Raw genomic sequence first — 136,400 nt, 5'->3', positions numbered from 1 at the left:
GGTCTGAGACATTTTGGCCCCCCAAGTGTGGGGCAGCTCGGGTTGCAACAGTTTTATATTCTTTGTGAGTTTCATTCACATCATGCACTCCAGTCCTCATCTCCCCATCCCTCCATGTCTGCTCCACTAAAGAAAATAAAACAAAACAAAAAAGAAAAATATCTGCTGTGGAAGCTGTGTGTCACAATCTGTCACACAGTATACCCTTTTGTCCCAGACAGCTTCCCTTACAAATGTTCACTGCATTTATGTTCATTGATCTGGTTCGAGGACTCTAGCTTCTTCCTCATTTTCAATACCAGATCCTCACCTTTAACACTAGACTCTTCTCAGATATCCTATTGTTGTCCTTTGTCATGGATATCCTGCAGCTTTGGATCTGCAGGCCCAGCCCCTTCACACACTCTAGCAGTTCATAGATGAGGTAGGTGTTGGGATGGGATAACTCAAAGTCATAGACCTGGGCTTGGTGGTAGCTGAATTGGTCTGCTCACCAGCTCTCCTGTACCCATGCTGTGATTTCCAGCTCTCCCACTATCCTGAGTGCTGCACCTAGTGAGGGGTAGGGCCATCTCTGAATAGCCCTTGGACATCAACAATGTGGCCCTCCAAATGACCTTTGGTAGTAACATGGGCCTCAGACATAGACACAGACCCCATACTATTGCAGAGCAGCATCACAGGCTAAGACTTCACCATGGCCTCAGTTGGCAGGACAGACTGATCACATCAAGTGGTTCCTCTCCATCCTCTCATCTCTAGATCTGTGTTTCTTCATTGTACAGTAGGTATTAGTTAGGGTTTTACTTCTGTAAACAGATACCACGACTAAGGCAACTCTTATAAGGACACCATTTACTTGGAGTAGTTTTACAGGTTCAGAGGTTGAGTCCATTAACATCAAGGCAGGAGCATGGCAGCATCTAGACAGACATGGCACAGAAGCAGAGAGTTCAACATCTTGTTCTGAAGGCAAACAGGACAAGACTGGCTTCCAGGCAGCTAGGATGAGGGTATTAGAGCTCACTCCCACAGTGATACACTTCACCCAACAAGGCTACACCTACTCTGACAAGGCCACACCTCCAAATAGTGCCACTCCCTGGGCCAAGCATATTCAAACCATCACACACCATATTGGTCAGGGTTCTCTAGAGTCACAGAACTTATGGGATGAATATATATATATATATATATATATATATATATATATATATATATATATATAATTTATTGGAATGACTTACAGACTGTAGTCCAGGCCAGCTGTGAATGGGAAGTACAATAATCTAATAGTTGCTCAGTCCCACGGGGCTGGATGGTATCCTGAAGAGGTAGTCTCCAACAGATGTGCTGGCAAGTAAGGGTAAGCACATGAAAAATAAAAAACCCTTCTTTCCCCCATTGTCCTATATAGACCTCCAGCAGATGGTATGGCCCAGATTAAAGGTGTGCCTCAAGATCTGGATTAAAGACTTGTGTCTTCTAGCCCTAAGATCTGAATGACAGGTATGCCCTCCATTTCTGGATTGTACTTTGTTCTAGATGTGGTCAAGCTGACAACCAGGAATAGCCACCACATGCACAAACTGTTCTACTACTCTTTCTCTCCCAACTCTCCATTACATAACTTACGCATCATGGTGGTACCCGCAAGTGCTGTGTCAGCAATGACATCTTCATTTGAAAGGTAGGATAGCTAGATGTTTGTCCAACCCAAAGATTCCAAAGGAAATAAATCTCTGGCCAAAGTTAAACAAAGCACAGAAGCACTGTAATTCAACATTTTGTTGTCCAGAGTCATGGTTGAACCACCACCACATCCAATTAGAGAGATTAGCAAATAGGCCAATGGTAAGAAGTAAACACAGCAGGACATGTCCAGTCATCTGTGGGTCTCCACTCTGCAGGTACTGCTCTTCTTCCTGGGCTACAGTGCAGCTCTGAGCAGCATGTGACTCATACTGTGGTCAGTTTTCTCAAAGGAAGAAGGCATAGGCCCACTGGCACTTGTGTTTGTTGGAGCAAGAACAGCAACCATCATCCAGTCTCCAGTTCTGCCTCCCTCATAGCACACAAACTACTAGGCTCCTCTTTCATCTCTCCACCACCCACTTGCTTGATCCTTTCTCTCCCATCACCCTACCACCTATTTACTCACTTCTCTCCATGCCCTGGGCATGGCCTGAGGTGTTGTCTTGGTGCTTCTGGTCACATCCATGCCCCATAGGGCATTTTCTTAATTACTGATTGATGTGAGCAGGCCCAGCCCATAGTGGGGCAGTACCACACCTGGGCATGTGGTCCCAAGTTGTTGTGTAAGAAAGCAAGCTGAACAAGCCATGGAGAGCAAGCCAGTTAGCAGCACTCCTTCACGGCTTCTGTTCCTGCCTCCAGATTGCTGCCTCTGCTTGAGTTCCTTGCCCTAACCCCCTTCTATGATGGACTGTAAATGAACTGCCCTTTCTTCCCCCACATTCTTTTTGGTCATGATGGGTTTTTTTTTTTTTTTATAGCAATAGAAACCCTAACTATGACAAACGCCGAACAAAATTCCATTATCAAGTATTCCGTAGCTTATTTGTTCATCTACTGGAGGGAAGCCTGGGTGCTTCCAAAGTTGGGCGATTACGTACAAAGCTGCTCTAAGTACCTGTGTGGAAGTTCTTGTGTTAGCACAAGGTTTGTTTTTTTTTTTTCCTCTCTTTTGTGGGTAAATATCAAGGGGTTGGATCACTGAGCAAGAGTATGTGTAGATTTGCAAGGAACTTCCATACTGCCTCCCTAAGTCTTATTGCTTTGCGTTCTCACCAGCAACAAGCTTGTGTTCCTTATCTTTCTTACTAGTTGGTGTCTTGAGTGTTTTGAGCTTCAGCTGTTTGATCTAACTTCTCCTAGATTTTCTCTTTCAATAAAGAAGAGGTAATAGAGAAAACATATATAATAGCAGAGCTGTCTTCTATTTATAACCCATCAGTTAGTGAAGTGCCTTGGCCACAATGCAGTATTTTGTTTTTAACTCTGATCTCCCCTACAACAACTTGTACACTTCAGACGCCACTCCCTACTGACAGGAACGAGGATGGCTTCTACTGCTTGTTCACATTGGCTGTGATGTTCTCAAGTTTCCAAGGATACAAACAAGCATGACCTTTCCTTTAGTATGTGGAGCCTTGCTCTGCTTTGGATACAAACTGCTTGGAATTCCCCCATATTATGAACTGAGTTGTGAGTTCCTACTGAGCAAAAGCCACATATTTGGATGCTGGCAGACACCATAGCACCCGCCATAATCACCACATGAGTTAGGTGAATGGCTCCTCTCCTGTTTATAACTATGACAGGAATATTGTACACCATTGCCTCCTCACTTCCCACCCAGTTGCTAAGCCTGTGGGATCCTGTGTTATTGGTTCCACTTAACTTATTCTCCCTATGGACACTGTATGCTTCAGGAGAAAGACTCAACAAATAGGCTTAGCATGCAAATTTTTATTGCCCTTCAGAGTTCACAGAGGATATAGCACAAAATACCCAGTGCCATTTTGCCATGTATATAGTAGACACTAAATTGGAGCATACTTATTTCACTTAGTTGGCAAGATATAAAAAGTCTTTTTAAGAAAAAGAATGAATTTTTATTTCTTTTAACTGTTGATAAAAATGGACCCCCAGAGATGGTCAAGTTCTAATCTTTAGAATTTGGAATAGATTATATTTTATAGCAAAGAAGAGTTTGCTAATATAATTAAACATATACAGCTTGAGAATATGAGACTTTTCTGGATTATCCAGAGCCAGTCACTTGAGAACTTAAAGCAGAGAACCATTCCTTGGTGGTTTAAAGAGACATAAGACAGAGAGAAACAGGGAGAGATTTGAATCACGAGAATGATGATTCATGATAGTACTAAATTCAAAGTTTAAGGGAGGGCACCACATGACAAGAGGTACAAGTGTCTTTCCATCACTGGGGAAGTCTCCAGCTAATGACAGCATGGAGACTATCCTGTAGCCAAGATGAGAGGAATGCTACCAACACTTCAAATGATCAAAGGACCATCCCCTTCCCTAAAGAAAGGACGCGTTAACTTTAGTCAAGGGAAACCTGGGTCAGAATTCTGACAGGCAGAACTTTGGGATAATAGTCATGTAGGAAATTGCTAAGTTTGTGGTAATTCATTACTGAAGCAATTAAAATCTAATGCTGATATGCTAAAGAAGATGTCATTTTATGCCTTTTGCTAAAAAGACAGTAAAAAAACCCCAGCTACTCTATAAAGAATCAAGGAATTGAAAAAAGGACTCTAAGTCTAATGTGGCAAACCAGTGTGTTTATTTGGGTTACATAAAGAAGCACTGGTGACCCCTGGGTAGGTATAGCGCAAGAAATTTCTACTCCATGCATGGATGACTCATCTTGCATCACCCCAGATCAATCTTTCAATTCATATACACTTTATCTGCACCCCCACCACACACACACACACACACACACACACACACACACACACACCACATGCAGCCTGCACAGGAGGGAATGGTAATTGAAATGAGGGTCTGGTGCATGCTCTCTTCTTCCATTATGACACACTAACAGCCCCATTACCTAGCTATTAGCTGTATTACTCTGCTTATTTGACTGCCATGGGCCAGGGCCTTATGTAGGCCACACAGCAATTCTGCTTCATAATGGAGATGGCTATGACATACTAAGTGGTGGCCATAGCCAGGTAGAAGTAGCTGTACTAGAGAAAGAGATGGAACTCTTCCCTGGTATCTTTGCAAATGTTTAGGCCAAAGTCAGACATGCTTCCCAGATCACTTGGTTCTCAGTAAAGCTATTATATTCTGCCCTTCAAACTCATTTTGTTTGGATTATCACGTGTCAGTTCTGTGCCTAGAAAAGTTAAAATTGGCCTCTGAGCAGCTGGGAAGAAAAGGCGAGATTTTCAAAGTAATCTTTTATCACAAACAAGAAATCAAGGCATAGGGTATTATCTCAACTTCTCATAGTTCTCAGCCTGTTTCATATGCCTCTTTTCCTTTTGCGATGTTAGTAATAGTCATAGTAACCTAAAGTTGGAGTATAATGAAGCAAATAACAGTCTAAATGATTCAGTCTCCTGAGGTTTCTGATGTCCCATGGTGCCAGTCATACAAAGCTACTTGGAAATGAGCTTAAATGGGACTCTTCCTGAACATACGTCTTATTGTTAGGAAGCTAGGTTGGCTTCCTCACCTACAACCATGCCAAGAAGTCACACTGCCCGATCTCTAAGGACATGCTATTTATTGACTTCTTTCAGCACAAACAACTTCTTAGCGCACATTTATGCAAAGAGCAAAAGGGAGAATAGCTTGTATTTCACCTTGAAGTGGGATTGGCCACTTGTTGAAAAGGAAGCTAGGAAGATGTGATCCTTGGGAAGTCACTGAATTGATGGGAAGTGGGTTCATTCATTCTAGATATTAACTGATAAATATCAGGTCATGTCTCTGAGAGTTTGATTGAAGGGTAGTGTGTTCCTTGGATAAGGAGGATGTAGCTTGTAGTCTAGAATGATGTGGTTGACTTGCTTAGTGAGGCAGAAGAAGTAGCAATGATGAGTAATGACTTTCAAATTCCATTTTATTAGCAAAAAGCACAGAGCAGAAGCAAGTAAATGGTAGCCCATCTCACAAGATCTGATAATTTTTTACACAAATAATTGCAGGCACTTAATAACTGACCCAGTCAGGTACAATTACAATGACTAGATTTCTAGGGAATTTTCTACACATTGTTTCAAGAGTGATTCCAACAGAGCAGACTGTATTATAGAAGATCAATTAGCCGTGTGTTCACACTGATGAAACAAGCTATTGCATCAATACATTAAAATTCTTTTGTACTTTTTACCAAGGCCAGAGCCCTGCTGCTACTCTATGTACAGATTTGAATTCACTTGGCAATTTAGGTCTGTTTATGTGTGACTGTTGAGGGCAAAAGTCACACAGCTGTATCTCTCTGTGTGCCTTACTCATTAACATATTCCAAAATCCTATCTCAGCTCTACAGAAATATGCCACACTGGTGTAAGTAATAGATACTTTATACTTACTAGAAGATAATTATTAGAGTGTGGATGTGAAATTCTCCCTCCTTTCCCAACTGTCTGCCCTATTTGGAGAGGCCACAGAATCCTTTGAACTTGGAGTCTAGGTGTCAGAAAAACAGAACTAGAGGATTATAAACCTGCCAAAGTTCTAGCACTAACATTTCCTGGTCTGCTGAGATAGAAATCTGTCATCTTAAGCTCCTTCTACCATGGAGCTGCACCCCATACTTTCCCATCCTGATAGACTGTGTTCTCCAAAGTGTGAGCCAAGAGAACTTGTTCCATAAACTGTGAAAGTCCTTCAAGCGTTTGCCAGCATGAGTAAGACCGTTATCAGTTTTCAGTTGTAACAGGAGTCCTAGAAAGGAAGACGAATGACTAATGACATATGAGGTCGTTCTGCCCCTGTAATCCGAATCAACAACCATATTAGAAAAGTTATCATCTGCAACATGAACATAGTTTAAATGTCCTTAGGCAGATGGATGGAACTAGAAAATATTCTGAATGAGGTAGCCCAATCACAAAAGAACATACATGGTATGCACTCACTGATAAGTGGATATTAGCCCAAAGCTCAGAATACCCAAGATACAATTCACAGACCGTATGAAACTCAAGAAGAAGGAAGACCAAAGTGTGGATGCTTCGGTCCTTCTTAGAAGGAGTAACAAAATACTCACGGGAGCAAATATGGAGACAAAGTGTGGAGCAGAGACTGAAGGAAGGGTTATCCAGAGACTGCCCCATCTGGGGATCCATCCCATATACAGTTATCAAACCCAGACACTATTGTGGATACCAAGAAGTGCTTGCTGACAGGAGCCTGATATAGCTATCTCCTGAGAGGCTCTGCCAGGGCCTGACAAATACAGAGGCAGATGCTCACAGCCAACTATTGTACTAAGCTCAGGCCCCCAATGGAGGAGTTAGAGAAAGGACTGAAAAAGCTGAAGGGGTTTGCAACCCCATAGGAAGAACAACAATATCAACCAACCAGAGCTCACCCCCCCCCAACCCCCAGAGCTCCTAGGAACTAAACCACCAACCAAAGAGTTCACATGGAGGGACCCACGGCTCCAGTCGAATATGTAGCAGAGGATGGCCTTGACGGGCATCAATGGGAGGAGAGGTTCTTGGTCCTGTGAAGGCTCGATGCCCCAGTATAGAGGAATGCCAGTGCAGGGAGGTGAGAGTGGGTAGGTGGGGAAACACCGTCATAGTAGCAGGGGGAGGGGGATGAGATAGAGCTTTTCTGGGGTGAACCCGAAAAGGGGATAACATTTGAAATGTAAATAAGGAAAATACTCAATATAAAAAATGAATAGTATCTGTCACATGGCACAGAGGCATTTTACCACACAGAAGATTAATTCCACCAGTACTGTGAAGAAAAGAAGGTTTTAAAAAGTCCAAGAGGATCTCTGAGAGACCTGAAAAGAAAGCATCAGAGGTAGGAATGAAGCCAGCACACTGGACTGAACATTAGCCAAAGTTAATGGACCTGGCAAATTAGAATGAGCACAAATATGAGTTATGAAGGAAGGTTGAGTTTGTTGTTCACACAGACGTCTGTAGGGAAAGAAATAATTGGAAAATAACAGTAGGGTTGGGTTTAATACGTCTTGCAGTTTCTAAGAGAGAAACAGTTTGAGCATAATATTCATTAAAAATACTCAATAGCTAAGATACATCTAATGAGAGATGATTGGCCTCAGTGAGTTCAAATTGTTGACCTGTCCAATCAGGGGTGGGTATAATTTTTGTGTGTCTGAAATTTGTATATAAAACATAAGCTCCTCCCTCTTTGAAGAGCCAGGTGTAAAAGCATTAAAGACAATCTCTATAGGACTTTTAGTGTAAATTTAGGTATGGGCCATGGAGTATCTTAAAAACGTTTCTTAAAGGAGAATCTTTAGGGTAATAATTATCTATAGATTCCGAAGTAACATGTTAATGCTACCTTCCAATTATTATCAGTGTGGAACTTAATCAATCTGCATCGTATTTAATGGCACAATGATTTCTGTAGGCTTTTTACCAGTAAGTTGTTTTAAGACATTTCTTCCCATCATTATCAAGTCTATAATTTCTTGTAAACAGGGGTTACAAATCATTGCAGAGAATTATAGCATAGCATCCAGACTCTGATAAGACTGCTATTTACTGCTCTTAGGCAGACTTACAGTGAGAGAGAAGAGAAAGCAGCACTTGGAATAGATGCTGACCAGTATGTGGAGAAAGAGGAACACTCCTCCATTGCTGGTGGGATTGCAAGATGGTACAACCATTCTGGAAATCAGTCTAGTGGTTTCTCAAAAAATTGAACATAGTATTACCTGAAACCCCAGCTATACCACTCCTGGGTATATACACAAAGATGCTCCAACATATAACAAAGACACATGCTCCACTGTGTTCATAGCAGCCTTATTTATAATAGCCAGAAGCTGGAAAGAACCTAGATTTCCTTCAGCAGTGGAATGGATACAAAAAATGTGGTACATTTACACAATGGAGTACTACTCGGCTATTAAAAACAATGACTTCATGAAATTCACATGCAAATGGATGGAACTAGAAAATATTATCCTGAGTGAGGTAACTCAGTCACAAAAGAACACACATGATATATACTCACTGGTAAGTGGATATTTAGGGAAAAAGCTCAGAATACCCACGATACAACTCACAGACCATAAGAAGCGCAAGAAGAAGGAAGACCAAACTGTGGATGCTTCAGTAAAAGGGGGAGCAAAATAATCACAGGAGGTAGAGGGTGGGAGGGACTTGGGAGGAAGAAAGAAAGGGGGACAGGATCAAGTGTGGGAGGAGATGGGAGAGATGAACACAGGGCCAGGAAATTGACCAGGGGAGTGTGGCAGTGGGGGATGGGGAACTGGGGGTAGCCACTAGAAAGTCCCAGAGCCAGGAAAGCAAGAGGCTCCCAGGACCCAATAAGGATGACATTAGCTGAAATACCCAACAAAGGTGAGAGAGAACCTATCGAGACCATATCCAGAGGTTAGCCATGACCCCCGGTTGAGAGAAGGGGCCACACACCCATCTCAAAAATATTAACCCAGAATTGCTCCTGTCTAAAGGAAATGTGGGGGCAAAGTGTAGAGCAGAGACTGAAGGAAAGGCCATCCAGAGACTGCCCCACCTGGGGATCCGTCCCACATCCAGCCACCAAACCAGACATTATTGCTGATGCCAAGAAGTGCTTGCTGACAGGAGCCTGATATGGATGTCTCCTGAGAGATTCTGCCAGAGCCTTACTGATACAGATGTGAATGCGTGCAGCCAACCATCTGACTGAGCAGGGGAACTCCAGTGGAGGAGTTAGGTGAAGGACTGAAGGAGCTGAAGGGGTTTGCAACCCTATAGGAAGAACAGTATCAACCAACCAGACCCCCAGCCCTTTGAGCTCCTAGGGACTAAATCACCAACCAAGGCGTATACATGGAGGGACCCATGGCTCCAGCTGCATATGTAGCAGAGGATGGCCTTGTCAGGCATCATTGGGAGGAGAGGCCCTTGGTCCTGTGAAGGCTGGATGCCTCAGTGCAGGAGAATGGGAGAGCAGGGAGGTGGGAGTGGCTGGATGGGTGGGGAGGACTCTCACAGAAGCAGGGGGAGCAGGGATGGCATAGGGGGTTTCCTGATGGAAAACCTGGAAAGAGGATAGCATCTGAAATGCAAATAAATAAAATAACTAATTAAAAAATTTTTTAAAAGAACAGTCAAGTTTAAGATGAATATACAAATGACAAATGTGGAAAATACCTTGAGTAAGACCCCATGTCAGAAAATCTATCAAAGCATAACATTACCCCATTTGATTTAAAAATGACCAATTTTGGGGTTTGCACAGCTATGAAATACGTCAGTAGCCACTCATTAGCTTTATTGCAGAGAACATTTCTAATGTGAGGATTATAGCCTTTGACTCAGTTGTTATTCTAGAACTTGACGACCGTTCACTTTGATAAAAAGTTCAAATCCTCACTGAACCTACAGACATTATATAAGTAAATAAAATGGAATAAAGAGACTAACACTTCTGCCTTCAAACTGTCTTTCCCCTTTGCTACCTTAATCCCTGTATCAAGTCTACTGTAGGCATCAGTTGAAATATTTTGTCTAAGACAATGACACAGAGTTAACTTGCTCCCTTGTTCATTTGGCCTGGTGTGGGCACCTTCGACCCCATCTGCAAGCTTTCTCAGAAGTTCTAACACTTGGCAGCATCTCACCATCACCATAAGGGCCAGAGAAAACCATGACGTCAGCACATCTGTACAAGATGGTAAGTGACGCAGTAGCTCCTGAGCAAAGCAAATCCATTAACCCACCAAGGACGAGGTCATGATGCTCACTTCTGAGAAGGAAGACATCTTTCTTTAGAAACTGTGTAGCGGAAAGCATTAGAAAGGTGAGAGGAGTCTACTGTTCCCTTTCCTAAGCCAGCAGTTTGATCTCTTCTAGTGAAGTTCTTTGTCATGTTGGAGGCTTACTGCCTTTATCTGCTAATGTAGACCTAGTCCTGTAAGCTTCTAGCCTCCTTAAAATCTTTTCTAGGCCTAGAGCAATTTCAGCCCCTGAGATTTACAACTGAATAAGCTCACTCTTCTAGTTCTCTCTGAACTCTATTGGATGTTTTAACTCAGCTGCTCTGTCTCAAACTCCTTTCCAAGCTGACTGATTCACACTGTCATTTGACTGAGTTGCTCTTCTTGGCTTCATACTAACTTTGGCAATACATTCTAATCTTCTGGGTCCTTCTTTTTCCCTGGTTTGTTCTGTCTTTCCCTTGTCAAGCTTGTTCTCTCTACAACCTGTGTGTACCACTATCTCGGTAAAGCTGTCCTCTCGCCTTTCTCCCTCTGTGCTTCTCTCTTTTAAGTAACCTCTCTTTCCTCTCTGTTCTTGTGAGAGTTGGGATGTCCTATTCTGTCAAATCTTTCTCTGATCCATCACTTTGTCATCCAATTAGACATCACTTTCAAACATGGGCACTTTTTTCTACAAGCTAACTTTACCTTCATTGTTTGATATTAAAGGTATGTACCAAGGAAGTATCTGTATTCCAGCCAAAGAGATTAAAGACATGTGTTAAGACGGAGCCACACCACAATAAGAAACAGGTTTTTTCAGTAAACAACACAATCTTGGGGTTTACAGTATGATCAAATATCCTGTAACAGACCCATTTATGTTGAAAGTCCAGAAAACTAAAAACTAACTTATAGAGGCAAAAGCAGAATATGGTGTCTTGATAGGGGATGAGGGCTAGAGAATATGCCAGGGAGGATGAATTAAGAAACCAGCACATGAAAACTTTCGAGATGGTAGATATGTTTAATTATCTTTTTGCCATGTTGTTTGTGTCTGTTAATATTTATCATAGGATATAAAAGTCAAAGAAGGAAGAAAGATTCTAACTTGCCTTTGAAATTAGATTTAAGCCGGGCGGTGGTGGCGCACGCCTTTAATCCCAGCACTTGGGAGGCAGAGGCAGGCGGATTTCTGAGTTCGAGGCCAGCCTGGTCTACAGAGTGAGTTCCAGGACAGCCAGGGCTACACAGAGAAACCCTGTCTCGAAAAACCAAAAAAAAAAAAAAAAAAAAAAAAAAAAAAAAAAAAAAAAAAAAAAAAAAAAAAAATTAGATTTAAAAACTATAAAGGGTATGGGAGATTGCAGATACATGAAGAATGTGTGGGGAGGAGCCCATAAAAGCCAACCTGGGTTTTGTGTCAGCCACATTCACTTACTTAAGTAATATACCAGTGTACCATCCTCTCACTTGCATGGCCCATCTCTCCTGCTGGCTGCTAGCCTTCTGGGGCCAGCATTTCTTCCCAAGCTACAATTAAACAAATCCGTTCTTTCCTTTTAAAATCCTTTCAAAAGTCTGCACATAGTTTTCTTCACTCCAATTCTTTATTTTTAGTGTTTGAGACAGGGTCTTACTATGTAGCCCTGGTTGTCTGGGAACTTACTATATAGACCAGGCTAGTCTCAAACTCACAGAGATGCACCTGTTTCTGCCTTTTGAGTGCTGGGATTAAAGGCATATGCCACCATTCCCAGCTTTACTTCACATTCTTCATCCTTCAACACATTTCACCTTGTAAATTAGTTTTCCTGAAATAAAAATTTTCAGCATAGTCTTTGTGCATTCACAAATGTTTAATATTTCCCCCTTGTTCATAGGAAAAAGAGCTGCTACTCATTAGCCTGGCTTGGTGAGACTTCGAGATGATCTGATGGCATTAATTACATTACATTCCTGTCTGCTCACTCATCAACTAATTAGATGTCTGATATTGTCTTAGAAACGGTCTTTTGAAGTCTGCTGACTAGAGACCAATTCCTGGACATGATGTCTCCTTTAAAAACTTATGCTGGGATGGGCTGAGGGGCACAAGGTCAGAGGGGCAAGGAACCCAAACCCATCAGTTCGCACAGGAAACACCTTGCACAGCCTAATCTTTCTACTTTTATTACTTTGTTAGTCACTGCAACTATTTTTGATCGCTATGGCAATTGACTTAAAACAAGCCTTCATTAGGAATCATCACACCATTGTCTCACTAAAAACCACCAACATTTTTCTTGTTATCGACAGTTAGTGAAACTTCTACTTCCAAGAAGACATGGAGACCTCTGAACCTTCTAAATGAGTTTTTTTCTGGTATGATGAGGAAACAGCTGGGCAAGATGACCAACCACCAGAGTAAATGATGTTTAAGCCATGGCTTAAAGTTAAGTAGAAATTCACTGGATAAAAGATACAAGAAAGAGAACAATATATTGCAAAAATCCAGATACAGGAAATGGTCAGAGTCAAGAAGGCAAAGGGGGATTTGGGTAATGAAATATAAGACAAGGAGAGGAAGAAAGGGGCTACCTGGTAAGCCCTGTGCTGTACTTTGGATGGAGCAGCAGAAAAGTCTTTTATTTGGTCACTAAACAAACATGGATCGAGAGCAGTTTATATACAAAGATGCGGGGAGAGAACTTTTAGGGTGAATCACAAGTATAAATACCCTTAGGTGAGCATGTTGGCCCATTCAAGGGACAAGAAGAAAGTTGCTTGCGGTGCCATGAGCCAGAGGGGGAAGGAATGGTATATTTTGAGACTAGAATTACAAGCAGGTCCTGATAATATAGTCCTTTATAGGCCGTAATAAGAAATTGGATCTTTCCAGAATATTTGGTAAGCTATGTGTGTGTTTTAATTAGAGATTTTATTTTATGTGCATGTATAATACACCACTTGCATGCCTGGTGCCCTTGGAGGTCAACAGAGAGAGTCAGATTCCCTGGAACTAAAGGTATAGATGGTTGTGAGCCAAGTGCTATAATTTAAACCCCAGTCCTCTGATAGAACAACACATGCTCTAAACTGCTGAGCCGTATCTTCAGCCATTATTTATATTTTTGAAAGACAGTTATGGCCAGGCATGGGGCACATGCCTGTTGTCATCAATCTATCACTCAGTGAAAAGGCAGGAACATCACGGTAAAGTTGAAACCAACCTGGGCTAAATAGCAAATCCTGAGCCAGTCAGGGATATACAGTGAGGCTGTGTTTCAGTGAAATAATGCAAAACCAAAAGAATTAGTTCTGGAGAATTAATTATACATAGAAAACAGGAGTTAAATACATTATGGGTTGTTTCAGTGGGCTCAAGGAACTTGAACTAGGAATGTAACCATATACATAAATTCAAGTGACTCATACTTAAGATAAAATTTTACAGGTGCAACTCAGATTCTTGCTTTATTGGTCATATATAAGAATATGAAAATGGGGGCATTAACAACATCTGTGCCTGAACAAATGGTGGCTGTGTATGGAGATAGAAGCAAAGAGCAAGAAAAAATACTACAGGCTTGGATTATAAAATTAATTTTTGAGAGGCCTATTATATCTCTATGTGGACATCTAATCAAGTTTTCTAAATCTCAACGAGATTTTCTAAATCTAAACAAGGTTTTCACCCAGTGATGTGTATGAATTATGCTAATTAGAAAGATAGTGGAAAGATGAGAATTTGAGTTATTTGTACATGCATTGTGCCTGAAGCCGGGGTGAAGATGAGCTATCTAGGTAGGTAAAGGTAAGAAGGGCTGAAGGAGCCAGGGGATTCCTCTGTAGAATGCATCCTAGCATGCACAGGCATGAAGGCTAAGGAGTGCATTTAGAGAGGTAATACAGTAATAATAAAAAGCCAAAGAGCCTGAGACTGAGCAGCTGCTGAAGCAAACAGGGAAACCAGAAAAAGACATCACAGAAGACAAAGGAAGAGAGGACTCCAAAGAAGCAGTCAAGCAGTCATTGACTCCTGAGTGTTTCCATAATTTAAGTCCAGAACAACCATGGGATTTGGGAATATAATGGTCTTTTCAGTAAGCTCTTTGAGTGGAGTTATGAGACAGAAGCCCAATTCAAATGTCAAATAAATAAATCATGGAATTAGAACGTATAAGGTGCAAAATGACAATTCTTTAAAGGCATTTGTGTATGTGTGTGTGTGTGTGTTAGGGATAGAGACAAAGACACAGAGACACACAGAGCGGAATAAATTTTGCATGCCATGTTTCTCTAGAAGAAAGAGAACTACCTTGAGAACAGGTGCAATCCTACGCGATGTTTTATTCTACCCCAGCATCTGGTGTTCAGCTATTCTCTTCAGTGTGTCCTCAGTTGCCCAAGGCCAGGTGGGTAGATGGGCAGGTGAGAGGCTTGTGATTTGCTAGGGAGATACCAACTGACAACAGACGTGAACAAACTGGAGAAACAAGGGTTTCCATTTTCACACTAGCGTTGATCTCAGAGAAACATGAACAAACAAGACACTGGGTGTGTGCCTAGAAATTGGTGGCAATTATTGGCTTGAAAGTTTAGCATGGGCTCAATGATACTGATGGATTGTTGGGGGGCATTTTTTTTGATGTTTTACCACTTGTAACTAACAGTCTTTAAAAACTGCTTCCCATTCAGCACAGAAAACTTGAAATCTTTAGAAAACCCAAGTTCTAATGGAGTTCTTAGAATTAATCACTGCTGCTACTAACAAGAATACCAGTGTTGTACTGATGGGTCTAGATATGGGGACTCGCTTTCAGGAGATAATTTCCATGCCAATCAGACAGCAGTCTTCAGTGACTAATACAGTAAGACAAAGGGTATTAGCTCAATCTTGCATGTGCGTGTGCTATAGCTGCCTTTTGACCTTCAGTTCTTGAAATGGCCAAATTCATCCACTACCCACTACCGGGTGACTCAGAAAAATTTCACTGTTCACTTTTATAAGCCATGGTGGGAACAGACACAGGAAATACTCTGAATTGAAAAGGAGAGTTGGCCATTTTACAAGTAGAACCCCTTTTCAGAAAAACTACTGCGGAAATGTCATGCAAGTGAGATTAATTCTTTGGGATTTCTTTAGGGTGAGACAAGTTAAACATAACACCCTGCTATGATAAATTAGAAGTTTTAAAATACTGAGTTTTGAACTTAATTTATGTCAAGAATTCCCATAAACGAAGTTGAAAAGCAAATAAAAACAGAAAAAATAATCTGTTATACACTTGCATGTGGGCACATACATGTTCACAAATGTAAAAAGATCTGCTCCAACCTCAAAACAATGAATGTTCCCTATGTTAATATTCTCTGCCTTCCTTTTCCATAGACACCATAGTGTGCTTCCTGGATCAACTGTATAGGGTGGGGTATGTTGTTTGAGATATTAACTTATATGTTAACATAAGTTAGCTAGTGTCTAAATATAATTGTGTTTGCTAAAGAAACCCAAGGATAGAACACTGTCTGACCCCACAACTGTGGGGTCATCATCTCAGCTGTGGTTGGGTCAAGGGTAGGGTGGTGTGTATGGACAAGGAAGTTTCTGGGCTCCCGTTCCAACTGTGCATCCACTTCCATCACAGTCAATCTCACAACGCTTAGGTTCACTCACCATGTTAGACTGCAGATTAGAAGTTGCTTTGTAAACTGTCAACTGGTAGTGTATATTAGCTTCTTTTCTTGAAAATGCAAGCAAAAGGAGTTTGCAGTTGATGACCGTTAATGGAGTAAGGCTCTCTGGTGACGCTATCTATTGTTCGAGAAACATTTCCTGAGCGTCTCTTCTACACTTGAGACTGGGAACCGGATCTTATTCCATGTTTAGCCTGCAATTTCACTTTATCTGCACAGTAAACCTGTGAGTTTAGTTTTATGATCTAACTAATGCTAGGTCCAGTGAGACAGTCAGAACGGCTACAAAAAAGACTCAAGGTAATAATACCTCGACGAAGGCACAGAGCCCCACGTCAGAAATGTGGATTCATTCTACAGTGTGTGCTACTGCTGCTTGCTGTTTCCTTGGGTGAAAACTGGGAAAGGGAAGGGTCATAAAACCAAGAGAAGGTGGCTTTCCACAGAAGGGAAACATCCAAAAGAGCCTCAGCCTTACCCAAAGTTATTAGTTTGAAAATACACTGGGTGGGGTATTCATTAACTTTCACACTTGAGGAACAATGAAGCCACTTAAGGACAATCAGTCATCTGTGGAGCATGCAGAGAAACTATAAAAAGCAGAAAGATACGAAGAAAAAACTAGGAGTAAGATATTGTACTTCACACAGCAGGAAACATGACAGAGTAAATGCCGTGAGACCTAGTTCCTATTTGTCATTTCTGTCTTATATATATTTTTCTTTTCTGCAAGCTCTCAAATCCTATAATTAGGGCTAAGGTCATTTTTTATTTTATTTTTCCATCCTTGGATTTTTTTCCCTATCTATCTGTCTATCTATCTTGAAATTATGATTTAATTGCAACCAAACAAGGACTCAAATCATAAAAAAACTGTGCTCAAATTGTTTCCAATCTAATATTTGAATATATATTTTAAAATTTAGTAACTACCTAGTTTTAAATAAAGCATGGTTGCTCATGATTTATTTTATTTGATTCAAACTGTTACTGGCGTTGGACGATTAACTCTCTTTGTGCTGGACTAGGGCAAAGCACGACCCTGTTTACTTTGCACCCTAAAGACGCACACAGTAGCAGGCTGAATGGACTTTGTCTTTTGTGAATGGGTGCACGGTTTCATAAGGAAAGTAAAGCATATTAAAGTAGATATGCCAGGTCTTTATTGCAATGTGAATTTTTTAAAGAATAATTTGCTTTCTTTGTCCAATATCTAAGAGATATTACAGTGGATGTATGATAGTGTGACAGAATGCATACCAGACTATGATTCATGTTTTTAAACTACAAAATGGAAGGATTCATGGTGAAATGAAAATAACTCCAGTAACTAAACTTTGTGTATGTTTTTAATAGGGATGAATTTGGAGTAGTTCTATAAATAATCCCTATATACTGAACAAAATAGTATAATTGGTTGCTCTGGTTTAGTAGTTTGGGCATGCAACTTGGCTTTAAGAGAATTCCCACTGACATCAGTTAGTTAAATAAATAAAGTATGAACAACATTTTGTTGTTTAAAAAAGAAAGAAAAATGGGTAGTTATACCATTGGGCTGAATTAGTATATTCAATATTCTAGGTATCTCAACTCTTGTCAAAATAATCTGTACATTTAATGTGATGTCAAGCAGAGGGAAAAAAAAAAACAGCAATAAATTGAAGTGGTAAGAATACGCCTGTTTGTATAGTGACTAACAAACTCTCCAAAAAAGATGTGGAAAGGGAAAGGAGTAAGGAGACTCACCTGCGAGGTCAGAGTTACTTCAGAGAGGTCTGTGAAGTAGAACCATTGCAGCCAATGTGGCAGAAGAGAGCGGTGGGGGATGGGGTCGGAGGACCACAGCAGTGCGAATGGCAAAGATAGCATCACATAAGGAAGTGCAGACCTAGGGACAGCTCAGACACCTGTCAATCATTGGGGAGGTAAGCAGAGGGTTAAGTTAGGGTCCCTTCTCACACTGCACACTACAATTAATTTTTGGTCTATCTTGAAAAAAATAGGAATTTCGATTTATCTAATCTTTTAGTGAGACATTTTAAACATAATACCTTGTTACCACAAACTAAAAGTCTTAAAATACTGAGTTTAGAATTTAATTTATGTCAAGAACTTCCATAAGAAAAGTTGAAAAGCAAATGAAAAACAAACAAGAAAAAATCTATTATACACATGCACACAAATGTACAAAGACCCTCTCCAAACTGAAAACAATGACTGCTCCCCATGGCAAAACAAACTGCTAAAAAGTTGATTCCAAACCAAAACAAACTAATAGATATATAAATCTAAACCATCCATATACATATGTGAAAAAATCTGACACTGTTCCCAGACATAAGAACATACACTAGAAAAGAAAATGACTCCCTTCCAAGAGAAGCAAAACTATGCTAGAATATCATCCTATAAATGTTTCTGGAAAATAAATATTTCCATACATCAATGTGTATGCATGCAATTGATATGTATTTGGGGACATTAATTTGACATCATAGACAAATGGAAAATAATCTTATACCTATTAGTTTCACCAGCAAGAAAGCATAAAGCGTAAAGGTTAACATACAAAACAGCCTACCATACCGCTCCTAACACAGAAAAATGGGAGTCAAATGCATAAGATATACAGATTGAGTGTGTAAGTTATGGTGAAGTCATGCAGTAAACATCATACAGATATTGATGCCCGGCACATTTTCCAACTATGGCATTCTCTAACAACATTCTGCTACAACAAGCAAGGCCCATGGGGACTGTCCAGTCTCACATCACACTCTTTCACTAAAAACTGTAAATACTTTTCAGTTGTCTCAAGGATAAAGGTAGAATTCCTTAGTAATTTCTTAAGGCTTTGTGATTTGATTTAAACTTCTGTTTGCATGGATACTGTCCCAACAAGACTGAGGTGATGCCTGCCTCCTAGTCTTTGAGCCTTGTCAAACCACCTTCCTTGCAAAAATACTTCCAGGACCATCTCCTTTTACCTTCCATAGCTCGATGTCTGAGGAGCCTACTGTAAACATCCAGCTCAGCGCCTTTGCTCTGAAACCCTAGACATGCGTTTCTGTTGTTCTCTGGTAGACAGAGCACATTTTAGCATTTTCTCCTTACCTGGTATGATCTGAAGGCCTTCAGTGTCAGGAAAAAAGTGTGTTGAGTATTTCTGTCAGCCTTGAACCTTGTGTATAGAAGCAGTTTGGTAGATGTGCTTAAGGGTTAATCAATGCTTGGAAATATTCAGAAGTCCACAGAGAGCAAGTATTATGTCTCTTCTCATCAACAATCAAAACCAAGGAAACAGCAATTCTCTCATACAGGAAAGCCCGAAACATTGAACAGTGGCATTAAAAAAAAAAAATCTCTCCAGCAAGAGCCAAATGACTTTGTGTCATGATGCAAGTCAGAAACAGCAGAGAAGTGGGCAGCACTAATGAGTGGAAATTTGGTTAGGGAAGGGTCTCTTATGAGAGGCTCTCATGACTAAACCTTGTTTTAAACTATGTTAGAAGGCTACACACTGGTGCTGTTTGTTTGTTTGACTGACTGATTGATTGATTTGTCATTTCCCCTCCCTTTTTTTTGCCTTGAACAGTGTACACAATGTGAATATCCCAAGTGTCAGCTGATGGTTTCAGCATCTTCCCTTTGCCCTGAGAAATTAATGTAACCAGGAATAAGTACAACCCATTGTAATCCTACCTTCTTGTTATTAATCTCTCTTGGCTAAATATCAGCCCTGTTTACATACAAGGCTCCTCCTCCTCTGGGTCTTCTTACTAGTCATAGTTGGAAGGAAAAAAAAATAACCAGACCTACAGAGAGACCTGTTTTATCTAGGCTAGGTATTAGGTTACACTTCTGATTGAGCATTACCAAACTTATAAAGCCTTTGATTAACATTTTTAAAAAGTATAGAAAAGCAAAAAGAAAAAAGGGGCATGGGATAGGGGTTTTCTGGGGGGGGGGGATGGGGAAAGGGGATGGCATCTTAAATGTAAATAAAATATCCAATAAAAAAATAATAATAATAAAAAGAAAAAAGAGAGAGAGAGACCTGCTCACTGGACTCCTTTCAAGTTCATAATTGCAAGTGTTGCAGGATATCGGATCACACAGTGAATCCCGAGATTATGTTATTTACTGGGATAACCTGTTTCTAGTTATGGTGTGGCTCAGTCCTACCACACACCTATAATCCAAGAGCTTCCAGTTTATTTTAAACAAGATTAAATCAAGTCAACCATAGGTCACGTGGTGGAGCAAACAACCAGTAGACAGGGAGTGAACAAAGGGAAAAGACAGAGAGTAAGAGGAAGTCAGGAAGAGGGATGGAGAGACACACAGGAAGTAGAAGGGAGGGTCATTTGGTTTGAGGTTGTTTTACTTTTTTTTTTCAGACTGGCATGGAGAAGGAGGAAGATCATCTGGATGCTTTCTCTGCCTCTCTGAGATAGCAGGCTTTCCTCCAGCATCTGGCTCCTGAGTCTTTATTGGCAAAATTGAACATTTAAGATTTTGGTAAAAAAAAAACCAAAACACAAAAAAAAACAACAACAAAAACAATGCACAAGTGTTAAGTACTCTTCTTGATGCTGCCTGCTAATCGGCCTACTTTTTAAGGATACTGCTTTAAACCATCTTTTGCCTCTTCAGGTCCCCATGGTCCTCTCCACTGCCCTCATTCTTAAGTGATGACCCCATTTCCTATATCTCTGAGAAAACAGATACGTCAAAACATATTCCTTCTGGTCCAAACAGGATTTCCTTATCTGCCCATACCATGCACTCTGAAATTACTCTCCTGAGGCCAGCTCTCCCACTTAAGCTCTGGATACAATGGACTCTTTGCTGCTCCAGACCATGGCTCTGGCCATTTACCTCTCTCCTTTTTCCTCTAACCCAATCTTTTCTGCAGGATTCTCTATCAGCAGGTTAGATCCTACGTTTTCTCCTACATTTTCCTAAATGCTACTTGTTTCCGGGGGGGGGGGGGGGAATATCCCTCACACTAGTAAGTTGCGTGTGGTTTTTACTTCTTGGTTCCCCACTCCCAGATTCTTTTGAACATAATCCTTCTTGCTTCCATTCTGGTCACTCCACCAAAACTCTTTGTATCAACATCCCCACTGACCTCTCCTTGGCCAAATCCAGTGATATTTGTGTAGCTTGGCTAACTGACAGCATTTGATACCATCTGCCTCTCCTTCCATTATAATAAATGGATAAATAGGATAATACCTTCTTACCCATTTCTTCCACACAATTAGTAATCTCAGGCTCTTTTGGCAGTTCAGAAGTACACTGCAGTTTTCTTCCTAATGACTGATAACAGGTTTTTACCAAGCCTTCATTAAGAGAAAGGTTTTCCACATGGGACATCGTTTTATGTCCAATCTGACTGTACTCCATCATTCTTCTGGCTTCTTGAATATCCGCTTTCTATCTGTTATCTGCCAAGAAATCAAGCAAAACATTGCACCAGTATAAATAAGTATGGTTGGTTAGCTTATAGTCAACAAAAAGAATTTATGTAAGGAAATAAGGTCATATTAAAAGTAGGCTTATCATAATTGAAAATATGAAACAAAATTAGTTAAATTTGAGTTTCGGGTAACAAATACACTTGTCCTCAGTCTGTCTGAGGACATTTTAAATGAGCACACCAAACCTACTGTTGGCATCCAGTAATTGTAATGTGATTCAGTATAAAACAGCAGCAAGAAACTACATAAGGAACGATCAGACTTCCTTTGTTTAGGGGCTGGAAATGTCTCCTGGCAAATAACAGTGAAAGGTGTACTTGAAGGTGTATCCTAGACACAGGTGACTAAGCTGGGAGCCTAAAAGTCAGAGAGGAAAGGTGCATAGAGCCCCTGCATCTTGAAAACCCTGAGAAGAATCATGCATAGAGCCTCTGCATCGTGATTTTTGTGCCTATGGGTCTGAGCTGCTATGAACCAACTATGGCTGTTGTGGTAATAATTTAAAAATGGCGGCTCCCACCCAGACACATTCTGGGGGATCCATAGAACCCATAGCCAGCGCTAGCACGCCCCGTCCGCCGCTCGCCCCTCCTGCAGTCTGAGGCCTGCGGGTAAGTGCACCCAGGAGCCCCCCCAGACACATTCTGGGGGATCCATAGAACCCATAGCCAGCGCTAGCACGCCCCTTCCCCTGCTCGCCCCTCCTGCAGTCTGAGGCCTGCGGATAAGTGCACCCAGGAGTCCCCCAGACACATTCTGGGGGATCCATAGAACCCATAGCCAGCACTAGCACGCTCCTTCTGCTGCTCGCACCCCCTCCGGTCTGAGGCCTGCAGGGTCTGAGTCCCAGACCAGACCTCTACCAGGTCTGCAGTTGTGTGGACCCCGGATTCCACCTGAGACATACTGGAAGGTCCGCTCAACCCAGAGCCACAGAGGAACAACTGAACTCAGAGTGTCAGACAACATACCCTGAGATATCCAAGAGGAGACACTGCACCCAGAACAGCAGACATCTAGCTGGACTGCTACCTTGGAGGCACCATATCCTGAGGCATCCTAGAGATACCACTGTAATCAGGGCAGCTGGAAAAAAACCACAAAGACATCTGGACTCCTAGAAGACCAAACAAAAGCGAGACAACTGGAAAGACAGGCTTCAATCAGAGACAGAAGCACAGGTAGCACTAGAATTAACCAGATGGCAAAAGGCAGGCGCAAGAATGTAAGCAACAGAAACCAAAGTTACATGGCATCATCAGAACCCAGTTCCCCCATCATAGCAAGCCCTGAACACCCCATCACACCAGAAAAGCAGGATTCAGAATTAAAATCACTTCTCATGATGATGATAGAGGACTTTAAGAAAGACATAAATAACACTCTCAAAGAACAGATAGAAACCCTTAGAGAGGAAACACAAAAATCCCTTAAGGAATTACAAGAAAATGCAACCAAACAGGAGAAGGAATTAAACAAAACCATGCAGGATCTAAAAACGGAAGTAGAAACAATAAAGAAATCACAAAGGGAGAACACCCTGGAGATAGAAAACTTAAAAAAAAACGATCAGGAGTCATAGATACAAGTATTACCAACAGAATACAAGAGATGGAAGAGAGAATCTCATGTGCAGAAGATACCATGGAAAACATTGACACAACTGTCAAAGAAAATGCAAAATACAAAAAGCTACTAACCCAAAATATACAAGAAATCCAAGACACAATGAGAAGGCCAAACCTAAGGATAATAGGAATAGATGAGGGGGAAGACTCCCAACTTAAAGGACCAGTAAATATTCTCAACAAAATTATAGAGGAAAACTTCCCTAACCTAAAGAAAGAGATGTCCATAAATATACAAGAAGCCTACAGAACTCCAAATAGTTTAGACCAGAAAAGAAATACTTCCCGCCACATAATAGTCAAAACATCAAATGTACAAAACAAAGAAAAAATACTAAAAGCAGTAAGGGAAAAAGGCAAAGTAACATATAAAGGCAGACCTATAAGAATTACACCAGACTTCTCACCAGAGACCATAAAAGCCAGAAGATCCTGGACTGATATCATACAGACCCTAAAAGAACATAAATGTCAGCCCAGACTACTATACCCAGCAAAACTCTCAATCATTATTGATGGAGAAACCAAAATATTCCATGACAAATCCAAATTTACACAGTATCTCAACACAAACCCAGCACTTCAAAGGATAATTGGTGGAAAACTCCATCACAAGGAGGGAAACTACAACCTGGAAAAAGCAGGAAAGTAATCTTCCAAAAACCGTAAAAGAAGGTAGCTACACAAACATATCTCCACTGCCAATAACAAAAATAACAGGAAACAACACTCATTTTTCCTTAATATCTCTTAATATCAATGGACTCAATTCTCCAGTAAAAAGACATAGACTATCAGACTGGATACGTAAACAGGACCCAACATTTTGCTGCATTCAGGAAACGCACCTCTGTGGAAAGGACAGACACTACCTCAGAGTAAAAGGTTGGAAAACAATCTACCAAGCAAATGGTCCCAAGAAACAAGCTGGAGTAGCGATTCTAATATCAAATAAAATCAGTTTTCAACCAGAAGTAATCAAAAAAGATAAAGAAGGACACTTCATATTCATGAAAGGAAAAATGTACCAAGAGGAACTTGCAATTCTCAACATCTATGCCCCAAATGTAAGGGCACCCACATACATAAAAGACACTTTACTAAAACTTAAAGCATACATTGCACCCTACACAATAATAGTGGGAGATTTCAACACCCCACTCTCAGCTATGGACAGATCATGGAAACAGAAACTAAATCGAGACACAATGAAACTAACAGAAGTTATGAACCAATTGGACTTAACTGACATCTATAGAACATTTCACCCTAAAACAAAAGAATACATCTTCTTCTCAGCACCTCATGGTACCTTCTCGAAAATAGACCATATAATTGGTCACAAAACAGGCCTCAACAGATACAAAAAGATTGAAATAATCCCCAGCACCTTATCAGACCACCATGGATTAAGACTTGTCTTTGACATGGACAAAAACATCAGAAAACCGACATACACTTGGCAACTGAACAATGCTCTACTCAATGATAACTTGGTCAAGGAAGAAATTAAGAAAGAAATTAAAGACTTTTTAGATTTAAATGAAAATGAGGACACATCATATCAAAACATGTGGGACTCATTGAAAGCAGTACTAAGAGGAAAAATCATAGCTCTAAGTGCTCACAAAAAGAAAGTGGAAAGAGCATACATCAACAACTTGACAGCAAACCTGAAAGCATTAGAACAAAAAGAAGCTAGTATACCCAACAGGAGTAGACGGCAGGAAATAGTCAAACTCAGGGCTGAAATCAACCAAGTCGAAACAAAAAGAACTATACAAAATATCAACAAAACCAGGAGCTGGTTCTCTGAGAAAATCAACAAGATAGACAAACCCTTAGCCAGACTAACCAAAGGGCACAGAGACAGCATTCAAATTAATAAAATCAGAACTGAAAAGGGAGACATAACAACAGAAACAGAGGAAATTAAAAAAATTATCAGATCCTACTACAAAGGCCTATACTCAACAAAATTGGAAAATCTGGAGGAAATGGACAATTTTCTAGATAGATACCAGGTACCAAAGTTAAACGAGGAGCAGATAAACCACCTAAACAGTCACATAACGCCTAAAGAAATAGACACAGTCATTAAAAATCTTCCCACCAAAAAATGTCCGGGGCCAGATGGTTTCAGTGCAGAATTCTTTCAGACCTTCAAGGAAGACCTAATACCAATCCTCTTCAAGTTATTCCATCGAATAGAAACAGAAGGAACACTACCCAATTCATTCTATGAAGCTACCATTACACTCATACCTAAACCACAGAAAGACCCAACAAAGAAAGAGAACTACAGACCAATCTCTCTTATGAATATTGATGCAAAAATACTCAATAAAATTCTCGCAAACCGAATCCAACAACACATCAAAACAATTATCCATCAAGATCAAGTAGGCTTTATCCCAGGAATGCAGGGATGGTTCAATATTCGGAAATCCATCAATGTAATCCACTACATAAATAAACTCAGAGAGAAAAACCACATGGTCATATCACTAGATGCTGAGAAAGCATTTGACAAAATTCAAGATCCCTTCATGTTAAAAGTCTTGGAAAGATCAGGAATACAAGGCCCATATCTAAACATAGTAAAAGCAATATACAGCAAGCCAGTAGCCAACATCAAACTAAATGGAGAGAAACTTGAAGCAATCCCACTAAGATCAGGGACTAGGCAAGGCTGCCCACTCTCACCTTACCTATTCAATATAGTACTGGAAGTCTTAGCTAGAGCAATTAGACAACAAAAGGAAGTCAAAGGGATACAGATAGGAAAGGAAGAAGTCAAAATTTCACTATTTGCAGATGACATGATAGTATACTTAAGTGAACCTAAAACTTCCACCAGAGAACTCCTAAACCTGATAAACAACTTTAGCAATGTGGCTGGATATAAAATCAACTCAAACAAATCAGTAGCCTTCCTCTACTCAAAGGATAAACAGGCAGAGAAAGAAATCAGGGAAATGACACCCTACACAATAGCCACGAATAAAATAAATTATCTTGGAGTGAATCTAACAAAGCAAGTGAAAGATCTGTATGACAAGAACTTCAAGTCTCTGAAGAAAGAAATTGAAGAACATCTCAGAAGATGGAAAGATCTCCCATGCTCCTGGATTGGCAAGATTAATTTAGTAAAAATGGCTATCCTGCCAAAAGCAATCTACAGATTCAATGCAATACCCATCAAAATTCCAAATCAATTCTTCATAGAGATAGAAAGAGCAATTTACAAATTCATTTGGAATAACAAAAAACCTAGGATAGCGAGAACTATTCTCAACAATAAAAGAACCTCTGGGGGAATCACCATTCCGGACCTCAAACTGTACTACAGAGCAGTAGTGATAAAAACTGCTTGGTATTGGTACAGAGACAGAAAGGACGATCAATGGAACAGAATTGAAGACCCAGAAATGAACCCGCATACCTATGGTCACTTGATATTTGACAAGGGAGCTAAATTCATCCAGTGGAAAAAGGACAGCATTTTCAACAAGTGGTGCTGGCTCAACTGGAGGTCAACATGTAGAAGAATGCAAATTAATCCATTCTTATCTCCTTGCACAAAGCTCAACTCCAAGTGGATAAAGGACCTTCACATAAAGCCAGGTACACTGAAAATATTAGAAGAGAAGTTGGGGAAGACCCTCGAATACCTAGGCACAGGGGAAAAGTTCCTGAACAGAACACCAATGGCTTATGCTTTAAGATCAAGAATCGACAAATGGGACCTCATCAAATTGCAAAGCTTCTGTAAGGCAAAGGACACTGTCAACAAGACAAAACGGCAACCAACAGATTGGGAAAAGATCATTACCAATCCTACATCTGATAGGGGGCTAATATCTAATATTTACAAAGAACTCAAGAAATTAGACGCCAAACAACAAAATAACCCCATTAAAAAATGGGGTACAGAGCTAAACAAAGAATTCTCAACTGAGGAAACTCGAATGGCCGAGAAGCACCTTAAGAAATGCTCAACATCCTTAGTCATCAGGGAAATGCAAATCAAAACAACACTGAGATACCACCTCACACCAGTCAGAATGGCTAAGATCAAAAACTCAGGTGATAGTAGATGCTGGCGAGGATGTGAAGAAAGAGGAACACTCCTGCATTGTTGGTGGGGTTGCAAGCTGGTACAACCACTTTGGAAGTCAGTCTGGCGGTTCCTCAGAAAATTGGACATTGCACTACCTGAGGACCCAGCTATACCACTTCTGGGTATATACCCAGAAAATGCCTCAAAAAATAACAAAGACATATGCTCCACTATGTTCATAGCAGCCCTATTTATAATAGCCAGAAGCTGGAAAGAACCCAGATGCCCTTCAACAGAGGAATGGATACAAAAAATGTGGTACATTTACACAATGGAATATTACTCAGCTATTAAAAATAATGAATTCGAGAAATTCTTAGGTAAATGGATGGATCTAGAAAATATCATCCTGAGTGAGGTAACCCAATCACAAAAGAACACACATGGTATTTACTCACTGATAAGCAGAGATTAGCCCAAAAGTTTGAAACAACAAAGATTCAACTACCAGAAGACACGAAGCTCATGAAGAAGAAAGAACAAGTGAGGATGCCTAGGTCTTTCTTAGAAGGAGTAACTAAATAACCAAGGGAGCAAATATGGAGACAAAGTGTGGGTCAGAATCATAAGGGGGGGTTGTAGGGAGACCATTGTGTCTGGGTATTCATTCCATAGGCAGTCACCAAAAATAGACGCTGATAGGGATGTCAGGATGGGAAAGCTGACAGCAGCCTGATAAGGCTGTCTCCTTAGAGGTCTCTCAGAGTCGGACATACCCAGAGACAGATACCCACAGCTATCCATTAATCTGATCAAAGTTCCCAATGGAGGAGTTAGAGAGTAAATTGAGGGAACCGTGAACCATACGGGCAGGTGGCCCTGTGAGGAGAGCAAGAATACCAACCAGCCAGAGCTCCCCAGGGTCTAAACCACCAGCCCAGGTGCACATAGGGAGAGACACATGACTCCAGCTGTATATGTAGGGGAGGATGGCCCTGTTGGGCATAGGTGGGAGACAAGATCATTGGTACCCTGAAGGCTGAGCACTGAGGGGGGGGGAATCTGAGGGTGGGGAGGGAGGCTGGGGGTAGGTGGGTAACACCTTCATAGAGGCAGGAGGAGGGGGGATGGGATAAGGGGTTCCTGGGTGGTGGGGGAAATATGGTAAGGGGATAAAATTTGAAATGTAAATATTATATCCAATAAAAGAGGGGAAAAATAGAAAAGCGGTTAGAACCAACATTCTTAATAAAATGTCAGCCCTCTTTAAAAAAAAAAAACTATCTTGATACTAAAATTTGTTTTGAGAATTGTATATTGCAGAATGATCAGCCTTGGTGTATCTACTCAACAAGCAAGCTGGGCAGACCTGCTCAAACCTCTGAGGTCCGTGAATTCCATCTGGAGGCAGCGAAGACACAGCATCAGAGGATTGTCAACTTGCTCTCCCCCCCCCCACTCCTCTTCTAATATCTCAACGCCCATAATCAGCTTGAAGAAGCTAATGATGAGCCAGCGCCCCTATTCCCTGGGCATGGGGACTAAGGTGGTAAATGTTGGGCTGTCTCCCTAGGGAAAAGTAGTGGTTTTGTGGGAATAGAGAGGATTAGCTAGGGTTTATTGCATAGCCATAACCTATTAGTAGAAATCTGTATAATTAATATCAAGATGAAGATATAAATTCTTAAATGGCACCAATTTACTTTGTTTACAAATTTTAAGGTTTTCATTGGCATGAGCTTCTTAGTGATATAAGAGTGAGATGAATATTGTTACTCTCATAGGCATTGTACCAGTATAACACACTTAGGAATACAAAGCCTAGACCCAGTCCTTCTTTAACTTTTCTAACTGATTTGAGATGGTCAGCCTGTGAGTTAAGGGACTATAGCAAATTCATGACTTGGAGTTTATTATAAGGGTGTTCTCTATGTTTTATTTAGAAATAGCTGAGTGGAGTTAACAGGCAACAGTCCAGATTACCTTACATGGATAGCTGGTTTTCAAAACATCAGAAATCCTTAGAATTGACATGACAAACATTTCAGTATTAATGTTCATTTTCATTAGAGACCTGTCTGCTCCGGACAGCTTCCTATGTTAAATTCTAAGAAGAAATTGAGCATCCTTGGAGTTACTCCAGTTGTGGTGAGACAGCCACTAGGCAAGAATTGCCACTTTCCTTCTACAGACAAATTACTGTCCAGAAAAGGACACACTTGCAGAATAGTCGACTGATTATATCTGCCTAGACAGAGTAATCAGCCCTTAATAATTCTGCAGCACTAAGGTCTGTCAGATGATCCTGGGCCAGAAGGCAGAAGAACAGATGCTCCAACGTTTTGAAGTAGAGCGAGTGTCCAGGTGTTCAGAGGTCTCTATAAATTGGCTAAGTTTTAGAAGCTATGCTTTGTGCTTCCCACAATTATAGTCAACTCAGTCATTCTGGATTTCTGATGGGGTTGAAAACTTATAGCTATTTACTTTGAGAGAAAAGATCTGAGTGTATGGTCATCAGCTGACATTCATCCTAAAGCCAAGGAAAAAGCCAGGTTCAGAACTAAGTGTTTTAGTTAGGATAGATGACAGAGGTGCTGGTTAGTCAACAAAAGGATGGACTGGGTATTAGGACTATCTTGTACCTCACTGGTACAAATAGGCATAATTATGCTCTAATTGTATTTTGAGAGAAAAGTTTCCTTTTAACAGGAAGGGTGATGTGTAGGAGGAGCTAAGGTGGGAGGAGTACTGAGAGGAAGAAAAGGAGTAAGAAGAGGAGAAGAAGAAGGAGAGGAGAAGCTAGGTGATGAAAGAGAGATAGAGGGGGGAGACAGGGAAGCAGATGTTCATGTATCTCCACCAGTCAAAGATAGTTGATATATCTAGGTTGGGTAGTGGGTTATACCTCTGATTGAACAATACCAAACTTATAAAGCCTATGATTAACATTTCTTAAAAAAATGTATAAATGCAAAATGAAAAGGGGGCATGGGATAGGGGTTTTCTAAGGGGTGGGGAATGGGGAAACGGGATGGTATCTGAAGTGTAAATGAAAGATCTAATAAAAAAAAAAAGAAAATAAAAAAAAAAAGAAAAAAAAAGAAAAGAAAAAAAAAAAAGAAAGAAAAAAAAAATAAAAAATAAAAATGGCGGCTCCCAATCTTGCTATGTTCCCGATTAGCCTAGGCCTGCTGCCACAAGCAGAGGCGGCGTACAGCTGCTGCTCAGCTTGGGTCGTCTGCTCAGGTGGTCAGAGACACCAGGCCTGCCACTCACAAGATGCCAGCATAGGAGATGGCTCTGCCAATCTTCCATGCTGTCTCCGCAAGGCTGGGCAGTGCCCAGACCATCCTGCCATCCACACGGGCCCCGTAAGAAAATGAGACTCTAATGCTTACATATTAATCAAAGGCTTTATATGTTTGGTAACGCTCAATAACAATATGCCCATACAATTAGAGGTGTTTCCCAATTAGCTAACCTAAATATAAGTTGTTACCAAGGACTGCTCTCCATACCTGCGTGGCTTTTCATCCTCCTACACCTCTGCTCTTTCTAGCTCCTCCTCTTCCTTTTCCTCTTCCTCTCTTTACTCCTCCCACCTTAGCTCCTCCTACATATGGCTACTCCATGCTTCTTTGGAAGTAGAGCCTGATGAAGAGAACCCCACATAAGGCGTAAACAAAAGGTGGCTCATCTCCACGCAGTAGGTTCTCATATCTCTTACTGCCTCACTAACTTTGGAACAAAGTTTGATGACAGATATATGACCTGGTCGTCCAAAAATATTTCTACACATCGATTAAACCATTTGTCAATATTTACTAAGCTGCTACTTAATAAAGCACCCAACTAATGGGAGAATTTAAAACGCAGAGTTCTGACTGTGAAGATCTTAAAATTTACTGGGAAGGTATTGACCACTATAAACAGGGTGGACTTATCCTCCTTGTCTAAAACAGGTTTGATTTATAGCTGATATCCTGGGAAACACTGAGGCTAGAGTTTTGGTCTGGCGATGGAGCACTTGCCTGGCATGTTTGTATTCAACTTCCATGCCCATTATCTGAAAGAAAGGAAGGAAAAAGGAAGGAGGGAGGGAAATTAAAACTGCTTCATTCCATTGTAAATAAGTATGCTGGTTTGGGATGATAGATTCTATATAATATATTCAGTGCAGGGCAGGGGGAGACAACTGTAAAAGTCATGGTATGCTTTTATTTTATTTTATTTTATTTGTTTGGTTGATTTTTGAGACAGTATCTCTCTAACTATTCTTAAAGTAGGATATTAATGGTAGTTTGGCCTAGATTAAGGAGAGGTTTAAATGAAAACAAAATATTTGAGGTTTATTCTTGAGATAACTGCCATAGAAAACATTTGGGAAAAGGAGTAATGTTTCAAAATCTTGACTTTTTCCTCAGGTGTTTCACAGTCTCCTATTGAAAGGCTGCTTTGGAGAAACCACAATACCAAGTAGAAAGTCCTTCCCAAAATGTCCCTCAGAAGATCTTCCACCATGTCCTTGCTTGTATAATTCCCTTATGAAGACATTAGGAGCCTCCTTACCTTACCTATAGATGTGTGCTTACCATTCTGGGGTTTCATAAATAAAGATAATCTTAGAGGTCAAATATTATGAGATTGTACTAAAGTTAAGGTGCATCTTATACAATGCAAGACACATGAGCAATTAACCTCATTCATATGTTTTAGATTTTAAAATATGCTAATGCAAGTATATGGATAAGCGTTTTCTTCCTGAATTGTAATAAAATGCCATGTACACTAACTTTAGAAATTATGGTCTTTGAAATTAGGAAGCTGTTGGACATTTTAGTCAGGAAAGAGGTGGATGCAAGTGACATTAGGAAAACCGTCATATTTGTGATGTGTCTTGCATGACTGACACTTAGGTGAGCAGGGCGAGGTTGTTCCTTGATTAGAGAAATAAACAAAGGAAGCAATTGACTAAATATTGGTGATATCAGTATTCAAAATGCTGTTTCAGTCAAATATGGAACAAAAAGGAAGCATGAATTGCCAAGCGAAGTCCTTAGGGATAAAGTCCTAGATGTCTATATAACCTCAGTAACTGTGAGGGGGGATGGGTAAAAATAATCCCACAAACCCACCAGATCCCTCTAGGATTTCCTTCCCCTGTGACACCAGACAGATGGACTCTTTTCCTACCCCCAAAGCTGCCTTACTCCTGCAGGAGTCCCCTTCTGCTACATCACCCTCTTGGTCCCCTCCTTCCTACCCCAAAGGTCCACCTAGTGATTAGGATTATTCTTTCCTAAACCTCTAGCTAGGCCTGCTCCTTCATCTTTTTAGCCTACCCTCCTCTCCCCAGTTGTCTGTGTAGGCCCTCCCTGCCTAGCAGTTAGGCCTCTGCCTTCATAACCCTTAGCCCCTCCCCTCTTCCCTCTTGTCTGGAACATCCCTCCCTGCCCATGAGCTAGGCTTTGCTCCTTCCAATCCATAACCAGTTCTCTGTGATTGATCTCATTTCCCTGAGCTGTGGTCAGCATCCACTGCCACACTATAGAGATCTCTGGCTCCTCCAGGACCTCCCAGCCTGCCCCTTCAAATCGAACCCATTCCTCTCCACCCTATAAGCGTTTAAGAAGTCCCATTTACAAATGCTTCAAAATATTTGCCTCAAAGATATCTTGGAATAAATGTAATAAGGGAAGCAAAAGACCTGTGCAGTAAAATCTTTAGGACATTGAAAAAATAAATTATAGAAAATGGAAAGACCTCCCATGCTCATGACATGATTGGATTAATATATAAGAATGGTCCTAGTACCCAAAGCAATGCATAGACTCAGTGTAGGACCCATAAATTTTCAAAGCTCTTCTCAGAAATTGAAAAAAAAAAAATTCTTAAAGTTACCATGGAAAACCAGAAGACCCAAAATAGGATGGTACCACTATCCCCAATTTCAAGTAGTGCTATGAGGCTATAGTAATAAAAACATTATGGCAGGAAAACACACACACACACACACACACACACACACACACACACACCCCACTGGTTAATGGAAGAGGAGTAAGCCCCAAATACATACGAAGGACAACATTTTTAACAAATGATGCTGGTCAAACTGGATAGTTACTCACAGAAACTTAAATTAGGGGTCTAGAGAGATGGCTCAGAGGCTAAGAGCACTGGCTGCTCTTCCAGAGGTGCTGAGTTCAATTCCCAACAACCACTGGGTGGCTCCTAACTGTGTATAATGAGATCTGGTGCCCTCTTGTGGCCTGCAGGCAGAATGCCATATGCAGAATAAATCAATAAATCTTAAAAGAAAAGTAGATCCTTATCTCTCATCTTGTACAAAAGTCAACTCAAAATAGATCAAGGACCTCAGCATAAGACCTGCTGGCTTGAATTTGGTAAAGGAGAGAGTATGGAATATGCTTCAACTTATTTGTACAGGAGAGGATGTTCTGACCATGACCGCAGTAGCATGGACATTAAGAACAATAACTGGCAAATGGGACTTCAAAAAAATAAAAAAAGCACCTGTACCGCAAAGAAAAAATGTTACCAGCTGTATATCTGATTGAGGGTTGTCTAGAATGCACACAGAAATCAAAATACTGCAAGGAAAACAAATAACCCAATTTAAAATTGGGACATGCAACTAAACATAGAATTATAAAAACAAGAACAGCAGCAGCAGCAACAACAAAAATACAGACAGCTGAGAAACACTATGCAAAATGTTGTTCAACACTCTAATTCACCAGAAAAACACAAATTAAAACTAATTTGAGATTTCATCTTACCCTAGTCACAGTGGTTAAGGGTTTGTTTAATTTTTTTTCTGACAACAAATTCTGGCATGGATGTGGGGAAAGGGGAAGATTTATGCCCTGTTGGTACAAATGTCATCTGGTACAGCCACCATAAAAAAATCAGTGTAGAGTTTCCTCAAAAAGCTACACACATTCTGCCATCTGATCTGTCCATACTACCTCTGGGCACATTCTCAAAGGACTCCATATTCCCACAACAGAGATACTTGATTGTCTATGTCCATTTCTATTCTATTCACAGTAGCCAGCAGTTGGAAATAGCCTAGATGTCCATCAGCTGATAAGTAGATAACGAAAAATGTGGTACATAACACAATGGAATATTATTTAGGTGTAAAGAAAAATGAAATTATATTGATAAATGGATTGAGATGAAATGGTTATTCTGAATGAGCCAATCTGAAACCATACACTATTACAGTGTCACAGCTGAGGAACTTAAAGGGAAGGGGGATAGGATACAGGTGGTATAAAGGGAAAGGGGGAAACCGGGAACAGGGAGGAGTAAATGAGGTGGGGAATCGGCGATCAAGGCAGAGAAGAGAGGGATATGGAGAGATATAGAGGGATAATTATGTTATGAAAATGCCTTGCAGAAACCTACTACTGTAGACACTTCCTAAAATGTCTACGAGTATAAAAGGAATTTAAATTTTCTTACCCTATAAGAAAGGAGCATCTTCCAGACATTAGTATAGGCTATTGTAAATTGCTCTTGATTACCCTTCAGAACTTGAAAGTAGGACCCTATTGCTGAAGACAACATGTACTTGAGTCATAGGAAGGCCATGGAGAAACCATGCTGGTACCAGCCTGGAAGCTTCATCCCTACTGGCTAGCTTTCATGATGCTGTAAGGTTCTATGCATACTACTGGGGTAGAAAAGTAAGAATAGTCTTGGCCAGCTGTGAGCTATGAAAACTGCAATGATAACTGGCTGGTAAGATATGATTATTGGTACAAATGTTATGGAAGTAATCAATCACTTCCGGAGTGTAAAGATTTAATGCATGTTCCACAAGATAAAACTCTTGCCTGGTATCATTAACAGGGCCAAATCCCAATGGCTGGCTATACACCAAAAGCCCTAGGGGAGAACTCAATTTGATTATTGTGCTAAATGGACATAGCAATAAGCTGCCCCCCCCCAAGTGTTTATTATCAAGTCCATAGATTACTACATCTTCATCAGAGAAGCTTCTTTTTAAAGTAGATGGCAATGAATACACAGGCCCACAATTAGTCTATATGCAGAAAATACGAGACTTTGGGATGATCAGCTATAAATGGAACATCTGTATCACATGTTTCCCCCACAGGACTCAGGGCTTATCCTGGAAGAGGAGGCAGAAAAAACATGTAAGAGCCAATGGTTGTGGTGTCTTCAACAACAGGGCCATTGCACACTTGAAGTCAGAGAAGCCGTGCCAGCATGCACAAGACCTGCATGAGATGAAGACAGCCAGAATCCAAGCACGAATAGGAAATGGCTCAGGAAGTCCCATCTCTAGCTAGGAGATATTGACAAGTGATGGCTACTGGGGGAGGGAGCCCTGAGAGGCTACCCATGCTTACCCCTACACATATAGGTAACACTTAACTAGACTCAGTGGCTTAAACACACACACACACACACACACACACGAAGTTTGTTGTGTAAAGTGATAGGGGTAAAAAAGGAGGGATTATATGTGTGAAATTCTGAAACATTTTTACTTTTTATATTTTTGAGACAGGGCCTCACTATGTACTCCTGGCAGTCTTAGAACCTATTATGTAGACCAGGCTGGCCTTCAACTCACAGAGGTCTGCCTCCCTCTAACTCCCCGTTACTGGGATTAAAGGTGTGTGCCACTATACCCAGCTTCAATTTTTTTTATTTTTAATAAAAAAAAATCTAACAGGTAAAAGTGTCTGTTGAACATGTATTTTAAATTGTTAAGATGAGATTTTGAAGATATTTATTTGGTGAAGACCCTTTTTAGGTGGTCTGTCTTCTATCTGATCGTAGCCTCAAACTCATCTAGGATTCATATCCTCTTGCCTATACCTTCCAAGTACTGTGATTACAGTTGTGAGTTGGAAGGCTAGTTAGTGTTAATCACTGAGCCACCTTTAAATCTGATGGAGGTCCTGTTGGCCTGGCGCTTGGTTACCTAGGGTGTTCCCCACAATCCAGGACCACTGAATCACCTTGGAGCCTATTACAAATGCAAAATTTCCTCTTCTATCCTAGCACCTAGAAAAATCCTTCTCTGGTAGGCAGTGTTCATAAAATACTCAATGAGCTAATGAATTAACATGTTCCAGAGATCAGCATTTTGCCTGCCAGCCAATCTCTCAATATTCACCCTACTCCTGTGTCCGTCTGATGCACAAGGACAAATATGGTCTCTACAATGACTCCTCTCCCCCTTCTGTTTTAGAAATGTCCCACCGCTGCCATCGCTTGCTACTCTTCTGTTCACTAGTTGTTTGCTTGTACGTATGTACCGGGAAATTAGTCATCTTTCCTGATGAAATAAAACTGCTGGCCTTTGGGGTTGGCGGTGGGATAATGGAAGCCATAATTTAAAAAGGAAGAAGAGTATCTACCTAGTGTTCCAAGTATGAAATTGAAGTCACCAGTCTTCAGCCTCTGTTTCCTCATAAAGCAGCCTAGACTTGGTAGAGCCATCTGTATCCTCACTATTAAATATAATTTCTGGAAATCCTGAGTCAAAAGTAAAGAGGAAAGATACCCTAGCTTTGTAATAAACCTTCCAATTTTTGTTTCTGTATAAAAATCCTCTCATGTGGTCACGCCCAGGTGATTGACACTGGGAATTATTTTCTCCTTCCTCCTCAGATGTCGCTCCTGTCCTTGTCATTACCTGCTTTCACTCTGTTAGCTCAACAAGATGGCTTTGTCAGAGACTTGCAGAGTAGTTTAGTTTTGTTTCTCACTGCTGTGATATGACAACAGGCTGAAGTAACTTCAAGAGTGATGGGTTCATTTTGATTCATTCTGAGGGCATTTAGTGCATCGGGTTGGGAAGCGTGTGTGTTGAAGAGTCTCTAGCTGTGGTGGCCAAAGCCTGAGGAAGCTGTCTGTGTTCATCTAAGCCAGGAAGCACAGAGATGAACCAATCAGCCCCTTAAGCTTTTTTTTTTCTTCAGTACAGGGCCCCATCCTCTGGGATGGCGCTGTTCACAATTGATCCTTTTGAGAAGCTAAACCTCTTTAGCTGATATCCTCACCTACATCCCCAGAAATGTGTCTCTCATGTGAGTCTAAATCCTGTCAAGTTGGCCATGGAACGCAAACATCACACATAATATATGAAATATCCTCATTAAATGTTTCATGGTTGTGTTGCCATACCTAACCTAGATGGTAGCTCTTTCCAAACACAAAAAATATATTTGTGCTTCTATCCCAGATTTCAGCTCAGTGTCTAATACATGAGAAGTTGATGCTTACTAGGTGACTTTTTCTTTAAAACATTCATCACTCATTCCACAAAAAAAAAAAAAAAAAAAGAAAGAAAAGAAAAAAAAAAACCCGTAAGGTCCTAGGATAGCTACATGTTTGAGCTAAAATTGCAGAAAATAACCAGTAGAAACTTGTACTTTTTAGTCCTGAGGACTGAACCCCAGGCTTCTGTCTTACAAGTCAAGTGCTCTATCCATTGAGTCCCAGACTCAGAGTACGCTATTGAGAGTGCTAGAATGTAAAATTAGATAGAACGCTGGGACAACCTATATAAGGCTTGTCTTGGGCCAATTGGCAAGTAGGTTATTTTAGGCATAAAAATGTAGAAACTCCCACTGAGGTGCTATGCAAGGGGTGCAGCAAGGGCTAGGCTGTCTTCAGTGCTTCTTGGAGGATCTCGTTAAGCCCCTCACTTAATTGTCTTTCCTTGAGTCATTGGCAATTCCAACTTACATTTTGTTTATAAGTTCAACTATTGTGTGAACTCCAGACAACCTCTTGGGTCCCTAATTACTGGCTTTTCTACTGTAGGGGAAGCCATCTTACTTTATCAGTACTCCCTGCTGCTCTGTTTGCTTTGTGTGTTTGCTTAAAGACTCAGTATTCAGACTGTTTAATGTCTCAGTATTCAACCCTAACTAACTGACCTGGAGCTAACTATATAGACCTGGCTGGCCTGGAACACCCAAGTGCTGAGATTAACTGTGTGTGTAGAGTGAAAAATTATAAAGGCCATTTTATGAAATATGTGTAGATTTTTTGCCTTACAGAATGCGGAACTGAAAATGAGATTTCAGGCCTTCACATTCCAGGTGAAGGACACTTGCTGGATTACATTCCTCAAGCCTTGCCCAAGGCAGGAAGACACATTCCTGACCACAGATAAAAGATGCTGCCACCTAGGTGGGGCTATAGCAGGAAGAAGCAAAGATAGTTAATCTGAAATAGTTGGTAAATGGCAGGATAGGACACAATAGCATGGTAAAAACCACATTTTTGAGAAGAGTGAGTGTGCAGAGTGATTTCACATGATTCTAGATCATTTGGGCTAGATTCCTCTGAAATGTTCCACTGTTATTGGTTACCCCTCCCTTGGTCTTCCCAGTGCCATGTTCAAAATTTGTAAGACAACCAATCATGTGTAAGCACTCGAAAGTGCAACCATTCATGTGTAAGCACACGAAAATGCCTTCCTTCCCCCACCCCATGCTATAAAAGACCCTTTAACCCACCACTCTGGGCCAAAACCTTGCTCTTGGAGCTAAAGAGTTTGTCGTTTTGACCGCCGGCTTATTTCCCTAATAAAGCCTCTGCTGATTGCATCCAGGTATGGTTTCTTGTGATCTTTGGGTGGTCTTGATTTCCGGAGGCTTGAGGAAGGGTCTCCCGAGTATGGAGGTCTTCATGTGCACCACTATACCTGGCCCCACTGTAAATTTTAATTAATAAAAACAAATATGCCTTTATCATTCTTTATGTCTTTTCTTTCCCTTCTGTCTTATTTAGCTTGTTTGGTCTTTGGCTCTTTGTGTATCTCTCCTTTTACAGAGATGCTTGGGTCAAAGGCTGTCAGTAATCTACTATTCTGTTTCCCCTTGCTAAATATGTCACCCTTTATAAATGACTGGATAAAGTCCCTCAATTAACAAAGGAAATGCACATGTCACAGTAAAACATGGCACACAGAGCATAGATATGACTGGGGATGGGCCTGGTTTATTGTTCTGCTTTTATAAAAGGCCCAGGAGAAATGGAGTAGAGCTGGAAGTAGGCTGACTTACTATACAACACAGCAGCAATAGTCTCTTACAGGAAAGAAATATCATTAACTGACATTACTGAGACTAAACATTATCGATTCTACAGACAGGCAATGGTCAGCGGATTCTTTTTAGAATGAGAACGTGTGTAGGTGTCAGAGCAAGCTAGTGTTGTTTGGTTACAAAGGGAAGAGTATCTAGGCCAAGTGGCACCTAAGGTTGAGGGAAATTAATTCTTCCTAAAATTCTCTAGAAAAATGTAACTGCTGTATAAGTAAGTTAAAGTCGTTGGCTTGTTCTGGAACAATTATAAGGAAAAGTACTTACAATTAACTTCTTGGATTTGCTTCATTTGATCTAACAGACTAAAACTTGTACATGATCCTCACAAATTATAGCAAACCAATGAAAAGGGACAAAATGGTGTGACAATTTTAAATCCGACCTAACTTTTTCTCTTTAAAAGGAAGTGTTTTAGGGTCAAGATAAAGTTGTGAAGTTGGAGGGAGGGGAGTTAGAGAATCATCTCCCATTTAGGGAAAATGAAAAGCAGCTGAGAATGTGGTTATTTTAATGCTAATATTCAAGCTCAGATGCATTTCCTGTTAAAGGAAACAAAATGGAGGTGCTTAAACACCTGCACCACCCTTCCTAGAAAAACAAAACAAAACAAAACAAAACAAAACAAAAAAAAGTTCCTCTGTGTTTTCCATGGGTTAGAAAATTGTTCTCATGAAAACCCTGAAGGAGTTTGAGTTCATCAAAGCAGACAGGAAGTGAAGTTCAGTTTGGGAAAGCCCAGGAAACAACGAATCACTGAACAATGTGCCCTCTGCTGAAGATTCTTGGATAATGGGAATGTGGTGTGCCAGTGAGCCAACCAAATTTCTAGATGTATAGTGTTTTCCCCCCTACAAATTCTATAGGTTTTCATGCTATGTAAAATAAACCCAGAATCGAGTTTGTGGAAACTTCTAGAAGTTGCATCTCTGGATTCTTTTAGAGTGTAGTGCAACTTCTCTGCTGAACTGCTCTTATTATTACCCAATGCCTGTGCTTTTACCCAAAGAGAAGTCCTCAAGCCAGCAAATGCAAGGCTGCTGTAACAGGTCTAGATATTCTGGCAAAGCATTGGGTTCACTGTGTGTCACACTTTCCTGGATATTCCTTTGCAAGTCCGTATTAAGCATCTGAATGAAACACTTCAGAGGGAACCACAAATTCTTGTTCCTCTCCAAGCTCATTCTCTGGTGAGTGGCAGGACCTTACCTGCCCCACAGCCTCCACATGTGTTGTTAGCTACTGCATGAATATCAGTTACTTTGGTTAAGTGTTGTGACACATGCCTATCAGGAGCATCTTAAGAGGATTTACTTTGGTTCCTGGTTTAAGAGGGGATAATTCTCCATTGCAGTGAAAACATAATGAGTCCAAGGTGGTGGGCACATGATGCCAAGACTCCCCTGTGTTTTGACGGATTAGGAAGCAGAATGCTGGCACTCACCCGGCTTCTCCTTTTATTTCTCTCATTCCATCTGGGATCACAACTCAGGAGGTAGTGTCACTGTAGAGTGAAAAATTATAAAGGCCATTTTATGAAATATGTGTAGACTTCTTTGCCCTTAGACCTGGGCAGAAAAATGCAAGTTCCAGAAAGCGGAACTGAATGTAAGATTTTCACTACCCCAGGACACATTCCAGGTGAAGGACATTGCCCCTGAATCAGAGGACACTTGCTGGATTACATTCCTCAAGCCTCAGGCAGCAGGCCCACCTGTGGGTGTAGGGGGGTCCCCGAAGCAGGTAGACACATTCCTGACCATAAAAAAATACAAGCCATCTAGGTGGGGCTGTGACTGGAGGAAGTGAGAAATATTTTGTAATGACGGTATAGGGGACAGTGACTTGGTAAGACTACATTTTTGAGAAAAATGATTGTACTGAGTAATTTCCACGGCTATTAACCTTTCAGGGTGGGTTTCTCTGGAATGTTTCGCTATTCTTATGTTATGTATCCTTGGCAACCCCTCACCCCTTCCCCATTCCCCTGGTTTGTGGTTTTGCTCTTTAAAAGACCCCTTAACCCATCACTCTAGGCCAAACCTTGCTCTTCAGAGAGAGAGCTTGTGGTTTGACTGCCGGCCAATTTCCCTAATAAAGCCTCTGCTGATTGCCATCCAGGTATGGTTTCTTGTGATCTTTGGGTGGTCGTGATTTCCTGAGACTTGAGGGTCTCCTGAGTATGGGGGTCTTCACCACCACATTCAAAGTGAGTGCTCCCTCCTGGGTTAACACTCTCTGGAAATGTTCTCTCAGACATGCCTAGAGGTGTGTTCCCTGGCGAGTTCCAAATTCAGTTGATATAGAAGATTAATCATGACAGCACTTGACATAGTTCTTGGTGAGCATAGAGAGATACCCAGTGCTTGGTTTCTGACTCCCAAACAAAAAGCTAAGACAGAAGGTCTAGTCTTTGGAATGAGCTCAAAGAAGAAACAAACAAACAAACAAACAAACAAAAATTGAAAAAAAACCCCACATGTAGGGCAGATAGTTTAATAACATTCTCATATTCCCTAGGGATGAGGAGCCGAAGAGTGGGGTGGGGGTGGAGTCAGCATGGATGTGTGGTGGGAGAGAATGGAGACTGCAAAGAGCAGTCTAAATTCTAAAGCTTAGATTTTTCTCCAAATGGTGGATTAAGATTTACAAACCCAGGCTGGAGAGATGGCTCAGCGGTTAAGAGCACTGACTGCTCTTCCAAAGGTTCTGAGTTCAATTCCCAGCAACCACATGGTGGCTCACAACCATCTGTAATGGGATCTGATGCCCTCTTCTGGTGTGTCTGAAGACAACTACGGTGTACTCATATAAATAAACATAAATAAATAATATTTTAAAAAAAGATTTACAAACCCAAGTTTCAACAAAAGTGAGCAGGGCTTCCTCTCCAACTGGGAAAGCACGGGGGTGGGAGGGTAGGGGGGGACTAAACATTACAAGAATTTTAGAGAGAGAAGGGTGGAGGAGACTTCTCAGTAGGTGAAAGTGCTTTCTGCTCTTGCAGAGGACCTGAGTTCTGGTTCCCAGCTCCCATGTAGGGTGCTTGTAACTCCAGCTCCAGGGCATCTGATGCCTTCTTTGGCTCCCACTCCATGGGCACTGCACTCATGTGTGTAGCACATGTACACACTCACAATAAAAATACAATTAAAAAAAATTCATAAAGAGTTTTTTACTCATACATAGGAAATGTAATTGGTTGGTGATCTCAACTTTAACTTATTCTTCAAAAAATTATAGAGCTACTATTACAAGACCTGTTTTATGGATAGGGAAATATGTTTTTAGGGTTTTGATATATTTCAATTAATACACAGGGATTATTCATATTAGTGGGTTCTTGTGTCTTATAGGAAATAGATATTGGAATATAAAACCCATTGTCTGAACATGTACATCTTCTTAAATGATTAAACTATTTACTTAATAAGTCTTTCTAGGCATCTTTCTCTTGAATTGGATTTGTAATCAAAATTCTTATCTCAAATCTTTTTGTAGCCAACTGTCTTGGATAAAAGTCCTTTGGGCTGTTACCCCCAGAATGACCTTTAATGATTGTATTAATCTATTTCCCAGCACTCAGTTTCACTTTTGTTATCATGTTTTTGTTGAGGCGTCTCTCTATGGGCTGAAATTGTGTGTCAAGCATCTATAGCTTCTGGAAAGGCCTCATGGATGACCCCCTCACCAAGAGTCTAACTTACCTGGAGAATTGAGGTACTTACTTGCCTCCAAAACTTTAATACTGGTAATCAAGGAACATCTAGTGCTTTGTAACTCCACAATCAGCCAACACAGCCATGGCTCAGAAAATAGACGTTGTTCTGTTATCTAGTACATGTATGTCTGTGTCTGTTGGTGTGTGTGTGGGGGTGTCTGGCAATGTTGACAATACTATGTCTGTTCAAGCATCTGGCACACCATATATCTTCTGTGTCTTTCTTTACACCTGTGGATTTATCTGATGAGAGTCAAAGTATTTGATTTACTTTCTTCATAAAATGGCACAGCCATATCCACTGGAAACAGCAAGAGTCATGAAGCCAGCACAGCTGCCTGACGCAGTTCCACCAAGGCTGAGGGGATTGTCATACCTGCTGCCCTTCTAACTTTTGGTCTCTGCATATTGCATTCTTGGGGACTTTCTACATTATGATTCAATTTATGTCTTTCCTGAGAAAAAATATGTCTGAGTATTTTTAGAAAAATCCTAAAATTAACTTTATCTGGCCACTATGTGCAAGTCTTCCTTATGCCCTGGAGGGCATTTAACACAGCTGGGTGAAGCCATTACTCCAGGAATCTTCTTGGGGTATCTGCCCCTGAGTTAACTCAAACAATATAATTGATGCAGGGTAAACAGAGACAACTAACAATCTCTGACTGGCTAGAAAAAATAGGTTACATATTCAAGGTCTCTCTCTCTCTCTCTCTCTCTCTCTCTCTCTCTCTCTCTCTTTTAAATAGGCTTAGCAGTCTCTTAAAATACAGTTTAAAGATCGGGGGTCATAAAGGGTACACTTTTGAAGGAATAAAACTCAGCAAATAAGATAGACCAACTAAAATAAAGTTTTCCTACTTTATAGTGTAGATGATAAAACATATAATAAAAGAAGTTAGGTATTAGGATTTGCTATTTATAAGAAGACGGGTTCAGATATTTTCTGTTTGTCTGGAATGCTTTCAACAACAAGCACTGCCAGCCTAAAAGCAGGCTGTCATGTAATGTAATGTAATGTGTTTGGCTTTGGAGGAGACATTCTTTAGATTTGAGCTATAGGGTAACAACAAGAAGAATCTGTCTGTTTATATTTTTAATTGTGACTGAACTTGTAACCCTGGACGTGTAATGAAAAGTCAAACATTTATTCTGTACCACGTGGATAATCATTAGGTTGTTTTGTTCTGTGAAACTTGTATAAATAAAGAAGCACCTGGCAGCTGGTCAGAGCAGCAGAAACTACCCGATGTTGAGTCAGAGCTACAGAAGAGGCCTGATTGCTAGCAAGTCAAAGGTGCAAAATTCCCCTGACCATCTCCTCACACTCTCCTCTCCCCAACTCCTTATCTCACCTGCAGGGCTGCCCTGTCAGAAAGAACCCTCTCTCTCTTCTCTGTGCTGTGGAAGGCCCCCAGCAATAAAACAATTGGGGAAACATAAATGATTTACATATACATACATATAATTTGTAAGAAGGTATGTTTGCCATTACTGAATAAAAGTATCAAGATTTACAATCATAACAGGCACTGATAGGTTGTTATAGCTATTACATGCTGAAAACTGAAGAGTTTTCAGAACTTAAGATTCTGAATCAAAGACAGGTTACTTATGGCCCTTGCGTATAAACCCAACACTAAGGAGGTTGAGGCAGGGGCACTACTGTGAATTAAAAGTCAGCTTGTCCAAGTCAGTTGATTGCTAGTCTGTGCTAAATACAAGACCTACCCCTACACACAAAATAAATAAAACATTATGACTTAAGGTAAAAAGTTTGAGTAGAAACAATTTAAGTGAGTCTCAACTTACCTATAAAGTGAAGGTAGCTATTATAACCTAATCTACTAGCGTTATAAGTATTAAATAATATTATGTAACTCTTATCAGCTGTGTATATAATAAATGCTGCAAACATGTTAGTTTTCACAACTGGGAATAACAAATCGTTATTAAACAGGGAATGACATACAAGATTATAATTAAGTAAAATATTATATAAAAATGGTATGTCATCAGGGTTCAAATAGATATCACATTAAGTCCAAGATATAGTGTGATTTAGGGTCCTCCAAGAAAGAAAATATTAGGTAACATGCCAGCATTACCAGACTGGCTCTGAGGCACCTATTCCCAAGTAATGACTAGAGACTTTTTATTATTATGAAAGTATGGTCTTAGCTGGTTTGTTCCCAACTAGCTCATATAACTTAAATTAACCTGTCTATACTAACCTATGTTCTGCCACATGGCCCATTACCATTACTCGGCACTAGCATCTGTTTCTTTTTTCTTGTATGGCTGGTGAATGCCTCGCACCAGATTCTTTCCTAGAGTTCCTTTCTCTGCTAGAAGTGAAGAGTATCCTCTCCTGCCTATCATTCAGCTATTTATTAAAACACTCAGAAGGTGCCTTAGGCAGGTGAGGGAGGGCAGAGGCACACCTTCACACAGTGTACAAAAAGATTATCCCAACACAGTGTACAAAAAGAGTATCCCAACACAGCAGATCTCAATTTTGGAAGACATATGAAAATATTCATGCCAGACCCAACCAAAGCAGCACATTTCCATCCTCCCTTTCTGTCTTGAGGATCTTCCAGCCCAGAATCTGACATTGTCCTTCCCTTCTTTTCCTACTATCAAGGTCCCAGGGTCTCATACTTGGCTTACAGTGGTGAGAGATTAACTTCTAGTACTGTTCTTTCCATTACCACCGGCCCACTTTTAGTTGTTTTTGAGGTTTTGGGATGGAACCTAGGGTCTCCTGCGTGCTAGCAAATGCTCTGCCACCAAACTGCATCCCCAGCCACTTTCACACTCTGTAACAGAGTCTTGTTTGTTCATCTTAATGCAAACCCAACTGCCTAGCATGCTAACACTTTGGCATAACGCAAACCAATAAAACTCTTCTGAGTTAACAAAGGCCTTTGACTGAAAGCTTGAGGTTAGTAGTATTCAGGGATGCAAGTCCTTAGCAATCTAGCCAGGCACTTCAGGGAGACAAGAAACTAACAAAAGAGAGATTCATAAGCTTGGTAAGAAATGGGAGTATTCCCTGGGTCCATATTTATAGGGTGTCGGAGATTGTAGAAAGATCAAATAGGATGAAGATGGAGAAAGAACTTTCACACAAAGTGACTCAGGGAAACTTGTAGTTTTACATAGAAAACTCGAGGCTACTAATACCATACTTGGCTTATTATTTCAATAAGCAAAACCATACAAACCCTAATTTCAGAAAAAAAAAAACAGTAAAAAAGAAATTGAACAGTCACAAGCTCTAGGGTATACTTTTTATTTCATTATGCCATTTAGTGCATATTAACTGGGGCACTTAAAAGTCATTTCCATCAGAAACCTCTTGAGACCTTCATCAATTACTTCAAGTGTTCGAGTCTCAAATACACCCTTTTCTTCTACAAACTTCTGGAAGAGATGAACACCACCACCAACACCAAAATAATGTGCTTTACTGGCCAGAATCACCCGGCCATTCCTACTCAAGAGTCTGAGGAATGTTTCATGTAAAGTGCTGTAATAATCTGGATTATAAATGGTTTCTGAAGTGAGAATGAGGTCATATTTCACAAACAGGTTTTCACTTAATACAAGCTTACAAAACTCAGCCCACTCCCCAGAGAACAACCGACATTTACATATTTCTTGGCCTACTTCTGACTTCCTTTGTCTTTTCCCATCTGGCTCATTTATGTCATTGCTGTCATCTTGCAAAGGGACATTAGCAACTACATTAGGTAAGGTCACTTCATCAATCACCAAACTGTTATAATCTTGGAAATGAACTTCTCTAGCCCCTCCTTTGGACGCAGTTATCCCAAGCAACCCAGACCCACAGCCAAGATCCAACACTTTCTGCCCAGCAAACTTCACTTTGGCTTTTGTGAAGTAAGTCAAGAGATCAAAGGTACATTCCCAGATTTTTAAGCCTCCTTCATAAACACCTGGAATCAGATCAGAATGAGAGGAAAAGCTTTTTGACACTATGTTTTCTCCAGGGAATTTCTCCTTCAAAGAGATGGTTTTCACTACTGCTGTGTTAACATGCTTGGGTACTGGCAACGTTTCCAAAACCTTATTTTCTAAGAGTTGATTAAAATCTTTAGGTATCGAATGTTCTTTAGCAGGTTTCAAGGAGGGCGGTTTTTCACATGCTTCTGGGTCAGCTGACTTGTCAGCAGTACTGGGTGGGCTGTCAGTGTCTTCAGAGGAAGCTGCGTTTCCCAGTGAGGAGCATCTCCACAAGTGATCCTGAGGCAAGCCCAGCAGTTCTGTAGATTGCTTTTTGTCCTCCTTTCCTTTCTGACTTTTAAAGACACAAGTTCCATCATTAAGTGATGTTAATTTATTTTCCAGATCTTCTTCTATACTAAAATTGAATTGAAAGGCCATCCTCATATATGCACACAGTTTTTATCAAAGGATGATGCTTCAACTTCTAGAAAGAAATTAATGGCACAACTGACTACACAGTCAGTTAGTTCTGTTAGGCCCAATGTCTGTTAGCTACTTATACACCACCAGATGTATTTCAAGGGGGTTCCAAAGACATTTCAGATACCTCTGCTCCTTTTTCAATTCAGTCCTGGAAAGGGAGGGGAGAAAAAGAAAATGATTTTTTAAAAAAGGTGTGTGTGTGTGTGTGTGTGTGTGTGTGATTTAGGAAAATGCATAGATGACGTAAGTATTCAAAAGTAGAGAATAAGACATAAAAACAAATAAAAGAACAGCTATAGCAGCAACCACCTTCACCAGAACAATAAAACCCAAGATTTTTAGACAGGACAGCCTAGCTACTTGGTCTTTTAGCTGCCTTGTGCCAGACATACTCACACCCTAAATTTCTGACACATCTTCATCCCTGCCTCGCAAAAACAGTTTAAGGTCTTATTTGGGTAAGTGGAGCATCCATTTTCAAACACTCACTGGTGCGAGCTGGGGTGTGCAAACTCATCCAAACGGTACATTTATGTGTATGCAGTTTTAAACCTCATGTGACTGGAGGGAGGAATAAAGACTAGGAGATAGAAAGTATAATCAGTTGTATAGAAACATTTCCGGCAGTATGCCAGACTATAACACTCGTTTTAATTTGCATTTTTTCTGGACCGTGTGGTCTTTGTTCACTTGGCAGGAGCTGTATACAAACGGAAGCACGCGCGCCAGTAAAATCATTCCTACTCTCGAACGCACCTCACAGTGGAGTAGTCAGTCAATCCTGGCTACAGCCCAGGTCACCCTTCAGATTACGCGTAGTCTCAAAGTCCCCCGGGACTGAGGATATCAAACCTGAGGATTTCTTGTCTCAGCACTGTAAAGTCAGACGCCAGGAACTCCACACGGAACTCCGGGAGGAGATCGCCTTCAGCCCACGGTGAACACCAGTGAGATGAGTCCTCCAACAGCTAGAGAAGGCTCCAACACTTGGGGGCGAGAGTCCTCCTCTCTATGGTTTGGTGTGGGCGGAGCTCTCTCAAAGCCTGCTGGGACGGCGTTCTAAGCTTTGGCGGGAGTCGTGAGGATTCGTTCGTCTTTGGGGGAGAAAGAATGTCGCAGGGCGATGCTGTGGTGGTGAGCGGCGTCTCTCTGGAGGAACTCAGTAGCTGGACGGAGGAGATGTGCCGTCGGGAGCTGCCTTCGGTGCTGCCCGGGCTCCTCATATCCTTGGAGGGCGCTGAGGGGGGTGTGTCGCCTGCTCCTGGGTTGTTTCCCTGACGCGGGCGGTCTGTAGCTGGGACTCGAACCCTCTTTTCCGAGGTGACAGTGACGGCCGTGGGTTGAGGCGTAGGCGCGCCTGGCATTGTCGGAAGATTGCGACTGGAGCTTTTGAAGATGATTGGTGCTCTCATGCCTTACTTAAATTTATTTCTCTGTCCTTAACCCACCCCCACCCCCGCAGGCCGCACTAAGTTTGGGAGATGCCAGCGCTGGTGCTTAGCGTCTGGATGAAGCGTGAGAACTGAAGGATGTAGTTTTAGTTATTCTGTGGTACCACATCTTCAAAGGATGTTCTGTAAACAAAAATGCATTCCCCTTTCGAACCTGTTTCCCTTTTAAGTTACAAGGCGTTGCTTCAGATATTGACTTTAATCGAGTTGCAATTGTGTAGAGTCAGGTGCAAAGAATAATTAGTGTAATGCTTTTGTGTTTGTAACTGGAAGTCGACCCCCTTTATGTTAAAAGGTGATTTTAGTTTTATATCTTTGATTCTACCTTCTATATAAAATTACATACACACAGAAATAGACACGCACCTCTCCGAAAACTAAAAAGACCATTACCTAGTGGATGTTCAAACCCTGCACAAATGATGTTTCACGGTCAGTATAACTTAGGTATTTCTATCACATTGAAGGCATTCCTTAGACATGAGCAAAATCCATCGTGGTGCTAATGCCCAGTTTTTTCTTACTCCATGTATGGATATGGAATTATTATTATTATTATTTTTGTTGGTTTTTCAAGACAGGGTTTCTCTGTGTAGTCCTGGCTGTCCTGGAACTTACTTTGTAGACCAGGCTGGCCTTGAACTCAGAAATCCGCCTGCCTCTGCCTCCCAAGTTATTTTATTTTTTAGATAGAGTCTTGCTAAGTAACCCTGGCTGGCCTGGTACTAGCTACACAAAACAGGCTAGTCTTGGGTTTGCAACAGTCCTGAGTCTGCAGTGCTGGAATTTTTGTGTGCCACTTAGAAGGGTTATTTTTATGGAATTTCCTTCTGGAAATAGCTGTTTTCCTACACAAAAGATGTTTATGTAATGAGTGTCTCAGACTGCTAGGCTTAGAAGGAATGAAGATACACATTATTTTACCCTCTTCTCAATATTACAGGTACCATCACTACATTTATTTATTTATTATTTTGGAGTTTTTCGAGACAGGGTTTCTCTGTGTAGTCCTGGCTATCCTGGAACTCACTCTGTAGACCAGGCTGGCCTCGAACTCAGAAATCCGCCTGCCTCTGCCTCCCAAGTGCTGGGATTAAAGGCGTGTGCCACCACTGTCCGGATGCATCACTACCTTTAAGGTAATATTTTTACCTTATCTTGCTACCTACTGAAAACTCAGATCTCATTTCCAGGTTTTCTTCTGTAAGTAAACCTTGAACATTCTTTTTAATAACCAGCAAATTGTTATTTCTGATTCTAATTTACTCCTTGAATATACCTGTTCCCCACTGTGATTCTAATCTTTACAAGCTGTACTAGGAATATTTTTCTTGTTTCTATACAGTTCTTCTATAATCCATTCTTAACAAAGTTCAGAGAAAAAAAAAAAAAAAAAACTCACCTTTTTTCTCCTATTCAGTATGTGGCTTAATTTTAAGAACACAGTCTGAATTTGTCCTCAAGGATTTCTGTACTTTGAACCTGGCTCATCCTTCATAACTAACCAGCTACGTTCAGTCCACAAATACATCAAGCTGACCTACTTCAGGGTCTTTGTTCTTAGCACAGTTTGTTCTCCAGCCTTTTTGACATCTCATTTGGGTCTTCCTCAGAGTTACCTTCTTAGAGGAGCCTTTTTCACAGCCCCTCAATCTTAAGTAGTTCCTGAAACCTAACTTTTTTAGGGTTTTGATTGTTTCATTAAAACACTATGATTAAAATCATCTTGGGGAAGAAAAGGGTTTATTTCAGCTTGAGGTTCCATATCATAGTCCATTATCAAAGGAAGTCAGGACAGGAACTCAAGCAGAACAGAGACCTGTGGAGGAGGATTGCTTACTGGCTTGTCTTGCTTTCTTACAGCAACCAACAACACCAACCCAGTCAGTACTGCCCAAAGTGAGCTAGGCTCTTCCACATCAATCACCAAGAAAATGCACTTCAAGTGATCAAAGCCCACATGAACTCACAGAGACGGAAACAGCAAGCACAGCATACACAGGAACTATACCAAATTCTTTGTGCATATATTACAGCTTTCAGCTTAATATTTTTATGGGACTCCAGAGTGTGTGAACAAGTAGGTCTGATTCTTATGCTTTCTCTTGGGCTCTTTTCCTTCTGTTGGCTTGCCTTGTCCAACTTTGCTGTTTTTTATTTTATTGTAATTTATTTTACATTTTCTTATCTCTTAACCTCGATCTTTTCTAATTGAGACAAAAAGGAAGGATCCTGATGGAAGAGGTGGTGGGGAGGATCGTGGAGGAGTAGAGGGAGGGGAAGCTAATCAGGATATATTGTTTGAGAGAAGAATATTTTCAGTTAAAGAGCGGGGAATGCAATACAGACTTATCTATAGGCAAATTTTATGGAGGCATTTTCTCAAGAGTCCCTTCATCCAAATGACTAGCTTGTGTTAATTTGACATAAAACTGACCAGCACACTACTCTATTACATTTATAGAGTTGTTTACAGTTTTCTGGAGACCTTTTGATTCCTAAAAGAACTTATTTGCCTATCTCCCTTTTTTTTCACTGTACTATCAAGTACAGAGGCAGGAGTTTGGTTTTATCCTTACCACTGAGAATAGTAACTGGTACATAATGTGTTCAGTAAAAATGCCTGGGTATCTTAAGTAGTTTTCAAGCATGTTAGTATTTACTTTGATACTGTACAACAAATGGAAGGAAAGTACAATAGATTACAATCTTATCACATAAAATTAGTTTTATATTTTTCATCTTATATATTGTCCAGCCTGAATATTTTCATGCTAATAACAATGGTGAAGTAGCAAGCTTTCTGAATTTAAACTGGAATTGGTCCAGTTGACAGATTCTACACTCCTGAACTGAAAAAAATTGAATTTCTTCATTTGATTGCAGTTATAAAATATGCAGAGTAAAAGTTTAGAAGAGAAATTTTTGTGATATTTATGAATACCCATTTTCTTGATATTGTACAAGGGTTCTTAACTTACCTTTGCAATAAAATATTTCTCATAAGTCTCAGCAATACATAAGTATAATTTATACTATGTTTATAATCTCTTCTATTGGATATATAGTTGGTCGTAACAACTTGCAAACTCCTCTCTATGCAGAAGATTTTCACTTGGTAAGAGGTGTGTAAGTAACATGCAAGTTAATGTAGATACAAATAGAAGTGAAAAAGTATTTCATGACTACACTGAGTTTGACAGTTCCTTAACTCTAAGTAATTAAAAAAAAAATTTCCTGCCGGGCAGTGGTAGCACATGCCTTTATTTAGTCCCAGCACTTGGGAGGCAGAGGCAGGCGGATTTCTGAGTTTGAGGCCAGCCTGGTCTACAGAGTGAGTTCCAGGACAGCCAGGGCTATACAGAGAAACCCTGTCTCAAAAAACCAAAAAAAAAAAATTTCCTTAAAATATTTTTACAAAATCTTTGTTCACCTGTTAAATGTTAAGTTTTCAAAAGTAAAAGAAAGACAGTAATTTGGGCATAATTTCGGTCTCTTAGGGATTATGGGTAAATTTTAAGCACTCTTTTTGAATTTATTCCTTAATTTATATTTTACTCTATATATCAGCGTTCTGAAAGTTGGATTGAACATATCCGTAAGTAGAATTTTTTGTATATATGATATTGTACATACGTATGCCAGTAGACTTTACAGATTTATATTACCTTCAGCTTTAATCTTCTCTTTATTGTAACTTCTGTAACTTCCTGTTACTTAAAATGAGCCAATCCCTTCCAATCATAGTGTTTTTAAGTTTTAAATCCAATTTTTGATAATGTATAGCACAATAAAAATTTCAGTGTTATGCTGTGATAGGACCAAGATTAAGATTGTGTATTGTCATACCATGGCAGTCTGCCATAACATTCAGCTTCTTAACATGTTTAATGTCATTTAGAAAATAGTCTCAAGTTAGGAAAAAAAATAGCTCACTGTCTGGACTCTAGATCTAGATGGTGACAAATTTGTTTGGAAAAGGGTTACTCTCATTTTCATCTGTTTTCATAAGACTACCTTACAAGAAATGATGATCGTTTCCTGATGTCTGTGCATGGCATATGTGTCTGCACTCACACACACAAACATGTACACAGACCAAGGAACATTCAGAGAAAAGTTATGATGGGAACTGTCATTTCATTCCTTGTATTTCTGGTACCCACCTATGAGTCATTGTGTGTGCCTGTTTATATAATTGTTAAAGTTGGAATTTTTACCATCTTAGAAATTTACATTTTTTAAAACCTGTATTTTAATTGTGGTAGATCCTGTTGAGTAGGTGTATCCATACTCATTAAACTTATTTAGCTTGCTTTTAGTTTCTGTTTTTGTTTTCTTTCTTTCTTTTTATTTTTTCGATTATACTTTTTATATTGAAGTGCTTAATAGTTTCTCTGTGGAATATGGTATTACGCCTTTAACACTTTTACTTACATAGTCTCCTATTTGATGGACAGTGACTTACTGACTGACATGACATGATAGTTTTACAAAATGTTATCTCGCTTTATAGGAATTTTGAAAATCATTGTTGAAATGTTTTTGCCTCATATGAACCACCTGACACTGGAAGAGACTTTGTTTTCCCAAGTTTTCCCAAAGGTACAGTTTTGATGTTAATTTACACACCATATTAAAATCTAGTCTCAACTTTATATAATATATATATAATTTCTAATTTTCTTGGCTCTTATTTTTCTAGTATATCAAATATACTTAAGTACAAATAAGTAGTAAAAATAGTTCAACCTTTGCACTACTTTGAGATATTCTTCATAGAATAGGGGTATATTACAACTAGGCTGCTTGTATATAAAGCTGTTCTGTAGTGTAGCAGCTCATTGTGGAGTTTGGGACCAGATAACTGAGTAGCTACATAAATCTAGATGCATGATGTTTTTATTCGTGAGTTCACTACTATAAAGTGGTTCTTATGTTTAAAAAGGACAGCTAGTCAAAATATAAGTGAGTACTGCCTGGGAAGATGGCACACACCTTTAATCCCAGCAGTTGGGAGGCAGAGGTAGATAGATCTGAGTTCAAGATCAGCCTGATCTACATAGACTGTTGCAGGACAGCCAGGGCTACATAGAAAGACCCTGTCTCAAAAAATAAAAACAAACGAGGTATATAAAAGACTTAATTGAAGATTCAGTATACATTCATTGCCACCAAGAAATTTGGTTGATTAAAGTTGTTGTCTTTTATTTTACAGACTAGTACTTGCATTTGTTACCCCAATTGAACTTTGAATGAGTTTTTCTATTTATATTATTAAATATATTTGACACCACAGAAATCAGAAGCAAAGCAAGCTCAAGGCTTTCTTTTCGAGTCTGTATTGTAGAAATACTTTTTATGTTTACTTTTAAATTAGGAACAGTAAGTAACTCTGACAGTGGATAGGTTTTACTAATGACCAATCAGATCATTCCTTTTTTAACCATTCATTTACATCCCAGTCTCCCTTCCCAGAGTTCTTCACCCCATCCTCTCTGAGAGAGTGCTCTTCACTCCCCCTCGCCCCACATCCCCCTTCCCTGGGGCATCAAGTCTCTACAGGATTAGGCTCATCCTCTTCCACTGAGGCCAGACAAGGCAGTCCTCTGCTTCATATGGGGCCTGGTACTGGCCCTTTATATTCTTTGGTTGGTGGATTAGTCTTGGGGAGCTTCCAGGGACCTGGGTTAGTTGAGACTGTTGGTCTTCCTATGGGGTTGTCTCCTTCAGCTCTTTCAGTCTCTGGAGTCCCTGACCTCAGTTCAATGGTTAGCTGTAAGTATCTGCATCTGTTTTGGTCAGCTGCTGGTAGGGCCTCTCCAGTCTGCAAGTACAACATAGCATCAGTAATAGTGTCAGGGTTTGGTGCCTGCCCATGGGATGGATTCCAAGTTGGACCAGTCACTGGATGGCCTTTCCTTCAGTCTCTGATTCACTTTTGTCTCTGCATTTCTTTTAGACAGGAACAATTCTGGCTCAAAAATTTTGAAGGTGCTGGTCTAACTGGCTGTCTGCATATATAAGAATGCAAATTGATCTTATTTATCATCTTGCGCAAAGTTTAAGTCCAAATGGATCAAGGAACTCAACATAAAACCAGATACACTAAATCTAGTAGAAGAGAAAGTGGGAACTAGCCTGGAACACATTGGTACAGGGAAAATTTTCTGAACAGAACTCCAATGGCTCAGGCTCTAAAATCAACAGTTGATTAATGGAACCTCATGAAACTGAAAAGCTTATGTAAGGCAAAGGACACTTGTCAAAAATACAAAATGATAACGTACAGATTGGGAAAAGATCTTCACTAACCCTACATCTGATAGAAGGCTAATATCCAAAATGTGTAAAGAACTCAAGGAGTTAGACCCCCCAAAACTCAGATAATTCAACTAAAAAATGGGGTACAGAGCTAAACAGAGAATTCATAGCAGAGGAATCTTGAATAGCTGAGAAGCACTTAAAGAAATGTTCAGTATCCTTAGTTATCAGGGAAATGCAAATAATCAGATCATTCTGATGTCTTTCTTTTTCCTTCAATGGTAAGTCTTTTTCTAGTGATTTTTTATTACTCTTGTTTATAAGCTGATTTGTTTTCACAGACTATAAAATTGTTTGATGGCATGATATGTGAATTAACCAGTGATGCCAGAGAACTCTCCAGCCAAAATTTAGAAATCCAGGTTACCATAAGAAACATTTTACAAGTAAGTGAGTGTATTAGAAAGAGAATGGAGCTGGGTGTGTCACATTCTTAAGGCAAAAGATACTTGAGATCAAGAGCAGACTGGGTTATACAGTGAGCTCCTGTCTCAAGAACAGAAAAAAGTGATAGGTGTGTGTGTGTGTGTCTGTCTGTCTGTCTGTCTGTCTGTGTCTGTGTGTCTATACACATATATAAAATATTTTATATTTTGGTAGCAGGAGTGTTACCTCATGCATGCATGTTGTACTTGGGAGTTTGAAACTGAAAGAGTACTATGAGTCGAGGCCAGTCAGGGTTAGAGAGTGAAATCTTGAAACAAAATGACGCAGGGCGGTGGTGGCGCATACCTTTAATCCCAGCACTTGGGAGGCAGAGGCAGGCGGATTTCTGAGTTCGAGGCCAGCCTGGTCTACTGAGTGAGTTCCAGGACAGCCAAGGCTACACAGAGAAACCCTGTCTCGAAAAACCAAAAAAAAAAAGAAAGAAAGAAACAAAATGACAAGCCATACTTTCTTTATGAAATGCAGAGTGCTGGAATTAAATTTATGGACTTAAATACATATATAAATTCTGAATTTTTTATATAATTTTATGTTAGGTATCTTAGAAGACAGATCAAGATAGCACTCTAAACTGGGTCATGATTCTAAGTAGTGTTTTGATAGAGTGAAGGCCACTGAAAAGAAAGAGACACTGTTTTCTCAGTGCTGTGGGTCCAGCAGTTAGAATGTTGTCTAATTCCTTTGATGCATATACAAAAATATATATCTTCAGTCAATTTTCCCTTCTTTACAGACAATGGTGCAGTTTGTAGGAGCTCTTACAGGATGTGTTCATCATGTCTGTGCCACACAGGAATCCATCTTTCTAGGAAATATTCATAGTCTTCTCTCATTCATCCTGCATGTAATTAAAAGTACATTTGTACACTGTAAGGTGAGTAATGGTAGAGTTTAGATAGCCTGGAATCAGTAGGAATATGTGTATGTCTGTATGTGTATATATCACCTTTTATTTTTTGTTAGCAGGGGTGGTACCTCACACATGCATGTTGTACTTGGGAGATTGAAGCTGAAAGAGTACTATGAATTGAGGGCTAAATAGTGTTTATGCATAAGATTTACATTTTAGTTGATGTTACTGAAATAGGCTTTTCTTTGGCGAGAAGACACACTGTTTCATGGGTGACTAAAAAGTGGCTCTTTTAAATTGTATTTCCCCTTCCTAAAGAAAAAAAAAAGGTAAATATTTGTGTTTAACCATAGGAATCTTGAAATTATTGTGTTAAATAGCAGAAGGAGGTTACTTAATTCATTCCATCTTAACATTCCTTAGGCAGCCTTAAAGCTTTAAGCTTAGAGTTGATAGGACACAGGCCGTTTTGCTATCAATGTTTTGTTGGTTAAGTGACAAATTGCTCATTAACTAGTCTTGTGTGTGGTGATGGAGTACAAAAATATGCACTTTTTACATTCTATATCAAAGTAGATTCAATCAGTGTGATTCTGTCAAAACATTAAACTTAGGATCTCAGTCTCTGATAGTATAGATTAAAGAAGATGTGAATTCTGAGCTGTGTGTGATCTAATTGTTTCTCTCGTTTTTATACTTTGTGATCAGAATAGCGAATCTGTGTATTCTGGGCGCTTACACCTAGTGTCAGACCTTCTCCAGATCCTTTTCAAGGAGGCCTATTCTCTCCAGAAGCAGCTGATGGAACTTCTGGACATGGTTTGCCTGAGTCCTTCAGAAGATGAAAATAACATTTTGATAATGGTAGAAGGTGAGCAAAGAATTGTTGATTGCAATAGGATGCAAAATGGTTATAGTTAATTAATCAGTTACATCATCAAGGTAATGTTTCTAATGATACATGCTCTCTTGCTTATGTATAAAAGTAACATAAATCTTCCTAGATACATTTTCAGTTTATTAAATTTGTAAAATCAGTTTTTATACTTTATTATAGTTCTAAATATCCAAGTAAAATATATAGTAGATAATTTCCACACAGTAGATGTAGCAAATAAAGAATGTATGTAACTATACCCTTTAAGCTATTCTATATTCTGAGAAAACCTTTAGATTTTACTTCTTAATCCATAGCAAGAAGAAAGAGAAAAAAGAAAAAGGGAGTTTAAATTTCTTTCTGTAATTTTATGTGAATGTGTGGGCTTATGAATGTATATACGTATACCCAGACACATTTATTATAATGATACCCATTTTACATATATTACTCTTATTTTTTGGTTTTTTTTTTTTGGGGGGGGGGGTTGGGAAATAAGCCCAAGGCTTTAAACTCCTATTTTGTTCTACAGACTTGCTCATTTAATTATTAGCCAGGTGTTATGACACAGGCCTGCACAACACCAGGGAAGCTGAAGCAGGAGGGCTTGCAAGTTCTAGGTGAATCCTGAGACACACAGTAAGCCCTGTCTCATAAATATAACATAAAACAGAGTTACTGATTATAACCTACATCATTGATTTCATCACTCATTATGATCTTAAAAATAATGCAATAATGTAGGCAAGCCAAGATTATATTCCTGACGTTAGTGTAAAGAGAATAGGTTGTTTTTGTGCACTTACAAAGTACCTTTTGCTCTGTAAGTAACCTACCTAAAAATCTTTTTGTTTAAAATAATGTTTTGTTTCTTTGTTTGTTTTTGTTGTTGTTTTTCAAGACAGGGTTTCTCTTTGTAGCCCTGGCTGTCCAAGAACTCACTCTGTAGACCAGGCTGGCCTCGAACTCAAAAATCTGCCTGCCTCTGCCTCCCAAGTGCTGGGATTAAAGGCGTGTGCCACCACTGCCCGGAGCTAAAATAATGTTTATTTATTCACAATTCCATGTGCTTACAACTTAGGCTGGCATTATCTGTAGTAATTTTCTATGCATCTGGCTCATTTTTGTATTTGCAGCTAAGAAGTTCACTCACTTCTGGCTGTTTGCAGAAGCCTGTGTGTGAGAATGCCATATGCATTTTAACCTAGGCTCAATCATTATTACAGCCGGCTTTAGGGCTCCTAAGAATAACGGAGGACAAGTTCCAGCACACCAAATCTTGGCTCGCTTTGCTTTGATTTTTCTTTTATTGGTCAAGTCATAGACCTATACCTGGAGGCAATGTGACTGCAGGAAAGGGAGTTGGAACCAGTTTTACAAATTAGCTAATGCAACCAGAAGTGTAAATTGGTTGCAGTGCTTCTTAGGTTTTCCTAGCAGTGTCATTTTTTAAAATTAGTATTGAGTCTGTAGACTATTTGAACTTTATTAGAACAGAACTTTTATTCTACTGAACATTTTATAATAGGATATAACTTTTATTCAACTGAACTTTTTTGGTTATAATTGTCATTGGGAAGATGTAAATTGCAAAATAAATATTTCATTATTTTTGAAACCTTATAAGTATGAAATTTAGTTTTAGTAATTTTTTGACCCAGTTATTTTCAAACTAGTACATACATGAATTCAATCATATATTGAGATATTCATTTGATCCATTTGAATATAAGAGAATGTCATTTCATATAACATTTGATTTTCTTGAGTTGTTTTATCCTTTTTTGTAGTTATTCATTCATTATTGGATATCTGCTCTGTTATCTCCAGTATGGACCAAGCATTTCATGCCAATACTTGGAAGTTTATTATTAAGTAAGTTTGTTAGTTTTTTCATATTATATTTTCTATATTCTAGTTCTAAATAGTTAATGGTTTTTAGATTACATATTTGTTTCTTTTTGTGTTTTGTTTTTTTTTGAGACAGGGTTTCTCTGTGTAGCCCTGGAACTCACTCTGTAGACCAGGCTGGCCTTAAACTCAGAAATCCGCCTGCCTCTGCTTTAAAAGTGCTGGGACTAAAGGCATGTGCCACTACTGCCCGGCTACATTACATATTTGAAAAAATTTATGTGGTTGTATAAAACACTCAAGGTTCTGCTGCGTGATAATCCAGATATTATGCATATAGCTCAAACCAAACTGAACTCCTTTATACAGCTCTCTTAAAAACAAACAAACAATGACAAACCCCCCTAGAGTTGTGGCTAGTTAGCTGATATTATTGAAATAATGGACCATGAACCAGAATATGCCTGCATCATGTGCCCACTGCTGCTGTTGTTAGATAATTACTAATATCAAACATGGCATTTCTGAGCTCACAAGTTAGGAACTGTATTTGGAGCGAACAGTAATCTCTGTTATATACACTTGAGTTGTTCAACCCTAATTTTACTTATCAAATAATTTGAACTTAAGTTGAAGCCTTATAAGAGTTAATATGAAGAGTGCCTATAGTAGCTACTAGATGCTGAGGAGTGAGAAGAGATGTCCTTGGCTATAGGAATAAGAAGCCACTTTGTTAATTTTGTGTAATGTATGAAAAGTCAGTGTAACCCATTCAAGTTAAATTTTTTTCTTATTCCCTCAAGATATTAACTTGACAAAAAAGGGATACAGTTTCCCCTGAGAGCCATAGTATGTACACCCGAGTAGTTTTTGGGCTATTTGGTTAATTTTTATTAACCTTAGTTTGTTCATCTTAAAATAGGTGAATGATAACATTGTCTTGATAATGTTGCACTAAATATTAAGTTCCTTGTTGTGAATTGCTGAATCTTCACATGAACCTTGTGGATGCTCCGTGAATTAGCCACATGGCCACCCTCACCCCACCAAACCAGCATTGTTGTCATACGTCCTCCACTCTTGGTCCTTTCCAGTTACTCTGTTCAGAGTGATGCATTTAAAATTTAAACTGAATCACACTCAACTTCTTAACAGTTCCCACTGTTGAGCGTAGAACGTAATAGCTAAAGCCTTTCTAGACACTTCTTCCTTCTCCAGCCCCTCTGCTACTGTTGTCTTTCTGCTCTCAGTTCTTCAGACAGAGGAAGTTGCCTGGTCCCAGGCCTTCCACAGCTTGCCCTTCTGCAGAGGCTGTTTCTCTTTCCTGCTTATCCTTAGTTCCAAGGCGCACCATTAATATTCATAGTGCATAGACCTTCTCTGCTTAGCATTAATCACAACTAATTATTCTGTTCTGATGGTTACTTAAGACACATTAGACTATATATTCTATACAGATAGGACAAAAGTTATGTTCATTTGATTTATTTTTTAATCTTCAAGACCTAGCAGATTTCTTGGCAAGTAGAAATTCAGTTAATATTTTAACAAAGACAGAAATTTAGCCTCTAACTTCAAAGGTAAAGTTGACACCTCTTAATTGTACCATGTTTAATATAATACATGGTGTTGTTAAAATGTTCTATGGGCCTGAATTCTTTGATGTGATCACTTGTCACTTCTGGTGATTTTATTTATCTTTTTTTTTATCCTTAGGCAGAGCCTCAAACACCAGTCGGTTATAAAGAGCCAGTTGAAACACAAAGAGATAATTTCTAGAGCATGTGAAGACATTCTTTTCTCCTTTCATTCTTGTTTACAGTTAGCTGAGCAGATAACACAGCCAACTGCACAGGTAATGTAGTCCGATGACATTACAAAGGAGAGATATTATTTTGGCACTTATTGAATCTATTATTTTTTAAAGATTTTATTTATTTCATATATGTGGTCATACTGTGAGTCTTCAGCGCCCACTGGCCAATTACTGTAGCCAAACTGACAAGCTCCAAGTTTAGTGAGAGATCCCGTGTCAAAAAATAAAGGTGGAGAGAGAGGAAGATACCTGTCATCTCACATATGCACATATTAGTGCACATGTGTGTGCACCTCCCCTGCCCCATACATGTAATTCTTATTTAGGTTGATACAGTGCTTCCTTGGGGTAAGGGATCTAGCCCAGGGTGTCTTCAAACTTAATCCTTCCTTTTCCATTTAAGTGCTGGCCTCCATATATTACTTATTAAACTTTTGTATTATTTAGAAAATAAGCACATACTCTGGTATCTGTAGTCTCCACTTAAAGTTTATTTTCAGTTACATTTTGACTTTACTGTATTTAAAGAAAGGAAATATGATAACTCATTTTAAAACTCAAAAAAAAAAAAAAAAAAAAAAAAAAAAAAACCAGGATTTCCTGGCTTATATTTCCTACTTATTTTAACAAGTAAATCATGTAGGAATCTGAATGTATTTATATTATTTACTCGTGTGTGTGTGTGTTTTTTTTAAGATACTGAAATAAAAGCTATAGATCTAATACATGCTACTTAGTAATGAAACAAAAATAAGGCTTCAGCCAGTTTGGATGATTTTTCTCTTGTACTCACAGATAAGCACTAGGGGAATGTTAAACACATGGGTGAGTCCTTTAAACAAAAGAACACATAACCTGTTGTTGCCCAAAGGCTGGGAGTGGACCTGGTTAATAGCCTGGTCTTTTCTGCTCTGTGTAGGCCTGATCCCCCCTCCTCCACCCAGACCCTTATCATAAACTTGCTTTTCTCAGTCTATAGAACCCATTTTTATGGAAAGGGTCACAGATACTATTTAAGGAGTTTCCATGTAGTTACATGGATCTTTTTATTTCGCTTACTTTGTTCTTCAAAGGGATTTATAAGTTAAATATCACCAGGAACAGTTTCTCCAAATTGTGCTGTGATTAAAGATGCCTAAAGTCGACTACTCAGGGTCAGACTTCCAAAGTTTGTATCAACACTGGCTACTTAGTTATGTTGAACTGAACTGCCTTTTTGACACCCATAGTTGCAGAGACCCCAGCAGGGGAGAACAGGCTGGGTATGTTTTGCTTCACCCTGGTGGTGCCAGGTTGCTAAGGGAATCTGTGCTGATAATAAAAGTGGACATTAGTGTAGATTTGTCTTTAATCTCTGTTCTTAAAAAAATATTACTCTGGGGGAGTAGTGGGGCATGCATTATGCATGCATTGTGTGTGTGTGTGTGTGTGTGTGTGTGTGTGTGTGTGTTTGTATGTCAGAGGACAATCATGGAGTTGGTTCTCTCCTACTTTTATATATATTCTGGGGACTGAACTCATCTTGAGGCTTATGTGGCAAGCACCTTTATCTGCTGATCATCTCTCCAGCTTTTATTCTTTGTATAACAGTTCATGTTAATAATATAAAAGAATTCCATTTAGAGTCTTTACTGCAGAAACTGTTTCTGTTTGTAGTGAAAGTCAGATGTAAATGGATTATCCCATTAATAGATAACTCAGATTTTGATTAGATTAAATTAGGATTTTGTCATATTAGGGAAAGAACCAAACATAGTCAGCTAACATTAATCTTAAGATAGGTCATTTTCCTGTGAAATAATTCTCAAAATTAAGGATAATTTGTTTGACTTAACTTTATGGTGCTAAATTAGAATTCTTTATCCATGCTTAGACTTTTTGTGTCATGACAATGCATTTGCCCTGTTTTTCATACTATATTACATTACCATTAGTATTTTTATTTGCTCTGTGTTATGGATGCTTGGGTCACTTCAGTTAAAAAACATTGTATTACCTAATTGATGCTATATTTTGATACTATATAGATCTAGAAAATTGATAGTCAAAATATTTTAACAGCTAAATCTCCTGATATGAGTGAACAGCATTGTTTTATGCTTCCACCACAGTTAGAGAATGTCCTGATTACCTCACCTTTCTCCCCAGCTCATGAATACAATGTAGCATGTCTTTTTAAGCTTTGTGTCAAGTAGCCTCAGTCCTCCTCATCCCATAAGATAGAGAATTAGGGTATAGTTTTTCAGTGTTAGTCATGGGTAGTTGTATTCTCTATGCTCCCCATTGGCTTTTTTTTTCTTTTTACCATTTCCACATCAGTCACCTTCATCTTTTGATTAATTTGATCCCCATATAGTAAAGAACTATAATAAGTTATTTAAATTTCACTTTCAAACCAGTAAGATTATAAGTTACAATTCCTATTTAATAATGCAGAATTTAATCTGTAAAATATCTCTTGTTAACTGGTAGGAACAAAAAATACAGAGAATAAACATACTTTCATGGAAAATTCTAAAATCCCTTTGTTTACTAAGTTGTTTTACAAAATTATGATTCATTTACAGGTTCAGCTAATTTTACATTATATTTATTTCCTTTTGGAACAGAATAATGCTGACTACAGATTATTTCAGAAAACACTGAAATTGTGTCGTTTCTTTGCTAACTCCCTTTTGCACTACACTAAGGTAAGGCTGTTTTTATAATACAAATATGTGAAATGCTAAATTTTAGATTGTCCTTTTGTGTATGGCAGGGTGGGCTTCCATGTGTGTGCACATGTGGTGGTCAGTAGTTGACATGGAATGTGTTTTCTGTTTCTCTCCACCTTGTATGAGGCAGAGTCTCTCACTGAACATATAGCTTGCTATTTTTGGTATCTTGCTAGTGAGCTCCTGGAATTTGCCTATCTCTACCTCCCAGTGCTGGGGTTACAGCATGCTGTGCCAGGACTGCCACAGTTCCTTTGAATGTACTTTTGAAGTTGATTTTGAATTTCTTATGGTTTAATATTATTTATGTTTCTACTGTATTACTTATATTGTTAGCATCATCATTGGTATTTTAATTTTCTGAAAATTATTTCTATAAGCTAAACAATTTATATAAACCAAAGTCAATTTGAAGAAAATAAGTTAATTTATATTTAAATACTATTTACAAGTTATTTCTACCAGATTTCTGAGTTAATTTCAACTTCAAATGTTTACACCCTTCACATGTGTATGCGCGTGAACACACACACACACACACACACACATACATTCAGACTCACTTTGGGTATTCTTGGAATAATTATGATATTTGAAGTTATGAGAATAAGATAAATAAGTTATCTAAGATTGTTTGGAAAGATGAGCAAATAATGAAAGGAGTTTTATTATTAACAGATGTTAGTGATTTTTAAAAAACTGTTACCCAAGTTTTTATATATATATATATATTTATTTTATTATTATTATTTTTTTTTTTTTGGTTTTTCGAGACAGGGTTTCTCCGTGTAGCCCTGGCTAACCTGGAACTCACTCTGTAGACCAGGCTGGCCTGGAACTCAGAAATTCGCCTGCCTCTGCCTCCCATGTGCTGGGATTATAGGCGTGCGCCACCACCGCAATTTAATTTTATTCTTTGATGGTTTCATACATGTGCATAATGCATTCTGCTCATTTTCACTCTCCATTAATTTTTCTTATCCTCCTCCCACGCCTTTTCTGCAGAACTTCTTCCTAAGTCCCCTCCCACATTGATGTCTGTCTTTTTTTTTTTTAAAGATTTGAGATATTTTTTTTCTCCTCTAACTTCTCTCTCTTCCTATATCCCTGGCCACCCAACTTTATGATCTTTCTCTCTCTCTCAAAAACAAAATAAAACAAGAACAAAACAAAACAACAACAACAAAAAAAACAAACAATGCCAAAACTAGACAGAAGAGATGGGCCTCTCAGTAAGTGGCAGCTGCTAATTGCCGGTGATGGTGGCTCTAACAGGCAAGTCTGAATGCATAGCCTCATGCTCTCTCATGTAAGCTTTTTATATTTGAATGTGGCATGTCCAAGTTTTTATTCTGTATGTTATCTGTGGGGGTATGAATTAGAAAGTCATGTGACAATAAAAGATGAGTAGAATTTTTTTAATTTTAGGAATTTCTTCCTTTCCTGTCTGATTCTTGCTGTATTTTGCACCAGCTTTATCTTCAGATATACAGGTAAAAGGGAATAATATTTTATGGTTACTAAAGTGTAACAGTGGTACTCACTTCATGTAAACATAAATGCTTATCTTAAGTAAAATATTAGAATGAAAATTTTAAAAATATTTCAGTAAAGTTTTACTTGCTTGTTGAAAATACTGGAGATGGATACTTTTGAAGGATACAGTCCATGTGACCTTTACTTGTTTTTAACTAGATCTTTAAAGTGACTAATAAATAAATGGTATGGTGATAAATACCAAAGCGTTTGTATATGAGTGAAATGCACATGCACACACAAAAATAATTACATGTATATTGTATTTATACATTTTGTGTCAGCATAGTTCTGTTTTGATGGATCTAGAAATTTATATGGAATTATAAAGTTAATTTATAGAGGTTTTAGCAGCAGATAGAACACAATAGACAAGGTAAATAGTAAATTAAAATCAAGCAGAGTTGCAAAGACTGAACAGATTATTAAGGGCATGTAAAATAATCTGATACACATATTAGTGTAGATTCATAAGAAGAGAGAATACAGTCTTTTTAAAAATTGACATAATGCCTAAACGTTTTTATTTTGTTTGTTTTGTTATTAGCTTTGTATAGGTTAATGCCATGAAGTGATACTCTTTTATTTGTGGAGTTTATCTCAGTAATGAGAAAAATTCATGTTTTAGATGTGGTATTTTAAACTTTATTCTCTAAGTTTTTACTAGGAATATCTCTGAGGAAGAATCACAGAATCAGATAGACAATGATAGACAGAAAGAAATTGCTGAGACTCAGAAAGAGTTAATAGAAGGGTATGGAATAATAGAAGAGCCTTTCCTCATAATATCTAAGTTAGTTTTATGAGCTTGTTTTGGAGTATGCACATGCAATGACATTTGTCTGCCTGCCTGCCTGCCTGCCTGCCTGTGTGTGTCTGGAGTTCAGAGGGCAATTTGCAGAGTTTTCTCTTCCACCATATGGTCTTGGGGATCAAATGCAGGTTCTTGGTCCCAGATGCAGGTACCTTTATCCACTAAGCCATGTTGTTGGCCATAAAGTTTTATTGTAGCTTCAGTATAAAACAAAGCATAGTTCTGTGTAAGTTGAAGAATTTTTTGCAGCTGTTAGTTTTGTTTTCTCATTTGGAAGTTGAGGTAATAACAGCATCTGCTTCGGTGGTTTTGTTTTGATTATGGTTACTTGTACAAAGTGCCTGATGTGGTACACTCAGTTTCTTACCTCACTGGAACTTATTAAGAATTGTCTGTGTGAAGTCACCAAGAACCTGTATCCACCCGATTTCCTCATTTTTATTCAGCTGGTTTTAGGAAGCTAGAACACTCAAGGAATAAGAGTAACAGTCAACCTTTCATATTGGACAAGTATGTTGTCATGATTTTGGTTTTACTAATTTTTATTACACTTTTATGAAGTTTAAATCAGAATTGTAAACTATCTCAAAAAAAAAAAGTCTTTAGTTAAGGGTTACTCTCATTGATAGTTAAAGTTAACTTAATAGAGTTTTAAATTAACACCAGAACCTGATATCTGTCAGTTCATTGTCCAACAGTCCCAACCTTTTTTATCCCTGGCACTTGTTCCTTGATGTTTATAATTATTTTTGCCACTGAGAGAAAATGGAAGCAGTTAGAAGAGAGCTTGTATATACTTTTTTTTTTTTTTTAATACCTGTGCTTCGGCCCATATAGTCCCTCACTGCCCGAGGGACTAATTCTACATGTGCCTGAGACTAGCCTCTTTGTTCTCTGGATGTAATTCTTTTATATGTTCAGGCAACTCTTGAAGATAGTCCCTTTCTTTTATAACATCAACCTGCCCTCTCTGCTGGGTAATTTTCATAAGTATATAGCACATGGTACTGTTTTCTCTATTTCAGTACAAAACAATCTCTCAATTCTACATCTTTTTCTAGATATGCTCTCGTTTCTCATTATATACCAATCTTCAAATGACTTCTTCAGAGAACTTCCTGTTCATTTTCTGTAGAAGAATTTTAATCCAGCAACATGGCTGCTCTGATCTTGGTCTGTGTGACAGCTGGAATGTAACATGCCCTTAGTACACATCTTTAATCTCTCTGGCTGTAATTATTTAGTACTTACACACCATTAATCCCAAACAATGACATCTAATTGAAGGGCAGACAAAATGATGAATCAGAGAAATATTTGACAAAATGAGAGATAGGATACACACAACTCTCCATGCCCAGCTCTCCATGCCCAACTCTGAGGAGAAAAGCTATTTGTTTTTTTAAGAGTGTTCAGGAAGACAGAGTCAGTCTGCTGTCAGTCGAGAGTCAGTGCAGTGGTTTAATCCATTATTTGGGAGTCATTGCAGTAAGTGCCATGCAGTGGAGTTGAGTTCGTTCATTAGTTTATGCTGGTCAGTGCAGGTCAGTAGAGGTACTTGTAGCCAGAGAATAAGGAGCCAGAAGATTAGAACAAATGGCAGAGTTAGTTTGAGGCCAAGTAGAGAAGCTGAGAGAAGACAGATTGAATCAGTCAACTTGGAGAAGAGCTTGAGCCAGAACAGCTGAGTTGAATCAGCCAGCCAGAGTTCAGAAAGAACTAGAAGAGGTGAACTTCAGTAGTAAACCTCTGAGACAACAATTCAGGTGAATAAAAGTAACATTTACAATTTTCATTGATTATTTTTTTCTTTATAACATTTAGCTCTGCTATGTTAGAGTAGACCTCACAATTCATGAGGAATATATTAAAAAACCTACAGTTGTTACAGAAAGATAAGTGGTACTGGTTTCTTTTCTATGTTTTCTCATACATACATATTATACATAATTTTAATAGGGTTTGTATGTAATAAAAGCAAACCATTATTTTAACGCGCCCCCCTGAGCCTTGCATCCGTGGGGAAGAAAGCACGAGACGCAGAGATCAGGTAGTTACTGCAAAACGAGGCTTTTTAATCTGTCTCACACACGTGGGGAAACGCGGAGAGGCGCGGAAGGGGAGAGCTGAGGAAGGGGTCCGGCTTAAGTACAGTCTAGAGTGACGTATTCACTTCTGATTGGCTGTTCGCTCACCACCCAATATTATGCCTCGGGATTGGCAGTGACTTTGGCACGCCTATCAGCCTAGCAACTGCGCAGATAATTGTTTACATCTGGAGAAGACACGCGGCCAGCGCCATCTTGGAAATGCAAATGTATAGCCACTGCTAACAACGGCTTCCTACACATTATAATAGTATATTGTGAGAATTATGTGAATTGGTCTGTTTGTCCATAAATATTTTACTTTACTATAGCTACCCTTTTGATATGAGACGAGTGAGGTGAGGTAAATGACAGAATCGTTGTGATGTGGCTTTAGGCTGCTATGTAAAAGCATCTTGAAAACTCGTACTACCATATATCAGCAGTGGAGCTGACAACTGAGAAGACGCCTAGTGAGCCATGAATGGCTAATATACACAACAGAGCTATACTGGATAAGGGGATATTTCATCACAGTTGGGGTGGATCAGGACAGTGTGAAATTTTATCATGTCACTAAGAATAGCACACAACTCAGGAATTGTTTTTGTTTTGTTTTGTTTTTTCCTGTGTGTTTTTCATTTAGTGTTTTTTAGACAGTTGATTTCAGGAAACTAAAATCATATATACAGGGAGACTGCTGTACAAGTTTACTTTTTTACTTACTGTCCCCTTTCATTGAAATGTAAACCATGTACAGGGCAGTGCTTTTTATATTCTGTTTAGTATTACAATAGTACTCTCCTCAAATAGTGCATTCTGCTACATAGACATTTAAACATTTGTGAAATACTGTACAAAAACATCATTTGATGGAAAAAGAAAATATTTACTCAGTAATTGTAGTTCATGTCTATTTAATTTCATTACCTTTATTTTATTCATTCATTACTTATTCATCTTAACAACCAAACATCTTGTTACATGTCACAGAGGAAGGAATACAGGATTAAGGAGGTCAATTGAACAGAGTGACACAGATAATTGGCTATAAGTGAAAAGTGCTTGACTTTATTCACACTAGAAAGAATTCAGATATTTGTTGGGTGCATCCTTTTAAATGTTATCTGTTAGACAGTGCTTATAATTGTCACATTTTTACCATAATTAGTATCAAGTAATTGCAAAAATGTTGAAATTTCATTTCATATGGGTTTTAGTTGAAGTTTAGTTTAAACTCTATTACTGAGATATTTCTAGAAAAGTCTTTTTAAATTCCTTTAGTTGCATATTGTTTCTTTCTTAAAAAGCATTAGCTTCTAAGAAACACCATTAATTTATAGTAAATTCAGCATTTACTAATCTTAAAACAACTATTTTACCTTATATTTATTTTAATTAAATTAATTTATTCACTTTTGTTTATTTGATGTAGAGTTTATACTCAGAGTCTTCCTGCCTTGGCCTCCTGAATGTTGAGATTACAAGTGTGAGCTATTAAAAGCAACTTTCCATAGAAGTAACTAAGCCAGAATTTATCACATCTTTTTACATAGATTTACTAGTTGATTTGTTATTTATGTTTATGTTGTTTTCTAGGATACCACCAAATGGTATTAAAATATTTCAAAATAGTACTAGATTTCTCTAGGAAATATTTTCTGTATAGAATTATAGGTGTTATTTAGTTTCTAGATCTTTGTATCTTTCTGTTATCAATTCAGTACTTTGAGTTTTTTCCTATAAAATATGTACTTCACTCTTTTATGCTTTTGTTTACTACTGTGACATGAGCTTGTAATACATCTATGTAAATCTAGAAGATGGCTATTGAATCCATAAGGTTTTTCATCTTTGCAGCAAGTTTCCTCCAAGCCTATATGCTGCCAAGATTTCCAAAGTACAGCAGGAAGAAATAGCAGGCACTTTCCTCGTGGTACTGGACCCACTCATCAGTCAGCTGCTCAAATCTCAGCCTTTTTTGCAGGTAGTTTTGGCTCGTACACTTGGTAAGCTTCAAAACATTTAAATCATCTCCTTTATTATGGCATGTCAGACACAATTATTTCCCTTTAAGCAGTCACTATTTTGTGTTACAAATTTTATTTAAAATTTATTGTACTTTTATTGAAACATTGTTATTAAGTCATATATCTACTTTCTCTATATAAAACTATCAAATTTCTGCTGAAAATATTTTGGATATGTTGTTTACCAGTTTGTTTTAAGTTAACGTATGGCTTCCTTACCGAAAAGACCTGCCCTGTGAACTGCAGCTCCCACAAGTGTTATTCCTGGTTGTTGTCATGGATAAGCTGCCCTCTCAGCCGGAGGATGTGCAGACCCTGTGGTGCAAAGAAACTATAACTAGGTAACATTTTGTTTATGTCTAATCATATTACCAGTGGCTTAGGAGTCTCTAACATTTGAAATGGAAGTGAATTTAACTTTTACCCTGCCATGGTGTGTGCCTGTAATTCCTCCACTGCAGGAAGAGGTATAAAAAGAGGTGTGATGATTATTGTACAGTGAGTATCTCCTGGGAAACATCACTTGTCTTCACCCTCTTTCCCAGCACTAATCGTTTAGGCACTAATTTGTACTACATCGATTATTGCTATGCTTCTAATTCTTTATCCTTCCTCGTGGGTGGTCTGGTTAGTCTATTTTTGTAAACTGGGATGACCAAGAAATAAAGTAATCTTCAAACTTGTAAATTTTGCAACCTGTTTGATCAACTTTGATACCCTATTTTATTTAATAAAAATGTATACGATATTTTTGTTACTTGAGAATTTCATACATGCATTTAATATATTTTGATCATATTTACCCTCAAGTCTCACCCATAAATTTCCCTACCTCCCCACTCATTGTCAACTTTGTGTCCTCATGTATTTTTATAACCCACTAAATCCAGTTTATGCTATCCATATCCTCTTGGGTGTGTGGCCATCAAGTGGAATATGATTGACTTAACCAGGAACCACACTTTTAAAGAAAACTGACTCTCCCTCTGTCAGAAGGCATCTACTATCAGTAGCTCCTCAGGAGCAGGGACTAGTGAGATACCGCATGCACACACACACACACCCCTCCCATGCAAGGGACTAAATTGATCTTTTAATTAATTAATTAATCAATTAATTAACTACGTTTGACTTGACTGGTTTCTCCTCCCTCTTCCCAGTCCTTCCCCTCACCTCCCCCTACTTTCCATCCACTCCTCCTTCCTTTCTTTTCAGAAAGGGGAGGCCTCCCATTTATCAACCAGCCTTGCCATATCAAGTTGTATCCATTTGCCTATAGATTTCTTGATGTCATTGTTTTTAATAGCTGAGTAATATTCCATTATGTAATTGTACCACAGTTTCTTTTTTTCATTGTTTGGTTGATAGACATCTAAGTTGTTTCCAGTTTCTGGCTATTATGGATAAAGCTGCTAGGAACATAGTTGAGCAAGTGTCCTTGTAATACGGTGGAACATTCTTTGAGTATATGTCCAGGAGTGGTATAGCTGGGTCTTGAGGTAGATCTATTTCCAGTTTTCTGAGAAGGCACTAAATTGATTTCCAAAGTGACTGTAATAGCTTGCACTCCCACCAGCAATGGAGGAGTGTTTCTCTTGCTCTGCATCCTCACCAGCATGATCTGTTGCTTGAGTTTTTGATCTTAGCCAAAGATAGAATGTCAAAGTCATTTTAATTTGCATTTCCCTGATGGCTAAGGACATTGAACATTTCTTTAAGTACTTATCAGCTAGTTGAGAATTCTCTGTTTAGATTTGTATCCCATTTTTTAAATTGGGTTATTTGGTTTGTTGGTGTTTAGTTTCTTGAGTTCTTTAAATATTTGAGGGTATGAGGTTGGTGAAGGTCTTCTAATCTGTAGGCTGCTGTTTTGACCTTTTGATGGTTTCCTTTTTTTAAACTGATGCTTTTCAGTTTCATGAGATCTTCTTTATTAATTGTTGATTAGTGGTCCAGTTGTTGATGTTTGGGTATTCTCTTCAGGAAGTTGTCTCCTGTACCAGTGTATTCAAGATTATTTCCCATTTTCTCTTTTTTCAGGTTTATGAATTTATGTTGAGATCTTTAATTCACTTGGACTTGAGTTTTGTGGAGGGTGATAAATATGGATTTATTTGCATTCTTCTCCATTCAGACGTCCAGCTAGACCAGCACCATTTTTTGAAGATGCTTTCTTTTTTCCATTCTATAAGTTTGGCTTCTTTGTCAAACATCAAGTGTCCATAAGTGTGTGGGTTTACTTCTGGCTCTTCAGTTCTTTTCCTAAGATGACATACCCTTTTTGAAAATGTTTTTCAAGAAAAATTTTTAAACATTTTATGGCAGTAAATATATTTTATTTTCAGTGTCTGTGTACACATACATTTTCAATGCTTACTGATTTTTATCTTTAGACATTTTGATTCTCTAAAATAGCCCTATATATGACATTATTTTACCTACTATTCGTTGACTACTATTAATGCTGGGCTCAATGTTCTTAATTTTCCTGCAGAATGTCTGTACTCAAAGCCATTTTTTACAATATTGGGCAGTGTTCTTGTGAACTCTCTCTGCCTACTCACTTACAAGGAGTAAAGAGTAAAGGACAAGCTGAGGTGCCTGTCACTTTGTATCAGCATGTTTGTGTTCATATGTGTGCATTTGTGGCTTCTTTTCATCCCTCGGTGTTCCCTGAGCTGGTAAGTGTGCTATAAACTTGATAAAGTGAAGTTTATACTTGCCATTTTTCATTGAAATTATATTTGATATGTAGAAGAACGTATGAGAGTTAATGACTATTGTAAACCCCAGTCACCTCAACTTGTTCATTTTGTCCTTTTGTTCATTTGTGTATTAAGAGATAGTTATTCTTGATTTATATAATACTAGATATACTATTTAGCTAAAATACTTGATAAAACATTTTGCATTTTACACAGGGCGGTATAAGAAGATCCTGTGAGAAGTGGAGAATATAAGAAGGGAATTACCTAATGTGCTAGTTATGTTTCTTTTGCTATAATAAAAAGAAACTTAAGAAAGGAAGAGTTTGTTTTGACTGTTAACACAGAGAGTCCATGTAATTGTGGGAGGCATGGCATTAGGTGACCAGAGCAGGAGGCTGAGAGATCACATCTCAACTACACACGGGAAACAAAGCTCTTTGACAGTGGAGCAAGTCTGTAAACTCTCAGTGTCTCCCTCCAGTGATGTACTTTCTCCAGCAAGGCTTCATGTCCTAAAAGTGCCATAACGTCTCTTGACCATGTCACTAACTGCAGACCAAAGTATATAAATACCTGAACTTGGGGACATTTTTCATTCAAACCACTATATCTTTTCATAAAAAGTAAATAGTAATATATAATGCTTGGTCTGTTATAGATGGTTTTATTTTTAAAGGAATTAGATTGGTAAAAAGATGGAAAATATTTTAGGAAAAATTGCCGTGTTGCTTGAAAGCTTTTAAGAGATTGTCTTTGTGGATTACAAGGGTTGAGTTAGCATACTTAAAATTAGTTTCTGTTCCCCTCAGTTCAACACAATGAGTAGCATATGTTAGGTACTCAACAGATAGAGAAATGCACTGTGGTTCTTTTAGAGTAGCATGTAGACGGCTCCCACTGAGGATCTTATTAAAGTCTGAGAGTGCTTTCTGATTTAGTGTGAGAAATAGAATGTTTGTATTTCATAAGCATCTGCCTAGTAATAAATTGAAATTTATGTTTTTTCATTAGGATGCTGCTCTATTGAATGCTGTGCTTAGTACAAATATGAGTACCTCTTTGTTAGCGATGGATGTGTGGTGCTTCCTTGCTCGGTAAAAATCTTATATCAGAATTGGATTGGGTTGTGGTAGTGACCAACACTAAATAATTTTAAGTTCATAGAAAAGTTGTTGTTTTAATTTTTAATAAGACTTTAAAAATTATGAGATTTCATGTCACTAAGTTTGGAAACAGGTATCTTTGGTTTTTTATGTACAAAGTGAATGTTGGGGTAGTTCTGCATATTATGATGTTTTTTTGATGGTGGGTATCCAGTTTGAACATGCCAAATTTGAAGTCCAATATGTCTAAAATCCAAAACTTTGAGGACTAATGGTTAACATAAAAAGTTACATTCCTTGAAACTATTTAACTTCTAAGACTACTAGAAATATTAAATAAATATTACCTTCAAGTTATGTATATAGCCAATTATAAAAGATAAATAAGTTGAAATATTCTAAAATATGATAAAATCTAAAATCTGAAACACTTCTGGTATAAGACATTTCAGATCCTTTATCGGAACTTGTAATAGTTCACATGTCCTCACCAGGGTGTTTCTGTGTCCTTGTTCCTCTGCCTAACTGGAAACTCAGTGTATTTTTTAATGTCACAGATATGGATCTGCTGAACTTGGTGCATACCATGTTACCTTAGTGGCTCATCTGGTAAGTAGAATTAAACGGCCTAAAACACTCATTTTATATGTTTTCTTTGGAGATATATTTTGGATGTTAATAAAAATGGTAGAAATAGCTAAATTTAATGCTAATTACTATTAATAGCTAATTTAATTAATGCAAATGCTAATACAAAAGTGTAAAAATTCCAATGTATAAAGTATAGAAAGTTTCTCATTTTCAGACTTTTAGAGTTCCACTCTTTGTTGTGTTAAAAAAAAAGACTAGTTCAATTGAAAATGTGTTTAAAATATAATGTAAAGTGAAAGTGAACATGTTGTGATGTTGAAGGCTAAATGCTCATGTGTTCTCTTTAATATAGCTGAGGTCTCCTATGACTTTGTTGTATTTTAGTCAGGATGATGTGAAAGGGATTCAGTGACTATGATCAGTGTTCTTAGGAAAAGAAATTAGGGTTGTCATCGAGTACAAGCATACATGGACTTAATGTTTTTTATTTTTTTAAAAAAAGATGTATGTATACGAGTACATATATACATATTTTATGTATGTGAGTGTGGTATTATCATGCACACCAGAAGAGGGCATCAAATCCATTACAGATGGTTGTGAGCCACCACGTGGTTGCCAGGAATTGAACTCAGGACCTCTGGAAGAACAGTCAGTAGTATTCTTACTGCTGAGCCATCTCTCTAGCCCTGTTTTTTAATCTTTGATGGTGATTCTTTTTTTTTTTTTTTTTTTTTTTTTTTTAATTACGAGATGTATTCCATATGAAGTGCTTTTGACCTTTTGTCATTGCTTTTATCCCTTGCCTTTGATATGGTCATCCCTGCACCCATTCACTCTGTTTCTTAGTAGTTACTGTGTCATACATGCCTGCATTTTCTTTTAATGATTTTATACTCCTATGATGAGTAGCAGAATCTGACCAGCAGATATTCCTACCTCTGTAGCTCACATCCAGGTATTGGAAAGCCTGACACATCTTGCACAAAAGAATGATCTCTTATATGTCTTACATCTTAAGTCTTTGTTACTTATTTTTTTAGATTTATGTGTGTCAGTGAATGTATGGGGAGGTAAATGTAGATTTCCACAAAAGCCAGAAGTATCAGATCCCTCAAAGCTGAATTACAGGCAGTTTTCAAGTGGCCTGATCTAGATGCTGGAAACCAAATTCAGGTCCTCTCCAAATTCTTACTGCTGGGCCAACTCTCCAGTTCCTCTTAATTTGTATTTTTGAGACCAAGCTATTTTATTTAGACTAGACTGAACTTAAACAAGTTGTTCTTACCTCAGCCTCCTGAGGGCTAGGATTACCTTATAGATGCTACCTCAACTTTCTCTGTACATGACTGTGCTTAGATCTTTAAAAATTACATAAATTATTTTGAGTAGCATCATGAACACATCAAGTTATTAAAGTGGTAATTGCAATGTTTTAATGTTACAATGTTCTTTTTCATTAAAGCAACCAAATTTCTTTGAAGCAAAAAAGTTAAAAGAATAGTCCTAAATTAAAATTTAAAATTAGCCGTAATTCTGTCTCTCGTTAGTATTTTGGCGTATAATTGTGTTTTACAAACTGACTCTAGTTTTAAATCATTCTCTTCTCTCTCTCTCCTGTCTTTCTAGATTAAATCTTGCCCTGGAAAATGTATTCAGCTTAGCAACCTATCCATACTGTTGAAGCGTCTCTTTTTCTTCATGGCCCCACCCAATCAGGCAAGGATACTGTCTGTGTCAGTGTTTTCAATCAGCTGAGAGAATGGAATTCAGATCCCCTACTCTTTATTCTGTTTAAATGTAATATAACTGGAACATAAATTAACATTGATGCTTTGGTAGTTAATTTTAGGTCTGTATAGATTTTGACATTTCTGTTTCAGGTTATAGATAATCTGATTCAGTCTTCTTGGAATACCTTTTTTTTTTTTTTTTTTTTTAAATATCTTTAAGGTACTTGTGGGCAGTGAGCTAGCTTTGTATCTTTGTTTCATTTATTTATTCTGCTAGGCTTTGAATGATGCATCTTAGCTTTTCAGAGTAAATAAAATTGATTTTTAAGGAAAATTACAAGTATGATGAGCCTCAGTTGCTCTATGTTGTAAAGTCATCAAGCTTTACCTTGATTGAGATTCCTGTCTCAAGGACTTGAGTAGCCTTGTACAGTCTTGTCGATGGGTACCATTTGATCTCCAGTTGCAGGGGTGTGTGTGTGTGTGTTTAAAAAATATGTTTCTGGATTCTGATCAAATGCAGTGGTGAGTGTGAATAGGCTCTGCAGTTTGCTTTTGTTAAGCACTTAATGTGGTTCTGACATGGAGTCAAGCTTAGAACCCACTAGATGCATGAAAAAAAATTGCCTGTAAAGCTCTTTGGCCTTGGCTTGAATCCTAAATTAGAGCGGTAATACGTCATTAACACACATCAGATTGGATATGTTTTACTAAAAACTGACACATGCTTTCTGTTTCCATGGGGAGAAAAACAGTTGGATATGTATTATAACTCAGTACTCTTATTTTACTTGTTACCTGGTTGAGGGGAAAGTAATGCACCTTATTTAAACATACTAATAATTGTGTGTTATAGTTTCACTTCTGTTGCTATGATAAAACACTGACAAAAAGCAACTTTAAGGAAGAGAGACTTGATTTGGCTGAAATTTCAGGTAAACATTCATCATTGCAGGGAGGTCAAGGCAGGAAATTCAGACAGCTGGTCATATCACATCCATAGTCAAGATCAGAGAGAAATGAATACATACATGCTTGCATGCTTGTTCTTAGCTCAGTTTTCCACTTTTCTCACAGTTTAGGACTCCCTGCCTCAGGAATGGTGCTTTCCATAGTAAGCTGGATTTTCCCATATCAGGAACTTAATTAAGACAACCCCTACAAGGCAAATCTAAACATAATTGAGACTCTCTGCCCAGCTAATTCTAGATTGTGTTAAGTTGGCAATTAGTAATAGCCATCACATTGTGCTACTATTTTTATGTAAGGTATAAAGTACTACATTTCCACTTTAAGACCACAGGTATATTTCCCTTCTTAGTTTTAAGGAGGACTCTAAATTCTCTGCATAGTGTTTCCTTACACTTCATGCTTCTTGCTTAAACTACGAGCTCTAACAGTTTTAAATATTTAAAATGATGTTTCAACCTTGAACTTAGAGTCTTGAACTTTTGTTTTGTTTTGTTTTGTTTTTTAAGACAGGGTTTTTCTGTGTAGCTCTAGATGTCCCCAACTTAGCTCTGTAGACTTGGCTAGCCTCAAACTCCCAGAGATCCACCTGCCTCTTGTCTCCCGAGTGCTGGTTAAAGGTGTGTACAACCACTTGAACTTTTAATGATCAGCTTAGTAACGCCTTTAAAAAATTTTTTTTATTGTGTAGGACATTGTTAATATGTCATTTAATTTTTAAAAGGGGACCCATTCGTTGATTTATTCAACTTTTATTCTTAGGAAGAATGGTTCTTGAACTGCTTTCTCTAGTCAACCAAATCATGGGTTTACTGATGGTTTGGCTTTCTGCTGAAGGTGATTATTTCTGCTTAGTACTTTCAGCTCTGAGGGACCCATTTTTCCACCAGTCCTCTGTCACAGCGGATGCTTGCTTATTCTGTCAGCTAAACATTTGCTGCAAATGAAATAGAGTTCATTGATAATACAAAGGTTGACTATCAAGTTCAATGTATTGCTTTGAGCTTAGAAGGGATTTTTTGTTTAGTTTTTGATGTGTGAGAAGTTTTCATATATTCAATGAAGTTTAGTTACTGTAAATTGAATTATCTTATTTCTTTAAAAAATACACTAGTGTATTTTTTTAAATTGGGTTCTACAAACTTAGCAGTTACATACATTATTTTTTCAACTAAAATCTAACTAAATAACTAACATTTAGATTATTGTTTTGAAGTTTGGATTTGTTTTTATTCTATGTTCTTGACATTTATTTAACAGAACAGTATTGCTTTTCTGCTAACATAATAAGCACTTTAGAGTATATTTTAATGGAAGAACAAATTTACCAAACAACCATTTTTTTTTATTTTGTTTTGTAGCTTCCTTTTGGGAAACTAATTTAGTATGTCCTCTAAGGCAGAGCAGGGCCAGCTAACCCATTTGAAAAGTGGATGTATGATTTTGGCTTTATGTTCTCAAATGCAGTAAGCTAAGATAAAAGCCAGGAGAGTGGTGAATCTGGGATACTAGTTTGACTTAATTACATAAGGTAATGGGTACTTGTAATATAGCAAATCTAATGGATAGAAAGAAGATAATATACTTAGTGTGAATAATAATAAAAAATCATTTCATTATTATTAACACTCCTTTTTGTATCATGCATTTTGTATCATACTTCATTTAAACATAATTTTTCACTTTGGAAACAAGTATAGTAGCAATAAAAATAGTCAGGTTTATTTATGTCATGTTGGTATTGTATTCAGTGATCTTCCTATGCATTTAAGAAGCAGGTTTAAAAAAAAAAATGTTGATTGAGACAAGATCTCACTTAGTATGTGTCCCTGGCTGCCCTGGAATTCACTGTGTAGACTAGGGCAGTCTTAAAACTTGTAGAGATCTTTATGCCTCTGCCTCCTGAATGTGTATACGCTCCACCACTCCTGGCATAAGTGTTGAAGTTAATATTTAGATCTTGTATATTCAGTCATCCATTAGTCTGAAGTTTCTCATTTTTTTTTCTCAACTTATTTTAGGTGGAATTTATCCAGAAATTTTCTCCAAAAGAAGCAGACAACTTGAATTTGTGGCAGTATATTTCCTTCCAGGCATTGTCTGCTGATCTCAGGAAGCAAGTGGCATGTGAAGTGGTCAGAGTATGCACAGTGCAGTGCAGGAAGTGGCTGAGCAGCAGTCATACTTTAGCAGAACTTGACTCTCTGGTGAGATAGTGTGATTAATGAGCAGTTTACTGAGCACTGATCTATACATTATAAAAGGATCTTTGAGAAAATTATATCAATTAACGTAAATTGTATTGTTGAGTGGGAAGGTTTTCTTCTATTGGGTCAGACACATTTGGAAAGCATGACTGCACATCATTTACTATTTTTGCTAGCACCTGTCTGGATAAAGCAAATATGTTTACTCTTCCCCCCCACTTAGACAGAATCTCATTACTGCATAGCCCAGGATGGCTTTGAACTTAGCATCTTAACCTAGTCTCCTTAGTGCTGCTGATAGGTATGTACCATTATAACCAGCTTAGACATAATTCTTTTATTTGGTAAAGTACAATATGCATTTTATAGAAACCTGTTCTAAGCCTCTATGCATCTGTCTATTTGCTTCCTCATAAAACACAACCAGAGATTGATCTATAAGTAGAAAATATATGAATTTTTAAGATGGACTAGATACAGTATACATGCAGTTGAACTTTCCACTTCAGTCTTGATTTGCTTATTTCATTCTACAAATACACTTTGAGTGTTTTATGGAGTACGTTTTGTTTTAGTCATTGAGGGATAGATACAACAGGAAACAATTAAAACCTACTCTTGCAGATATATATTCTTGCTAAGCAGTAACTAGTATAATAAATACCTCTTTATGGTAAGTGTGTAAAAACTTAACAGAGATAAAGTATACACTCAAGGACTTGAAAGCTTTCTTTTGATTTTTGATTAGAAGTTGCTCAGGGCATATGTTTTCATACTGAGTTGTTCTTCTGTACTGTTGTAAAATGGCAGTTGGCTGTAATTATTAAGGTAGTTTAAAACACTTACATATAACCAAAGAAGTTGTTTTCTTTTTTTGCTGTGGCTTTATTTTACATGAATGGGCTAATGTGTCATTTGTATTTAATGTGCACTAGTTTCTAATTAATTGTTCAGCAAACTCAGTCAGTAGACTCTCACTATGCATTACACTTTTATAATAAGTAATATTTTAGGTGTATTAGGTAAAAGCAGTAATTTTCTAAAATTGTGTAACTCCTTAAACAATGGCCAAAACTCCCTGTGTGTATTTATTTGTAAAGGGAAATGGATTAATCTTGAATGAGATGCTATAAGTCAATTGTAACATGAACATGGATATTGAAGTACAGGTTCAAGTCAGTGCAGCTGATTATTAGATTCCAGTATGGCCTTCACTCTAGACACACCACCCCTAGACTTCAGTGCAAGTCAGAAATAGATCTGAGTATTTGTTTGCAGATGGCAAGAATAAGTCCAGAAAAAGATTATTTTCAGTTTTAAATTCTAGACAGTGTATTTCTTAAGAACTTTATTTGCTTACAAAATGTAGTGTTTTGTGGCATCTCATGGTAAAACATCAGAAATAATAAAAATCTAGTAACCTATATAGATTTCTGGGTGCATGGCGTGAAAAAAAATACAGCTTTTCATTGATGAATATTTTAAGTTAGGCTTGCTCAGTGTGTTAGGTTTTTATTGCTGTGACAAACACAATGACCATAAGCAACTTGGGGAGGAAAAGGTTTATTTCAGGTTAGAGTTCATTCTACAGGGACTTGAGGGCAGGCACTAAAGCAGAAGCTATGGAGGAGTGCTCTTACTGGCTTCCTTCTCATCACTTACTCAGCCTACTCTCATCTACAGTCAGGACCACTTGCTCATGGGTGGCACCTGCTCCTAGTGGGTGGGGTCCTCCCACACCAATAACCAGTCAAGAAAATGCCCTGCATGCTTGCTTACAGGTAATCGGATGGAGGCATATTTTTAATTGAGTTTCTTCTTCTAAGATAATTCTGGCTTATGTCAAGTTGACAAAACAACGAAAACAAAACAAAACCAAAGAAAGCCACAACAGAAAAATAGGACACCATAAGCCTAGTGAAATTCAATACTGTTGCTATTTTAAATGGCAATTTCAAAATAGTCTGTGTGAGTTGTTATAAAATGTTATAAGTAACTCATACACTGTTTATAATTGGGCCTCTGGTCCATTAGGCTAGAATTGTAAACTCACACTATCCTCTTTTCTCCCCATTTAGAACACAGCACTTTCTGTTTTGCTTACTGTATGCAGTTCTGCTGGAGAAGCTTTGGATAGTAGACAACTAACTGCAGTTACTGAAGTTGTGGGCCAGCTTTGGGCTTTTATAGACATTGAACAAGTAAGGAAGCTACTTATTTCTCTAAAAACTACAAAATATTGACAAGAGAATATTGCATTGTTCCTATAGATTACATTTTCTAATTTCTAATTATTTTGCAAATAATGGCTTCTTGGGGTCACTGAGCTACACTCTAAGCCCTGCAGAAAGACCAGGTTTTATGATCCATTTTTATGGTCACATTACCATCCTACAGTGGTGTCACTTCAGCAGGAGGGTGCTACTGATAATTATGTATCGCTCAGTAGCCATTCAGCATACCTGTCCTGGGATGTGGCTTCAGTGCAGTATGACATAAACACTAACTGTGAAGAGGTGGAGTTTTAACCAGCACCAACAAATGTACAAGTTTGTCAGTGTCAGATAACAGTAATTAGACCCATTTTAAATCTTCTGGACTGGAAGGATGGCTCCTCTGTTTCTTAGCCGTGTGATCTTGAGCAAATATTTTCCTCACTCTGTTTTCTTCTTATTAAGGTGGGGGATGATATTATCTACCACTTATAGTTGATGTAAAACATAAAGGTGCGGTAGTACTTATAAACCACATATGTTGACTGGTATATAATAAATGTTTAGTAAAATACTGATATTGTAGCTATTGTCATGTGTCTTTGTTAGGCTTTCTGTTGTGATTAAGCACCACAACGAAAAGCAACTTGAGGAAATACTTCATTTTACATCTTACAGCTTACCATCCAGGAAAGTCAGGGCAGGAACTCAGGACAAGGCCCCAGTGGAGTTCCAAGCTAATGCAGAAGCCATGGAGGAGTGATGTTTACTGGCTTGCTCCTTATAGCTTGCTCAGCCTGCTTTCCTACAGCACTTAGGACCACCTGCCCAGAGGTGTCACCACCCACAGAGAGCTGGGCCCTCACACTGATAGGTTTTCAAGAAAATGCCCTGCAGTTTCTCTACAGGCAGTCTGATGGAGACAATTTTCTTAATTGGGGTTTTTCCCAAAATAACTTTAACTGTGTCAAGTTGATGAAAAGTCTTACCTCATGTAATTCTAAATTCTCACCAAAATTACTTTTGTTTCTTGCTGAAGATAATCAGTCAACCCTGTGTTCAGCAGGCTTTTAGCCTTTTACTTCAGCTGCTGGCAATTTTCATCCAAACTGTAGATCTGCAGCTGATAAATCAGGTAAGATAGTGGTTTAGTTTGTTCTTTGTTTACTTACGGTTTGTGAGCCTACAGTGATTTATCTTATTTACTTGTAACCCCTTTCTCCCTTTTTCTTCCCTCCCTCCCTTTCTCTCTCTCTCCTTCCTTCCTTTCTTCCTTTCCTCCCTCCCTCCTTCCTTCCTTTCTTCCTTTCCTCCCTCCCTCCCTCCTTCCTTTCTTCCTTTCCTCCCTGCCTCCCTCCTTCCTTCCTTCCTTTCTTTCCTTCCTTCCCCTTTTCTTTCTTTCTTTTTTTCTTTTTTTTTTTTTTATAACACTAAGTTTTATGGAGCCCAGACTGGCCTCAAATTCATTATTAAGCAGAGGATGCCATTGAACTAACTTCTCATCCTCCAGCCTTGACCTTTAGAAGAATGTGGCATCACCCCAAATTTTTTATGTGGTGCTGGGGATTGAATCTAGGCTTTGTGCATACTAGGCAAGCATTCTGCCAGCTGAGCTACATCTCTAGCACCTATAATGTTTTCCTCATAAACTGAATGTATCAGTATCCCTTGTTTTCATCAAGGTTATCACCTAATGTCTTTCTTCCTTCCATTACCGTTCCTGATGCTTGGCCATATTCTGGGTAGTTAGCCGCCACACAAAATTCTGACTGCTTAGTGGGAAAGCACACATGAGTTGGAGGCAAAGGACTGTGGTGAGAAGAAATGCTTATAGTTCTCACCTGATGTTCTTACTCAGCTTCCAGAGCTGAGGCTTGTAGACCACCTGTTGGCTGTTCTGGATTTTGTCTCCTCTCCCTCCTCACTCAAGCACACCTTGGCAGTGGTTCTGCTTATAACAGCTCTCTGTTTTCATCTTTTTAGGTTGTAAATGTTCTGAACTCGGTAATTAAACTAGAGCCTCCTGACCACGTCTCTCTGGCAGTGCTGGATTTTATATCTTCTCTGGGCAAACTTTATATATCTCAAACTCTCCGGGTAATACATTCTTTTAACAAAAATACAGAATCTAAAAGCAGAATCTCTGCAGTGACTAGGGAAATTTTAGGCTTTTGATTTGTTTTGTTCTGTTATATTTTTGAGGGTCTCCCTTTAGCCTGACCTGATCTAGAACCTGAGACAATTCTCTTGCTTCAGCCTCCTCAGGTGATGGGACTGTGGGATGAGCTACACTGCATGTAGGTTTTTAATTTCTAAAATCTTTTGAGTTTATTAACGAAGTTGTGGCGAAAAATCTTTCTGATATGAAGGGTAATTGTCAATATACATTTCAAGTCACTTTCTTTAAAAAAAAAAGAGTTGTCATACAAATAATTTATCAAGTGTATTCTAAAATAGAGTCTGTTGTTCCCAATATTTAAAGGAAGAAGACACTACTTCTTAATAGGCAGTAGTGTCTAGGGAGGAAATCTAGTAATTACAGTTGTTGTGTTCATATATTGACGAAACAGCATTTAAGAGACAACAACGAATATTGCAAAATAAGTATAGCTGACAAACGTATATTCTATTTCCAAAATTATATTCTAGTGGCCTAGGGAAAGACTCCTACCAAATTTTAAGACCCTCTAACAAAAAATAGATTCTCCTAAACTGGGAGCTTTGTCTTAATGTTGTAATAAAATCTCAGTATTGCTAGATTCTTGGCTTTGCTTTACCTTCAAAGGGGAGACTATAAAAAGAGCTCCCTGGTGAGAACCTTTTCTATATTCAGAAAGTAAGATAGTATGTCAGTACATGTGGAAAAAATCCTTGAAGTTGAATTTCTTGTTCAAAAGAAAATGACACCAAATCATGTGTTTCCATCCTGTAAACTTTTGTTTCATGAGATATACATAGACGCTGGAAGTTGACAGAAATACTAGCTTGTATTTGAGTTGTCACCCTGTCAGAAAGGCTTTCACCACATAGCCTAAGCTTGTTTCAGATTGGCAATCTATTTAGCCTTCAGTGTGCTGCACTTGCACATATGTACTCTTTATTATAAAACAAGTGTATTTGAGAGTGCTGGTTTGTTCCTGCAGAGCTATAGATGGTACATGGCTGCAAATGCTTGTCAGAAATAGCAGTGCCTCATAGACTTGGCCAGGGTGAGAGCAAGTCCTGAAGAAATGTTTGAAATTCATGAGCATATGCCACACTGAAAGCCATAAGACAGGTTCAAATAAGTACCTGCTGTAGGGGCTGTTTCAACTCCTGGTGGTGTAATAACTTAAATCCCAGTCTTGGCCCCTGAAGCAGTTGACAACAGAGTTCAGATATATGAAATGTTTAGTGGTGATGAGTGCTAGGAGAAAAAAATAAAGCAGAAGATGGGACAGTATAGGGGATAGTTCCAAATGGGGATAAAATCGAGGAGCCCTTACTACGGTGACAGTCTAAGTATAAATCTGAAGGGGAAAGAGAAAGCCATGCAATCTCTCTGGAAGAGTTCTGAGCCGGGGACAAAGTGCAAAGACTTGTAGGCAGGAGCATGCCTGATTGCTCAGGGTATCTAGTATAGCAATGGGCAGGGATGCTTTGCAGCTGATGGTAAACCTGGTTATGCCCTGAGGTAAATTGGAAGTTATTAGGATTTGAGCAAGGAAATAGGACATACTGTGTCCCCAAAGTTGACAATATTCTGTATTGAAGTTGTTTTTTCTCCAGCAAAGTTTTGTTCTCTTCATAGGACAAGGTGTTGCCCAACTTGTCATGTATTCTTGCTTCACTGTTAGACAACAAGAATTGGTTGCTAGAGCAGCATACTTTGGAGGCATTTACTCGGTTTGCTGAGGTAACATCAATTTATCATACTTATCTCTATATTTTAATATTTCTAATATTCTATAACATTCAAAAATACTGAATTGCTTATATATCTCAGTTGTGAAATTTTCTGCTGAGGAGGTATTATTAATCATGTTTACAAGGCCTTATCATGAGACCTAGAGAGATGAAGTGACTTTCCCAAGGTTGTCGATCAGCAATGATTAAGTATTCAGAGTTGACTGCCTGACTCAGACTGCCTTCAGCAGTACTGGAGGAGTAGTTCTAGAGAGGTGACCTCCTTCTTGTGAGGTCAAATCCTTAAAAAAATTTTTTTAAAAATTTGGAAATGCTTCTACTCTGACATTTGTGTAGCTATGCCTTTGGTTTCAGAGTGACTCAGGTAATTAAACCATGCATTACTAAGTATATAGGGACTCACATCGCATTATATGTCAAGACTATATCGAACTATGAGTGTATTGTCTTTGAGAACCCTTGGTTAGTACTTTCCTTATAAATGAGTTTTCAGTTAAGGTAGTTTTAAAAACTCATTGGCCTAAGCCTTTTATTCTTAAATGTGTTATATAGGCACAGTGCCTATGAGAGTAACAATATTAATCTCACTTTTATATCAATAAGACACTTGTACCAATGAAAACCTTAAATTTGAAATGAAAGTAAATTTTTTACTATTTAAGAAATTATAACTTTATCTTAGTAACAATTATACCTATTTCTACCAATAGGTTATGGCTATGCAATAACTCCTAGCTATTCCTCCCTGTTCCAACAAAACCACTACTTTTCCCTAGAAAGACAGCCCAATATTAACCACCTCAGTCCCCAAGCCCAGGGAATAGGGGCACCAATAGATCCAGTCCTTCTTTAACTTTAACTGATTTGAGATGGTTAGCCTGTGATTTAAGGGCCTACAGCGAATTCATGGCTCTGAGTTTATTGTTAGGGTGTTTTCTATATCAACAAAATGATGGACTGAGTATTGGGTCTATCTTGTACCTTATTGACACAAATTGGTATAGTTATGTTCTAATTGTATTTTAAGATAAAAGTTTTATTTTAACAGGAAGGGTGATATGTAGGAGGAGCTAAGGTGGAAGGAGTAAAGAGAGGAAGAAGAGGAATTGCTGAACTATTATTAATCTGTCTTATTTACTGATCTTTTAATAGGGAACAGAGCATGAAGAGATAGTTCCACAGTGTCTCAGTTCTGAAGAAATCAAGAAAAAAGTTGTATCCTTTTTGGAGAAGGTATTTATAATCTATATGTAAGGTCGATGTTTTATTCAAATTATCTACTTGTAAGCACTTTAGCTTAAACATTTTCTTCTTGGTACTGGGTTTTGAACTAAGGCTTTGCTTATGGCATATGATAAGTACTTTACCACTAAGCTATAACCCCAGACTTAACCTAAAGGGTGTTTTGTGCAGTGCTAATACACATAGGCTAAACATCCCTAATTGAAAGTACTCCAAAATCTGATATTTTGAACCACCAATGTGAGGAAAAAACAGAAAATACCATGCAGTAAAACCTATTTCATGCATAAAAGTTATTAAAAATATTGTATATTACTACCTCAGGGATGTTATATGAATTTCATGCTCATGCTTGGATCCTATCCCCACAGTATCTGATTGTTTATTGAAGAAATCTGAAGCATTTTGTATAAATGCAAAAGGAAGCACAATTTGTGCGAATCAGTTAAGAGCATACATCTGAGAATAAATCACTTTATGTCACTGTACCTCTACATTTGAGACATAATAGTATTGATTACCCTGGCAATAAAATGAAAACATATGGATCCCTGACATTATTGATCATACTTGACCACACATGACTACAAAGCTTGGATTCTGTTATATTTTAGTATGATTTCTGTGTGGTTTTCTAAGACTTTATTTTCATAGATAGGATTGGCTTTTTTTTTACAGATCCTCCTTCCTCTCTCTGCCTCCTCAGTGCTAGAATTAAGGGTGTACTACCTAACCCAGCTAAAGTGGTATTTCTATAGTTCAGAATCAGAGTTTTAAGTATAGGGAATATATGTGTATGTGTGTGTGTGTGTGTATATATATATATATATATATATGTAATTTTTAAGTATAGTTATCATAACTGGTGTTATGATATAGGGAGTAATTAAAATACTAATAATCAGATCTGTCAAACCACACTTAGAATACCAGAAAAATAAATTATACTTAAGCACATACTTAACTGGGTTGTAGGTATAGAACTTACCTGTATGCATTGTTACCAAACATGTTACAGTTAAGGACTTTAAGGTCATTTATAAGTAGCTGTTTTGCCAACATCACACCCTGTACAATAAGGTGAACGTTAATAGACTTTTTCTTCCATGACAACTCTTAATTCTTCTGTAATGACAACAACCTAAGGCAGTCATTCTCAACCTGTGGGCTTTGACTGCCACAAGGGGTTGCATATCAGATATTTATATTAATGATTTAATAATATTTAAATTAATGATTTGTAACAGTAGCAAAATTACAGTTATGAAGTAGTAAGGAGATAATGTTATGGTTGGGGGTCAGCACAGCATGAGGAACTGTATTAAAGGGTTGGCGCATTAGGAAGGGTGAGAAGCACTGCTCTCAGGGAATTGTATTCAGATGAGTCTTCCTAACCTAGAATTTGCCTGATCACAGGTTAAACCAGAACAGTTTTAACACTCAGCATTTAAAGACATAACATAAACTAGTCAGTGTTTTCATCTTCTATATTTCATACCACTTAGTATCTAGTAGAGAATGCATTGTCCTTTGAATGTCAGTGTTCTTTGTTGCTCTTTGGCAGACAGAATCTGTACATGAAACTGAGGCTGCCACAGTAGATAATGTGAAACAGGAGAGAGGCACTTTCTGGGAACCTGTTGCTAAGGTGACTGTAGAAGAAGCAAAGGAAGTGGCTTTTCAGGTATGGGCTGCTTTTAAGCATGTACTGGTCAAACAAGGGAATCTGCCCTCATTACTGATAAACTAATTTGATTCTTGTCCTCATGTTGAATTTCAAGTAAAATGTATATAGGTAAAATTCTCACTTTATGACAGCTGTACATCAAAAACCATACATTTTTCCCTGAAATGTTACCAACACAGACAAGAATAAAGAAATAGTTATAACCATTATACAAATATACTCTTTATTATTGGTAATTGCATATTGTACCAATGATGACATTAATGCATTTTCTGACCCATAGATGTCAGCTTGTTCAGTTCTTCTCATCCATCAATAATAATCACTTGTCTCAAATATCACATGTACCTATTGGCAGAAATTTGACACAACTACATACATTCAAAATTGTTTTGAACATAGGTGATATATTTGGGGATTGTAGGGCCATTAGAAAAACAATCTTCTAGGCTTATAGTGCAACAGTAATTTATTTTCTTAGATATAGCTGTAGGCCTGAATAAAGTTCAATTTAAGTCAGTTGTGTTCATAAGCCCTGTGAATTTAAATTGTGACTTCTGTTTGAAAAACCAGTTATTAGATATATCTGGGTTTCACCTCAGTTCCTCTTCCCCCTCTATGCAAGATGTCTTGAGCCTTAGTTTTCCTTAACTGGCTCCAAAAGCATGTTGAAACCTATTACGGTTCTCAGCATTTACAAACTTACTAGGAAATTAACATTTTATTTCCTTAATGTTTTTAAAGACTACTCATGGATAGTTGTTAGGCAAGACAGCATTTATCATTGGGAAGCCTAACACAGGATGATTCTCCTTGTCTTCCACATACAAATTACTACATGGAGAGTAGTTAGCACATATCGGTGGTTATTAATATAGATGGGAAGGCTGCCCTTCTTCATGGTCCTGTGACTACAGTTTCTCTTACATTATGTTTAGAATGAATATTATGCATTACTTCTTTCATGTTTTCCTTATTTTGCAGCCTTGCACAAAGAGAGCCCGTCAGGAATCGCTCTTTGAAGCAGAATACAGGTCAATATTCCAAGCTGCAGAAAGGGCTTTGGAGACAACTGAGTTTTTACTCAAACGCTCTCTTGCTCCAGCCTGGCTGCTGCCAGAACTGGAGGCACTGCAAGAAAGGATTGAGAAGCTAAAATGCTGTGTGCTTAGAGGGTAAACTATGAATGGACTGTGTATTGGACAGAACTGGTTTGACTCCTCAGATTCCTTGCCTGGATGTTTTGTAAATCAAATTGTGAATGTACATTATGTTTGTATATTTTCATAGCACATAAAAGAGCTCTTGTAAATGTGAAAATAATCTTTATTTGACATAGAGAACAAGATAGGGAGGGGAGTGGATATTTCTCATTGAGAGCTTTGGTACAGTGTTGTAATACAGGTGAAACAGTAACTGCTCAGGTCCAAAGGAGAGGGATCTTTCTTTTCTCGGATGACAAACTGTAAACAAACTGCCCAAGGAGCCTTAGCAGTTTGAAGTTACAATTTACAGTGTGGTTGTTTTTTTTTTTTTTTTTCCCAGTAAGTTATTTCATAATAAATTTATTCTTTTATTTTTAAAGAAATGGCACAAAATTAAGCTTACCAGCTTGAATTTTTTATTTCTTTACTTCCAGAATTGTCCTGGAAAAAAGCACTTCTTTAGCTATTTGCTTTGTATGAAAACTGGCCTCAGTCAAGTGCACACAGCTCTTTCTCTGGGAATCTGGCACCAAGAGCCTTTTGCCACCAGGACTTAAGTCAGCAACCTGAGGTTGGTCTCTGCTTGAGTTGGCACAGACTGCAAAAAAAGAGCTCCTGGTCTGGGGAACACAAGCTGCCTTGGGGTTTTACATCCATGCAGCTTGTTTTGAGGTATTAATTCTTTTAGCATTCTTCTGAAGCTTTTCATTATTGTCACCAGTTGTTATCTTCCCAGGCTAGCTCTTCTCCTTCCCAGCCTTCTGCCTCTCCCTGCAACAGAACACACTGACACTAGCTGTCTGACACAAATTGTATACACATCTGAAAAACCAAGCATTTAAAAATGACCCAGAGAGAATGCCTTATAAGAAAAGATAAAGCTGTAACTAACCAAAAGTTAAAAGCAAGATTGCATTGGTTCTGATGTTAAAAACCACACCCATTGGGAAGTAACTCTGCAGTCCAGTGAAATCTTTTCCTCTATCAAGGAGTTAATCATGTAGCAGGTGGATCCAGGTGTGGCCTGCTGTGGCCAAGGACAGTTATACACAGGGACAACACAAAAGATGTAAAATGGATTTGTATTTTATTTAATTTGATGTGCATGCATATATCTATGCACCACTTGTGTCTGGTGCCTGTAGAGGTCAGAGGGATTGAATCTCCTGGAAATGGAGTTAGAGCCGGCAATCAAACCCAGGCAGGCCTCTAGAAGAACACCCTATACCATTAACCACAGAGCCATCTCTGCAACCCCAAAATTTTATTTTGGTAATTTGATTTTTTTGTAAAGTCTGAACCATGAACACTGTAGATGACAGTACTGAATCATGTTAATAGGTTGGGCATGCCTAAAGGACTAGTCCTGTTTTTGCAGCACTATGAAATCATTTCCTAGGAACTGGTTGCATTGTTTATTTACTTTGATCATTTTTAGCCAGCTGTGTAGTACTCTTTTTTTTGTTGATAAAACTGCGTGTTTATTGCTAACTAGGACTTCTGAGAGAAACCCTGACACTAGCACATTTAATACAAACAATGAACTCACCTCGGTCATTTCTGTTGCAGCAAACTTTGAGGAAAACTGCATCACTGGTGAGACATTATCCTTTTCAGGGACCATCACTTCTGTCCTTAGTTCAGGCAAAATAAGAAAAGTACCTGAAGGCTTAATTTCTGGAATCATATCTGCAAACCAGTCCAACTCGGGATCTTGTACTGGCTTCTTTTTTACTTGAATGGTAAACTCTTCTCCTAAACCAAGTTCTGATCGAACCTTCAGGGGTCTTTCTTGTGACACCTGGGGTGGTTTGACTTCCTCATGCTGTCTCTGACTGGTCTTTGAGGAAGGACTGGATTGCAAAGGCTGCGACTCTTCAGTGAGAGGAAGCAAAGCCGCAGTGGGCCTCTGTTCTCCTGAGGTAACAAGCATGAGAGCAGAGGCTCTAGCTGCTGTGCTTACTTCAGTACCAAAGCTAGACTGACAGTCATCCCAGGACAGCTCCTCTACGTTCAAATTTGTGTGTTGGGACTCTGCTACATCACAGGGTTCTCGAGGCCATATGTGAATACTGGCAGTCTGCTGAACAGGCTCCTCCGGCTCACTCCAGTCAGGCCACTCCTCTGGCTTAGTAGAACCTGCGGGGAGGTTTCCACTGTCCTCTGAAGTGTCTTTCACATCCGAGAGTCCATTCATAGGGAATTTAACAGTGTGAGAAAACTGATCACCTATGGATATATTCAAGAATTAGTCTCATTAAGTGTTAAGAGCAAGCAATAAGTAGGTCTAATTGGAAATATCCATGAACACTAGCAAAAGTTAGGTAGAACATAACAAAGATGCCAGATAAATTCTCCAAATACACATGGCACTTAACTTAAAAGCATACCATGTTGTAATTAACTGATCTTTAGATCTTTGACTAAATGTCCAAACACCTGTTGGCATAAGTCTCTTAAATAGAATCACTGTTATCCTTGGTAGTAATTACACCTAAAAACATGTGCTCAAGTAAGTTTTTTTGTTTTAATTATTTACTGGGGGTGGGGAAAGGGATCTGGGTGCATACATGCCATATAGTGCAGGTGTGCAGCTGGTTCTACTTTATGTGTGTTCCAGGCATTGAACTTGGGTTACTTACTAGCCTCTTGCCACAAGGGCTTTTACCTCCTGAGCCATCTCCCCAGCCCATTTTACTGTTCAAAGATTCATCTTTAATTATGTGTGTGTGTGTGTGGGTGGGTGGGTGGGTGGGTGTACACATGTGAGTAAACTGCCCCCAGAAGCCAGAATTGGATCCCTGGAGCTGGAGTTAAGAGGTCAGTGCTGGGGACCAAAGTTATGTCCCTTACAAGAGTAATTTGTTCTTTTAACTGCTGAACCATCATCATTTGTCTGGCCCCCAAATAAGTCTGAAACAGATTTTCTCAAATGTCATCAGGTGTTGAGAGATTCAGGTTTACTCCAGTTTCCCATCCTACTTAACTTTTTTTTTACTACATGTCTTTATTAACATCTTATAGAACTCTACATTTTTGGTATATTCTGATGCAGAAGGCACCAGAATACCAAAGTATCTGATACAAAAATGAATTCACGTAATGTTAACTTACTATGTGGAAGGGGTTGGATATATAACCAACAGTTTGGAGAGCTAAAACGAGAAAGGAATTCCAAAGTGTACTTGATTTTCAAAATTTAAGCTTAATATTCTCAGGAATAGCTCAAAGCAATGGGAAACACAGTTGAAATTCTTACCTGTCTGTAAAAGATTATTGTAATATTCTTCCTGTATGTGCTTCCTGCTGTTGAGAGGCATGTTGCCAGAAAACAATTTAGGGAATACATTAGAAGAAGGGTTCTCCAAGACTTTTGAGATCCGACTCTGCTGGCTGCAGACAACATGCATGGGAGAACCTGAAGGAAGAGGAGTGTGCTTACATCTGGCACATGATTGGTGAGCAAGTCAAGGGAAATGGGTCTATGTAGCACAGATAAAAGAACATCATTAAATATTTGACGAAAAACCATTATTAAATGGGTTGCCTGTCTCTGGAGGTTAAAGACAGGTTCTGTCACCACTTGGTGATGGGAAAAGAACTATGAAGCAATACATAGATAAAATTTTGGTCCTTAAAACTGCCCTGGTAGCAGTGTGAGACCATGATTCTAATTTCCTTTTAAGAATAAAAGGCTATTATGAGTACAAGACTAACAATATTAATGACTTACTACCACAAAACTATACACTAAAGCTAACTTTTATGCTATGAGTATTTGACAGAGTGAGGAAAGCAGTCTTAACAATTTACCAGAAAGCTTATACTCACGATTGGATATCTATCAAAGATTTATAAATTACAGCTGAATATTTCCCCTACCTTAAGGCTAGAGTAAGGGGAGTCAATTGTCATAGGCTTCAGCTCTCTATAACACCTCTCTCTCTTCTTCACCCTCAGCTTTCAGGGTCTAATGCAGTTCCTGTAATGCAGGTCACTACAAGCCAAGGAACTGCATTAGAGACCCAGAATTTTGTAATGAAATCAAGGTCCTATTTAAGGTCATACAAAGTAGCAAAAAGGTTAATTTTGTTGATACAAAATTCTTGCACTACCTCCCACATAGAATACAGTGGGAACAAACCAAAGAAAGATTTCCTGAAGTATTCAAAAATATCTTTTACCCAATAGTTTAACAAAGTAACTTAAGTATTTAGTGTTAAAAAGAACAAGTCTTTAGTCCCTACTAAAATTCAAATATATCCTCTAACCTACAAAGTCTACTTCTGAGACTCTCCTATGGGAGTGGGACCACACATAATAAAGATGCATATGTAAGTATTTATAGCAATACTATTACATACTGATTAAAAATCTAGCAGCAGATATAACAGCCATCACTATAAGTCACTCAATTGAATTCAGTGAAATACTAGGCAGGTATGAAAGTGAGGTAGCTTTTATGCATTGACCTGGAAACACACTTAATATGCAATACATGAAAATAATAAACCTGTGCACAGCATCATTAAAATAATCGTATGTAAACAGTTACCTGTCTCGTGGGTTTACAAAAAAGGATTCTCACTAAGCCATTAAAGGTCACTCTGTACCCACTACAAGTTTGAAAAGGGAAATTCAACTTTGCTCATGCTTTTTGACCATTAACTTCAGCATAACCCTGTATTATATAATACTAAAAACCTAATAAAATAATTTTTAGTCTTACTTTCAGGGGAAAGATCACTAGTTTTGGTAAAGCTCGGAGCAGTGCGCTTAAAGATCTTAGTTCTTTCTCCTCCCACAACCACTTCTGGTCCAAGTAAAGACACCAGCACTGCCAGGCTACGGAGAGTAATTGCCACAATGGAATCGCTGGTATCACGAAGGCCCAGTAGTACCTAGGAGCAAAATTGGGGATAAGTGTAGACAACCATTACCTGGAAAGGACCGACTGGCCTGCAGTCATGCTTGTTCAAATGAACAACATTTCATTTCTAAGGTTGGTGGCTCTCCAACCTTCTAAGGGAAGGAAACAATATGCATCCCTCCCAGTCCATCATGGATTGCTACTTAAGAAAACAAAACACCAGGACTGGCAAGATAGCTCTGTGGGTACAGGCTCTTGCTTTGAATCCTGGAGACCATGTGGATCCTCCCACATGGTGGAAAGAGAACTGACTCCCATGGGTTGTCCTTGTATCTCCATGCATGAGCTGTGGAAGGTATGTATGCACAAAAATGAAGGCCCATACATACAAATGTATTTTTTCAGATAGAGCCCCTTTGAAATACACGGGAAACTAAAAACAACTGCTACAAATGACAATTTCAAGTATAAGTATTCACACTTTTCTTCATTATAGAACATACCAGTGCAGGAGTAACACTGCTCTGCAGAGCACACTCAGCTCATTCTGACAAGGGACTGACAACTATGTTGCTGGTCTAAATTCTAATTCTTAACTTTATACTCAAATGGGAAGCGTCCATAGGAGCTTTGTATATAATATATTTAACACTTGTCCACTGGCTGAGTTAATTATGGTCCCTCACCAGTCATCTAGCTGCAATTCACAGAACTAGTTGTCCAGTTTTCTTAAAATAAGGACAGTAAACCTTACTTATGGCAAGTTATGGACATCGGTTATCTAACACCAAAACAATGAGGGATATTGTTATATGCAACCAAAAGCACCTTTAACAAGGAGACCCATGGAGAAGATACTGGGGCAGGTTTTGTTCTGTATTAGAATATTGAGTTGCCATAGTTTTAGTAGTAATTCTCAGTATGACTGGACTAATTAATCATGTATTTGTGGCTAATTCTCATTTGTGTAAGATCAAGGCATTCTAATAAGACCTGGTGGTAGTCCAGTAGTAACTTACCAATCACTTCCTGGAAGGAAAGCTTTAGACAAGGGCCTGCTTCTATCATTTAATACACTACTCACAAGACAGTCCACCTAAGCCCAGTCTGTTCTCAATACCTTTTTGTAGAGAAAGCCAGTCCTACCCCCAGCCCCCATCACTTGTTTTCTCTTAACTGAGCTATTCAACAGATTTTGCCCTGTCTTCCACATGGCTACTTTATGGCACACAAAATTTGACCCAGTTACTCTGTAACTAGTTACCAAAAATTAGCTACTGAAGTTAGTAGTTGTTTAACACTTACTAATAATTCAGTTTCCTAAATTATGAGAGTTGGTTGTCTTTAACATGCTGAGCACCCAACTCAGTCTCTGGACTCAGCCTGTAACATCTATTTCAGGGTCAGGCACTGCATTTCTCTTCTAAATTGACACCATGCAGGCTGACACTCATTCCTGCATAGCTAAGTGCAAAGAGTCAGCTCCCCAGTGAAACATGCTTCTACAACCATGTGTCAGCCCATGCTACAGTAACTGAGTTAAGCGAGTGGGGTAGGAAAAGAACCTAGACTCCTCAAGAGTTTGAAGAGAAAAACTTGGGTATCCTGAGGTCCCTGCTAAGTCTAGCCTATCAGCCATCCAAGGTATCAGGAAGTAAGTTTGGATAAGTCAGCCTGAGGCCCAAAGCTTTAGCTAATATCATGTGAAGTGTCAAAAGTCCTAAACACTCACTGTTAATACAAAGAACCATGAAAGTTAAGGAAATGTTTGACATCTAAGGCATCACCCAAAGGAACCCTTTGTCATTTATGAGCTCCTTGAATACACAGGAAGTATTAATCTCATTAGAAAATAAATTGAAAAATACCATGTGGCTGGTAGCTTTAAAAACTCTTTACCAATAACACCTTTAGAGAAGCTTCTACTGGGTTAGCATGAGCTCAAACTTGGATGACTGGTATCCTGTGCCAGGTAAAGTCAGATAAGGTAACATACACCTGAAATCCTATCAGTTTGAAGCCAGGCTCTGCTATACACGAAGACCATAGTCTCACTCAACCTCCCCTGACCCCCAAAAGCCAGTCCTAGAGCAAAAGCTCCATGAAAATGGGTGTGAACTGCCTGATACAACTGCTCAACAAGAGACACTAAGCACTGCTGCTGGGAGCATCAAGTCTTACAATATGCAAGCCCTCAGAAGTGGCTACATCTGACCAGTCGTACCTTGACTTCACACTTTAGTTCTTAAGATTTTCACATAAATTTCTGTTGTTTTGATTCATGCCTCTGTGATAACTTTTTATAGTATAAAAAAAAATGAATGCAAGCCTGGGTGAGCAAATACTAATGCTCCCTATGGTAGCCAAACAGGTTGAAAATCACTGATAACAAATCCCTCCATGGCAAAAAACATAATGTAATTATGGACAATCATATTTTATGTTCATAAAGCATCCCACAAATGCTAGTGAATGGCCATAAGTTTGCTTAGGACTTTGTCTTCTCATTCATTTACCTCTAAGAATTAGCACACAGAACCATAATTGTTCACAGACTAAGACTAAACATATTATTTCATTTGTCAGGAAAACTGGACTGAAAATACAATTTCAGCCCTTTGTATCCTAGTAACTTTGAAACTCACCTGCTGTCTCAAGTCTTTGTGAGTTATTATCTGAAAACCTTCTCCTTTCATTCCCTACAGTGGCAGCACCTTTGCTCAGTCTCTCCTCATCCTGCTTTTACAAGGTTTGACACATTCCCACTGCCAACTTGGTTCTGACCTGTGGCAAGATGACTTTCTTTAGCTGTTCCTGAGTAAAGTGCTCCACATAGGCCTCGATGTGGGACAGTAACACCATCCGCACATGCTCCTCGTGAACCTCGAACAACTGGAGAAGCACGGGGATCACTCGTGACTGGAACAGCGCTGGCGAGAGCAAGCAAGGAGTTTCTCCTGGTGCGTTCTCTACCCCAAATCAGAGGGTACAGACAGAACAGTCGTTCAGTGAAAAGATAAAGAACATAATTCATCAACTGAGTCCAGAACTTTCTACGTATTTTATGTATTTGTCTAAATTCTAAGCTGCTCTCTAAAGGTGTTTCTTCTGGGTTTAAATGACTTAAAGGCTTTTCTGTCTCAAGCATTCTCTCTACCCTGCTCCTTCCCTGGTTACTGAGTCTGGCACAAATCAAACCTTTAATGACACTGACATGATTCATGGCTTCTCTCTCTAAAATCCACAGTAAGAGGATGGAAAACTATAAGGAAAATTCATTACTAAAATAAAAACATTCAATGCAGAGTTAAATGCAATTTGAAACTGAAATAACTACCCATAATATCTGCAGGAGTGACATCATCTAAGAAAATCAACTCTGCGAGGCAGGAGAGATGGCTCACTGGTTAAGAGCCCTGTACCGACCGACAGCAGAGGACCCAGGTTCAGGTCCTAGTACTCATAGTGGTTCTACCATCCCTAACTCTAGTTCCAGGGGATTTAGTGCCCTCTTGTGACTTCCATGGAAACCAGGCATGCATATAAGGCACATGCATACATGAAATTATAATACTCATACACAGAAAACTAAATTTTTCCTTCAAATTTTTTTTATTTAAGAAAATGAATTCTCAAAGCAGGATCCAACTTAACTCTAAATTCTTTCGTATATTAATAATACATTTTCTAACCTGATGTGTTGCTATCTAAAGACAAACTTTCAAAGCAACTGCTTCATTTCACATTCAGGAAAAAACAAAAATACAAAAAGCAACCTATAGTTCCAAGAAATAAAGTGATCTTGGAGATTGTTCAAACTTTTTATTCAAAACACATATGGTTTGCTTTCAGTAACTTAGGAAGCACAGGCCTAAGGATTCACTGAAAAGATAACCTGAAGATGTATGCCTTAACCTATTAAAAGGTCATGTATGTCCATACTACATTCGTGTGTGTGTGTGTGTGTGTGTGTGTGTGTGTGTATGTATGTATGTATGTATGTATGTATGTATGTGTAAAACCACTTAGCTGTGGTAAATATGGCTCTCCAGGAAGATGTAAGATGTTCCATATTTACCTGTGGGTTTGGTACCTGAGTTAAAGCTATCATATTAGAGAGGAATAACTGTTCTGTGCCTTTATACCAAACATTTAACTTTAGGATACTGTAATATTACTCCACACAAAAAACTGTATTAATAACTGCCAAACTTCTTAATAACTAGTAACACTAGGAAAAAAAATCACCTTTTTTAGGTCCAAGTAGATAGGGAAGAAAACTCTTAACAGCTACTGGCTCAGCAAACACCAGCTGGTTAAGCAGAAGAGGCACCAATCTTGACGCTATTAATTCTTCTGACAGGCAGCTCACTCGGTCCAGCAGAAATCTGAGGACAAATGAGGAACCAATGTTGTGAGCCTCCCATCTGGTGATGCCGCCTGCTTGCTTTCTCACTCTGGCTCTCCCATAGCCTCCCAGTGCGGCACACACCTGAGCTCATGGTGTCTGCCATGCATCTGCTTCATCTGCTCCTCGAAAATTGGTTTTTTGGTTTTCTTTCTTGTTTTTCCTTTTAATTGCTACATGCTTAGTGTTAACTAACACACAGCTTTTCTTGGCCACTGCTCTAACATCCTCTTCCCCTCCACCCACTGGCTCAGTCTCCAGCCTTACTGCAACTCCAAGTGCTCCTCCTTCCCCTCTCCTAGTTCTAGCATGTCTATTTTTTTATCTCAGTATCTCCTTCACTGGTCCATCATCACTCTCACATCAACTCCTCACTGGTGCCAGAATTCTGACATAGTAACCAATCCAAGCTTCATGAGATCTAACGGTCCCCACAAACAGTGGTCAGCAAGGAGATTTCTAGCCATCTTATAGTGCCATTCACTCTCTGTGGCTTCAAGGCAAGCAGCTCACTGTGTATACATCACATCAATAGTCTGACTGCCATACGAAGACCACTTACCTTTGCTTTGAAGTCTGCCTGCCAGCAGTAATCAGCTGCTTGCCATCTGTCACACATCACAGTGGGTCTTACCAAGCTTGGTGCACGTACTCTGTTGTTTCTCTGTCTAGAAAAGCTCTATCCACCTCCCAGCAAAGCAAAACTGGCACCCACCTTTACATTTAAAAGTTACCAGTGTAGATGTGTCTGTATTGCTAGGACTGACTCCTGAGGCATGGTAGAAATATGACGTGTAGGGAGGTCAATAACCACTGAAGTCCTACGTCTAACTCATCCCTATAGCACTCACATGATTACATAGGTTTGATTCAAGGGAGTGAATTTAAGGTTTTTTCTGAACTTACTTGAAAAATTCAGTCTTTTCATCTTCACTCTTTAATGTCAAGCTTTTCAAGAAATTCACAACTTCTAGAAAATCATTTCTAAATGTGAAAAAAACCAAGCAGGACAACAAGGTAAAAGGCATGGTAAGTACTAAAGCCATCATTTCAGACCATAACAAGACTTGCAATGAGGAAACACCCTCTAAGCCATACAGCAGATTCAAAGTGCTTATGAGGAATACAACAGAGTGACCCTAGAGGAAGGAGCCTACTGTGAGAGGACAAAAATGGAAAGGCGCTTGCTGGTGGACTCAGGCTTCAGCAGTGACCACACTTTCCCAGTGTTTTCACTGTCACTGTCACAGGACACTGGTTAAGGGGACTACCCTGGGAGAAGTGGCACTACCATTTCAAAGAAGCTGCTGATTCCCAAGTCCCCTGTGGTGAAGTGAAAACACTAAAGAGGACCTAGGAAATGGAATTTCTATAGAAGTCACCAGTGTTTTCTTATTTTTCTGACTTCTGCACCTAGGCAAGGTTAGTTTCTAAAGAGTCCAGACAGTCCCAAACCTGTAAACTATTCTGTTCTAAGACAGCATGGCTCCCATCCTACCATACCTCTTCCATACCATCCTACCATGTCCTACCATACCATCCTACCATATCCTACCATACCATCCTGCCACATCTCTACCGTATCATCCTGCCACATCTCTACCATATCATCCTACCATATCCTACCATACCATCCTACCATATCCCTACTATACCATCCTACCATATTCCTACCATACCATCCTACCATATCCTTCCATACCATCCTACCATATCCTACCATACCATCCTACCACATCTCTTCCATACCATCCTACCATATCCTACCATACCATCCTGCCACATCTCTACCATACCATCCTCCATATCCCTACTATACCATCCTACCATATCCTACCATACCATACTGCCACATCTCTACCATACCATACTGCCACATCTCTACCATACCATCCTACCATATCCCTACTATACCATCCTACCATATCTCTACCATACCATCCTACCATATCCTACCATACCATCCTACCATATCTCTTCCATACCATCCTACCATATTCTACCATATCCTACCATACCATTCTACCACATCTCTTCTATACCATCCTACCACATCTCTTCCATACCATCCTACCAACTACCATACCATCCTACCATATCTCTACCATACCATCCTACCATATCCTACTATACCATCCTACCATATCCTACCATACCATCCTACCATACCATCCTCCATATCTCTACCATATCATCCTACCATATCCTACCATACCATCCTACCATATCCTACCATACCATCCTACCATACCATCCTACCATATCCTACCATACCATCCTACCATATCCTACCATACCATCCTACCATACCATCCTACCATATCCTACCATACCATCCTACCATATCTCTACCATACCATCCTACCATATCCTACTATACCATCCTACCATATTCCTACCATACTGCCCAGCACTTAAGCACACAAGCTTGGCAACCTACACAGAATGCACAGGTACTGCCTTCATTTTCATGCTGACACCTACTCATGATTCTTTTTTTTTTTTTTTGGAAACAGGGTTTCTCTGTGTAGCCTTGGCTGTCCTGGAACTCACTCAGTAGACCAGGCTGGCCTCCAACTCAGAAATCCGCCTGCCTCTGCCTCCCAAGTGCTGGGATTAAAGGCATGCGCCACCACCGCCCGGCCCTACACATGATTCTTGGACAACTGATTATTAAGGCCGTCTTCCATGATTTCCTCCACATAAAAATTCATGTTACTTTCAACTTTGCCAAAACTTAATTTCCATTAGCCTGGTGTTGATCAACAGTTTTACTGCAAACAGTCTATTAAAACATACTATTCTATGGTGGATAAATTAAAAGACAGTGGAAAATATACCAGAAACTTAAGAAACCACCTTTTACTAGGTGAGCCATTTTTCTGCTTTTGTCAAGATGACATGTTATGTGCTGTTTGAGGGTGACATGTGAAGTGCTGCAGCACACCAGCAATCTGTGCTCCAGTGAACCAGCAAGCTGTGCTCCAGTGAATTATTTGCACTTATGGTTTAATACCACATCTTTATGTCTGCTTACATTTCTCAGGCAAATGGTAGCATATGTGGACTATAAATGTAAGTGTTCACAATCATAAACTTCTCATAAGAGACAAGCTATTTACATTTCACGGCCCTAAGCGACACACAGGGGGTCTACATTTATTTTATGTGTTCACTGCATCCTTTTCCTCCTTTGGTATTTCTAGGCTGTAACATTTGTCACAGAGTTTCAATTTTTTAAGCCTAAAAAAACAAAAAAAAAAAAAAGAAAAACATTTAAAAATTCATGTCAAATCTAAGTGGACCTGTGCATCCCAAAGCCATGTCGTGCAAGCCTGCAGTGTCTCCCCATTCGCCAGCAGCTGAGCTAATGCACACGTGCTCTCATTGAACGGAAGTGCGCTGCCTCAGGGAGGGAGCTGGCCAGCTCCATCCCGTTGCTTCTGTGTTTGCTCCTCGTGCCACACAGAGGGAAGTCCGAGGTGTGGCCGGAATGTGCTTTGATGACTTCTTCCCTCTGTACTACTACACATTTCTTAAAGAACTTGCATTACATGTAGCAGTAACAACTTACTATAATGAATTATCTTTGTAGAGACTAAATTGTAAGAAATAAGGTATTTCTAAAAATCACCTACAAATACAAGAAAACATTAATAATGAGAATTGTTTAAAGACTTATAAACACAAATACATACAATTCTATTTGCCAATTTAAGAAATTATAAATAGAGGAGGGAACCTGTTATATTGGGAAAAGTTCAAAACATTTTCTCAGAAACATAAATGACAACTGTACGTGTGGTAACTACAGGCACTAACTCAGTAACACCCTGGCACACAGCACACGGCGCCTCATCTTCGTTGGGACAGCAGTAGCCTTCCTTCTACTCAGATTCCTTCCAAACTCTCTTAAGTAGAAACACATAAAGATATTTTGTTTAAGAAACAGCGGTTAGCTTTGTTAATAAAACTCACAACATGGAACTAACCTGGGTACAAGATCTGTGGTTACAGAAATGAAAAATGTAATTAAAACTAACACTGAAGGTCAAAACCATCTGTGAACTAGGGAGTGTTTATTCTGTACCCTTCCCTCTAGATGAAGGGAACTGCCTACTGCCAGATCAAACACAAGCCTGCCCCGTCTCAACAAGACAAATTCAGAGAGTGGCAACAGAAAGGTGAGGCCATGTTTATCTGCTTTGTCTTCTTTTTCAATTCACTTCAAACTCTAAACTATTTCACACAGACTACAGGCTTTATAATCAAAATTCCTAATGAATCTGGATATAATTCCTTCATGACAGCTAAGAATTTTTAAACCTTTCTGTGATAGAAACCTAAAAGGCAAACAATCTCTCTCCCTCCCCCCACCACTCACTCTCTAGCATGTCGAATGATGCCCTCACCTGAAGAAATCATGGGACAGTAAGGTGCTGAGTGCTGGCCGAGCCTTTGGTGTGGGATTCAGCAGAGCTGAGTGCAGGGTCTGTAGGAAGCTGGAGAGAACATCCGCTGAAACTGAAATCCAGAGCTACAGTTAGTTCCAGGCCTTCTCCCTCTTTTCGGACCTCTCTAGCTGGAGACTGATGAGAGCAAAAACCAACCTGTAAAAGCCCAAGCAAACAGAGCTCTGGCTGTTGCTACACGACGTCTGCGCGTTTAGGCCAAACACCTTGGCGGGCATCCAAAGCTGTCTTGTCCGCACAGCCCTCACTGCCCCGGCACCTCCCCTTCTAGTGCTCTCATGTCCTGACTGTTAACACACCTCGGATCCAAAAAGGACTGTTCAAAAGGTGGAAGGTGTGAAGGCTCTTTTTGGGTAGGCCCTTCTCAAGAGAGTTGACTAAATGTCTGTATTTTCAATTCATTTACATATTTGCCAACATTATAGGTGTGTTGGAGAGTAGTTAGTTCAAAAAAACCAAACCCAACAATGCCTTAGAGCTTTAGGGTTTAATTCTCAAACATTTAGGAGGGATGGTTCAAGCTGACAGCCAGCAGGTACTGCACCAGAGACTGCACATCCTGGTAGAAGCTATACTGGCACTGCAGGAAGTGGCAGCAGAGTGAGACAGGCCACTAAAGGATCAAATGTGGCACCCACCACAGTAACAGGTGCAGAGTTAGTGTCCTAGAGTCCACCCCAGGAGGCCGACACAGGCTGCCCAGCATGCAATTAGAGAAGATGAAGGGAGCAGACAACTGTCTGTAAGTAGCCTATGCTTAAGAGGGCATGTAAGAAAAAACACTAAGTCAATTATAATAGAAAAAAAGTAATGGTTTTGAAAGCATGAAGCCTTTGAAAGCCTGATTTTGAAATTAATTTAATAAAACCACTGAAGTTGTGCTCACTGTTCAGGCTAGCACAGCTCAGTCACTGGGGCCTGTCTTCACAGCAAGACAACTCAGTAACGTAGCCAGGAGATAGCCACATATGGCAGGGATAGCCATGGGCAAAGGGCTTCCTACTTAAAATTCTTTTTTGTTGTTCATACTTCTGCTGTTGCTGTTTGTCTGAATAACAGTGTGGTAGGCGGCAGCTTTCCCACTGTACTAAAGACTATAGTTCTTGGATTCCCATGCAGAGCGGGTCAGGGATGCCTTTCCTCCTTAGTCTGTGCATGCAGCAGTTTGACTCCAACTCACCCTGCTCATTAAAGACGGGGAGCAAGCTGTCCACCAACGTTCCAAAGGAATAGGCGTCCCGGGCGTGTCCGTGGGACTCTGGAAGGGCTGAAAATTCTGGAGACTAAATGCATTAAAGACTATTAGAACTAGAGGGCCTGATTTATAAGCTGTCTCCAACATTCTCCCACGTTTGTATTTATTATTCTCAAACTTAACTTCACAGTACCACACTCCACAGGCTTTAGGAATTATGAGTTCAGAGTGTATGACAAACAGGTGCACACTGTATGCCAATGAAATGGCAGGTCTCTCTCCAACACGAGAGACTTGGAACTACTAGTTGTTGGGCTTATTAAAGACTTAAAAATATAATATTGTACACAGTCTAATATACACAATAGGTATTTATGTACATCATGAAAACAAAGATCATAAAACAATGTTTTTCCTTATAACCTGTCACGCCCAGTGATACTTTATTTTTCAACTTTTTCATAATCTATGTGTATAAAACAGATTTTACTGAGTCTGAGATTGCAAACCTTAAGTTTCTAGCTGGGCCTGCATTTCCTGTAGAATATTAACAATCTGAAGGTTGGCACTTATTTTAGGGCTTGTAAGGGCGATGCTTCTGAATTTACTACTAAATGGTCTTTCCTCACCATGACAGTAACAAGCACTCTTCCATGTGTCACAGAATTCCAGCTGGAGACTAGCTAGGAAGACGAGTGGCAGAGATGACAAACAGAAGAGGATGAGGTTACTGCTCCCCAATAACTATGGTGTTCAGAAAAGCAGCAATGGTTTATCATGAAATAAACACCATCTCTGAGCACACTGGGCCATCTCCATCTTGATACAAACAACGCTGTAAGCTGGATCCTTAACTGGGATAGTAATCTCGGGCACTTGCAACACCAGAGGCATCATGAGGCATCTATAATTTATAGTTTAGTAGGGAATGAGCAGAGGAGTTGGTACGGTTTGTTCTTTTAAGGGTTGCATTCCGTTGCACAACAGAGTCTGACTTACAGCTGCACTAAGGGGCTTTACTTACCATCTCCTCAGGAGGAATAGATGATGGGTCTCTTACTGACTGGATACTTCTGAGAAACTAGACAGAAAGACAATTTAAAATAACTCATATACGTATTTGGTAAATTAATCTCTTAGCTCAATCTATAAAAGCAATAGCAGTAGAAGCAGAGCTAGAAATGGAACCTTTCAAACGATGCTACATATTCAGTATACAACAGAAAAGACGTCCTAATTCATTGTGAATATAGTTCCCAGCACAGCACAAGGCTCAGTGGGTTTAAGAGACACCCTTTGTTGTCAGAGGTTCCTGCACCTATTCATTTTCCCACATAGATATTAATGACTAAAAGGTGTTTTGATCAGATGTGGCACATGCCTGTAGTGCTCGCTAGTAAGAAAGCTGAAGTAGAAAGGTTACTTGAGCCAGTAAGTTCAAGACCGGCCTGGACAACACAGTGAGATCCTGTTTTTGAAAAGCAAGGAAGCCATACAACTTACCACTAAATCATGGGAATCTTAAGTTTTGCTGTCAAGAGATAAAATCTGAGGCTCCTGTGGGCTGTACAGATAAAACCTACACCAGGGAACAGGTACACCTATTCAACATTATTTCTGAAAAGCTTACATGCCCAAAACGGCATTCAGGGCACGAGGAATATGCAGTGAATGCAATAGCTCCCTGTTCCAGGCAACGCTCAGAACCCAGAGAGAAGCTAACAATTCTAATAAACGTAGTGCCATGAGACCCTAGAAGGAGTGATTAATTCTTCCAGATAGGGAAGGGTTCAGAGATGGGACTTAGGCTCCACCTTACATGGGTTTCATTTTCTAGGGGCAAACTGGGAAGGAAGAAGACAGTCCAGCAGCAGAACCGAACCAGAGAAGAGAGGGGAGCCTCAGAGCTGCCCCAGGTAGGCAGCAGCTCAGGAACTGAGGGTGCTAAACAGAGCTGAGGTAGCATGGGCAGGCATTGTGTATATGCCATGGCAAAGCATTTATGCTGTGAACTACATGCTAATTAGATTTGAGGTAAATTCAGAGACAGACAGAAGTAATGAGAGAATACAGAACTGGCAGCATCAGGTTGGAGTACCAGCTCATGCTCCATTACCAAGCCTAAGTGTAGAAACAGCCCAAGAAGACAGACTGAGCCAATACATCACAGAGAGGCCAGTTAAGAGTACTTGCTCATCTTCCAGAGACCCCAAGTTTAGTTCCCAGCACCCATATAAGTAAGGTAACTTATAAGTGCCTGACTCCAGGTGCAGAAGATCTGACAGCCCCTTCTGGCCTATAGAACACACACACACACACACACACACACACACACACACACACAACTACTCTCCCAGAGATATTATAAAGGGAGTGGCACATTTTTTTCCTTTTAAAAAGAGTACAAATGGTAAAGAGAAACAAACTGGAGAACAGTGCACCTTGTGCACTAGCAGGGAAATGTACAGACATGTCAGACAAAATTATACAAGTACTGTGGCATCAACAACTCAGCCCACAAGTCCAATAGAGCACAGTGTACTGACACAGCACCTTAGCCACTGTTCAATGAAAACCTCTGGCCTCATAATAGACATGTACTATTCCAGGAAAAGATATAAAAATAAAGCACTCAACTGCTGGAATGGAAGAGAGAAACAAAGGGCTGATCTCAGCAGTAAGCACAAGCCATAATGAGGCACAAGAACTTGTAAAAACCAGAGAGGCAGGCAACTGGCTTACATGTCTCAATAGACTGCTACCTCTCAGCCTTAGGTTCCTGACCAACTAAATGAGAAGGAAATACATGAACCTCTACTTCTTTGAGGGATAACCATTACAATTTAACTTTCTGAACTTGGGCATTAACAAACAGTTCACGTCTTCAAGCCTGAAATCATGGTAACCATGCAGAAAAGTACCCGGGGAAGAACCCCATCCCAAGTCACCGTCACCTCCTCCATGAGGAAGACAGCTACCACCTCACTTACCTCTGGTGTGGCCTGAGGAACTGTGCAAACAGTCTCCATGCCTCCAAGCTTCCAGTGCCCATCCTCACTCACAAAAACAGACGACAAGCAGACATTGTTGTGTGTCAGATGTCCCTGGGGGGAAGAAACAAAAATAGAAGAGGAAGAAGATTGGCACCCCAATAGTTGAAGGTTTTAAACAATTAAATACTAGTTACCACAGACAAATCAGTGTGATCCTTGGCACCTGCAGCAAAGCAAATGGAGCTGTTTAAAAGAACAAACCAGATGTGGTTAAAATGGGAAAGGCAGACAACAGGGAGCTCTGGCGAGCTCACCCACCTGGCAGGCAGGTTAAGGAAGACATTAAAGCCAATGCACAGATGCTGTCAGTCCCATTTCTTGGGGATCAGGAGCCACACATGTCCTTAAAATTAACACGAGTCTTCAAAGCCTGGACCACTTGCTTCCAATACCTTACAGAAAACGTATCTCAGCTCCCAAGATTATGTCACGTTCTCTCCTAAAGTTCTCTGGTCTAGATTCTATGAGGAACACTTGAAAACTTGCTAGTCAGTAGGCAAAAAAAAAAAAAAAAAAAAAAAAAAAAAAAAAAAAAAAAAAAAAAAAAAAAAAAAAAAAAAAAAAAAAAAAAAAAAAAAAAAAAAAAAAAAAAAAGAAAAGAAAAAAAAAAAAAAAACAACCATCAGAAGAAGAAAATGGAATAATGGAATGATAAGAACCACAAGAAATTTCCCACAGGCCACAGAACAATCAAGTTTAAAATTATATATATATAAAAAAAAGTAGCATAGTCAAATAAATATGAAGAAGGGAGAGAATGAGAGCAGAGTTGACTAAGTTTCTTTTTCAAACCAGGAATCAGTCCAGTAAACAAAAAGTACAGTAAATATGCTACCCACATGACCCAATGTGCATGCATCTTAATACAGAAAACTCTCAGTGTATATGTATAATATGCTTCCATTCGGGGGAATGAAAGAGAATAAACATACACATATTGCTTAATATGCAGTGGAATAATACACTGAGTACCACAGTCACCTCTGGAGGAAGAGGCAGACTCAAGGATGGGGCACATTTAACCTGCTCCTCTCATCTTGTTGCTTTTCTAATATATATATATATATTATAATTATTCCTCCCCAATGAAGCATTAATAATAATTCTAGTTGCGAACATCAATAGACTTTGAAATTCTAAGAAATTCTAAATTGCACATGACATTTGGAAAGCCAATCTCCCACTGACAGAAACAGCTTTAAGATGTTAAGATGAGCCTGGTGCCAGTGTGTATAACAATAACTTCAGAATGTAAACACCACAAAATAATAGCTCAGAAATAATGACAAATAAACAGAAGCAACGTCAAGCCCAGACATCACCAGAGCCAAGCACAAAAGCTACGCCAGCTTGTTATGGGCTGTCTCTCCACTGGACTCACCCACTCAAATGCAAACACTGCTTCTTCCTAAGGAGTGGCTATTTCTTCCTTTGAAAGCTAAAATGGAGTAGAACTTTTGAAAACAAACAGAAACTTTGGTCTGTAGCATTACTGCCAAAGCCTTCTCTTAACAAACACTGGCTGCAGCTGTAGTTAGACAAGGGCTTACCTAAAACAAGAAGTCTATGACAGTTAGCTGAAATAAAATTACATAATCTGTGCTCAGGGACAGAGAACTAGTTGCTGATCCCACACACTATCTGAGGCTTCTCTTGTTCCTTCCAATTTCTTTCTGTTTCTCCCAGTGTTATCCAAGTACCACCTCCCAGATGGTTGCTTCAATCCCTATCAACGCCTGTGAGGGAGACTCAAATCACTCACTCTGTCATGAAGGAAGATAAGAGCCAGCAATACGTCATAGATTCCAGCACAGACTTCAGCAGGAGACAGGGTTTCCAAGGCCACTTCCAGAGGCTGCACTCTCTCAGTGACGAGGTGAATACCATCTGCTTCCACAGTACAAGATAAAAATCTTAGCAAGCAAGGGTGACGGAGTGTCTTTAAGTGCTTTAAAACAAATAGAAGAATTGATGAAGTTAATGACTCAAACCAGATTCATTACAGCTTCACACACATTGTAATGAAAGCCATGCTTTCCCTGAGAGTCTTTTCAACCTCCCTGTGTTCCCCAGACTTCAGGAAAGACAAAAGAGGTGTTCTACATCTATTGACTTTTCTAAAGAAAGTCACAGTGATTCAATCAAAACAGCTATCAGTTAAAACTGAAAACTTCCTGTTCCTACTACAGCAAACACTGAAGAATTAATTCATGAACTCAAGTATTGTTTTCTCTCTAGAAACTTTGTGAAGATGATGTGAATTAGACAATACGCAAAGTAGGTTATATCCAAGGACCTACCAACACATGGCCTTGCTTTCTTTAAGAAAACTGGCTAATTTACTGAATACTATTACAAGATGGGGGTCATATTTTTTCTGTAGTATTTTTCCTTTTTCTCTTTTCCTGTTTTGTTTTGTTTTCCTTTTTGATGTGTGAATGCTGAGGATAGATCATGTGCTTCACCATGTTATATGAGTTCTCTAAGACCCTGGGCCATATCATCAGCCCAAGTCATTTTCTTCTAAGCTGTCAATATCCCCTGACATGGAACCAAATAGCAAACTGATTGCACTAATAATCTCAACCAAAGGCAGCAGTGACCAGGGCCAAGAAAAGCTTTCTTACTGGAGCCAAAAACTGAAGGCCTCCAGAAGTCAACGATCCTGTAAGGTCTCTCACAAAGAACCAGAGGCAAGATAAACATTCTTTCTGTGGCATCCAATCTAACACACAAATTAAAAATGTTGGGACAAGGGCTTGAAGGCGAAATGTCTCAGCAGGTAAGGGCACTGGCTACTCACGCAGAGGACCCAGGTCTGATTCCCAGATTCCACATGGCAGCTAACAACCACCTGTAACTCCAGTTCCATGGGATCTGCTGCCCTGGCACCAAGTGACACATGGTACACAGACATGCATGACGGCAATGCATTCAGACACAAAAATTAAAAATATTTTGAAAAATGCTGTGACATTATAATGTTTCAGGGCAAGAAAGATAATGTAAATTCTTTTTTTTTTTTTTTAGTTTATTTATTTTATGTATATGAATACACTATTGCTGTCTTCAGAAAAGCCAAAAGAGGGCATTGGATCCCATTACAGATGGTTGTGAGCCACCATGTGGTTGCTGGGAATTGAACTCAGGACCTCTGGAAGAGCAGTCAGTGGTCTTAACTGCTGAGCCATCTCTCCAGCCCATAAATTCTTAAAATACTTTATCTTCAAGCACATCAACACATCAGTTAAAATATCAACACTGAGCAGCGTTTTTGTTAAACTAGATTAATCTCATCTCTTAGATTAGCCACATAAAATGGCTGCCTACCTTTCTCATTAAAAGCGTGATTAAAAACCATTACAGTGAGTTTTGTGAAGGTCTTTGGCTGTAGTGAAGGTATGCTGGAAACAGGATATCTGCTTTTATATAACACCAAATCCTAAAATCCTCCTGCATGTGGCCGTAATGAAGGCGACTGAGACACCTGCAGCACGGTACCTTGGCAGCCTTGTTAACCTTGTCTTCATTTTCTCGCTTATATACAAACACTGAAGCGCGTTTCCCATCTTGCAGTACGGCAGGGTAAACAGCAAGTCCAGATGGTAAGGTGTACGGAGACTCTCTCAGTGTGTAGCTCTTTAAAGCGCTGTTCTCTGATCCCATCCCTGTTGCCCCGAGGCAGTACTGCAGCTCCTCCTCAAATCCAGACAGCTCTACAAACAAAGTAGTAAATGAACTGAGACGCTGAATCTCTCTCTGCAATATAAGCCAGGCTGGCCAAGTTTCCCCAAAGTGACCATTAACAGGCACTCACTCCCAACTGTGTCTGAGAATACAATGAACAGCAAGTTAGCAGGAATGCTTGTTAATTAACAACAACTCCAGAGAAACTGTGTAGTACCAACAGTCATGTGTAGTTCCTTCCCCAAACCCGATAACACACAAACATCTATAAAGGCTTGTAAAATTTTTCAGTTAAAGGTAAAGTAGCCTTTAGATAAATACAAATCCCGTAATCATGACACAAATCTCTTGACTTGGGTTTTCCTTGTACTTGGAAGAAGAGCCATCTATGTAACCTACTACGTAATGCTGCTAAAATGCGTGCCTATCATTGCATTTAAAGTGTGTATAGATGCATACACGTTACAGTAGGAGGAATGAGAAAGCATGAGGGTGAAAAGCTAGAGAAGGTTGGCTTTTTCAAAATCCAGGAGTATACACAGGTAAGAATTTTGCTCTTCAGCAAATGCACTAAGCTCAGTTTCTCTCTCTTAAGAATCACTGTGCAGAGAACATGAGGCTGGAGTGCCGAGTCCCAGCTGATAAGCCTGCAGCACAGTGTCTGCACCTAACCTCAGGGATCGGCTTTGTAAAGGCAAGAGGAACAGGAAGTTTGTTGTGAGACTGTATCTACTAGGAAGTCAGAGACTAAGACAATCTCGTTAACATGGCTGCCTAAATAAGACCCAAACAATGAGGACACCAATGGACAAGCTAACTTAAAAGGGTGAAATTTCACACAACCTCAACCCTAGCCAAAGAACTACAGATACCCAGGGGATGCTAAGAATCAGACAAGCTTTCTTCCAAAGGGAAGGGCTCCCAGCTGGTTATCCAATACCAGGTGGTCAGCATTGAGAAGATCACACACACACACACACACACACACACACACACACACACACAACATTGTACAGACTGAGCAGGTTGTACTTCTGTATTTACAAGCACACACAAATGTAACAATTAAAGAAAAAGAGACTAAGGATTTGAGAGAGCAATGGCAAGGAGGATGCATGGAAAGGGTTGGAGGGAGGACAGAGAAAGAGGGGAATGATGTAATTAGGTGTAATTCCAAAAAATAAAAAATATCATATAAAGAGGGAATGACATTTAAAACAATACCAAAAATCCAACAGCCTCAGTTAAAAGAAACAGCCACATTTTATTAGAACAACAGAGAAAAGCAGAGCATGCAGACTAAGTAGCTCTGCTCATGTGGGGATGGGTGCAGTGGTCCCTGCACAGTGAGAGCCTTCCTCCTGCTTCCTGGTCAAAGAGCAGTCAAGTCACAGACTATCTCCAATGTCCACAACCGGAATGGAGGGGCAGGCTGGCCAGACCACTGTCTCCTCCACGGATCTGAACTAGGCAACATTTTTCTTTATCACTAGTAGCACATCTGAAGCTGGGGCACCATGAGGTGGAGCTGGGCTATGGCAAAGGATGGCCCCAGTGGGAGCAAAAACATGGCAGGCGCCAAGGAAGGGAGTGGCACAGGCTGGGGGAACGGCTGCTTTACTGAAACACGCATGCACCCTCCATCCTCCGTGCCTGTAGGATGACCAGCTGGTTTCCAAGCCAGTTTTTCCACTGCCTCACTGACTAAGCCTCTTGGAGTCTGCAGCTTCCCTGATGTGGCACTTCTACCCTATGCCTGCTTGAGACACCAGTGAGAGCGCAGGCAAGAGTTAGGGAAGGGTTGCTTTGAAAAGTATGTGGCGCTAAACTGCATTCTTGGTTCACTACAAAATAAAAGTTTTCAAAATTAATAAAACAGTAAAGGAAAAACAGAGCAGGTGAGTATCTTCTTGGCAGAAAAATCAAGACTATCATCATTAGTCCTGAGGAGAGACTGCGGTCACTGAGATCTGGGAGCTATGAGCAGAGGCAGGGCAATGCACACTTAGCTTAACTATTTCCAATAGTAGGACAAGCCCTTGTTGGAATATTGGCCCTTAGACTATCTATCAGCCCTAATTCAACACTATAAATACAAACAGATGATGCCTTCCCATTTACAAAAATATTAGGAAGATACTAAAACCAGTCATTTTTTTCACAGTGATATGCTGCCCATGACCCTAAGAAAGAGCACCTTCAAAAAGGGAAGGCTCAATTTCCCCTGGAGCGAATGGAATGCCTTGTACAGAGTTCTGTGCCCAATACAGAAGGGAAAAGGTGGTGAGGACTGGGTCTGAGAACACCGAAAGCAGTCACTCTGGTTCTTCCCACAACTGTATCTATCTAAGAGGCAGGAATGCTACTGACATCAACGGAGCTTTGAAAACTTCAGAACGGAGCTGAAAGGAACTTACTGAAATGCAAGACATAAATAACACTCCCAACTCCCAAGTATTTTTTTCTTGGTTTGGGAAGTAAGAAGGAAAATATGAAATAGTGCCAGGTAGCTTTGAAAGTCACATGAAGGTAGAAAAAGGATATTCTAATATAGCATAGGCATTTTATTGAATACACCACTTATACTTTGTATAATGAAACGACAAGTTGACAGTCTAGGATGTGACTATACACCATAGCTGTCTTTTATCGATTTCCCTCCATCTGTTTTATTTCTTTGGCTTCAGATGAAGCTTCTGAAGGGACCATCTGTGGTTTGGGAGCACCCTTGCCTAGGTATTCAACCACATATCACATATCCTCTGAAAAAAATATGTCCCTCTTAGTTCTCCCAACAGTAGAGATTCTCTTCGGTTCTAGCTCCCTTCGCTTCACAGAGCCAAAGGTTATGACTTGCCCGAGAGTCCTAAAGATATTTATTGTTGGCATAACAGCCCTGTGCTTTGATCTGCCTCAGCCATGGACGTCCCCTGTCAGAAACTCAACCGCACTGTGCTAGTTGACAAGCAAAACCATGTATAGTCTCGGACGAAAAGTACTCCGAGGTCTGTCATCAGCTCAGAATACACACCAGTCCCTGAAGCCAGCAGTAACAGTGATCCCAGAACTCAGCAAAAACGACCTTGGGGGAGATACGTGTTATCTTTATTCTACACATCAAGTCCCCGGGGTAGAGTGCTGACGCTTGTCTGGGACCCTGCACCGCGCGGCCTTCCCGCTGGACTGCAGGCCCGGCCTCTTGGCCCCCCACTGGCCTCGGCCGGCGGGGGTCACCCGAGACACAGGGCAGAGGGGAACCCCGAACAAACCGGGGCAGCGCTCAACGGGTCGCCCCTGGCTGTCCCGCGAGCGGCGCCCCCGCGCCCGCTCCCTTCCCGCCCCGCCGCCCAGGCCGCACGGCTCCCGGTTACCTGCGGGCGGCGGGAGGAGGCTGGCGGCTCCGCTCCCTCTGCGCCCGCGGCTGGCTCCGACGCTCAGACCACCGTCCCTCCACCGACAGTCACCTCCGAGGACCCGGCTCAGGCGGCTCTACAAGGGCCCGGAAGCGGGTCAACAGACCGGCCTTCAGTTCCTCCGACGCCACCACCGAGGCGCGAACCCGGAACCGAGCTAGAGCGGCCGCACAGGTGCGGCGAAGGCGCGCGCCGGGTTTAGGTGTGGGCGCCAGGGAAGCCCGCTCCTCACGCCTGCTCCCGGAAGCCGGCTCCGGCTGCAGAGAAACCTCTCGGTGTGTTTTCAGCTCGACTGCAGGGGTGTCCCAGTTTTAATGTTTGGGTTTTTAACCGGCCACGTTTAAGTTCACTTCCGCCCGAATCCAAAATGGCCACCTTTGGCTTCAGACAAGTAAGGGGGCGGGGAGGGGGAGGAGAGGAGTTTGAGGCGGAACCAGAACTTTTCCGGTTGTGACTCCCCTCGGAATCCTGGCTACCTTGATTGGCCTGTTGTCCAAGAGGTTTTGTTTGTTTGTTTGTTTGTTTTTGTTGTTGTTTTTTTTTTGTCTTAGCTGCTGGTGAACTTGTCAGAAATCATGGTGATTCACGCTTAAGACTTAATTAAGGGTTAATGTTTCAGATGGAAAACTTGGAATCATAATTCAGCGGAAAAGTACAAGACTGAAGAGGACCGACAGGAGGGAAGAAAGTGAAGCGGAGAAAAGGGGAGGGGAGGAGAGGAGAGGGTTGCGGGAGAGGAAAGGAGGAAGAGAAGGCTACAAACGTGATGGCATTACCAGCTCCAATATCCGCTGACTTCTTGTTCTCCCCGCACGTTCATTTTCGCTAGAATAGCCAAAGACTAAATGATCAACCCATTTGCGTGTGGGAGGTCGCAGCCTCTGCCTTCCTGGTAAAGAATGTGGACACGGATAAAGTTATATCAGCTACCACGTCCTGTAAGGCAAATCAGAATGAGACCAGGATTGTCTTGATCAATTTGTTTTGATCCTTTTTTTTCCTGGAGGAGTTGAATTGAGTCACTTCAACCAGGACATGAAATCTGCCTTGAACGGGATTTGCTTTCCTGACTCAGCCCCATGCTGTATCTTTAGCCCCTAGTGCTTGCTGGCATTCTCAGTCACTCTTCGATCACTAATCCAAGTCCAGGAGTGGATGGGATCTTGGGTAGCATGCATCCTGTTTTCCCAAACAATGGTCATCTACTCCTCTAAAATTAACAATAGAAGAACGTTCCCTGCTGAATGTATAAGCTAGGATTGGAAGAGACACACTCAATATTTCCCCGCCCACTATTTATCTATTCACTTCCTTTATCTCTGGTGTCACTCAGGTCTCTAAATAAACCATCTCTTAAATCTCTGGATTAAGATTCCAGATATTTTGAGGCCACAGGTTAACTTGTATATTTTCCCCCTCAATAGGGTCTGTCCATCCTTCTGTCAGGGGACATGTGACTCTGTAGGAAAGGGATCAGTATTGTACTGGTACATACAGATTTGGCTATCCTGACTGGAGGTGGGTGACAAAGCTTTGTTAGTGTGTGGAGGACGAAGGACAACCACAGGTGATATTCCTCAGGAGGCACATGGACACTGTCTGGAGATAAGCTTTTTCACTGGCTTGCAGCTCACTGATTAAGCTAGGTTCTCTGTCCAGGGAGCCCCAGAATCCACCTGCCTTTGCTTCCTCAGTGCTGGGATTCCAGGTTCCTGCCAACACTCTCCATTTTTTAAAGGTTTATTTATTTATTTATTTATTATATGTAAGTACACTGTAGCTGTCTTCAGGCACCCCAGAAGAGGGCATCAGATTTCATTACAGATGGTTGTGAGCCACCATGTGGTTGCTAGAATTTGAACTCAGGACCTCCAGAAGAGCAGTCAGTGCTCTTAACCATTGAGCCATCTCACCAGCCCAACACTCTGCATTTTAAAACATAGATTCTAGGGGTGAGACTCAGGTTCCAAGCATTTTGCTGATTGAGCTATCTCCTAATGCCCCTCCCCACCAAAATTACAGATTATTTTCATATGAGCCTTTGTGTAGATTTGGGGCTCACTAGATTCTGATATTTGAATGCAAGGCTGATACCTTGCAAACTTTCAGTCTATTTGACCTATTTTGAAGTTACTCATTCTGGCAATGAAAATTCACTTTTTAATATCCTTAAAAGCATTATTAGTCTACATTAGAGATGAGAAGAGCATTAGCTGTAGTATCTGTCTGTAAGTATAGGTTTCTGATTTAAATCCTTCCGATGCCAGTCCAAGTGTGAAATGCTTCTTAGCCTCCAAGTGTATATGAATCATCTCAGACTTTAAGTAAAGAGACAGATTAGGGGAAAATAATAGATGTGTTGAGTTGTCTATGTCTTGTAAAATGGCCCCAGACTTTGGCACAACTGACTCCATGATGAAAGTATCATCCAGGCTGTAAAACTCAGCATATAGACAGCACCACCTGCCAAAACTAAAACAGACCCAATCCATCAAAGTCCCTTGTTCCGGGAAAGTCTCTGAATGTACTAACCTTGCTTTTTAGCTTCTGTAGTTATGCTTCTGGCTCACTGTTCATGTTAACTGACGTATGTCAACTCAAAACATGGTTTTTCTGCTTAAAGGCTCACCCTGAGAAAGGCTCAGTGCTACACAGACATCCTGAACACCCAGTGTAGTTGTTGGCTGTCTAAAAATCTTTCTATTGGGTTAAACTCATGTCTGAGCAGTCTATTTGGAGAATAACCCACAATATTTCTGGATACCTCAGGAGATCCCAGAGACCACACTTCAAGACACCAGGGGGCCAGGAGGGAGGTGTCTCAGAGACCCTTGGATCAAGGAAGATCAAGGAAGGGTCTCCTATGGGGTATGAAAGCTGAGATGTTCCAGATTCCCAGACCTCACTTTGATCACTCACTGCCTAAGGTTTTGGAGGGGTGTGATACCTCCACCCCAAAAGAAAACAGGTTGTCTTGGTCTGTGACCTCTGGAAATAAGTCTGTTTAAGGTACATTCTGTTTGGACAAATAGGAGAGGTCGGCATGTCTGCTGATCCAGTGTCCATGTGATTTGTGACTGGATCCTTCTTTCTGTTCAGGTGTATGAATGTGGTGGCTACTCCTGGTTGTCTTTTCTGTCTATGTCTGTCTGTCTGTCTGTCTGTCTGTCTCTCTCTTATGTGTCTGTGTGTTTTTGTGTTTCTGTGTGTCTTTCTATGTGTTTCTGTCAGTTCTGTTTCCCTGTATTGAGCAGTGACCTTCTCTGGTGTGAGAACCCCCTGGTTTAAGTCCTGTATCCCATTCCATTGAGGACCCAAATCATTTTGGCTCTGCTAGGTCACCCAGACAAACAAACAAACAAACAAACAAACAAACAAACAAAACCAAAAGTCAAAAAACCAAACCAAATTAAAAAAAAAAAAAAAACCCTAACTAACTAACTATCCACCTGCTCTACTCTGGAGCAGGAGGGCTTGCTTGTTGTGTTGCTACACTCCTGCTCAATCAGGGTTGGCTCCTGTGTGGAGGTGGGGAGTGGGGTGGGCAGGCCCCTCATCCAGGGCCCTCTGTCCTCTAAACAGAATGCAGGAAATAGTTCCCTCAGGTAAGCATTCCCTTTGTGACACTCTGTGGCCTGCTCTAAGCAGCCCCAGGAAGAAATGTTCCCCTGGGCTGAGCTCAAAGGAAAAGAGAAAGTTCCTCTCCTTTCTCTTTTATGATTTGTGTTGCATTTTAAATCAATGATCCATAAAATGCACCATTCTGTAAATAAATAAATAAATAAATAAATAAAGAAAGAAAGAACAAAACTGCCCCTGGGTTAGGCAGGGGCTCTCTGGAGACAACACAGCCTGGACAAAATAAACTTTTGTTTCTGCCCAACACTGACCAAAAAGACTTTAAATAATTCTCACTAGGTACTTTTTTTTTTAAGATCAAACATTTTCTTTGTCACCCAGTTGGCCCCAGATTTTTTTTTTGATGTTGAAAAATCTTTTTTACTTTTTTAAAAAATTTTTATTGTATATTTTAATTATTTACATTTTAGATGTTATCCCCTTTCCCCATTTCCCCCCATCTCAACCCCCCTCCTGCTTCTGTGAGAGTATACTCCCACCCACACACTCACTCCCACCTCCCCACCCTTGAATTCCCCCACACTGGGGCATCCAACCTTCATGTGACCAAGGATCTCCTCTCCCACCTTTGTCCTACAAGGCCATCCTCCCCCACATATACAGCTGGAGCCATGGGTCCTCCCCTATGTGCTCCCAGGCTGGTGGGTTAGATTCTAGGAGCTCTGGTTGGTTGGTATTGTTGCTCTCCCCATGGGGCCACAAACCCTGGCAGCTTCTTCAGTCTTCACTCTAACTCCTCCATTGGGAACCCCATGATCAGTTCAATGGTTATCTTCGAGCATCTGCCCCTGTATATGTCAGGCTCTGGCAGACCTCTAAGGAGACAACTATATCAGGCTCCTGTCAGCATGCACTTCCTGGTATCCACAACAGTGTTTGCCTTTGGTGAGTGCACATGGGATGGATACCCAGGTGGGGCAGTCTCGGACGACCCCTCCTTCAGTTTCTGTTCCACACTTTGTCTCCATATTTGCTCCCCTGAGTATTTTGTTACTCCTTCTAAGAAGGACCAAAGCACCCACACTTTGGTCTTCCTTCTTCATGAGCTTCATCTCAACAATAAAAGAACTTCTGGGGGAATCACCATCCCTGACCTCAAGCTGTACTACAGAGCAATAGTGATAAAAATTGCATGGTATTGGTACAGAGACGGGCAGGAAGATCAATGGAATATAATTGAAGACCCAGAAGTGAACCCACATACCTATGGTCACTTAATCTTTGGCAAAGGAGATAAAACTGTTCAGTGGAAAGAAGACAGCATTTTCAACAAATAGTGCTAGTTCAACTGGAGGTCAGCATGTAGAAGAATGCAAATCGATCCATTCTTATCTCCTTGTACAAAGCTCAAGTCCAAGTGGACAAAGGACCTTCACATAAAACCAGATACACTGAAACTAACAGATCTGCTCTAAGATCAAGAATTGACAAATGGGACCTCAGAAAACTGCAAAGCTTCTGTAAGGCAAAGGACACTGTCAATAGGACAAAATGGCAACAAACATATTGAGAAAAGATCTTTACCAATCCCACATTTGATAGAGGGCTAATATCCAGTATATACAAAGAACTCAAGAAATTAGACTCCAGACAACCAAATAACTCTATTAAAAATGGGGTACAGAGCTAAACAAAGAATTCTCAACTGAGGAAACTCCAATGGCTGAGAAGCACCTAAAGAAATGTTCAGCATCCTTAGTCATCAGGGAAATGAAAATCAAAACAACCCTGAGGTTGCACCTCACACCAGTCAGAATGGCTAAGATAAAAAAACTCAGGTGATAGTAGATGCTGGCGAGGATGTGAAGAAAGAGGAACACTTCTCCATTGTTGGTGGGATTGCAGGCTGATACAACCACTCTGGAAATCAGTCTGATAGTTCCTCAGAAAATTGGACATAGCATTACCTGAGGACCCAGCTATACCACTCCTGGGCATATACCCAGAAGATGCTCCAACATATAATAAGGACATATGCTCCACTATGTTCATAGCAGCCTTATTTATAATAGCCAGAAGCTGGAAAGAACCCAGATGTCCCTTAACAGAGGAATGGATACAAAAAAAAAAAAAAAAGTGGTACATTTACACAATGGAGTATTACCCAGCTATTAAAAATAATGGATTTGAGGAATTCTTAGGTAAATGGATGGAACTAGAAAATATCATCCTGAGTGAGGTAACCCAATCACAAAAGAACACACATGGTATTTACTCACTGATAATTGGATATTAGTCCAGAAGCTCACAATATCCAATATTCAACTCACAGACCACATGAAGCTCATGAAGAAGGAAGACTAAGTGTGGGTGCTTCAGTCCTTCTTAGAAGGAGTAACAAAATACTCATGGGAATAAATAGGGAGACAAAGTATGGGACAGAAACTGAAGGAGGAGCCATCTGGAGACCATCCCACCTGGGTATCCATCCCATGTGCAGTCACCAAAGGTAGATGCTGATGTTGATGTCAGGAATTGCATGCTGACAGGCGCCTGATATAGCTGTCTCCTTAGAGGTCTGCCAGAGTCTGAAATATACAGAGGCAGATGCTCACAGCTAACCATTGAACTGATCATGGGGTTCCCAATGGAGGAGTTAGAGAGAAGACTGAAGGCGCTGAAAGGGTTTGCGGCTTCATGAGGAGAGCAACAATACCAACCAACCAGATCCCCCAGGGTCTAAACCACCAGCCTGAGAGCACATAGGGAGGGACCCATGACTCCAGCTGTATATGTAGGGGACGATGGCCTTGTCTGGCATAGGTGGGAGAGGAGATCCTTGGTCCTCTGAAGGCTGGAAGCCTGAGTGTGGGGGGATTCCAGGGTGGTGAAGTGGGAGTAGGTTGGTAGGTGGGGGCACATCCTCATAGAAGCAGGAGAGGGGGGATAGGATAGGGGGTTTCTGGTGGGGGGGAATGGGGAAAGGGGATAACATCTGAAATGTAAATAAAATAACCAATAAAAATAAATTAATTTAAAAAATACAAGTGAAGCTGGTATACTATACAAAGCAAAGACATCCTTCAGAAATGAAGGGAAATAAAGCCTTCCTCAGGCAAACAAAACCCGAAGGAGGTTATCAACACCTCAAAGATTTGTAAAAACTACCTAAGGGAGGAACTGCCATCATGAAAATATGCAAAAGCTTAAGCCTCACCCTTAGAGTGCATACAGGAATAAGAAAGAGCAAGAAATCAAAGCTTCTCACTACAGAAAACCACCAAACCGCAATGATTCACACCAAGAGAGGAAGAAAGATACACAAAATAACAAAATAACTAACAATATGACAGCCATAGGTTTTTGCCATTAATGATGGCTTTCGTGTTAAAAAGGTTAAACGCCGCAATTAAGAGAAATGTTCCTCAGTCAAACATAGATTTTAAGACAAAAATACTGGAAAAGGGATTTCTGTACAATAATCAAAAGATTGATTTAACAGGGTGATTATCCAATGTACAAATCATAAATGACAACATCCAGAGGGAAATAGAACCTGCCATATACACCACCTAGGGACTCTAACTCTCACTTTAACAGTCAGACCAGCCAGAGAGAAAATCAACAAAGTTACACTACACTATAGACAAGTGAATCCAATATATTTATAGGACATTTCACTCAGAACCTTCCAAGATACACATTCCTCTGATTACCCCTCAGAACTTCTTCAGAACAGATCATGTTAGATCATAAAACAAGTCTTTGCAAATTAAAAAAAAATCAAGATTAGAGTCTGTATCTTCTCTGACCAAAATAGAATAAAAGAAGACATAGCCATAAGAGAAACTCAATGTTTTTAAATTTAAATTATTTTATTTTTTACATTGCAGTCATTGCCTCCCCTCAGTTCCCCCAAGTCAAGTTCCTCATCCCATTCCTCCTCTCCCTTGCCTCCAAGAGGGTGCTGTCCCCACTACAGGCCTCCCCCTTCCCTGGGGCCTCAAGTCTCTCTTGTATTAAGCTCATCTTCTCCCACAGAAACCAGACCAGTTAAACCTCTGCTACATATGTGCCAAGGGCCTTGGACCAGCCTGTGTATGTTCCTGGTTGGTAGCTCAGGCTCTGGGAGCTCCCTGGGGTCTGAGCTAGTTGAGCCTGCTGGTCTTCCTATGGGACCAGCTTCTTCAGTTCTTCCCCTAATTCAAGCATAGAAGTCCCCTACTTCAGTCCAATGGTTGGGTGTAAATAACTGCTTTTGTCTCAGTCAGCTGCTGGGAGGGCCTCTCTGAGGACAGCTATGCCAGGCTCCTCTCTGTAAGCACATCATAGCATAGTAGTGTCAGGCCTTGGTGTCCCCCATGAGATGGACTCGGGCTGGTTACTGTGCAGCCCTTCTTTCAGTCTCTTCTCTATGTTTGTCTCTGCAGGTCTTTTAGTCAGGAACAATTCTGGGTCAGGATTTTTGACTGTGGGTTAGTAGCCCTGTCCCTCCACTTGAGGTCCTGTCTATCTACTGGAGGTGGACTTTTCAAGTTCTCTTTCTCCAATGTTGGGTGTTTTGGCTAGGGTCACTCCCAATGAATCTTGAGTGTCTCTCACCTCCTGGGTCTCTGATACTCTCTAGAGGGTCCCCCACCTCCCACTCCCCAAGGCTGCTTATTTCCATTCATTCTTTTGGCCCTCTGGGCTTCTCTCCTGTACCTCCAACCCCATATCTGATACTGTTCCCCTTTTCTCCTCCCCATTCCCTCTCCTATCCAGGTCCCTCCCTCCCTCTGCCTCCCCAATTTTTTTTTCTCCTTCTAAGTGGGATTGAAGCCTTCTCAGTTGGGCATTTCTGTTTGTCATACTTTTTACAGTCTATAGATTGTATTTTAGGTATTCTTTACCTTTTGAATAATGTCCATTGATCAGTGAGTATATACCATGCATGTCCTTCGGGTCTGAGTTACCTGACTCAGGATGATATTTTCTAGTTCCATCCATTTGCCTGCAAAATCCATGATGTCTTTGTTTTAAGTAGCTGAATAGTATTCCATTGGTAAATAAACCACATTTTCTGTGTCAGTTCTTCAGTTGAGGGACATCTGGGTTGTTTCCAGCTGCTGGCTATTACAAATAAGGCTGCTATGAACATAGTGGAGCATGTGTCCTTGTGGTATGGTGGGGCATCTTTTGGGTATATGCCCAAGATTTGTATAGCTGGGTCTTCAGGTAGAACTATTTCCAAATTTCTGAGGAACTGCCAGACTGATTTTCAGAGTGGTTGCACCAGTTTGCAATCCCACCAGCAATAGAGGAGTGTTCCTCTTTTTCCACATCCTCTCCAGCATGTGCTGTCACTTGAATTTTTGATCTTGGCCATTCTCATTGGTGTGAGGTGGAATCTCAGGGTCATTTTTATTTGTATTTCTCTGATGAGTAAGGACTTTGAACAATTTCCCTAAGTGCTTCTCAGCCAGTTGAGATTCTTCTATTATGAATTCTCTGTTTAGCTCTGTATCTCATTTTTTAAAATTGAGTTATTTGGGTTCTGGGGGGGGGGTTTACTTCTTGGATTTTTTGTATATTTTGAATATTAGTCTTCTGTCAGATGTAGGGTTATGTAATGGAATCTGTTGTCCTATTCTGGTATGTCTGAAGACAGCTACAGTGAACTCATATAAATAAATAAATAAATAAATAAATAATAAATAAATATTTCTGTAAAAATTGAAATACAGGAAAACCAAATAATATCTTTTTGAATATCCAATGAGTTAATGAAGAAATAAAAAATGAAATCAAATTATTTTTTCTTGAATCAAGTCAACATAGAGAAACAGATACCAAAATGTATGAGATGCAGAAAAAACTACTACTGAGTAAAGCTTATATCAACTGATACCTATGTCAAAGGATAGAAAGAGGAGATGGAGAGATGGCTTAGAGTGCTTACTGTTCATCTTTGTTAGGGTATCTATTGCTGTGATAAAGGCCATGACCAAAATCAATTTGCAAAGTGTTTATTTTAGCTTACACTTCCACATCACTGTTCATCACTAATGGAAGTCAGGGTAGGGACCCAAATAGGACAAGAATCCAGAAGTAGGGCCAGAACCAGAAACCATGGGGGATCGCTGCTTACTAACTCCTCATGGCTTACTCAGCCTGCATTCTTTCCTTTCCTTTCCTTTCCTTTCCTTTCCTTTCCTTTCCTTTCCTTTCCTTTCCTTCCCTTCCCTTCCCTTCCCTTCCCTTCCCTTCCCTTCCCTTCCCTTCCCTTCCCTTCCCTTCTCTTTTCCTTTCCCTTTTCTCCTCTCCTCTCTTCTTTTTAAAAAAATTGTATTAAATGTATTTATTTACTCACTTTGCATCCCAATAACAGACTCCCTCTCCTCCCAGGATCCACTCACACAGCCTGTCTTTTTTACAGCATCCAGGTCACCAGGGCACCAAGACAGCTCACAAACACTTATAATTCAAGTACTAGAGGATGCAACACCCTATTCCATGGGTACCTATATGCACATGGAGCACCTGAACTTGTGCAGGCACACACACACACACACACACACACACACACACACACACACCTGTACATACATAAAAACATACATACACACATAGATGTACTTACCACACACAGAACAACACACACACACACACACACACACACACACACACACATGCAAAAATAAAATATGTTCTTTTGAAAAGAAGCAAAAGCATTCAAATAAACAATAAAGTACAAATAACCAGAAAATTCCTAACAAAATGAAAGTGAACAAATTGACAAACCTCTAGCTAGACTAAGGAATCCAAGAGAAGCTTCAAAAATAAAAACCAGTGACAATAAAGAAGTGCTACAAATGGTATTACAGGAACACAAAAGATGATCGTGGACCAGAACTACAGGCCGCAAAGCTGACAAATACTGAAGATAAGGATAAGTTCCTGGACATGCTTGCCATACTAAGGCTTGAGCCATGAGAAATAGAAACAACACAGCAATAATGAACCACGAAATTCAGTCAATAATAAAAAATTTCCCCTGCCAACATAACCACATAGCTTAGAATCTGTAGGAAGCCACTGTTACCGGTGGTATAATCTGCCACCCCAAGATGGCGCTGGCCTCGTGTCTTCTCCAGAAGTAAACAATTATCTGCGCAGCTGCTAGGCAGAAAGGCGTGCCAAAGTCACTGCCAATCCCGAGGCATAATATTGGGTGGTGAGCGAACAGCCAATCAGAAGTGAATATGTCACTCTAGCCTGTATTTAAGCAAGGCCCCTTCCGGATCTCATCCCTTCCGCTCCCTTCCACCCTTCTGCATCTTCCGCGCTTTCCACGTGTGTGTTACAGAAGTAAAAAGTCCTCGTTTTGCAGTAACTACCCGAATTGCGTCTCGCGTGTTTTCTCGTCCACGGGCGTGGGGCAATGCGGGAGGCGCGCGTTATAAGAATCTACCATTTTCAAGAAAGCCCAATATCAATCTTAAAGTACTCTAAAAATTTTAAGAGGCAATTCTTTGGCTTAATTCTGTATGACCAGCATCACTCAGATATAAAATCTAAGCAATTAATAAAAAAAGCATAGGTGTCCTTCCACCCCTTGCCCCGATCCCAGTGACTGGAGCAGACACCCAGCTGATCTGCTTCCATGTGGAAACTGAGTCCAGAGGCATCCTGGAGAGGCCACAGCCTGTAGAGCTGCAGAGCTGCAGAAACCGAGTTCGTAGTTCGCCACTGACCTCAGAGCAGGAGACACCATATCCTGAGGCATCCTAGAGGAGCCACTGAACTCAAAGCATCAGACACCATATCCTGAAACATTCTAGAGGAGTGACTACACTCAGAGCAGCAAACACCTAACTGGTCTACTATCGTGGAGACACCATATCCTGAGATACACTAGAGGAGCCAATGTACCCAGAACAGCTGGAGCTCAGGATCACGGAAACATCTGGACCCCGAGGAGTTCTGACACAACCAAGATAACTGGAAAGGCAGGCTCCAGTCAGAATCAGTGAGTGCAGGTAGCACTACAGCTAACCAAATGGTAAAAGGCAAGCATAAGAATGTAAACAACAGAAATCAAAGTTACTTGGTATCACCAGAACCCAGTTCTCCCACCATAGCAAGTCCTGAACACCACATCACACCAGAAAAGCAGGATTCAGAATTAAAATCACTTCTCATGATGATGATAGAGGACTTTAAAAAGGACATAAACAACACTCTCAAAGAATTTGAGGAGAACACAGGTAAACAGGTAGAGGCCCTTAAAGAAATGCAAGGAAACACAACCAAATACGTGAAGGAATTACACAAAACCGTCCAGGATCTAAAAATGGAAGTAGAAACAATAAAGAAATCTCAAAGGGAGACTACAATGGAGATAGAAAACCTAGGTAAAAGATCAGGAGTCATAGACACAAGTATCACCAACAGAACACAAGAGATAGAAGAGAGAATCTCATGTGCAGAAGATACCATGGAAAACATTGACACAAATGTCAAAGAAAATATGAAATACAAAAAGCTCCTAAAACAAAACATCCAGGAAATCCAGGACACAATGAGAAGGCCAAACCTAAGGATAATAGGTATAGATGAGGGGTAAAATTCCCAACTTAAAGGGCTAGTAAATATCTTCAACAAAATTATAGAGGGAAACTTCCCTAATCTAAAGAAAGTGATGTCCTTATATATACAAGAAGCCTACAGAACCCCAGATAGTCTAGACCAAAAAAGAAATACTTCCCGTCACATAATAATCAAAACATCAAATATACAAAACAAAGAGAAGATACTAAAAGCAGTAAGGGAAAAAGGCAAAGTAACATATAAAGGCAGAACTATAAAAATTACACCAGACTTCTCATCAGAGAGTATAAAAGCCAGAAGATCCTGGACTGATATTATACAGACCCTAAGATATCACAAATGCCAGCCCAGACTACTATACCCAACAAAACTCTCAATCAATATTGATGGAGAAACCAAGATATTCCATGACAAAACCAAATTTACACAATATCTTCCCACAAATCCAGTACTTCACAGGATAATGGATGGAAAACTCCAACACAAAGAGGGAAACTACAACCAAGAAAAAGCAAGAAAGTAGTCTCCCAACAACCCCAAAAGAAGATAGTTACACAAACATAATTCCACCTCTAATAACAAAAATAACAGGAAGCAACAATCATTTTTTCTTAGTATTTCTTAATATCGCTGGGCAGTGGTGGCGCACGCCTTTAATCCCAGCACTTGGGAGGCAGAGGCAGGCAGATTTCTGAGTTCGAGGCCAGCCTGGCCTACAGAGTGAATTCCAGGACAGCCAGGGCTACAAAGAGAAACCCTATCTCGAAAAACCAAAAAAAAAAAAAAAAAAAAAAAAAAAAAAAAAAAAAAAAATCTCTTAATATCAATGGATTCAATTCTCCAATAAAAAGACGTAGACTATCAGACTGGATACATAAACAGGACCCAGAATTTTGCTGCATACAGGAAACACACCTCTTTGACAAAGACAGAAACTACCTCAGAGTAAAAGGATGGAAAACAATCTTCCAAGGAAATGGTCCCAAGAAATAAGCTGGAGTAGCAATTCTAATATCAAATAAATGTTGCGGCCCAAGCTGCCCCACGTTGGGTGCCATAAATGTTGAAAACCACTCTGGCCCACATTTGGGGGCCAAAATGTTGCGGACCGCTCTGTCAGTGTTGGGACCCGCACTGCCAAAAGCCTTGGGGGCCAAATTGTTAGAGCCCACACTGCTCCAAGCTGCCCTGATCCATGGGTCGGGGTTCAGCAAGAGAAAGAGGACAGACACAGAAGAATGAAGACCAGACAGAATGTGATCCAATCCCGTTTATTCTTCAGTCTCTCTTCCTAGTCCAAGTCCCAAGTCTTGAGTCCCTAGTCCCTAGTCCCTAGTCCCTAGTCCCTAGTCCCTAGTGCCTCCAAGTTCCAAGCTTACTTCTTCCAAGTGCTAAGTGCCTAATGTCTAATTGCAAGTTCTTCCTCCAAGTTCCAAGTGCCTAATACCTAATAATCATTTCTTCTGTCTGCCTCTCGCCTTTTATATTTCTCACTTCTAAGCCACGCCTCTAAGTCACGCCTTTAAGTCATGCCCTTAGGTCTTGTCTCTAAATCTGATCTCTAAGTCATGCCCTTAAGTCACACACCTTTAAGTCTCACACACCCAAGGGAAAATCCTGGGTATCTAAAGCAAGATGTTATCAGAGTGTGCTCAACTGTTATAGGCTTATGTAATCAAGTCTCTTGTCAGGATATATGGCTCAAGATGGCTGCAAGGATGATAGCCGCCTTCTGTCAGCTCCCCACACTTCTAAGCAAATAGTCCCAAGAATCAAGCTGGAGTACCAATTCTAATATCAAATAAAATTGATTTTCAACCAAAAGTAATCAAAAAAGATAAGAAAGGACACTACATATTCATCAAAGGAAAAATGTACCAAGAAGAACTCTCAATTCTGAACATCTATGCCCCAAATGCAAGGGCACCCACATACATAAAAGAAACTTTACTAAAGCTTAAAGCATACATTGCACCTCACACAATAGTAGTGGGAGATTTCAACACCCCACTCTCAGCAATGGACAGATCATGGAAACAAAAACTAAACCGAGACACAATGAAACTAACAGAAGTTATGAAGCAAATGGATTTAATTGATATCTATAGAACATTTCATCCTAAAACAAAAGAATATACCTTTTTTTCAGCACCTCATGGTACGTTCTCCAAAATAGACCATATAATTGGTCACAAAACAGGCCTCAACAGATACAAAAAATTGAAATAATTCCTTGTACCTTATCAGACCACCATGGACTAAGGCTGGTCTTTAATAATGACAAAAATAACAGAAAGCCCACATACACATGAAAACTGAACAATGCTCTACTGAATGATGACTTTGTCAATGAAGAAGTAAAGAAAGAAATTAAAGACTTTTTAGAATTTAATAAAAAGGAGGACACATCATATCAAAACTTGTGGGACTCCATGAAAGTAATACTAAGAGGAAAACTCATAGCTCTAAGTGCTTACAAAAAAATTGGAGAGAGCATACACTAACAACTTGACTGCACACCTGAAAGCTTTAGAACAAAAAGAAGCAAATATACCCAAGAGGAGTAGATGGCAGGAAATAATCAAACTCAGAGCTGAAATCAACCAAGTAGAAACAGAAAGAACTATACAAAATACCAACAAAACCAGGAGCTGGTTCTTTGAGAAAATCAACAAGATAGATAAACCCTTAGCCAGACTAATAAAAGGGCACAGAGACAGTATCCAAATTAATAAAATCAGAACTGAAAAGGGAGACATAACAACAGAAACTGAGGAAATTAAAAAAATCATCAGATCCTACTACAAAGGCCTATACTCAACAAAATTGGAAAATCTGGATGAAATGGACAATTTTCTAGACAGATACCATGTACCATAGTTAAACAAGGAGAAGATAAACCATCTAAACAGTCCCATAACCCCTAAAGAAATAGAAGCAGTCATTAAAAATCTCCCCACCAAAAAAAGTCTGGGACCAGATGGTTTTAGTGGAGAATTCCATCAGACCTTCAAGGAAGACCTCATACCAATTCTCTTCAAACTATTCCATAGAATAGAAACAGAAGGAACAATACCCAATTTGTTCTATGAAGCTACAATTACGCTCATACCTAAACCTCACAAAGACCCAACAAAGAAAGAGAACTACAGACCAATCTCTCTTATGAATATTGATGCAAAAATACTCAATAAAATTCTCACAAACCGAATCCAAGAACACATCAAAGCAATCATCTATCATGATCAAGTAGGCTTTATCCCAGGAATGCAGGGATGGTTCAATATATGGAAATCCATCAATGTAATCCACTGTATAAAAAAGTTCAAAGAAAAAAGCCACATAATCATCTCACTAGATGTTGAGAATGAATTTGACAAAATTCAACACCCCTTCATGGAAGAAGTCTTGGGAGGATCAGGAATCCAAGGTCCATACCTAAACATAGTAAAAGCAATATACAGCAAACCAATAGCCAACATCAAACTAAATAAAGAGAAACTTGAAGCAATCCCACTAAGATCAGGGACTAGACAAGGCTCCCCACTCTCACCCTACCTATTCAATATAGTACTGGAAGTCCTAACCAGAGCAATTAGACAGCAAAAGGAAGTCAAAGGGAAACAAATAGGAAAAGAAGTCAAAATTTCACTATTTGCAGATGATATGATAGTATACTTAAGTGACCCTAAAACTTCAAAACTCCTAAACCTGATAAACAACTTCAGCAAAGTGGCTGGATATAAAATTAACTCAAACAAATGAGTAGCCTTCCTCTACTCAAAAGATAAACAGGCTGAAAAAGAAATTAGGGAAATGACACCTTTACAATAGTCACAAATAATATAAAATACCTTGGAGTGAATCTAACCAAGCAAGTAAAACATCTGTATGACAAGAACTTCAAGTCTCTGAAGAAAGAAATCGAAGAAGATCTCAGAAGATAGAAAGATCTCCCATGCTCCTGGATTGGCAGGATTAACTTAGTAATGGTCATCTTGTCAAAAGCAATCTACAGGTTCAATGCAATCCCCATCAAAATTCCAAATCAATTCTTCATAGAGATAGAAAGAACAATTTGCAAATTCATTTGGAACAACAAAAAACCTAGGATAGTGAGATCCATTCTAAACAATAAAAGAATTTCTGGGGAAATCACCATCCCTGACTTCAAACTGTACTACAGAGCAGTAGTGATAAAAACTGCATGGCATTGGTACAGAGACAGGCAGGAAGATCAATCGAATAGAATTGAAGATCCAGAAATGAACCCACACACCTATGGTCACTTGATATTTGACAAAGGAGCTAAAATCATCCAGTGGAAAAAGGACAGCATTTTCAACAAATGGTGTCGGATCAACTGGAGGTCAGCATGTAGAAGAATGCAACTCAATCCATTCTTATCCCCTTGTACAAAGCTCAAGTTGAAGTGGATAAAGGGCCTTCACATAAAACCAGATACACTGAAACTAATAGAAGAGAAGGTGGGGAAGACCCTCGAATACTTAGGCCCAGGGGTAAAGTTCCTGAACAGAACACCAATGCCTTATGCTCTAAGATCAAGAATTGACAAATGGGACCTCATAAAATTGCAAAGCTTCTGTAAGGCAAAAGACACTGTCAATAAGACAAAAGAGCAACCAACAGATTGGGAAAAGATCATTACCAATCCTAGATCCGATAGAGGGCTACTATCCAAGGTATACAAAGAACTCAAGAAATTAGACTCCAGACAACCAAATAACCCTATTAAAAATGGGGTACAGAGCTAAACAAAGAATTCTCAACTGAGGAAACTCCAATGACTGAGAAACGCCTAAAGAAATGTTCAGTATCCTTAGTCATCAGGGCAATGCAAACCAAAACAACCCTGAGATACCACCTTACACCAGTCAGAATGGCTAAGATAAAAAATTCAAGTGATGGTAGATGCTATCGAGGATGTGGAGAAAGAGGAACACTCTTCCATTGTTGGTGGGAATGCAAGCCGGTACAACCACTGTGGAAATCAGTCTGGCTGTTCCTCAGAATATTGGACATAGCACTACCTGAGGACCCAGCTATAACACTCCTGGGCATATAACCAGAAAATACTCCAACATATAACAAGGACGTATGCTCCACTATGTTCATAGCAGCCCTATTTATAATAGCCAGAAGCTGGAAATAACCCAGATGTCCTTCAACAGAGGAATGGACACAAAAAATGTGGTACATTTACACAATGGAGTACTATTCAGCTATTAAAATAATGAATTCGAGAAATTCTTAGGTAAATGGATGAAACTAGAAAATATCATCTTGAGTGAGGTAACCCAATCACACACACACAAAACACACACACACACACACACACACACACACATACACACACGGTATTTACTCACTGATATGCGGATATTAGCCCAAAAGCTTCAAATAGCTAAGATTCAACTAACTGACCACATGAAGCTCATGAAGAAGAAATACCAAGTTTGGATGCCTCGGTCCTTCTTGGAAGGGGTGACAGAATGCTCAAGGGAGCAAATAAGGTGACAAAGTGTGGAACAGAAAGTCAAGGAGGGGCCCTCGGGAGACTACTCTACTTTGATATTTGTCCCATGTGCAGTCACCAAAGATAGACGCTGATATGGATGTCAGGAAGTACATGCTGACAGGAGCCTGATGTAGGTGTCTCCTCGGAGGTCTGCAGGAGTCTGACATATCCAGAGGCGGATGCTCGCAGCAACACATTGATCTGATCAAGGGTTCCCAATGGAGAAGTTAGAGAGAAGACTGAAGGAGCTGAAAGGGTTGGTGGCCCCAAGAGGAGAGCAATAGTGCCAGCCAACCAGAGATCCCCAGGGTATAAATCACCAGCCTGGGAGCACAAAGGGAGGCACCCATGACTTGATCTGTATACTTAGGGGAGGATGGCCTTGTCAGGTACGGGTGGGAGAGGAGATTCCTGGTCCCATGAAGGTTGAACACTGAGTGGGAAGGAATTCGAGGGTGGGTGGGGGGAGTAGTGGGTAGGTGGGGGACACCCTTGTGGAGGCAGGAGGGGCGATGAAATAGAGAGTTCCTGGGTGGTGGGTTGAATGGGGTGAGGGGATAAAATCTGAAATGTATTTTTAAAAAAAGCATAGGTAAGTTTTCATGACGATTGATATGAAAATGGTAGCCAAGCAAACCATGGAAACTAACAAGGAGTAGTGATCCTCCAGAGTTCCTGACTCTTCTGAATTCCTGCTCGGACTTCCTTCAATTGTGGACTGTCATGGAGATATATAAGCCAGATAAACACCTTCCTCCCAAATGATCACTTGCTTTTAGGTCATGGTGTTTATCCCAGCAACAGAAAGCAAACTTGAAAAATCACATTCATACAACAAACTGTCTAACATATAAATACATCGATGGATCCACAGAAAACTTGCAATAAAATCAGAGTCCTTTCAGTGATATGAATTTTCACCAAATTTTAAATTTTATATGATTTCTTAAATCCAAATGTTGCAAACTACATTGTAAGGGTGCATTGTTATCTCTCACTTAAGTACTCACCAAGCTAGATCCTTCTTTAGCTTCCAGGATCCAAAGACATCAGGTTTGTTCAGCATGGCACATCCATAGACTGAAATCTTAGGCGTCATTTCTACTTCATAGAAAAGAAACTTGAAAAGTTCAGTAAGTCTTTGAGTTATCTGGGTTTCACATTTTGAGCTTTTCCTCATTGTGTTACCAGTCTCACACAGTAGCAGCAGCAAGTTGGTATTCTCCAGTCCATAAGTAGCTACTAAATTTCACTAATATCCATAAACTCTACATGTACACTGTATATCAGAATGAGGACGCAACAGAGAGCAAAGCTAAATACAGTCCTGGCATGCATAGCATTCAATAGAAAATACAGTCCTGGCATGCATAGCATTCAATAGAAAATACAGTCCTGGCATGCACAGCATCCAATAGAAAAAAAAAAAAAAACATTAAAATACTAAGACAGACAACAACTAATACGTTCGAGTTCAGTATCTGACAGACACTGCTCCAAGTGTTTCCCATCTGTTTGAGTATCATGGCGATTTTGTGAAACAGAAGTTATTTTTAATCTCTATTATTTTAAAATTGAAAACAAAACTGACAAAAGGTGCTTGCTCAGGATTGCAAGGCTGGATGATGCTAGGTCTCAGATTAAAATCTAGGTTATGACTGTTTCTAGAATTTGTGTGATGGTCATAAAAATGACTGTTTATTGACTGTTTATTGACTGCCATGATATATCCTATAAAAAAGATATTGTGTAAAATTAGAGTATAAAACATTTATTTTTATTCAATAAACAACTTTCAATTTTTATTAGTATCTGTGTTTATACAGAAAAATTATGATTGCATATGTATATACTTAAGTGTAGATTATCTGTGTCTATGTACTTATATGTATTTTAAAATTTTAACCACTATTATCTATGAGTGGTAGAATTTTAAAATATTTAAAATGTATTTAATATTAACTGTTCTCATCATTACTGCCAAGGTAAAGATTTACTAAGATAGCCCAGACTATCCTTGAACTCACTTTATGGCTTAGATTTGGTTTGAACTCATGATCTCCTGACTACTAGGTCTTAGGAATATAAACACGAGCCATAATAGATAAAGTCAAATTTTAAAAATGAAAATAATACACTAATACTTCTAAAATGATGATTTTGTTTTAGAAAAATACCACATGTACTATTGAAACAAGATTTTTATTAAAATATATCTTTTAGTGGGTTTGAGACGAAAAGAAACCCTGCTGCCTAAGGAGGTAAACAATGTATCATTTTGTGACATTTGCCTCTGTGTTGAAATCACATAAAAATATAACTAGTTAAGTGAAGTGTCGCAATTAAACATTGAATATTTTTTTGTTCAGACATCTCATAATAGATTTTGACACACCCATTTTCACTCTGCACTATTCCCAATAGCCAAGAAGTGATACCAGCAAAGAGGTCCGTCAACAGAAGAACAGATAAATAAAATGTGGCACATAGCCAAGAGACTCTTATGCAGCCATAAGGAAAAATGAAACAATGATATTTTCTGAAAAAAAAAAAAAAGAAATAGAGCTGGAAATTATTCTAGTCAGAAAAAATACCCCATTTTTTCTTAAATATGGGATTTAGATTTTAAGTGTGTGTGTGTGTTGTGCACATATGTATGTGTAGGTCATGAAACTAGAAAGGGATCAGGAGACCAGAGAACAAGATCTTAGGGAAGGTGGGACACAGAGAAGGTAACAGAATACTGTTAGGAGCCGCGTGAGCGTGATAGCATTTGCCATTACAAGATGGCGCGGGCATTCAAGCGCTCCAAAGTCACTGCCCATCCCGGGGCGTATTATGGGTAATGAGTGAACAGCCAATCAGAAGTGAACACGTCACCCTAGGGTGTATTTAAGCTGTGCCTCTTCCTGTCTTTCAGCCTTTCCGCTTCTGCTTATACAAGAATAAAGCCTCGCTGTGGTAACCACCTGAACACTGCCTCTCGTGTCTCTCTTCCACGGGCGAAGGGGACACGGGAGGCACGCAGAACACTATCGGGAGGATAACTTCATACCCATTAGAGAAACAATTCACCAAGAGGATATTACAATCCTAAACACACACACTACCCACACAAGGATATCCAATCTCATACAAGAAATACCATTATATCTAAACCTGAAGATAACCCCAACATGAGGATAGTGGGTGACTTTGAAACCCCGCTCATACCAAAAGACAGGTGATCTGGGAAAAAGTAAGTAGAGGAACACTGGAGTTAAATGATATCTTAAATAAAATGGGCTTAACAGTCATTCTATAAACTATCCTACCCGAACACTAAAGAATATACATCCTTTCAGAAGCCATATTCCTCCTGAATAGACAACATATTAGGACACAATGCATTTGTATAGAAAATTTAGTATAGAAAAATTAAAATCATATTCTGCCTCCTATCTAACCACAAAAGAATAAAGCTGGATATCAACAGTAGAAACCAGTGAAAGAATGTAGACTCACAGAGAATAAATAACACACTGTTGAATTATAAGTAGTGACAAAAGAAACACAGGTGACTTATAACTAGTGACAAAGGAAACCAAGAAAAAATTTCTTCTAGAGTTTCATTTTTGATATAAGACTGTT

The 136,400-nt window shown here is 39.5% G+C and overlaps 3 protein-coding genes across 10 annotated transcripts; 1 reads left to right on the top strand and 2 right to left on the bottom strand.

Annotated features, from left to right (window-relative positions):
• Nucleotides 1-46,425: 46,425 nt before the first annotated feature.
• On the bottom strand, nt 46,426-48,530 carry Mettl18 (methyltransferase 18, RPL3 N3(tau)-histidine). Its single transcript, XM_034513211.2, has 2 exons — nt 48,358-48,530; nt 46,426-47,749 (listed from the first exon to the last, which is right to left on the bottom strand). Exon 2 carries the CDS (start codon nt 47,560-47,562, stop codon nt 46,468-46,470), a length of 1,095 nt encoding a protein of 364 aa, XP_034369102.1. The 5' UTR covers nt 47,563-47,749; nt 48,358-48,530; the 3' UTR covers nt 46,426-46,467.
• A 98-nt stretch (nt 48,531-48,628) lies between these two features.
• Firrm (FIGNL1 interacting regulator of recombination and mitosis) lies at nt 48,629-90,069 on the top strand. 5 transcript variants are annotated; one of them, XM_034513023.2, is made up of 24 exons: nt 48,638-48,822; nt 52,611-52,650; nt 53,569-53,657; nt 55,658-55,762; nt 56,557-56,697; nt 57,382-57,544; nt 59,341-59,425; nt 61,118-61,256; nt 63,827-63,907; nt 65,360-65,424; nt 70,229-70,377; nt 70,625-70,739; nt 72,893-73,079; nt 74,118-74,200; nt 74,767-74,818; nt 76,430-76,519; nt 79,524-79,709; nt 81,788-81,910; nt 82,962-83,057; nt 83,906-84,019; nt 85,713-85,817; nt 86,981-87,061; nt 88,635-88,754; nt 89,742-90,069. In XM_034513023.2, exons 1-24 carry the CDS (start codon nt 48,712-48,714, stop codon nt 89,934-89,936), a joined length of 2,715 nt encoding a protein of 904 aa, XP_034368914.2. In that variant the 5' UTR covers nt 48,638-48,711; the 3' UTR covers nt 89,937-90,069. The 5 variants fall into 5 exon arrangements, with proteins under 5 accessions (XP_034368913.1, XP_076797618.1, XP_034368914.2 ...); XM_076941502.1 differs by having other exon boundaries at nt 48,663-48,822; nt 70,229-70,355; XM_076941500.1 differs by lacking the exons at nt 48,638-48,822; nt 52,611-52,650 and adding an exon at nt 51,014-51,132.
• On the bottom strand, nt 90,063-115,219 carry Scyl3 (SCY1 like pseudokinase 3). 4 transcript variants are annotated; one of them, XM_034513020.2, is made up of 14 exons: nt 115,019-115,219; nt 111,462-111,676; nt 109,723-109,908; nt 107,898-108,011; nt 105,932-105,988; nt 104,893-104,995; nt 103,653-103,764; nt 100,147-100,224; nt 99,081-99,220; nt 97,617-97,801; nt 94,692-94,863; nt 93,222-93,380; nt 91,512-92,191; nt 90,063-90,733 (listed from the first exon to the last, which is right to left on the bottom strand). In XM_034513020.2, exons 2-14 carry the CDS (start codon nt 111,624-111,626, stop codon nt 90,677-90,679), a joined length of 2,208 nt encoding a protein of 735 aa, XP_034368911.1. In that variant the 5' UTR covers nt 111,627-111,676; nt 115,019-115,219; the 3' UTR covers nt 90,063-90,676. The 4 variants fall into 4 exon arrangements, with proteins under 4 accessions (XP_034368911.1, XP_034368912.1, XP_076797620.1 ...); XM_034513021.2 differs by having other exon boundaries at nt 90,531-90,733; nt 111,291-111,676; nt 115,019-115,148; XM_076941505.1 differs by lacking the exon at nt 115,019-115,219 and having other exon boundaries at nt 90,531-90,733; nt 109,723-109,847; nt 111,462-111,601.
• Nucleotides 115,220-136,400: the final 21,181 nt, after the last annotated feature.

This window comes from Arvicanthis niloticus, chromosome 10 (assembly GCF_011762505.2).
Source record: "Arvicanthis niloticus isolate mArvNil1 chromosome 10, mArvNil1.pat.X, whole genome shotgun sequence".
Taxonomy (NCBI): domain Eukaryota; kingdom Metazoa; phylum Chordata; class Mammalia; order Rodentia; family Muridae; genus Arvicanthis; species Arvicanthis niloticus.
Note: the sequence above shows the minus strand (reverse complement) of the source record. Positions and strands in the feature narration are given on the sequence as shown.

What these genes read in the sequence shown, in the direction of transcription:
- Mettl18 (XM_034513211.2), bottom strand. Translation starts at nt 47,562, where the DNA reads ATGAGGATGGCCTTTCAATTCAATTTTAGTATAGAAGAAGATCTGGAA.
- Firrm (XM_034513023.2), top strand. Translation starts at nt 48,712, where the DNA reads ATGTCGCAGGGCGATGCTGTGGTGGTGAGCGGCGTCTCTCTGGAGGAA. An exon ending in CCCTTTTGCACTACACTAAG is followed by an intron (nt 63,908 to 65,359) that starts GTAAGGCTGTTT and finishes TTTTAATTTTAG; the next exon opens with GAATTTCTTCCTTTCCTGTC. An exon ending in TTGTATCCTTTTTGGAGAAG is followed by an intron (nt 87,062 to 88,634) that starts GTATTTATAATC and finishes GCTCTTTGGCAG; the next exon opens with ACAGAATCTGTACATGAAAC.
- Scyl3 (XM_034513020.2), bottom strand. Translation starts at nt 111,626, where the DNA reads ATGGGATCAGAGAACAGCGCTTTAAAGAGCTACACACTGAGAGAGTCT. An exon ending in TTATCTTCCTTCATGACAGA is followed by an intron (nt 108,012 to 109,722) that starts GTGAGTGATTTG and finishes TCTTCCCCCCAG; the next exon opens with GGACATCTGACACACAACAA. An exon ending in CAATAATCTTTTACAGACAG is followed by an intron (nt 92,192 to 93,221) that starts GTAAGAATTTCA and finishes ATATATCCATAG; the next exon opens with GTGATCAGTTTTCTCACACT.